The sequence below is a fragment of the Dendropsophus ebraccatus genome, chromosome 8, assembly GCF_027789765.1.
Source record: "Dendropsophus ebraccatus isolate aDenEbr1 chromosome 8, aDenEbr1.pat, whole genome shotgun sequence".
NCBI lineage: Eukaryota > Metazoa > Chordata > Amphibia > Anura > Hylidae > Dendropsophus > Dendropsophus ebraccatus.
Window position 1 is genome coordinate 89862425 of NC_091461.1, and position 144179 is coordinate 90006603.

At 43.2% G+C, this 144179-nt stretch overlaps 2 protein-coding genes across 4 annotated transcripts; one reads left to right on the plus strand and one right to left on the minus strand.

Annotated features, from left to right (window-relative positions):
- Positions 1 to 12534: 12534 nt before the first annotated feature.
- CSGALNACT2 (chondroitin sulfate N-acetylgalactosaminyltransferase 2) lies at positions 12535 to 59414 on the plus strand. 3 transcript variants are annotated; one of them, XM_069979280.1, is made up of 8 exons: positions 12535 to 12703; positions 47982 to 48939; positions 49280 to 49496; positions 53397 to 53498; positions 55142 to 55305; positions 55663 to 55757; positions 56489 to 56570; positions 57427 to 59414. In XM_069979280.1, exons 2-8 carry the CDS (start codon positions 48291 to 48293, stop codon positions 57717 to 57719), a joined length of 1602 nt encoding a protein of 533 aa, XP_069835381.1. In that variant the 5' UTR covers positions 12535 to 12703; positions 47982 to 48290; the 3' UTR covers positions 57720 to 59414. The 3 variants fall into 3 exon arrangements, with proteins under 3 accessions (XP_069835381.1, XP_069835383.1, XP_069835382.1); XM_069979282.1 differs by lacking the exon at positions 12535 to 12703 and adding an exon at positions 36015 to 36062; XM_069979281.1 differs by lacking the exon at positions 12535 to 12703 and adding an exon at positions 38822 to 38888.
- Positions 59415 to 66544: 7130 nt separating this feature from the next.
- RASGEF1A (RasGEF domain family member 1A) lies at positions 66545 to 98456 on the minus strand. Its single transcript, XM_069980908.1, has 13 exons — positions 98146 to 98456; positions 83284 to 83463; positions 81125 to 81253; positions 78199 to 78336; positions 76391 to 76612; positions 75794 to 75868; positions 75472 to 75564; positions 73229 to 73331; positions 72661 to 72740; positions 71166 to 71357; positions 70561 to 70684; positions 70343 to 70415; positions 66545 to 68920 (listed from the first exon to the last, which is right to left on the minus strand). The coding sequence occupies exons 1-13, from the start codon at positions 98167 to 98169 to the stop codon at positions 68896 to 68898; spliced, it is 1458 nt and encodes a 485-aa protein (XP_069837009.1). The 5' UTR covers positions 98170 to 98456; the 3' UTR covers positions 66545 to 68895.
- Between the last annotated feature and the right edge of the window lie 45723 nt (positions 98457 to 144179).

Sequence of the window (144179 nt, forward strand, 5' to 3'; positions counted from 1 at the left end):
TGTGATTGGCCAGAGAAAGAAAAAGAAGTCCTGTGTGTGAACTATGGAGGGGATCAGAGGGGCTCAAAAACAGCAGTGAAGGGGCGTGGCCTGGAGATGGCGCCGAGCGGACGCACCTGAGCAGAGCTCCGTAGCAGCCGCCGCTCCAGAGCCGACAAACAGCGTCTGACAGCCGGGAAAACAGTGCCCATATGCCGGGTAAGCCCCGCAGACGCCTCCGGCACTCACCCGCAGCGATACCGGGCCGGACCCGCAGCGGCATCCGACGCTTCTTGGTGGACTCGTCCCCACGCGGCCAGAGCAAGATGGCCGCCCGCCCCGCCACAGCAACTTTGCGGCCGGACCCTCAGGCGCCAGCAGCAGCCTCCCCTCAAGCCCTGTCACAGGACTTCCCGGCTCTGCTCCGGGACGCAGGGCCTCCGGACTCCGGGAATGAGGTACAGCACAGCTCTTCCCCACACATTCTGGGGGCACAGCACCATATCTCTTGCCCCACACAGGGGCTTGACCTCCTTTCTCTGCAATCTCACATGGCTTCTATGCCTACTAAGACTGATATGGAGGGGTACATTGCACGCATGGAGGCTGTATGTAAGGCTGAAATCCGGTCCCTGAAAGAGGACATAGGAACTCTGTCCACTACTGTGCACACACTAGAGCAGAATACTGCTGACTTGCAAACAGCTCAAACTTCCCACCAACAGCAGTTGGACTTGCATGCACAACAAATCCAGGCCCTGTTCGACATGGTGGACGACGCGGAGAATAGGAACCGCCGCAACAATGTCAGGGTGAGAGGGATACCGGAGGCGGTTAAACAGCCAGACATCATGCCCACCCTCCAAGGCATTTTTAACTCCCTCTTGGGGAGACCACCGACTGCTCCACTGGACATTGATAGAGCTCACAGAACCCTGGGCCCGCCGAGCACTGACCCTGACAGGCCGAGGGACATTGTGTGCAGGGTGCACTACTTCCAGGAGAAAGAAGAGATAATGCGCAGGGCCAGAGAGGCGGGCTCCGTGGATTTTGATGGCGCCACTATTTTGCTCCTCACCGATCTGTCTCGTACCACACTGGCTAAACGCAGAGCTCTGCGCCCATTGCTTCACCTTCTTAGGGACAAAGGTCTGGCGTATTCCTGGGGGTACCCATTTCAATTGCAAATCCGATGTGACAATCGCACCTATCACCTACGTACCCCAGGGGATCTCCCCCAGCTCCTTGAGGACTTGCGACTCCCCCCGGTTACCATCTCTGAGTGGCCACCCCTCCCCCCTCTGCAACAGAGAGCCCCCCGACGCACAACAGGTCCATCTAGGGGCCCCTTACCGAATAGAAGACGGAGGCGGCGCTCGTCTGATCGAGGCCCGAATAGACCGGAGGACTGAGCATCTCCCTGGAGCACCCCTCTCCCGACAGGCTTCAATCCCCTCGTGACTGCCTAGCGGCTATTATAGCGTTCGGCTCCTAGTCACTCGGGGGCATTTCATAAGTGCCTCATTAGCCACATGTTCTTTTTTTTTTTTTTTTTTTTTGGCGTTGTCCACCGTTGGAACAGGGCAATGCCTGAATGTAATGCGTGTGTCTTGTTTGCCTATGTTACTGTTTTTGCTGGTTAAAATCGTGTTTATATTGCCATTTTCCAATGCAGGTGCCGCCACCCCCCCCCCCCCCCCATCCCTCATCCCGCATCCCGCATCCCTCATCCTGTTTTTCCTGCCCTCCCATCAGTCCCTGCCCTCCCACCAGCCACCGATCCTCCTGAGTTAGCCCCTTCTTCCCCTCCTCCCCACCCCTCCCCCCCCCTCCCACACCTCCCCCCTCCCTCCCCCCCCCTCCCACACCTCCCCCCTCCCTCCCCCCCTCCCACACCTCCCCCCTCCCTCCCCCTACCTTCTCCGCTCCTCCCCACCTTTCCCTCCCCTCAACACCTCCCCCTCCCTTCCCCCTTCCTTCCCTCCCCCCCTCCCCCCCTTCCCACCTTTCTCCCCCCCCCCCCCTCCCCCTTGCAGCTAGCGGGGGTGCCTCGGCTTAATTTGTTATCCGATATAACTGTCTGTTTTCCCATGCCACCTCCTTAGGTGGTTTGTCTCAATAGCAGGTTCTGGGAGCTAAGGCTTCAGCATTTTGATAGGTTCATTCCCAGTTACCTCCCCACTTAGGTTTTTATGACGGTATAATTATTGTCACCGTCCTTACTGGTTCTTTTTCCTTGGCCCTTAGTGGACCAAGGCGGATAGTCTGTCTGTAGACTCGTCCTTATCTCCTTTGCTACCGGCTGGTAGCGGCTCCGTTTACTTTCCCCTCCTCCGGGAGGTGCTGTTCCTTTTCTCTCTCCTTAGCCTGACCTTTTTTCTCCCTTCTCTCTTTTCCTCTCCCTGCCCTCCCTTTGCCCCTTCCCCAGGGACACTGTCCGGAGGGGAGGCCGCCATGGCTTCTTTGAAGATTACCTCACTGAATATTAGAGGCTTTAACAAGCCAGAACGGCGGTCTCAACTCCTATATCATATGCACAAACAGAGAACGCATATACTTTTACTGCAGGAAACCCACTTCAAGACGGGTCATGCTCCAGCAATGCCCACCCGGTACTTTAACAAGTGGTATCATAGCACTAACCCAGTTGCCAAAACAAAGGGTGTCAGCATAGGACTTCACAAATCACTGCCTGCCTCTGTCCTTGACACGCTGATAGATCCCGAGGGACGTTATCTTTTCCTGAAGATACAGCTCGCAGGTCGCCTGTTCACTATTGCTAACTTTTATTTTCCTAATCATCACCAGGTCCAGACGGGGCACCGGTTGATGGAGGAGCTCGCCAGATTCTCGGAGGGACTCCTAATAACAGCGGGGGACTTCAATTTGGTCCTAGACCGCAGCATGGATTCCTCTTCGGGCAGGTCTGCTATGACGCCTTCGCAAGTTCGTTCTCTTCGGTCACTCCTCTTCAAGCACAGGTTGGTGGATGTGTGGCGGATCCTGCACCCGGGAGTGAGAGATTATACCTTTTACTCTGGGGTGCACGATTCCTACAGTAGGATAGATTTCTTCCTCATAGACCATCACTTGCTCTCCTGGCACCCTCAATCAGATATAGAGCCCATGACGTGGGCAGATCACGCCCCAATCACCTTGTCGCTGACTTTGCCTGACTCGGCTCCGCGGGAGTGGACGTGGAGGCTTAACCCTAACCTCCTTAGGGACGTGGCTTGTCAGGCGGACATCAGGAAGGCAATTAGCGACTTTGCCTCCACGCATGTCGACGACAACACTCCCTTACCCTTCCAATGGGAGGCGCTCAAGTGCGTGTTGAGGGGGGTTTTCATTAGTCACGGCTCTCGTCTCAAAAGAGACCATGCCGTTAGCATTCAGAAGTTGGTCGCCAAGATCCACGAAGGCGAGATTAATCACAAACGCTCTCGTGACCCCGCAGTGCTGGCTACTCTTATGGCTGATAGAAGCCAACTGCTCCTGCTCCTGGACAAAAAACATGCACGCTTCAGGGAACGTATGAAACGTTTCTTCTATGAGCACTCGAACAAGTGTGGGGCTTCCCTGGCGAGGTTCCTTCACCCCAGGTCGGCAAACACATTTGTTCCTCTGCTTAAAGCGGCGGACGGGGGGACCAGTCATAAACCGATAGAGATAGTGGGGGCCTTCCAGTCATACTATAGCTCCCTATATAACCTAAAAGGCCCCTTAGCAGATATGGATCCTCAGGCATTCCATGCTAAAGTTGAGGCCTACGTAGCCAATACAGGTCTCCCGACACTGCCTGCGGAGGTGGCGGCTGGCTTGGAGGACCCGTTCTCTGTCGGTGAATTGGCGGCGGTCCTCAAAGACACGCCCAGTGGTAAGAGCCCGGGCCCAGACGGGTATACCGCGCACTTTTACAAACTTTTTGCCTCGCAACTGACTCCTTTCTTGGCCAAAGTTTTTAATTCTATATCCCCATCCTGCCCCTTCCCCCGACAATCCCTGATGGCTACAATAGTGGTACTCCCTAAGCCTGGGAAGGATGGTGCGTATTGCTGCAACTATAGACCAATCTCCCTCATCAATGCGGACGTAAAAATGTTTTCTAAATTGATTGCAAATAGACTGGCCCCACACCTCCCTACACTGATTCACACTGACCAAGTGGGCTTTGTCCCAAAGAGGGAAGCCAGGGACAACCTGAATAAGACTGTCCTGCTGCTCCCCCATGCCCAAACTGCTAGGATCCCCGCGTGTCTTGTTTCGGTCGACGCCGAAAAGGCGTTCGACCGAATACATTGGACATTCTTGCGTTCCGCGCTGCTCCAAACGGGACTGAGGGAAGGCTTACTGGGGAAAATCATGGCCCTGTATAACAATCCAACGGCCAGAGTTAGGGTTAACGGCCTCATGTCCACCTCCTTTGCCATTGCTAACGGCACCAGACAGGGATGCCCTTTGTCACCCATGCTGTATGTATTGGCAATGGAGCACCTGGCTGTAGCCCTGCGGGCCTGCACAGACTTTACTGGCATTCCAGTTGCCCGCTCCCAATATAAATTAGCTTTATACGCAGATGACCTGCTTCTTTATGTCACCAAGCCGCTTATCTCCCTCCCTGCCATCTTAGGTGAGTTCGAAAAGTTTGGCCAGGTCAGCAACTTTAAAGTGAACTACAATAAGACGGAGGCGCTGAACGCTTCCCTCCCACCCTCGCTATTGCCACAGCTAAAAGCCGCTTTTTCGTTTAAATGGAAGGACAAAGCGATCAAATATTTGGGTGTATGGGTCCCTGCTGACCTTGACACCGTCTTCGCTTTGAACTTTCCACCCCTCTTGGCACGCACGAGAGCAGAACTGACGGCCTACAACCGGCCTCAGTTGTCTTGGTTTGGCAGGATGAATGCCATTAAAATGGACATCCTCCCCAGGTTTTTATATTTTTTTCAAGCATTGCCTATCAATGTCCCTCACACCTTTCTAAGACACCTTCAGGCTGCTCTCACGAAGTTCGTGTGGGGTTCCCTGCGTCCCCGGCTGAAATTCAAAACACTCACCCGGCCCAGGCATCTGGGGGGGGCTGGCCTGCCAAACCTCTCCCTGTATTACAAAGCGGCGGTCCTGATGAGAGTGGTGGATTGGTTCCATGGCGCTGGAGTTAAGCAGTGGGTCGGTCTGGAGGCGGAGATGTCCCCGATTGCTCTACGTTCCCTACCATGGGTGTTGCCCATTCATAGGCCTCAGATGGCGTCCCTTCCGTACCTGACGCGCTGCTTTCTCCGGGTCTGGGATAGGCTACTACCTGTGTACTCTCTGTCTCACCGGCCGGGCGTCATGAGCCCTCTATTCGGCAATCCGGCTTTTCCCCCAGCCATGCACAGGGACACCTTTCTCCTGTGGTCAGCCTCTGAGGGTGCCAGGTTGAGCCAGGTTTTGGAGGGAAGCTCCTCTCTGCGCCCCCTTCCTGAATTGCAGCGGGACTGCCCGGAGAGAGTCCTTTCTTGGTTTGAATACGAACAGCTGAAGGCCTTTCTATGGACCCACTTCCCCTCTGGGATTCTGGTGACCTCTTCCACGGACCTGGAAACCCTGCTGCTGCAGACCGCCCCGCCGACCAAGGTAATTTCTCAATTATATAGGCTGTTGTTGAGCAAGGAAGCTGATGGGACTCTTCCGTTTATTTCGGCGTGGGAGAGAGACCTTAACATCACCCTATCTGAAACCGACCAACTAAAGATCTTCACATTAACGCATAAACTACCGGTGGCCTGTGTTGCCCAGGAAAAGAATTTCAAAATCCTCACAAGGTGGTATAGGTGCCCTCAGCTCCTACACAAATGCTACCCGACTGTTCCCGAGACCTGTTGGCGTTGCGAGGCGGAGATAGGCTCCATGCTACACATTTGGTGGGACTGCAGGGTGCTCCAGCCGTTCTGGAAAAATGTCTTTAAAATCTATACCCAGGTAACAGGCAAATCACTTTCCCCTACACCCAGCATTGCTCTGCTTTCATTGATCCCCGGCCCGGTCTCTGCGATCAAAAAGGGACTGCTACGCCACTTTCTGACAGCAGCTAGGGCAGTCATACCCAGGCATTGGAAGTCCACAGCTCCCCCATCCATAGCGGAGTGGGCGACCGAAATGGACTTTCTTTTCCGTATGGAATCCATGATGGCGGATGACCTCGACCGGGGATCTAAGGTGGAACGGCTGTGGCTGCCATGGTCCTCTTTTAAGGAGGGCCAGGCCCTTACACCATACCTCTAAGCAACGACCCTAGAGGCGCCTCACTGCTTTCTCTGATTGGTTGGCTCTCGCACTTCTGGACAGTGTCCTTGCCCCTCCCCCTCTCCCCCCCCTTCCCCCCGCCCCCCCCCCCCTTTCTTGCTTCCATTCTCCCCATATTTTTCCTCTGATCTTTTCTTATTTCTTATACTTTACGGCTCCTTAACCGCTGGTTGCGGTACATGCCTAGACTAACGTATAGTGGGGGCCCTAGACCGCACCTCGTGTTACTGGGAGGTCGGTATCTCAGCATACTTTGACGTTCAAGGAGCAGCGGGATAGTGCTAAGATTTTTGTGTATCAACATGTTGTACACAATGGTACATATTTTATCTATGACATGTTTATAATGCTGCTGATCTCAACCCGCTATTTTCTATTCTTTCTTGCATGGTTTGATTTAACGATTCTTATGGCTGGGATTTTTCCCCGCCAGGCATTTGCTACTTTCTAAATGTCTTTTTCCTTTCTGATATGCTTCAAAAATCTTCTAATAAACTTTGATTTACAAAAAAAAAAAAAAACAGCAGTGAAAGCACTAATATCACCTTGTCACCAGTCTAAAAGGGTTAAAGCGGTTATCTGGCCAGTGGACTTTTGAGTGATGCTGCCAGACTCCCCTGCCAGTATATTATAACTCTAGGGAAAACAAAATAATCAGTCAAATTTAACATGCCCAATCTTTCCGTATCCTGACATACTGTAATCTGTCAGGGCAAAATAGGGGTAGGTACCCATATACATTAAACAGCCAGCCAGTCACCCCAAAATCCACAGAATTGTCTGACAGGTATAGAGGTCTTTATAGACAGTTCTAAGCACAGATGTCCTCCTGTCCACTGCACATAGTTAGAGATGAGCGAGTGCTAAAATGCTCAGGTGCCTGATACTCAAGACGAATATTTCCTGATGCTCGGGTGCTCGTTTCAAGTAACAAACCCCATTGAAGTCAATGGGAAACTTTAGCATTTTTGCAGGGGACCAAAGCTCTGCACAGGGAAGGTTACCTGAAAACCTGGAAACCTCAGAAAATGATGGAAACAACACGGGAATGGACAGAAACAGCAAGGGCAGCCGGGTTCTTGGGGGCGTGCTTGGGGGGGCATGCTTGGGGGGGGTGACAAGGCGGGGAGGAGGCGTGGCCTCCTCCCACGCCTCATTTATTATGATTTAAGCGATTTAGGCGTAAATCATGATCAAAATCTACACTTGATGGAAGCAGGTTGTAGATTTAGATTTAGTGCGCCAGGCACAGGTTCGGGCGCCCGGCCGGCCAGATTCACTAAGAGGCGTGCACCTCTTAGTGAATCCTGCTGGGGAAAAGGGGGCGGGCCTAATATAAATCCCCCCTATGTGTTTAACTGGTGCACAGGACACAGCACAGTGAGGATAGGTATAGCTGAACTAGAGATCCCAGCCAGCCAAGAAAATGTCAGCAACAGGTCAGATTGACTACTGACAGCTGCACTACAAGTCCAAGCCAGCAGCCAAGAGTAGGAAAAAAAAAAAGTTTTAAAAATTTTAAGCCCTTAGTTACAAGGACTGTTGGATTCTTCGTGTCGGATTCCTGCCTAACCGCACACTAATTCCCTGCCTAACACTCTCCCTGACAGACAGCAGCTCTCTCCCTATGCTCATCCAGCCTGTTTCTGAAGAGAGTATGGCGGGACCTGAGTTTTATATGCCCAGGTCATCTGATTTGGCCAGCCAATTGTTGCCAGGAGCAGATTAACTTCACCATAGGCCTCGGGCTGTTCACCAAGCCTGGGCCCCCCTATCCCACTATAACTATGGTGGCATTAAAGAGTTGTCCATAGTATAGGATAGATAATGTGATAATGACCTTATTTGTGCAAAATTGCAATAAAAAGCACCAAGTTTTAGCAAATCATGGCAAAACTGTAGGCAGGAGGCAATACATCACTGAAAGTATAGGTCTTTTTGGGTGGCCATGGGCCCCGGGCTACCGCCCGAAAAGGACCTATTATAATCCACTACTAATCGCTGCTATCGATATGTAGGGTTCCCAGGTGACGGTATGAGCTCCCAAAGACTCTCCTGCATGATAGTTATATAGTTACATAGTTAATACGGTTGAAAAAAGACACATGTCAATCAAGTTCAACCAAGGAGGGGATGGATACAGGGAAGGGGGAGGGGTGATAAGTTCTATACATATGCATTTATATTATTTTGGTCTAAGAACTTGGTCTGTTTTGAAGCCCTCTACTGTTTTTGCTGTGACCAGGTCCTGTGGTAGACTGTTCCACAGATTCACAGTTCTCATGGTAAAGAAGGCTTGTCGCCTCCAGGATTGAACCTTTTTTTTCTCCAGGCGGAGGCAGTGCCCTCTTGTTCTTTGAGGGGGTTTTACCTGGAAAATCGTTTCCCCATATTTCTTGTAGGGGCCATTTATATATTTAAATAAATTAATCATATCTCCCCTTAAACGTCTCTTCTCCAGACTAAACACATTCAATTCTTTTAACCTCTCCTCATAAATGATGATTGGCTGAGAAAAAGCCGCCAAACATGCAGGAAGAGGAAGATGCCACTGTCTCGAGTACCGCGAGTAACGAGCACCATTGAGTACCCTAATACTCGAACGAGTACCAAGCTTGGACGAGCATGCTCGCTGATCTCTACACATAGTCCATGAGTCTCTGTTGCCCCAGTGGGGCTGAATCAGGCCTACCACTGCAGCAGGTTTGTGTGCACACCTCCACAGCCATACTTCACAAAGGACTCAGTTATATCTCCCACTCTCCACAACTATTTCATTTTTTTCATTCTGGCAGGAGACATAATAAAGTAGAAAAAAAAAAAAAAAGGTTAACCAGTCACCCTCTGCTCTGCATAGCAGGGGCCACCTGATAAATGCTCAAGTCTCCATTGATTTCAATGGGGTACAGTGGGGAAAAAAAGTATTTAGTCAGTCACCAATAGTGCAAGTTCCACCCCTTAAAAAAAAGAGAGAGTCCTGTAATTGACACCATATGTAGACCTCAACTATGGGAGACAAAATGAGAAAACAAATCCAGAAAATCACATTGTCTGATTTTGTAAGAATTTATTTGCAAATTATGGTGGAAAATAAGTATTTGGTCAGTAACAAAATTTCATCTCAATACTTTGTTATATATCCTTTGTTGGCAATGACAGAGGTCAAACGTTTTCTGTAAGTCTTCACAAGGTTGGCACACACTGTTGTTGGTATGTTGGGCCCATTCCTCCATGCAGATCTCCTCTAGAGCAGTTATGTTTTGGGGCTGTCGCTTAGCAACACGGACTTTCAACTCCCTCCAAAGGTTTTCTATAGGGTTGAGATCTGGAGACTGGCTAGGCCACTCCAGGACCTTGAAATGCTTCTTACGAAGCCACTCCTTCGTTGCCCTGGCGGTGTGCTTTGGATCATTGTCATGTTGAAAGACCCAGACACGTATCATCTTCAATGCCCTTGCTGATGGATGGAGGTTTGCACTCAAAATCTCATGATACATGGCCCCATTCATTCTTTCATGTACCCAGATCAGTCGTCCCAGCCCCTTTGCAGAGAAACAGTATTCTTTTTCTTCCAAACACGACAAGTTGTGTTTCTACCAAACAGTTCCACTTTGGTTTCATCAGACCATAGGACATTCTCCCAATACTCTTCTGGATCATCCAAATTCTCTCTAGCAAACTTCAGACGGGCCCAGTAATTTACTGGCTTAAGCAGTGGGACACGTCTGGCACTGCAGAATCTGAGTCCCTGGCAGCGTAGTGTGTTACTGATGGTAGGCTTTGCTACATTGGTCCCAGCTCTCTGCAGTTCATTCACTAGGTCCCCCCGCATGGTTCTGGGATTTGCTCACCGTTCTTGTGATCATTTTGACCCCACGGGGTGAGATTTTGCGTGGAGCCCCAGATCGAGGGAGATTATCAGTGGTCTTGTATGTCTTCCATTTTCTAATTATTGCTCCCACAGTTGATTTCTTCACTCCAAGCTTGTTGCCTATTGCAGATTCAGTCTTCCCAGCCTGGTGCAGGGCTACAATTTTGTTTCTGGTGTCCTTTGACAGCTCTTTGGTCTTCACCATAGTGGAGTTTGGCATCTGACTGTTTGAGGGTGTGCACAGGTGTCTTTTTATACTGATAAGTTTTAACAGGTGCCATTACTACAGGTAATGAGTGGAGGAAAGAGGAGACTCTTAAAGAAGAAGTTACAGGTCTGTGAGAGCCAGAAATCTTGATTGTTTGTAGGTGACCAAATGCTTATTTTCCACCATAATTTGCAAATAAATTCTTACAAAATCAGACAATGTGATTTTCGGGATTTGTTTTCTCATCTTTTTAAGTGGGAGAACTTGCACTATTGGTGACTGACTAAATACTTTTTTCCCCCACTGTATATTACCCGAGCTGTTTATTAATTGAGCTTGACTGCGTAGAAAAAGTGAAAAAAGCGGTGAATTTGCGGCTGCAGTCTGTCCAGCCCAGGAGTCTGACGTCTGGATCACCAAGTTTCCTCAATGTTACAGGACACTGACTCCACGTTCAGGTGTAAGAGGTTCTTTATTTGCATTCAGCTACGTGTTTCAGGGAGGCCACCCTCCCCTTCATCAGGCATCGATTCGATTAGGTCTATTTAGGAACATATGAGCATTTTAGTGCTTGTTCTACACTAACAGCAACTAGAGATGAGCGAATCTCAAACGGGTGCGGCATTTGATTACTGATGGCTGCAGAAGATGGATGCCACCATCTGTGCCCGATGGACCCCAGTCCTCCAGCTGTTTAATAAAGGGCCCAGGCATCCACAGCTATAAAACCATAATGTATTGGCTCTATCTATCTATCTATCTGAGAAAAGAGCTGTCTCTACCTGTATACTAGAAAATGCAAGCAGTCTGGTATACTTAGCAGTCAAGAGCTGTGTAATAAAAAGAGACAAAGTTTGTCCTAGGACAGTGATTCCCACATGTGGCTCCAGATGTTACAGAACTCCTATCATGCCCAGATAGATAGATAGCCCGCAGGAGTTCTGCAATAGCTGGAGAGCCACATGTTGGGGAGCACTCCTCTAGGTGAATAATTGATGTCTATGTCAGTATATACCTTATATTCCCTGCTATCTTTAGCTGTATATACCTGATAGTCACTGCTGTCTTTAGCTGTATATACCTGATAGTCCCTGCTATCTTTAGCTGTATATACCTGATAGTCCCTGCTATCTTTCGCTGTATATACCTGATAGTCCTTGCTATCTTTAGCTGTATATACCTGATAGTGCCCGCTATCTTTAGCTGTATATACCTGATAGTCCCTGCTATCTTTAGCTGTATATACCTGATAGTCCCCGCTGTCTTCAGCTGTGTATACCTGATATTCCATGCTATCGTTAGCTGTATACCTGATATTCCCTGTTATCTTTCGCTGTATATACCTGATAGTCCCTGCTATCTTTCGCTGTATATACCTGATAGTCCCCGCTATCTTTATCTGTATATACCTGATAGTCCCTGCTATCTTGCGGTGTATATACCTGATAGTCCCCGCTATCTTTAGCTGTATATACCTGATAGTCCCTGCTATCTTTCGCTGTATATACCTGATAGTCCCCGCTATCGTTAGCTGTATATACCTGATAGTCCCTGCAGTTGTATACTAGACACCCCCTGTTATCTTTAGCTGTATATACCTGATAATCCCTGCAGTTATTAGCTGTACAATAGACAGCCCCTGTTGTCTCTAGCTGTATACTGAATGGTATGGTCTTCCTCTTGCTGTATACTGAATGATATGGTCTTTCTCTTGCTGTATACTGAGGGTTGGTAAGGTTTCAGCTGTATATCAGAGAGAATGGGCTTCCTCCAGCTGTACTCTCCTGTGCTGTCTCTCTCTACACAGGGACTGTCTCTCTACACAGGGGCTGTCTCTCTCTACACAGGGGCTGTCTCTGTCTACACAGGGACTGTCTCTCTACACAGGGGCTGTCTCTCTCTACACAGGGACTGTCTCTCTCTCTCTACACAGGGGCTGTCTCTCTCTACACAGGGGCTGTCTCTCTCTACACAGGGACTGTCTCTCTACACAGGGGCTGTCTCTCTCTCTCTACACAGGGGCTGTCTCTCTCTCTCTACACACAGGGGCTGTCTCTAGCTGTAAATGAGAGGTATGGGCTGTATAATAGAGGGTCTCGGCTGGCTGTATATTCCAGGCTATGGGCTGTCTCTCAGTATCTCCTCCTCCCCAGTCTCTCATTTCCTCGGTCACAGGAAGTGTCGGCACTTTGGAGGCTGTGCTTTGTGTGCACGGTCAGTGGCTGCAGCATGTACAGCGCTGTGCACTCTCTATAGCGCTCATCCTACCTGTGCCTGGCTCCTGCACGGCTCTCTGCTCAGGAGGAGGAGGAAGAAGAGGAGGAGGAGGATGGCAGCAGCAGCAGCAGCAGCCTCAGGTATGGCACTACCCATCCCATAGACACAGTGATGAGGGATCTCTGCACAGGAGGTTACTCTTCACACTGTGATGGTGTTTACCTTGTGTAGCTCAGTAAATATTGGCAGAGTTCTTATCCTAGGGAGACATTCTGCTGCTTTATTATACAACTAGTTATAGTATATGACAGATGGACACATCCCATTTCTGTAAAGTGTCATCTATGGAACTGCTAACTTTCCCTTCAGGCTAGTAGATAATAGTGTATATTATCAGACTGTATCAATGACTGAAGGATAAGATGGTGCTGTGTGAGAATGGAGAGAGGCAGATATACAGGAAATCTGTTAGAATTGTTGACTGGCAGCAATGTGATCCTGGTTTCTCATCTGACTAGTGACAGCATGGGCAGGAGGCTGCATCTCATGTTTCTCTGGGTTTCCTCTGGTTAGTCAAGTTTTTGCTATACTCCTATACTGATTGTTAGCTTCTTATGAAAAACATGACCTGTATGTGTCTGAAAGGGGTTATTTCAGTCTAGGTGATAACTGATCTCTGGAGGTCTATGCTGGGATCCCTACTTATCTGGAGAATGGAGGCCTCTTGTCCTCCTAGTGAATGGAGCAGCATTCTTCCCTACCACTTCATTCACCCTCTATGAGACTTCTGAATGTAGCTCAGTGCTGTCTGCAGGTGCCATAGTATGTGGACTGATGTTCCATCACTGGTGGGGGGCAAGCGACTTCTGTTCCTGTGGTCAGTGTGAGCCCCAGCTGTTAGACCCTAGCTAGTTATGCTGCTGTTATATGTTTTGAACAGTTCCCCCTTAAGGGTGCATTCACATGTACAGGATCTGCAGCAGATCCGCAGCAGATTTGATGGCCTAGAATTGATTTGCTTTGAATCTGCAGCTTCAAATCTGCGCCATCAAATCTGCTGCAGATTCGTACATGTGAACGCACCCTTAATTTGTGAACCTAGTGGGGACAGAGACTGATGTGTATAGTGACAGGCTGTGCACAGCAATGTGGAATATGTCAGCGCTATAAAAGTAAAAATAATAATAAAAAAAAAGATGGATGGATATATATATATATATATACACTTTAGTTCAGTTTAGTGGCTTCCTAGCTTTAACACTTAATAAAACAATGCCAGATACCACCCTGTGTTGATGAATCTGGGGCAAGCTGCCAAGACTGCTGTTCCCCTTGTGATATACTCAAGTAGGATATATCTCCCCTATAGAGTTACTATTAGACAATGTAAATGGAAAATCTCACAATTCATTTTATATGGACATATTAGAGTCTTCTCTGTTGCTGTAGAGTCAATTCCACAGTATTTCCCTTCTACATGGGGTACTTTTTTCATGCTTTATTCGTGTTTGATCCTTGACTATTTCTAACCTAGGGTTTATGTATGTCACCTCATGTCACACGGTTTAGAGTTGGGGTAGCAAAGTCTAGATGGATCGATTAATTGCTAGACCATTAAGAGATTGCGTTCACACACCAGTTTGCCACTTACCAGTCAGAATTTTCACTGTGCCTGAAGACAATGAGTGACAGTCGTAAGTGGTGTACAAAATTATTAGAATTATAGACTCTATTACAGTGTGTAAAGTCATTTATAGCCCTGTTAAAAACCTCTGTGTATCATGCTCTTAAAGGGGTCATCCCAATATCAAGTTATGTCTGTCCACAGAATAGGGGATAGGGGGTCTGATGACTGGGACTCTCTAAGTACAGATGAGCACTACTTGTCCATGCTCGAGTCCAATCGTTCTGCATTTGAATACCGCTGGCTGAAGAAGTTGGATGCAGGGAGCCCTGGAAAACAGCCATAGGGCATCCAATTTCTTCAGCTACAATCAAATGCGGAGTGTTCAGCTTCAGCCCCAAATGTGCTTGAAGTTCACTATGTCTTTTCACCATCATTCTTGGGACATTACACCTCTGTTAGTTGTAACTAACAGAGGTGTAATGTTAGTAGTTAACTTTTCTGAATTACCAGTGTATTCTGCCTCAAGAACCCACATGTCAATTCTTAGGTCTCATTCACACGTTTAGTGATTTTTCTGGGCCGCAAAAACGTCAGCTATTTTTTCTCTGCAATCTGTGGAAAATAATCTTTAATTGCATCTGTGCTCGTTGTTTTCACTGATGTGCATCACTCCAGTGTATCCCCTTTCCCCCAGACCTGGCAGCTCATCCCCAGAGATGAGCGCCTGACCCATCCCCCCCCCCCCTTACCATGTCACCTGCATCCCCTCAGATGAGCACCTGACACCCTCACCGCCCTGACCATGTCATCTGCATCCCCTCAGATGAGCACCTGACACCCTCACCGCCCTGACCATGTCACCTGCATTCCCTCAGATGAGCACCTGACCCCCCCCCTCACCATGTCACCTGCATCCCCTCAGATGAGCACCTGACACCCTCACCGCCCTGACCATGTCACCTGCATCCCCACAGATGAGCACCTGACCCCCCCTCACCATGTCACCTGCATCCCCTCAGATGAGCACCTGACACCCTCACCGCCCTGACCATGTCACCTGCATCCCCTCAGATGAGCACCTGACCATGCCACTTGCATCCCCTCAGATGAGCACCCGACCCCTGCCCTGTACCTGGCAGCGCATCACCACCCACAGACGAACTAAGGTCTCCGCTCAACCAGTGTAGTCCTGCACTACTTCCTTCTCCCGAGAGAAGGTAGAGTGAAGTAGCGCAGGACTACGCCAGTTGAGGGGTGCTCATCTGAGGGCATGCAGGTGACATGGTTGGGACAGGGGTCTGGCGCTCATCTGTGGGAATGCACTGCCAGCTGGGGGGGGGCTCATGCAGGTCACATGGGATCCCTGTTTTCACGGAATCCACGGATGTGGTATCCATGGAGTCTGTGAAAACACGAATCCCATAGACTTCTATTGAGCAGTCTATGCCGCGATCCACCTCCGCACTAGGACATGTCCTATTTTTTCACGACACTGATTGCAGCACAGAACGTCTTTCAGTATAAGCAGGAGCCAAAAGAATGTAATTTTATCTTAAAAAAAAAAAAAAAAAGTTTCTCCAGGAATTGTTTCTGAATCCTTTTCCCCAGACGTTGCGTCAGGATCAGTGATGCTGCAACTCCCTTTTATTTTTATGGTTTTATAAGTGTTAGTTTTGGCTGTAATAGCCCATTCTATTTAATCACTCATGCTGCTGAGTCGTCTTCTAATAGGGTTTTCTCTTTGGACATGTACAATATATTAAGTGGTCTCTTCTTTAAAGCAGTTTTTTTTTTTTTAAGTATTGTTTTACTTTGTATATTTGCTATTGACTTTAGTTCAAGTCCACACTAAATTTTGCCATACTACTTACTATGGCAATGACTATACATCTGTAGTTGCCTGCTGTGTACGGACCTCTACACAGATAGTGATCCAGGGGCCTGTCCATTTTTTAATTTTTATTTTATTTTATTGTGGCAAAGATCACAGCCCCGTAGCATGTACAGATTTGTCAACAGGGCCATTGAAATGTTTGGGTCCAATTGCAGGTCTGCTATTACACGCCACATTACAGACGTCTGAATGAGGCCTTAAGCCCCTATTACACAGGGCGATGAGAAGGAGCAGGTCAGCCCTGGCTTGCTCCTCGTTCCCCGTTTGCTGCCGACACTATTACACGCACTGGCAGCGAGGCAGGGGGGGGGGGGGTTTGGCGGCAGGCTGCTCGGTTGATTGCTGGATTGTCCGGGCAGCCACCACTCCTATACCATGCAGCGACCGCAGCAGTTCGCTGCTATCCTGATCATTGATTTTTCAACGTGTTGAAAGACAACGATCAGCCGAAATTGTGCATGTTGGCAAGTCGTTGTCTTCTATTGCACTAAGCGATTATCGTCGAACGGCCCATACTGTAATTGCTTCGTGTATTAGGGCCTTTCGGCTGGCTTGAAGAGTACTTGCCTTTTAAAGTTTTTATTGGATGGGGTCTCAGTGTTCAATTTATGATCGAGACGCACCCTGCCGCTTTCTTCTCTCCCATGCTCTGTGTCTATGTGGGTGAGACAGCTCAATAGACTTACATTATGCAGCAATCTCAATCACGTGTGCCTGGAGAGAATGGGCACTGCTCCCGATTTGTTCACCTGATCGACCATTTATGACATATCAAGTGTTTTTGGAAATAACATTGTCTATTTAAGGCATGATTGATACCTGTCATGCTGCGTTTACACAGAACCATTATTGTGCGAATTCTCACGATAACGATCGAATTAGAACGATAATCGTACGTGTAAACACAGCGAAAGATCAAGCGACGAGCGAGAAATTGTTCACTTTGATCTTTCACCAAGTTCTTAAATCGTCGTTGATCGTTCGCAAAAAATTCGCAGATCGTTCCGTGTGAACAGTCGTTCGCCGAATGAGTGAGAGGCTTTAAGCGATCGTAAAACGAATTTCCGTATGATATATCGCACCGTCTAAATGCTGATCGTTATGAAAAAAGAAACGTTACTCCGACATCGTTAATCGTACAATCGGGTGAATTATCGTTCCGTGTAAACGTAGCATCAGTTTGGGTCATCAGATCTGCAGTCAGGCCAGGACTTGTCTATGTTATACAGATGTGTTGCCTATACACATACACTTGTGTCAAGTCAGTCTTTGGCTGGGTTCAAACATGGCTTATTTACTGCAGACTTGTTAATTTCAATATTGTTGTAGAAAATCCACAGCATTTATGTTAGCGGCTTCAAGGTGGGTCCAAAATGCCTAGTTTTAATTGGTCTGGGTTGGGGGTTCAGACTCCCACCGATAGCTGGGAGAGAATTGGTAACACTGCTTTTCCCACTGCTGGAAGTGGGACCCTAGACTATAGAATCTGTTTCCTGCAGCGAGATGGGAAGAGAAGTGCTCAGCCATGTGCCTTTCCCAGCTTATTCTGGTGATCTGTGAAGGTTTGAACACCCAGAGCCTGACACATAAAAACTTTTGACATCTCTCTATATGACATATCAAAAGTTTGTTAAATGACGGTAACGCTTACTGACAGGGCTCAACTTTCAGTTGGTGGACAATCAAGATAATATGGGGAGTGAGGAGGCCTTCCAGCCTGCAGATGTTAAGGGGCTTGGAAAAAGGCTTTTTTTACCTTTTTGTAGCAGAGAATAAAATAATTTTTCTCAGACAAATATATGCAAAGGACCATGTGTCTCCTTTCCCTAACAGCTATATACCAGTCAGCAGTTTGGATCCTGAATGACGGATGATCGTGTGGCTGAGTTTCTGTATTTGCTCTACACTACATCTGAGAGAACTTCTGTATATGTGTCCCCATCATAACAGCTTGCCTGTATACCAGCTGTTGTTTATAAATGCATTATACATTGGGGATAGGAGGAGAAACACATGTGGTAGATAATAAATGTATGGACTAGATAAGCTTTTTGTCAGTATACATACAGCCACCGCTATAAGATAGGCCATATAGCTTGATAAGGTTACAGAGATTTACATCAGGCAGAAGATTACGAGCTGCCAGAGATAATTGCTGAGTACACTGATTTTGGATATGCCGTATACTCGCTGATGTTGCTGTTCACTTCCTGCCTCAGATTACTTATACTTTATACTGGGTTGCTTTCCCTTGTTTAGGGTATGTGCACACTAAGTAAATAGGATCCGACGCGATCATTCTTTGGGCGGAGGAAGGAATCCGCCAGTGCATAGAATGGAGATGCGCACACCCGCCGCTGTCTGCAAACTGGTGCGAGCATCGGATTATGTGACAGACTTTCCGTCCTATTTGCTAAGTGTGCACATACCCTGACTGAGTTATACATGGAAGGGCAAAAGTGATAATTCTTTCATACACATTTCTTTCATTACCTGCCAGATGACATTTACTTAAAGGGGTGTTTCCAGCTCAAATATCCACAGGTATGCCATACATGTCTGACCACACTGGGGCGGGAGCATCTATCAGACATTTATGGACATCTTGTTCTATAAAGACACCCCCTTCTCTATAGTCTGTCATCTGATCTATAAATTAATGGCCATGTGTCTGGATCCTGGAAGGCCCAGTGATCACTTGTTACCAGGGAATGCTTGGGCGCCCCTTACAAGTAGGGCAAGTAGGATGTCTCCTTTAGGGCCCTGTTACACAGAGCAATAATCTGCTCTGTGTAATACAGACAATGATCAGCCGAAGAGCCGATCATTGGCTGATAGCTGTCAATTAAACTTGCTTAAAATTTATTGGCCCCTGGCTATGCATCCCTATGTGTGGTGTTGTGCGTCTGACAGCTGATGACAGTGTAAAAATAATATAGTTCATACTTACCTATGCTCCCCCGGTGTTCTGCCCTTTTGCCTGTGTTCCCAGCTCATTGTTGACTCTTCAGTGACAGACCGCACAGCCAATCACTGGCTGTGGCGCTGTCCTGTCTCGGCCAGTGATTGGCTGAGCAGCCTTTCATTGAAGAAACTTGCCAAAAGCATCAGCGGTGAGCAGGGAATGCAGGCAAAAGGCTTCCAGACAACAGGGTGGAGGGTAAGTATAAACTTTATTATTTTTTATGTAACGTACAAGGGCTGCACGGACAAATATATACAGCCCTTGCTGCACATTTATCGAGCCATGTATAAGCTCAGGAAGCGAGCACCGCTCTAGCAGGTCCATGTTTGCCTCCTTGGAAATGTCGGACGTCTAATATGGCCCTTAGACTATAGTCTTAAGTTGGGCTGTCCGTTATCAGCTTAGTGTTCCTGTAGTCTTTATGGGAAGTAAAGGCCCTATTCCACGGAACGATTATCGTTCATAAACTCGCTCCAACGACTGCTCGTTAACGATAATCGCTTCGTGGAATTAGTGTAAATGAGTGAACAACAAAGGCAAAATCGTTATATTGTCGTTCAAAATAGTTTTTCAGCAAGTTGGAAAAAAATCGTTGTTCTTTGAAGTTCGCTAATCGGTTCGTAAAATTAGAAATCTTTCAGTCGTTGGTAGGTGTGTCGTATGGTCATGATCACCCCGGCAAACATTTTAAACGACCATGTAACGACCGAAAAATAATCGTTACACTACATATATCATTCACGTTATGTGTTATCGTTCGCTAAAAAAAAATTGTTTAGTGATCGTTAACGAGCGGTCGTTGGAGCGATTTTATGAATGATAATCGTTCCTTGAAATAGGGCCTTAAGCTGCAGTCAGAGAGTTCTTGCTCCCAGAACAAAGGGGTCAGGCAGTGATTTTTTTCCATCACTCCTGACCTCTATCACCACCAACCTCTGTCAGTAGTTGTTCCGGAGAGCCCCATACACATTAGATTGATGTCCAAACCCACCGCAAGCAGCGGGTACAGTCGACTAAAATCTAAGGTGTATGGGACCCTTATAAACTGTGCAGTACTTTGTGAAGAAAAAAGTATGCAAAGAAGCTTATCTCTATTTGCAGAAGAACTTGCTCCGGTAGGTGAGACTGTAGAGCAAGTTACAGTGGTACCTTGGGTTGAGAGTGTTTTGCAAGAAGAGCTCACAGTTTTTCAAAATTGTAACTAGGTTTAAGAGCATTGCTTTGGTTTAAGAGCTTCCTGTACTGGGTGATAGCGGTAGTGGGGGAGGGGCATGGTCTGCACAGTGTGGTCTACAGCACTGTACTCCCTCACCTTACAAATCATGGCAGATATGTCAGTCCTTGTGTTTCCCATCCTCTCCATCACTACTATAATGTGCCTGCACTCACACTCAGCTATACACACTGCCGCTATAATGTGGCTGCACTTACATTCAGCTATATGCACTGCTGTATATAAGATTTTTGTCACTGTCCTCCTGCACAGCTCTGTGACTCTCACTTCCTGATTGGTCTATGCTGACCCCCCCCCCCCCCCTTTCCCCATTGCTGTCATGTGACCACACAGACTTCTGACAGCAGCCCTGCTTCTCTATTTTAGCCTGTTGTACTACTCTACTGCATTATGGGGATCTAGATTTCCATATCTACAAACTGCTGCTGTGTTTTTCAGGTTTATTTACTTACTATACATTATACACCACATGTGTGACCACATACATCACACATTCAGCTGTTTCTAAATGTTTGTTTCATCTGTTCTACAAGTTATTCAGAATAATAAATTATTATGTTTAGGTCATGGAACCAATTGTCTGCATATCAGTGATTTCTTATGGGAAAATTTGCTTTGGTTTAAGAGTAGATTTGGATTACAAGCACAGTCCTGGAACAAATTATGCTCGTAATCCAAGGCACCACTGTATTTTCCTTCTGGAGATGAGCAACTTTGCTTACTATGTTATATATACATGGAGAGGCCACATCCATCTTGGTGTATTCTAAGGTCATTGTTGCCTATCCTTTGGCTCAAAGTATAGAATGGGTCCGATACTGTTCGTAGTTGCGTGTATATTTCACAGCCATATTGGTGCCTGTGCAAGCAATGCGTAAGGAATATGTCGAGTTAGAGCCATGTTTTTTTGTTTTGTTTTTTCACACTGATTCATATAGAAAAAACTGATTAATATGTTCATTTGTATGAGGCCTAAATGCATCTGATGCTACCAGAGAACATTTGTAGATTCTGGAAAGGCCACCCAAGCTTAATGTGGTTAGTGTTTACCAAGCTTTTATCTCTGTTTTGTATGTGTGAAACCTTTCACCACTGCTTGCACAGCCGTCTCTGGAGCGCCCTTCAGCAGGCCGAGGGCCTTGTGTAATGGAGAAGTACACATTTTTACTAATATTACTTTACAGTGATTTTGGCGTTCTGTTATTTTAGCTGACACTCACCTCATTGTCTAGAAATGAAGTGACTCATAAATGAGGTTAGGCACTATGTACACACCTCACTGACATTTCTCTCTGGAAAGAATGAGTGATCTACAGTATGTACTTGGTCACAATTGTTACCCACTTGATATTACTTCTAGTACATTTTGTTATATGCTATGTAATCGACAACTCAAGAACCATCAAAATATCTCCAGGACTCTCAAGAGGGAGACGCTACAGTCCGTTTCTCTCACTAAAACTATACAGTTTTAGAAAAATGACCCTGCAATTTTCTGTCCAGGGCTGAGAAAACTATCAGTATGCATCGCCATCACTTCTACAATACGGGATATGAATACACCAGCTTCAGTAGGGACTGGAAGATCCAGCGTAGCAACCTTCTAGACATCAGCCAAAAGAGTACAGTCAGCTGGCCAGAAACTTGTTTTACTGAATGTTTGATTATTATTTTTTTTATCTTTTCTTAGAACTTTGCCTTTTTATTCTTTTTTTCATTGACAAATAAGTTGACACTAGGTACCACAGATGATTTACCGTAAGCTGCGGAAACACCATAACAAAACCATGTGCTTTACCACAACAACATACTGTTCTAATGCCTGGTTCCTGGCCAAGATGGGACATAACAACCTAAGGGCCACAATGCATGAGCCCCGCCTAAGGCTGGCTTTACACAAGGTTCTTCACCGCGCCAAAAAATTCAAGCAATTTGCTAAAAAATTCTAACAAATGCAAGCTATTGTGGTCACAAAGGTAATGACATAACCAATGGAGTTGGTGTGATCATTGCCATGCAAAGTGTAGAGGAGCCAAAATCTTTGGGTAGCCCTAATAGGATCGGTTTACTAGGCATTGCTCCCACCTAGCCGGAGTCCTACTCCACACTGATGAGGGGCCACACCCTGGAACAGCCAGGGGTGATTCTAGCCTCTCTGCTGCCCGAGGCGAACTATAGAATGACGCCCCCCCCCCCCCCCGTCAATCCGCCCACATTATAATCCACTACTGCCCCCCCCCCCCCACTGCTGTCCCCAATAAACATAATGTTTGGTCCCTTGCTGCACAGAGGATGTCAGGAGAGGAGGGGGCTGACTTTATAGGAGAGGTCCCAGCAGCACAGAGGATGTCAGGAGAGGAGGGGGCTAATCCTATAGGAGAGGTCCCAGCAGCACAGAGGATGTCAGGAGAGGAGGGGGCTAATCCTATAGGAGAGGTCCCAGCAGCACAGAGGATGTCAGGAGAGGAGGGTGCTAATCCTATAGGAGAGGTCCCAGCAGCACAGAGGATGTCAGGAGATGAGGGTGCTAATCCTATAGGAGAGGTCCCAGCAGCACAGAGGATGTCAGGAGAGGAGGGTGCTAATCCTATAGGAGAGGTCCCAGCAGCACAGAGGATGTCAGGAGAGGAGGGTGCTAATCCTATAGGAGAAGTCCCAGCAGCACAGAGGATGTCAGGAGAGGAGGGTGCTGATCTTTTAGGAGATGGTCCCCCTCTTCCCCCCTTATAGATGGTCCCCCTCTTCCCCCCCTTATAGATGGTCCCCTCTCCCTTATAGATGGTCCCCCTCTCCCCCCTCCCTTATAGATGGTCCCTCCCTTATAGATGGTCCCCCTCTTTCCCCTCCCTTATAGATGGCCCCCCTCTTTCCCCTCCCTTATAGATGGTCCCCCTCTTCCCTCTCTCTCCCCCCCTTATAGATGGTCCCCCTCTTCCCCCCCCCCCTTATAGATGGTCCCCCTCTTCCCCCCCCTTATAGATGGTCCCCTCTCCCTTATAGATGGTCCCCCTCTTCCCCCCCCTTATAGATGGTCCCCTCTCCCTTATAGATGGTCCCCCTCTCCCTTATAGATGGTCCCCCTCTCCCCCTCCCTTATAGATGGTCCCCTTTCCCTTATAGATGGTCCCCCTCCCCCCCCTTATAGATGGTCCCCCTCTTCCCCCCCTTATAGATGGTCCCCCTCTTCCCCCCCCTTATAGACGGTCCCCCTCCCGCCCCTCCCTTATAGATGGTCCCCCCCTTATAGATGGTCCCCTTCCCCCCCCCTACCTTATAGATGGTCCCCCTCCCTTATAGATGGTCCCCTTCCCCCCCCTATAGATGGTCCCCCTCCCTTATAGATGGTCCCCCTCCCTTATAGATGGTCCCCCTCCCTTATAGATGGTCCCCCCCCCTTATAGATGGTCCCCCTCTTTCCCCCCTCCCTTATAGATGGTCCCCTTCCCCCCCCCTACCTTATAGATGGTCCCCCTCTTTCCCCCCTCCCTTATAGATGGTCCCCCCCCCCCCTGCACAGCAGATAAAACAAGAAACAGCACATAACTCACCTGCCCTCCGTTCCCCCGTCGAGCCTCTCTGGTCTGGTCCCGGCTGATGTGCGGCTGCCGGGGGTGTCCCGTCCTGTCCCCGGCAGCGCGCGCATCACAGATCTCCCCGTGTGCCTGTGGCTGTGACTTCCGGCGTACGGGGATCTCTCTGATGCGCGCGCTGCCGGGGACAGGATGGGACACCTCCGGCAGCCGCACATCAGCCAGGGGACTAAGGCTGCATTCCACGTTCCGTGATCCTGTCGGATCACGGACGTGGAATGCATGTACTGGAGCCCCCCCGCCCCCGGGCAGTATCTGTAATGAGATGCTGTGAGCGGGGGGGACTGTATTCATAAGCGCCGCGCTGTAGTATCAGCACCGCGCGGCTGATTCATTACAGCGCGGCGCTTATGAATACAGTCTCTGCCGCTCACAGCATCTCATTACAGATACTGCCGGGGGGCGGGGGGGCTCCAGTACAGTCAGTGGCGGATTATAATGTGGGCGGCCGCCCGAACCGCCCATATTATAATCTGCCACTGAATGCCGCCCCCACGAAGACAGCTGGTGGCGCCGCCTGAGGCAGACGATTCAAGTCGCCTCATGATTGCGGCGCCCCTGGGAACAGCTGTCTGTGGATGGATACCTGTCTTTGGAATTTCCCTTTTCATATCTCTAGACTCGTAAATTGAGTCAGATATTGACTCAAAGGGCCACTTAATATGGTAGTTTTGGTGGTCTCCTTACAGGCTAAGGGTCCTATTCCACGGGATGATTATCGTTCTGATTATCGTTAAAGGTGCGTGTACACGAAACGATAATTGGCCCAATCGTATGATTAACGATGTCGGAGTAACGTTTTTTTTTTTTCATAACGATCAGCGTTTAGACGGTACATTACGGAAAATCGTTTTGCGAAAGCCTATCTCACACATTGGTTAAATCGGCGAACGACTGTTTACATGGAACGATCTGCAAATTTTTTGTGAACGACGATTTGAGAACATGTTGAAAGATCAAAATGAAAGATTTCTCGTTCGTTGTTTGATCGTTCGCTGCGTTTACACATACGATTATCGGTCAAATTCGATCGTTATCGCGCAAATTCGCACGATAATCGTTACGTGTAAACACACCTTAAGTCGTTCGAATCTAAGCGATAATAGCTTGGTTGAATAGCAGTTAACGATTAATGACCAAATGAGAAATCATTGATCGCTTAAAGCGACTCTGTACCCACTGATTCCCCCCCCCCCCAGCTACTTATACCTGCTTGTAGCTTATCTGAAGTGCTGTCTCCTGGTATGTTTGTCCCCTCTGTTTGTACTTTCTTTCGGCTGAAAAGCAAAGTTTACTAGAGTATATGCCGTGTCTAAGAGGCGGGCCGAGAGCGTTCGTGCCCAGGCGAAGCGCCACCTGTGTGGTCTTGGGCTCGCCTCCCCCTGCCTTTCGTTCCGCCCTCAGCCCGCACTCTGCACCATGGTTGCCGGGTCAGCGGCGTTCCCGTGTCAGCGACGTCTCCGTGGTGTGTCCCTGCACGCCTCCCATGCCTGTGTGCGGCCAACCCGCCCCCCAACACCCCCACCCCCACCCCTCTTACGCTGTTTACGTCTGCTTCCGAGTCCTCTTCTCGGCTTCCTTTGTGCGCAGGTGCGAACGTATCCCGTGCAGGCGCAATGACCAACTAGACTGGCTGGAGAAGACCGCTTGCATCAATACGCCTGGGCGGGATACGTTCGGCGAGCCCAAGACCACACAGGCGGTGCTTTCCCTGGGCACGAACGCTCTCGGCCCGCCTCTTTAATAAGTCGCTTTAATAAGATCTGGACCTATTTTTATCGTTGCTCGTTCGCAAATCGTTCGCATTAAATAAGACATCGTTTGGTCGTTCGCAGTAGTGACGAATGTTTATGCGAATGTTAATCGCCCCGTGGAATAGGGCCCTTAGTCTTTTCCCGGAGCGATATCTGGCCAGTCCCATGTTTTTCGAGACTCTTGAATGAGGCTCCACTGACTCTTTTTGCATAGGAAGCTATCACTAGTTGTATGCACTCTGTAGTTTGATTAGTAAAATACTGACAGACTCTTATCCACCATGTTCTGTCATAGTACTCATAGGTGTAACTTTGGCTGTAAATGAGGTTTGGAATCATTGGGGTGGACCGCCATCCCAAATTATCAAATATCTCTGTGTATGCAAAGAAAAAAGGATCTGGTAGTCTGGGTCTAGACTGCCTTGAAACCCAATTCCCAGTAGAAATCAGACCTGTAATTAAAATAAGACAACAAAGATGTTCAGAATGAGTCACAGATCACCACAATGCTACACGAATCACGGGCAGCAGGGAACTAGTGATAATTTCCTTTTAAATTCAGCATAGTCCTGCTGTCATACAAATATCTATAGTCATGGGGCTGATGGGACATTGCTATGGGCAGCTGCCTCACTTTTCATCTGCAATTGTTTTGTTACAGTGGATATCCGGGACTAGATTAAAAAAAAAAAAAAAAAAAAAAAAAAACAGCTGCTTTCTTGCACAAACAGCACCACTACTGTCCTCAGCTTGAGTGTGGTGTTACAATTCAGCTCCATTCACTTCAATAGAGTTTAGCTGCAAAACCCGCACCCAAGAGAGGACAAGAGAGGTGCTGATTCAGGAGGGAAAAACATAGCCATGTTTTTCTAAGCCTGGATAACCCCCAAATGCCACAAGCTAAATCTACTTTGCAGATATAATGCAGTGATGGAACACACAGCGGGGCTGCCGGGGGGATTCCATGTAGGAAAAAATATCAAATATCCTTTTGAAATCAGTGTATTGAAAAAACACATGTCCCTGTGTTTCCTATGTAAAAATGATTTGCAGAACCTCTTAAGTGAGAGTGTATGTATGTATATATATATATATATATATATATATATATATATATATATATATATATATATATACACACACATTATATATATATATATATATAATGTGTGTGTGTGTGTGTGTATATATATAATATATATATATATATATATATATATATATATATATATATATATATATATATATATATATATATATATATTCATTACCAGCCACTCGTAAAAAGTAAAAGCATTGTACGGTAGTATTAATTTGGGCCACCATTTTTTCACTTTTCCTTTTGTTACCCCATCAGTGTCTGTAACACCCACAACTTTGCCGCTTTGCTTTGACTCAATCAGTGTAATGAGCACAGTATTTATTCTGGAGAATCCCGAGACATAACAGAAGTCTCCTTGTGCTCTGTCTAGACCTCATTGTAGCCTGGACGTCTATGTACACAGCACACTGGTTAGAGCGCACACAAATCATTTAAGTAGAGGAGGAGTGTGAAAATAGACTTCTCCTTCTGCCACAGAAGTCCTACTTTATAGGATGTAGGCCTCCTTTATATAAATATATAGATTTTTTGCCCCCCTTTGAAAAAAAGATGCCATCGTTTTCACATTTGCCTCTTTTCCATATATGTGTAGTAACATGCATTGTTTATGGCGCTTTTTACATCCTATATCTAATCTATGTGTAGATCAGAAAAAAAATCATACCACTGGTATACTGCATTTATAGGATAAGAAAAACCCCAGATCCCCCTAATAAAGCAAAGAAAAAAAGAATGCAATGTTTATAGCGCATTTATAGGGATTGCCACACCAGATACTGAAACATGTAATTTTTTTTCCCCCCTAATCTGTATCTATTGGCTGATTGTATTTTCTTTTAAAGGCATACTCTGGAGAAAAAATTGTGTCCAAATAAATTGGTGTCGGAAAGTTATACAGATTTCTAAGTAACTTCTATTTAAAAATATCAAGTCTTCCAGTACTTCAGCTGCTGTATGTCCTGCAGGAAGTGGTGTCTTCTTTCCAGTCTGACACAGGGCTCTCTGCTGCCACCTCTGTCCATGTCAGGAAATGTCCACAGCAGAAAAGGCTTTCTATGCCTACTACTTCTCTGTACAGTTCCTATAACAAGCAGAGGTGGCAGCAGAGAGCACTGTATCAGACTGGAAAGAGGACACCACTTCCTGCAGGACATACAGCAGCTGAATTACTGGAAGACCTGATATTTTTATCCAGTCTGACACAGTGTTCTCTGCTGCCACCCCTGCTAGTTATATGAACTGTACAGAGAAGTAGTAGGCATAGAAAGCCTTTTCTGCTTTGGACATGGACATGGACAGAGGTGGCAGCAGAGAGCCCTGTGTCAGACTGAAAAGTACAGTGGTACCTTGGTTTAAGAGTAACTTTGTTTAAGAGAGTTTTGTTTTAAGAGCTCACAGTTTTTCAAAATTGTATCTTGGTTTAAGAGCATTGCTTTGGTTTAAGAGCTCCCTGTACTGGGTGGGAGCGGGAGTGGAGGAGAGGCATGGCCTGTATAGCGTGGTCTACAGCCCTGTACTCTGACCCAAGAAGTCTCCCTCACCTTACAAATCATAGCAGAGCCACTTCAGGCTGGGGCTTGTATCAGGGGACAGGACTGTGGAGGTAATCTCTTCGTAGCTGTAACCCCTCTCTCCCCAAACAGACAGTGCTGCTATACTGTGGCCACATCTTCCCTGCTCATTCCTTCATGCTCCCTGCAGTCTCTGTCAGTCCTGATTGGTCCAGGCTTAACACACTCCCCTTCTCCATTGCTGCCATGTGACCACACAGACCTCTGACAGCAGCCCTGCTTCTCTATTCTAGCTTGTTGTACTACATTACTGCATTAGGGGGATCTGCAGTTCCATTCTCTACTGTAAAAATTGCAGCTGTTTTTCAGGTTAATGCACTTACTATACATTATACACCACATGCTGATTGCTATACTGTACAGTAACTTATAATATCACATATTCAGCTGTTTTATAAATGTTTGTTTCATTTGTTTTACATGTTGTTCAGAATATAAAAATCATTATTTTTGGGGCGTGGAACCAATTGTCTGCATTTCAATGATTTCTTACAGGAAAATTTGCTTTGGTATAAGAGTGGATTTGGATTACAAGCGCGGTCCCGGAACAAATTATGCTCGTAATCCAAGACACCACTGTATATGTATGTATGTATGGATGTGTGTGTGTATATATTAGTGGTGCCTTGGATTACGAGCATAATTCGTTCTGAGACCGTGCTTGTAATCCAAATCCACTCTTAAACCAAAGCAAATTTTTCCATAAGAAATCATTGAAATGCAGACAATTGGTTCCACACCCCAAAAATGATTTATTATTCTGAATAACATGTAGAACAGATAAAACAAACATTCAGAAACTGCAGAATATGTGATATTATAAGTTACTGTACAGTAAAGGAGAGGATGGGAAACACAAGGGCTGACAGAGACTGCCGGGAGTATAAAGGAATGAGCAGGGCAGATGGGGGCACATACATGCAGCACTCTCTGTCCGGGGAAAGAGGGGTTACAGCTATGGAGAGATTACCTCCACAGTCCTGTCCCCTGATGCAAGCCCCAGCCTGAAGTGGATCTGCTATGATTTGGAAGGTGAGGCAGACTTCCTGGGTCAGAGTACAGGGCTGTAGACCCCTCTAGCAGGCCATGCCCCTCCTCTACTCGCGCTACCACCCAGTACCGGAAGCTCTTAAACCAAAGCAATGCTATTAAACCAATTTACAATTTTGAAAAACTGTAAGCTCTTAAACCAAAACGCTCTTAATCCAAGTTAGTCTTAAACCAAGGTACCACTGTGTGTGTGTGTGTGTGTGTATATATATAATATATATATTATCTTTATCTATTTCTCTAATGTTTAATGCAACGCTGCGTTAAAGGACAACTCCGGTGGTCAAAAAACCTCCAGACACAAGCATACGTTTTATATTCACCATCCCTCCGCTGAGGCTTGCTTGAATCTCCCGCTGGCTACGGTCCCCGTCAGCTCCGGTCAGCGTCTTCGGCTCTCTCTCACTTCCAGATTCCAGTGAAGTGAATGGGAGAGAAAAGGCTACTGGTGCCTTCCATCTTGCACCAGTAGCCTTTTCTCTCCCATTGAGCTCTACAGGAAGATGCTGAAAAGGAAGAAGATTAGGCCTGCCCCGCCCACGCTCCAATGACACCGACACAAAATGGCGCAAGGAGAAGAGGATGGGGGGAGCAGATATTCTGCTGATGTATGTTACAGCAGAGGAGGTCCATAAACAAGTGAAGCCACAAGCAACTCTAATAGTAGAAGCAGATTACAGACATAGTGCTCGCCTATTCCAAACACAGTCTTCCTTGAGATGTTTGGGAGGGACACCATGATATATTATATATATACATATATCATCTTCAGTTTTTGTGATGTACCCCCTCCCTCTGGTGTAAGACAGCTGGTCCTGTGTAATGGGTTATAATAAATTCCAGACCTAGCTTAGAGATGTATGGGCCTCAAGTGCTTCCTGCTCCTTTCTGTAACGTGTATCTAACGAAAAGTGCTAATATTCCACCGAGAGAGGTATGTGTCTAAGAATGTCACCCATTACATCAGCCACACTGTCTGGGCCTTAGGCTATAAGATGGAGATGACTTTTCTATTACACCGCAATCTATTGTGTCAGTCATACTGATCATTCTTTTCACACCTCCCAGTTAATGCGCGTTACCAGTTTAACAAGGTATGACTTAGTCTCTTGGTTTGTTCTGTAATTTGAGTGCTTGAAGTCAATTCCAAGGTTTTCTAACTATTCTAACTATATATATTTGTAAAATAAAAGTCTGACCAGAGAGGTGCCTATACACCTTTATTAAAGGGGTTATCCATCGTTACAAAAACATGGCCACTTTTGTCCCGCTCTTGTCTCCAGATTGGGTGGGGTTTGTAACTCAGTTCCATTGAAGTAAATGGAGCTTATTTGCAAACCTCACGTGAACTGGAGACAAGAGTGGGCCAAAAGTGGACATGTTTTTGCAGTGCTGGATAACCCCTTTAAAGCTGCACTGAGAACCCCTTTAAAGCTGCCCAGAGAACCTACTGATATGCGGCAGAAGTTTTTTACTGTATGGGTAGATTGCTTCTATTAACGTTTTTCTTCTCCCCCGCATTCTTGATTAATTTCCTAATTGTCCCTATGCAAATATGTGGCTTAAGAGCATTTGGGGCGTTGCTCGCTGGCTCCGAGCAACACCGCGTCCCGTCCAGCCTGCCCCCTCCTGCCCAGCACACTATGCATATTTATAGATGCATAGTGGCCTCTTCACCCCGCAGTGCCTGCAAGATGTCCCGTCGGAGACGGGCTGCTCCCCTGCGCACGTGTAATTCGACCGGACGTCCTGACATAGTAAGAAGAATCCTTCTTCAGCCAAGTTGTCATCATCCCCGTGGTCACGGACAAAAGGAAGTATGATGAAACCTTGGCTGCAGCAGGATTCTTCTTACTGCGTCAGGACGGCCAGCCGAATTGCGCATGCGTATTGAAGAGGCATTTATGAATATGCATAGTGGGCTGGGCTGGAGGGAGTGGGCTGGACGGGAAGCGGTGTTGCTCGGAGCTAGCGAGCAACACCCCAAATGCTCTTAAGCCACATATTTGCATAGGGACAATTAGGAAATTAATCAAGAATGTGGGGGGGGGGGAAGGAAATCGTTAATAATGGCGATCTACTCATACGATAAAGAGCTCCTGTGGCATATCAGCAGGTTCTCTGGCCAGAACCTTCTGATAGTGCTGCTTTAAGCTGTTGGTTGAATAGTCATTCAGCTGACTGTTATCTCTTCCAGCCTATAAATATACCAGCATGTGTTCCCTATGGAGCGGGTAGGGGTAAGCCACAGCCAGGCTGCTCTGGTACCTGCTTATCCCTCCAAAAATTAAAGGCAGTGAAAATCCATGACATCCCACCCATCTGCCAGTGAAGAGTTGGGAGACCCCCATACACCCTATACCGTTCAGTATGAAGTACATGGGCTCCTTTACTGACTGTAAAGTTATGACATATCCAAGCGATAAGACATGATTGGAAAACCCCTTTTAATGCTTACATGAGAAGTATGATATAACCCCTTGACTCTTTGCCTCTTATGCCTTTATAATTACTTGTTTAGATAAGGAGTGCCACATTTGTCTCCATGTTCCGCCAATGTTACCTGAAGACTTGGCCGAACGGGCAGGCTTTGGCTGGGTTCACATTGTTAAATCCATCCTAGATATATGTCGGCATCTGGTGAAAAAAGGCATGCCAATGTATACAGTGGCGCACTGCAGCAGGCCTATGTACTTCGATGATGCAAATGATAACCAGCCTGTGTAAAAGAATCAGCGATCAGCGATGGGATGTGTTGCCAATACATTTAAATGGCAGTGCGATGGATGTCTTTTTTTTTTTTTTTTTTTTCCCAACCAAAACCAGGAGTGAAACTAACAGGGTAAAATGATAATGGAAAGATTGGCACAATTTCTGTGTTTTCAACCCCCTCCTGGTTTTGGTTGAAAAATGACTGACGGAAAATACTATGTGAACATAGCCTTATTACTGGATTGCATTTAAATGTATTGCTGTTGGCTGCACATCCCCTGTTTACACAGAGAGACGTGTGGCCCATAGTAAAATATTCTAGTGTGGCACCAAAGATGCGATCAGCCCACGGCTGGCGTTTTTATGCTTCTTGACTGATCGCTGACACTTTTACACAGTTATCCAGTTTCTTTTTTTCTTTTAGATCAACTGGTTTCAGAAAATTATATAGATTTCTAATTTACTTCTGTTTAAAAATCTCAAGTCTTCTAGTACTTATCAGCTGCTGCATGGCCTGCGTGAAATGTTGTTTTCTTTTAAAACTGACACAGTGCTCTCTGCTGCCACGTCTGTCCATGTCAGGAACTGTCTAGAGCAGTAGAAAATCTCCATAGCAAACAATCTCCTGCTCTGGACAGTTCCTGTTAAGGGCAGAGGTGGCAGCAGAGAGCACCATGTCAGACTGTAAAGAATACACCGCTTCCTGCAGGACATACAGCAGCTGATAAGTACCTAAGATTTTTGAACAGACGTTAGTTACAAATCTATACAACTTTCTGAACGGTTAATTTGAACGAAAAAAAATTGCTGGAGTACAACTTTAGGTTTATTTCTTCTGTATTTCTGGTTTTGAGAAGTTAAAAATCTTGGTGAAAACTGCTGAGGCAGTAGTTTATGTAACACTAATGTGCCATGTTTATTTGGGAGGAATATGCTAACTCAACATTTATCCCAGTAGCTGTCTATATTATCATTCGAATCCTTTTGTTGGCAGTCGGACTCGCAGACCCTTCTGGGATGTAGAAGCCAAAGCCGAGTGTCCCAGGTGGGGAGCAGCTGTGTGGAGAACAGTGCTGGTATTATGTATCGGGCCTAGTGTCCGCTCAGGCCATCATCTGCGTTATGTACATTCAAACTCCCTATGGACGTCTTCTCAATACTTTCCTTTTAAAATAAGGTACATGAGGCATTTGGGTGAAAACAATGGGTCACATTTATTGGATTACACCTAGTGACTGTAAGGAGGAATTCACATGCGGCAGATTTGTTATGGACGTTTATGCGGCTCCCCTATTCATCTGAATGGGACTTGTAGAAATCCTTTCTTATGGAACAGAAACAGATTGCGATGTATTGGATGGATTTCAGTCTGCTGTGTGTGACTATATGTGAGTCAGTCATAGGAAAGGCCTCTCTCTGTTAGATGTGGCAGGAGGGTTTATAATAAGTGACACTCTTTCAGTTGGGTAAGAAAATGTGATTTCTTGGACCAGCAATCAGCCGACAAGTAAGGGTCCATTTACACAGAAAGATTATCTGACAGATTATCTGCGAAAGATTTTAAGCTAAAGCCAGGAACAGACTATAGGAGATCAGGTCATAAAGGAAAGCCTGAGATTTCTCCTCTTTTCAAATCCATTCCTGGTTTTGGCTTCAAATCTTTGGCAGATAATCTGTCAGATAATCTTTCTGTGTAAATGGACCCTAAGAAATCTCACTTTTTGTTGGTTGATCACATCTTTTTTGTAGGCATTAAAATCATTGGTAGTCATGAGCACGTGTTCCTGTATAAGGCTGGGTTCACACTACGTATATTTCAGTCAGTATATTTCAGTTAGTATTGTGGTCCTCATGTTGCAACCAAAACCAGGAGTGGATTAAAAACACAGAAAGGATCTGTTCACACAATGGTGAAATTGAGTGGATGGCCGCCATATAACAGTAAATAACGGCCATTATTTCAATATAACAGCCGTGTTTTTAAAATAACAGCAAATATTTGCCATTAAATGGCGGCCATCCACTCAATTTCAACATTGTGTGAACAGATCCTTTCTGTGTTTTTAATCCACTCCTGGTTTTGGTTGCAATACTGACTGAAATATACGTAGTGTGAACACAGCCTAAAGGTGACCATACACCTTCAATAACGGCCATCCCATAGGAAACGGCGGCTGAGTATAGAGTCTTTTGATGTTATAAAAACACAGGCAGTGGTGCAGAGCGGATGGTCTGGGATCCGGTATCAGTGGGGGAATGAGACAGGTAAGTATACATTACTGACATGTTCCCAGACAACCTCTTTTATACATCTCCATTCAGAAGGAAAAATGTGACAAATAGACCTGTAATTTTTTTTGTATTACAAATAGGAATGTATGTTAATGCTTTTTCTCAGCTACCATGTGACATAGTTTCTGACCAAAAAGGTACAAAAATGCAAAAATGGGGGGAAAAAACCCCACACCCCCAGCATGCAGTGTTTTGGAAAAACTGCCAGAAAGCCTCAAACCCCCCCCCCCACCCCCCCCCCCCCCCCCCCCCCCCCCCCCCCCAAAAAAAAAAAAAAAAATGTGTGTTAGACAAATCATAAACTTCTGTTAAATTCCAGCCTACATCTGGCCGCTGGTGTTTTTGCGTACAAAAAAAAACCCGCCCTGGCACTTTTATTGGTGTTTTTCCCAAATTTTAAGCCAGTGTGAAGCCAGCCTGAAGTGGATTTCTGGCGACTGAGGAGTTCCGTAAAAAAGCGACGGCCTAGCATAAAGCTCCTTAGTGGCCGCCCATTTGTGTTTTTAAAGGGGATATCCAGTGCTACAAAAACATGGCCACTTTTCCCCTTACGGTTGTCTCCAGTTCAGGTGCGGTTTGCAATTAAGCTCCATTTACTTCAATGGAACTGAATTTCAAAACCCCACCTAAACTGGAGACAACAGTAGGGGAAAAGTAGCCATGTTTTTGTAGCGCTGGACAACCCCTTTAAGGCCTAGTGTATGTTCAGACCTACTATCTATGCTGCCAATTTTACCAGCTGAAATTCTGCAACAAATAATGGATGTATGAACATCCCCCCTCCCCCTCCCGCTGTCACTGTTCCATCTGGCTCAGAGGATATGCAATATTGTAGGCCTTCTGTTATATATGTACATGTTGTTTAATAAAGCCTGCCAAGAATTCTTTATTCTGTAATTCTTTAAGATATGCAGTTATGGAATATTGTATATAGCTAAAAGTAGAGTATAAGGACCCTATTAAATGGGCTTGGGGGGGCAGGATAACAAGCACCGCTCTTTGAGATAAAACACGATTACTGAGCCTTCACGCAGCTGGATAAATCGTGTATCCGGCCGCATGAATGATGGCTGGGTCATTTGTGCAGCCATAAAACTTTGTTATTGTCTGCCACACATCCCCTGTTTGCGCAGTGTAACATGCAGCTGATATCCGTGATTTATTACACCCACAAGATCACATCAGTACATGGGTCACATTAGAAATTCCTATAAACTTTTTTTTTTTTGCCCAATAATTGGCTTGTGCAAAACTAAATGAAAAACCAATAGAATAGCCACATGTTGTAAATGAGGTTTCCATAATCCATTTATCCAGGGCCGATTGTTATTGTAAGAGGCCTTCTGCATTGCTAATCGGGATGCATAGAGCAGTGTTTATAGGAACTTACATTACAATGGCCTCTTAATAAAGAAGGGGCTCTCCCATTCATATGCCAGTGATAGGTGAGATACCAAGTGGACAGTCTGTCTCTGCCCTGTGTGTGCAAATGAGGAAGGATTGAGTTATAATGTAACATGAGGCAGGTGAAGAGGAAGATAAATGGCTCCTCTTGTCTGTATGATAAGAGCAGTTTATGTAGGGTGAGGTGCAGTGTCTGTGGGCCGGAGGGGAGTGGATTCCCAGAATCTCTATGTATCCAGCTTGGGTGACTGAGGAAAGACTTCACTGGGAAAGGGAGGCAGACTCGGACCTTGGCTCCGAAATGGTAACTACACTATAGATACACTTTATATGTTACTTGGGGCAAGATTACACTGGGTTCAGTATTGATGGATTCTTGTATTGCTGTTTTTCCCCAAGGTGGGTTTTTTCTAGTGTGCTAGCCTTTATTTGATATTATTGTTTTTTTTTTTGTTTGTTTTTTTTCCCCTTGCTTGTTGAGGCTTTTTATTATTGGCTTTGGGTGTTATCTTGGCTGTGATGTACATGTGATACTTGTATTTTAGCTATATTATTGTCTCCTGGACAATAAATCATCAGATTCCCATAAGCTGCAACGCTTGCATGTCTAATTTGCATTCACTATTGTATCGCCATCTGTGTCTGTAGCTCTTGTCATTTTGTGGTCAGACTTACTTTAATACTACTATATGAAATTGTATATATGTCTATTTAAAGGTTGTAAGATAGCATTGCTTCTGCTGAGTAATAGGTTCCACTGTTTGCAAGTAGGACCGTCTGTTATTGCTGTGCTATTACACCTGTGCGGTGGATACTGCTGGACCCCTGGCCACATTGCCTGCTGTCCGCAATAATCTCTGTTCTATGGAAAGCTTAGGCTGTGTTCACACACGTTGGAGTTTCATTGCAGTACTGCAGCGTCTTCGCACATGTATGCTATCAAAGGATTGTCTCATAAAGGCATCGCTTTTCTCTATATATGCTGTTATGGCATGTGAATATCATAGAGGCCTTTCTGACCTTTCTTTGAGCATGATCTATTTGGTACAGTGGTCAGCATTTATGCTTGAATACCACTTTAAAGGAGTAGTCCAAAAAATAAATAAATGAAAAAAAAAATAATAATAAAAAAAAAAAATATATATATATATATATATATATATATATATATATATATATATATATAATATATATATATATATATATATATATATATATATAATACAGATTTGTAAATTACTTCTATTTAAAGGGGTAGTTCACAAAAAGAAAAAACTCTTTCAAATCAACTGGTCCTAGCAAGTGCCAGAGATTTGTACTTCTATAACAAAAATCTTGTCTTCCAGTACCTATCAGCTGCTGGATGTTCTGCAGGAAGTGTGTATTCTCTCCAGTCTCCTTGGCTGATCGCTGACACTTTTACACAGGCCGATTATCCAGTTTCTTTTTTTCTTTTAGATCAACTGGTTTCAGAAAATTATATAGGTTTCTAATTTACTTCTGTTTGAAAATCTTAAGGCTTCTAGTACTTATCAGCTGCTGTATGTCCTGCATGAAATGTTGTTTTTTTTTCAAACTGACACAATGCTCTCTGCAGACCACTGCCCATGTCAGGAACTGTCCAGAGCAGGAGCAAATCCCCATAAAACACTTATCCTGCTATTCAGATTGGAAAGAATACTACTTCCTGCAGGACATACAGCAGCTTATAAGTACTAGAAGACTTGAGAAGTAAATTACAAATCTGTGACACTTTCTGACACTAGTTGATTTAAAAGAATGTTGTTTTTTTGTGAACTATTCACTTTCAGTCTTCCAGTAATTATCAGCTGCTGTATGTCCTGCAGGGAAGTGGTGTTTTCATTATAGTCTGACACAGTGTTCTCTGCTGCCACCTCTGTCTGTTTTATTGTCAGTTAAAACTATGGCCATGTTTAGCTTTTATTTTACAGTGTGTGAACCAAGCCTAAAGGGGGTTATTCAGGATTTAGAAAGGCACAACTACCTTTTGCAAAAATAGCACCACCCCTGTACTCAGGTTGTATGTGGTAATACACTTCAGCTCTATTCACTTCCATGGAAATGAGCTGCAAAAGCACACCCAAACTGAGGACAGAAGAGGTGCTGTGTCCTCAGTTTGGGCCATATTTTTCTAAGCTTAGATAGCCCCTTTTTAATATTTTGGCTGTCGCATGAAAATCTATGCCTATATAATCTATCACCTGTGATCAGCCAGGAAAGATGGCACGCAGAGCAAGGACACTATACATATATTGTAAGTTATTCCAGGTGTTGTCACCCCGCTGACCTAATATTGATGGCCTTTCCTGAGAATAGTCACACACACAGTACAACAGATTTAAAAAAAAAAACACACCAAAAAACCTTTGGACGGGTCAATTCAGCGCTGAACGATTATTGACCTGAACCTTTAGGCCGCATTCACTCGTTCTGTGTTCTGCACAGAACACGGACATGTGGAATACATGTAACAGACTCCCTCTCCGCCCGGGCAGCATCTGTAATTAGATGCTGGGAGCGGGGGAACTGTGTGCCTGTGTGCCTCTGCCGTGTGGCTGCTTCATTACAGCGCCATGCATATCTGTACAGTTCCCCCGCCCCCAGCATCTAATTACAGATGCTGCCCCAGGGGAGGGGGAGTCCGTTACATGCATTCCACGTCCGTGTACCGTGCAGAACTTGTAACATGGGAATGCGGCCTTAGTATGTTCCAGGAGGCATGTGTAGGTACTGTGTGACCTCATGGCATTGTAATATGGCTTCTTAGAGCCCTTGTTGTAGCATATGGAGCATTCATAGAATCGAGTGCAAGAACCCTAACATTATTCTCTAAATTTTCTACAAAAAAGAAACCTCTTTCATGTGTGTGAGATGTGGAATGAAAGGGCCCTCTGCACATGAAATGGGTTAATTCTCTCTCCAGCGCATGGTCTTTGTGGTCATGGTCTGTGTGCTAGAAGAAATGCTTCACACAGCACTTTTCTTACTTTACTGTAGAATTGAATTACAGAAACAGAAGCCGCTACTGCGTGATCCAGGCTAGGGCTATCTTCTTGTGTGCTTCAGAGAACAAGTGATCAGAAGGAGCAGAGGAATTCCAGCAATGGAGGTAAATGACTGTAATGGGTGTTATTGGAGGTGCCACCTGCGGCTCCCGTATCTGAGGTCAGCCATGAATCCCATCATGTGAAGTCCTGTTGGTACATACAGGTCCGTGATGTTAATTCGGGTTAATGAGCGGCAGTGTTTGTGAGGAAAGTGGATTGGATGAGAGGAGCGGCTGCCATCACCCTTCTGAGTCACAGCTTCTGTTTTGTGGTCTGGAGGAGTTTGCTGCCAGTTAAGGGACACGTGTTATAACGTCTAGTCTTTTGCAATCCATTTATTTGTCACTAGGTTAATCTGTATTGGAGATCTGTAAGCGAGGGTTTGCAAGCTATGGGTACAAAGGTAGTTTTAGATCTAACAAAAAGGTCTCATCTTTTGTTAGAGGTCTCTATCTTATGTACAAAACTGACCCACAATACAGCTGAGCGTATAAAACCATAGGGACTATAGCCATAACCATGTTATGGCAGCAATGTCAGTGGAGGAGAACACCTCAGTAATACAGACTGTGATAGCGCATATATCCCTATAGCAGGTTAGGGACGCCATATTCTGCTATGTGGACACTCCTGGTCCTCTGTTGGACTCAACTTCTTCCAGGTTATGTGTCGTCCCAACCCCTCGGGGCCTGCTTGCTCAGCCAGCTGGTGACACCACTGTGGTGACTGATGATTGGGCAGGTCCTGTGGGGTCGAGACAACATAGAAGAAGTGGAGGGCCGAGAGCATCGGCACAGCAGTTGCAGGGAACTGGAGGTGACTATTGGGGGAGATTTATCAAACATGGTGTAGACTCAGTAAAACTGGCCCAGTTGCCCCTAGCAACCAATCAGATTCCACCTTTCTATTCCAAAGAATGAGGAATGAAAAGTGGAATCTGATTGGTTGCTAGGGGCAACTGAGCCAGTTGCAGTTTACACCATATTTGATAAATCTCCCCCATTATGTTGTTGTTATTATTATTACACCACCCCCAGCCCTACAGCTAATTTTTGCATCCCCACACAACTTCTTTTAAAGTGACACTAAAGCAGAAAATAGTTTTCATTAAGGGGCACCAGCGTGCTGAGGCTAAACAGCCATCTTAGATTGGTTGGTTGGTATTGTTTTCCCAATAACACACCAGTTTTTCTCATACTGTTCTGTACAGTGACTAGCCATCTTTTTCTGAGTGATTCGGGCCTTGTTGCCGTACTGCAAGGTCCCACCGGCCCAGCACTTAGGCCATAAACAGCAGTGTGATCATATTCTGTCCACGATTGCAGAAAGAAACAATGGACAAGTGGACGAGGCCTTACACTCCATACACAGAGCGCTTTGCAGAGTGACCAGCAGATTCACAAAGCCGCAGAACCAGTAGTGCAGTAGCATTGAGGAAGCAAAGAGGCCTCAGGGAAGCAGGGCAGCTCTTTAGCATGATAATGTCCCTAAGTGAAAACCCTTTTTGCCGGAGTGCCCCTTTCAACCCATAGCATTCTTACAATTCACAAGGAAATGCACCTAAGCTGAAACCAGTGCCTTCTGCAAACTGGTTTATACAACACATGTAGGAGCCGAATGAGTTAAAGAGTTTGTGCAGGATGGTTTCTCTAGTTTTCCAGTGCCCATCCTACCCTGCCCGCTGTCACTGTAACAGCCAACCTGTCTCCCGGAATAATGACCACTCCAGACAGGCCATGTCATTCTCTGCTTCTGTTCCCATAGGGAGGAGGCATCCGTCTCTCGCTTCCGTGGGTTCCGGGGTTCTTTCCTTGCAGACTCCCACCCCTTCCCTGTACTGGTAATTGGAAACAGATGGTGCAGCTTACTTTTATGCTAGACAACGCTGGCCACGTATGTGTATCCATTCTCTCATACTAGCAAAGAGGATTACATGTGAATGCTGAGTCACAGGCTGTCTCACTGGAGGGAATCCCTTATTAACCATTAAGACTGGGGCTACATGGGGACTTATGGCTGTACGGCCTAAGATTGCGGTGTTGCTCTGCCAAGATCTCAACTAAAGAAATTCACGTTTGTCATACACAAATCAACCGGTTTAGATTTCTGCCCACTATCCTGACGTGGTAGCTTGCAGCTTACACATAAGTTGCAGAGTAGAAGCATGTGATCATATGCCATCAGTCGCCGTCTAGCCATTGTCTGCCTGTGCATGCACCATTCTGCTCATCACTGCAGGCTGTTTTGTCTACATGCGGCCCAAGTGCAAAAAGTGTTTGGATGGGGAATATTCAGTTGAAAAATTTGTTTTGCGAGGTTCGCAAATATTGGGTCGGATTCACAAATATTTGCGAACAGCATACAAATGGATCTTGATAAACAGCCAAAATATAGTAGCTAAAATAGTGGGAATATTACAATATTACAATGAGTAATGTTTTGTACAACAGCTGCTGTTGTGACAGTGTCCAAAATTGGAAAATTTCAATTTAAAAAAAAAGTCATTCAATTTTCGCCCGGGGCAGCAGTGGATGTTGGTGGAACAGCAGTGTAAAATCAATTTTCTCTTAGCACAGCAGTGGCTTAACAGCACCTACGTACTAAGATACCAATGGGTTAACGTCACCCACGGCACCCACAGACTAGTTGAATTGGACAATGGCTTTAAAGCACCCACATTAGGATACCAATGGGTTAACTTGACCCACAGCCTGGATTCAATGGACACTAACCACTTTTCCCACACTCTGGGATAACTTGACCCACAGACACCCTCCCGCAATGGACTCTCCTATCCTTTTTACTCTCCCTTTATACACTAAATGCTGCAAGCCACTAAATGCATGCCTGCTGCAAGCCACTAAATGCATGCCTGCTGCAAGCCTTCTCTCCTCTGTACACTCAGCCGACTGCCTGCCTCAGGGAAGTGGATCACACCATATACAGGGTAAGGGGGAGTTGCTGACATCACAGTGGGGCTTGCTGGTGATTGGACGGCGACAAGGGATTATGGATAATCCCTTGCTCCCGCCAAGTGACAGTACTGTAAACTAACATATGTGGTCGCCATGTTTATCAAATTTTAGAGCAAATTGCAATGAGTTTGCAATATATTAAGCAAAATATGAATTTGAAAATATGAAGCAAAATTGACAGTGCAATTTGATCGCTTTGCTCAAGTCTATTCCTAATAAAGGGTTTTTTGATGTATATTTTACATCATTGTTCAGAAAACATTAATGAAAACTTTGATGTGGTTGTTAGTGAATTACATATATAGAACACCAGTTTTCCAGTAAGTCTCAGGAATGTTTTAACTATTTGTTATATATTTCTCCCCTATTCCAAGGAATCTGTTGGGTATATTTGCATAGTTTATTATGACAAACCTGTAAGGATTTTATATGACCCCATGTGTTTTGTTTTTGTTTTTTTGCTGTGGTGGTAATTAGGGATGGTCCGAACAGAGTTCGGTTCGGGTTCGTACGAACCCGAACCCTCGGTAATGATTACCGCTGTCTGCCCGCTCCGTGCAGCGGGCGGAGCCAGCGGGAGGACCAGTTTTCCAGGCATTCCTCCCGGGCAGACAGCGGGAATCTGATCCTCGGCAGGTTCGGACCATCCCTAGTGGTAATAGTGCTGCTTTCAGTTATTTGTGTCTAGGACTGTTCAAAAACTTGTCAGCGGCTGGGAAGGTAAAGTGGGAAAAAAGTACTCACCCCACTAGTCACTTTCAGTCTAATGCTGCTGCTCTGGAATCCCTCCCAGAAGTGACATAGATGTCACCATACACAGGACATGGTATTAAGGGCAATGCCAAACGGTGGGCAATTTTCGGTTAAAGTGTACCAGTCACGTTGACCCGATGGCCGTGAGATTTCTTTTTCCACAGTTCTTGGTTGGTACTCTGCGTTCCCCATTCTGATTCAGTTAGGCTTGTGCACAGTACCAACCTGATGTGGTGGTATCCATGGATACCCAAACTTCCGATGACAGAAGGAATTTCACGACAATCAAGTCAAGTGCTTTGTGACTTGCAATGGGTTATCCAGACTTAGAAAAACATGACAACTTTCTTTCAGAAACTGAACCACTCTGTTTGGGTGGGGTTTTGCCACACAATTCCATTGAAGTGAATAAGCAAAACCCCACCCAAAATGGAGTCAAGTCATGCTGTTTCTATCATGGATAACCCCTTTAAGGCTCATTATCCCTTTAAATACTTAAACGTCTCTATAGACAGTGTCTATGCATGGTACTGTTGCATGTTGCCCATGTCAACAGTCACTTATCGGCCAAAGGTAGTGGGGTAGGGGTCAGTGACTGAGTACTCCTGACAAACAGTCTCTTGACTTGTTCTTCAGGGTACAAACACACACAGCAGATACGCAGCAGATTTGATACTGTGTTCAGTTATTTAGATCTAATCTGCTGCGTATCGCAGCAGTAAATACGCAGCGTATAAGCCGTGTGTGTTTGTACCCTTAGGGTGTATTTTTTTTGTGACCCTACTGAGAGAGTTGTGTGAGTGGTCGTTGTGTCTTAAATCTGACCCCTGGGTTAGGAGTCATAGTTCAGGTATTTGGCTGCGGTAGTAGTTTATACTGTATACACTTGCATATGGCAAGTTTTATGGGCAACCATGTGTACGGAAGCACTGAAGGATTCCCTGATGAATTATTGCAATGGGAAACAGTTGTGTGTTGTGGTGTGTGTGTTTTTTTTTTTTTTTTTTACTAAAGTTTCCATTCATCACCATTGGTGTAATTCTGCAGTAAACCGACATCTGTGTTGTCACTTCCATGTGTCTGCGCATAACAAGAACTCTGTAAAACAGGTGCATGGGGCAGCAGTATCTGGCATAGCAGCGCAATACTCTACTAACTCACACAACCCACCATAGGCAGAGTTGCTTTTACCATGCACTTACCCCTATTTAATGCCATCGACAAGGTTGTATCCTGCCCCATGGCATTAGCACAAATCAGCCCAATTCTGTTGTAGATCCCAAAGATTTAAGGTTTCAGGCTATGTGCACACTGAGCAATTCTCGAGGAATTGTAGCTGAAAGTTTTCAGGCAGAATTCAAGCAAAATTTAAGCCCCCCATTGACTTCTATAGGATTCCTCTAGCAGATCTACAGCAGAAAATTCTGCTCGGAAATTCTGCAGTGTGAACAACAGAGCAGAAACCCCATTCAACACAATGGGACTTTGCTCTGTACATTTTTTACGGGAGGAATTTCAAGCTGAATTCCTCGCCTTTTCCTCAGTGTGCACATACCCTAAGACTGGAAAGAATACACCACTTCCTGCAGGACATACAGCAGCTGATCAGTACTGGAAGGCTTGTTTTTTTATTTATTTTTTAACATAGGTAATTTACTGATCTGGCACCAGTTGACTTAGGGCCAACATACTGGGTAAGAGAGTGCCGATCTGAAGGAGCCGATCTGAAGAGCCTATTACACAGCCAAATTATCATGCGGCAGGGGCTGCACGGACATAGTTAATGATGTTAGTGCAGCCCTTGCTTTATAGACACATTCCAGCGTGTAAAGAAAATAAAGATGTTTGCCTGTGAACGCTCCCCCAATGTCGCCCTGGTATGTTTCTAAGTTTCTCACTCACCGTAGCCACCTCCGTCATTTCCGTATCATTTTTTGATGTGACAGAACACTCAGCCAATCACTATTGCCCGTGCACTACCTATTACACGGCGGCGGATGATTTTCAAACATGTTGAAAGACAATGATCAGCCAATTGTCAGATAATCACTCTGTGTAAGAGGACCCTCACACGTATTGTACTTCCTCTGGAATACCCCTTTAACCCCTTAAGGTCAAAGCCAATTTTCGTTCTTGCACTTTAGCTTTTTCCACTTTATGTTTAAAAGGCCATAGCACTTGCATTTTTTCACCTAGAGACGTATATGAGCCCTTATTTTTTGCAAAACCAATTGTAATTTGCAATGACAGGCTTTATTTTTCCATAAAATATGCTGGGAAACCGGAAAAACATAATTTGCGCTGTCAAATTGAAAAAAAAAAGGAATTTGTTTTGATTTCGGGGAGTTTTGCATTGACGCCGTTCGCCCTATGGTAAAACTGACTTGTTATGCATGTTCCTCAAGTCGTTACGATTACAATAATATATAACGTGTATAACTTTTATTGTATCTGAAGGCTTTTAAAAAATTCAAACCATTGTTAACAAATATATGTTCCTTAAAATCGCTCCATTCCCAGGCTTACAGCGCTTTTATCCTTTGGTCTATGGGGCTGTGTGAGGTGTAATTTTTTGCGCCATGATGTGTTCTTTCTATTGGTACCTTGAATGCGCATATGCTACTTTTTGATCACTTTTTATTACATTTTTTCTGGATTTGATGCAACCAAAAATGCGCAATTTTGCACTTTGGAATTTTTTTGCCCTTAGCGCCATTTACCGTATGAGATCAGGAATGTGAAAAATTACACAGCAATCTATTGCCGAGCCGGGATCAGTGTCATCGTGAAGAACGGATCTCGCCCCCCCCCCCCCCCCCGCGATCGCGGGGGGAGATCCGTCCCACTAGGCACCAGGGACGTGCGAGCAAAGCCTCTAAATGCAGCTGTCAGGTTTGACAGCTGCATTTAGAGGCTTAATTAGCCGGCGCGGCAACGGGACCCTCGCCGGCTAATAGAGGTGCTCCCCGGCTGCATACATCAGCCGGGAGCAGCGCCATTCAGAGGTCCCGGCGGGACCCCTCTCTGAACACCCCCCGCTGCACCATGACGTATCAGATACGTTGTGGGTCGCTAAGGGGTTAAATGACTGTACCACCAGGCAGGAGCACTGGAGGCGGGCCGACCCACCCTTAGTGGGAAGAAACCCCAGCCCCTCTATGACGTGAATCCATTAGAATCAATGGAACCCTATCATAGAAGGGGGTAGGGTTTCTTCCCACTAAGGGTGGGTCGGCCCGCCTCCAGTGCTTCAGCTTGGGCCTGGTGGTACAGTCACTTTAAGCTCCTTATGGCAGGATAACAAAATTAAGCAGAACAAGTAATCCGGGATCATCAGGTGACAGGGGAATAGTTTACAATGCTCTGACCCTTTCTTCAGGTTCTGCACATACTTCAGTAGTAGTAGCCACCTCTGTGGAGACAGTCAGTATAAGACTAGGGAATGCACCACTCCTTCATTCTGATGATTGGTAGGGGTCTCGGAGATCAGATCCCTATTGACTGATCATTGAGTGATTGCATATCCTAGGGATTTGATGGGAATACCCTTTTAAACAAATAAAAAAAATCATAAAGATCCTAATGATTTGATCACAGGTTAGTTCAGGTTTGTAGACACTTACACTGTTCAGACATTTAGTACATTACAAATGTGTTTCCTTTCCTTTTTTTGACTTCTGGTAAAGTGATTTAATGTCCCACGTGATTTTTTTTTTTTTTGGTTTCCATCCATGTAAGCATTACTTGTCCGCCCATGAATTTGGTGGATTGCCATGTTATTACTATGCTAGCTGTCTGCGGAGACAATAAGTAACCACTGCATAAATGTGGCTATAGAGGGAATGTAACAATGTAATGTATGTTTTTAAAGTAAAATATTCACATTGCAGACAAGATGGGTTCCAGGAAGATGATCATTAACCATGAGCCCGCATCCAGGACTACAGCCCACTTACTGGGCCAGTGACTAATCTGTGTCTTCCAAGTGAAAATGCCAGAACTGTAGTAATAAATAGTGAATAAAGAGTATGGTATTGATGTGAGAGACTCCACGTGCATCGCCACGGGGTTCGTAAGACCATCTATTATTTATAAGTGAATGGGGCTGTGGTCCTGGATGCCGGACCCAGCCATAAATGCTTTTGGGTGTTTGTTGTATTGTTGTTTTTATTGTCTGACTCTAATAAGAAGCCTTAGGACACGACTTACATTTCCAGTCATGTCTTAAGGATTCTTCTTATGAGACTTAGACGCAGACTTGAAGGGGAAACCATCTCCAAAATATGGCATCAGAGTACTGGTTGGTATACAATATACCAGACACTTTAGCAAGACTGCAATCATCTGTAAAATATTCCCTGTAGATTAATAAGAGGAAACATAGAATATAGAAACAAATGACTGCACAACTGGACACACATGGTTTTTAGTCTGAAAATCTAAGTCTGCATGCAAGCTGTGTATACAGAATGGTAGGAAATCAGAAATCTGGCAAAAGGAGGGGGGGGGGGGGGAGGAACTAGAGCTGTGCCCTGCGGACATGTTTTTTTTTCACATGCACTTCCTACAATATTCCAGTATCTGCTGTTTTATTATGTGTACATGGCATAGCTTGTTAATTTATTAGCTATATATTTGTAACATTTTATTGTTCTTGTGGTTATATTTATCTCCAAATAGATAAACAGTTTTTAATTACAAATAGATGAAACTAAAAAAAATAACTGTTTATATTCATTGTTCCTTTTTTTTACCATTTTTTTTATTTACTACTTGATTGTTTTTTTGCATTGCTTTATTTTAGTGTTAAAGTAGTAATTATTCCACTAAGCTTCGCATTGTGGCTCTGTATATTTCTTAAAGTGTATCTGTCATTATAGCTTTCAAAATCTAAATCAGCAGTACATGTGATATAAACCGTTTGCAACTTAGTCATTATTTTTTTTTTTTTAGTTATCATGCCGTAAGACAAAGCTATACTTACCAGACATCTAGGTCCAGTCTCCTGAAGGCAGATTTTTAGTCTTGTGCTGAATGAAAAAGAGACTAGACACATGAAGTCTGACCAGTACAGAGTGTCACGGCTCAATGTATCTATGACTGAGCGCTTAGATGACCTGGGAAACAGGGGACTTCCTGTGTTTGGACTCTCTGGAAAAAAAAAAAAAAAGTTAGAACACAGGAAGTTCCGTGTTTTCCATGATAACTAAAAAAAAAAATGAAACTTGAAATGAAAATGAAAATGAAACTTGTTTTATTTCACATCTACTGTTGATTTAGGTTTTGAAAGTTAGAACGACAGGTACACTTTAAATATATGTAGTATAATAGCCTGCAGGGAGGTAGGTTCCCGTTCCCCATGTTAGTATGAGTTTTTCTTTTGTGTACTGCTTACTTTTTGACATCCATGGTTTTCTTTTCTTTCAGGTTGAAGTGATTGACTCTTTAAAGCTGGAGTGTTAATGCATCCTGTGAAATGTACCTTTTTGAAGCTAACCATCAGCAAGCAGCAGCTCATCTCCAACAATGTTTCCCTAGTTGTGGATATTTTATGAGGTCACCTTTTTTCATGGACATAACAGATTGAATGTATATGTGTGTGTTCCTGTCTTGAGGGAAACATATATTCTTATTTCAATGACGTGAGACCAAATAGTTTGGATGTAAACAACAAGCTCCATGGAATGATTCTCTAAATTGTCTTCATGCACAAGAAAAATCCTGACTTCCAGAAGAATGCCCAGGAGAGGGTTGTATCTCCAAGGCAGGACCCGGTGGTTATTTGTAGGACTTGCCCTGGTTTTCAGCTTGATGCTTCTAACATATCTTTTAGAATGTGCCCCCACTCCTGAAGGAAATGGCTCTCTTCCTGGCATCGCTGGGGAGATGTACAGCAAGGAGTATTACCAAGCTCTTCTTCAGGAGCAGGAAGAACACTACAAAAGTCGTGCAACAAGCCTAAAAAGACAGATTGCCCAACTCAAGCAGGAACTGCAAGAAATGAGTGAGAAGTTGAGGGTGGCACATGAGAAGAAACAAGCAGCTGGTGCAGGGCACCAAGGTACCAAAGAGCAGCCCTCCAATGACCTACTTGAGTTTCTGCACTCACAGATAGACAAGGCAGAAGTTGTGGTGGGTGCTAAGCTTCCCAGTGAATATGCAGTTGTGCCCTTTGAAAGTTTTAACGCTATGAAAGTTTACCAGCTGGAGATGGGGCTGACTCGCCATCCGGAGGAAAAACCCATTAGAAAGGACAGGAGAGACGAATTGGTTGAAGTTATAGAAGCTGGCCTGGAAGTCATAAATAACCCTGATGAAGACGATGAAGAACAAGAGAACAGGGGGTCGGAAAAACTGATATTCAGTGACTCTGACTTTGTAGAAGGTAAGTTCTGTGGGGAATGTTCTTCAATCAGTGTATCAGTAGATGTGCGGACTCCTTCACAAAGAAAGTATTCACAATCAACTCGGTAGATAATTTGTAGGCTGGATTACAATGGTTTCTACCCAACTAGCTTCTATTCCAGCACCCTTCAGTTAGGCGATGGTGGAATACAAGCTTGTTAAGAATAAATTTATTTGGATAAATTGAATATATTTGGGACTGGCATATGAGATGATAAATCCTACCACCACTACATTTATTTGCAGTTTGAGGCGTGTGGTTTTTTTTTTTTTTTTTTTTTTTTTTTTTTTTTTTTTTTAACTCCCTTCATTATTATCAGGTTACTATCGAACTGAAAGGGATAAAGGATCCCATTATGAGCTGTTCTACAAGAAAGCCGAGTCTGGGAGTTATCACCACATCACTTTATTCAGACCCTTTGGCCCACTCATGAAAGTCAAGGTGGAAACTCAGGACGTCTCCAGGACGATTGTCAACCTCATTGTCCCGTTGTCTGGCAGAACAGAAGCCTTTGCACAGTTCATCGAGAACTACAAGTAAGAACTTTAGGGTCCTTTTTTTTGTTGTTACCTTAAAGATTTTTTTTTTTTTTACTTATTCTGTCATTAATGCAGATACTCAAAATAAGCTAAATACACTTACATACACTGAGGTTTATTTTTATTTTTTTGATGTGGAAAGGGGGTTGGACCATGTTCGAGTCCATATAAGATATCCAGCAGTTAGTCCAGGCTGTCCATGCTGATCCGCAATGTCGATGTTTTGTGCAACAATATACAGTGGTGCCTTGGATTACGAGCATAATTCGTTCCGGGACCGCGCTTGTAATCCAAATCCACTCTTAAACCAAAGCAAATTTTCCCAAAGTAAATCACTGATATGCAGACAATTGGTTCCACACCCCAAAAATAATGATTTATTATTCTGAATAACATGTAAAACAAATGAAACAAACATTCAGAAACAGCAGAATATGTGATATTATAAGTTACTGTACAGTAATGGAGAGGATGGGAAACACAAGCACTAACAGAGACTGCAGGGAGCAGGAAGGAATGAGCAGGGCAGATGTGGGCACAGTATAGCAGCACTCTCTGTCCGGGGAGAGAGGGGTTATAGCTATGGAGAGATTATCTCCACAGTCCTGTCCCCTGATGCAAGCCCCAGCCTGAAGTGGATCTCCAATGATTTCGAAGGTGAGGGAGACTTCCATGGTTTGAGTACAGTGCTGTAGACCATGCAATGAAGACCATGCCCCTCCTCCACTCCCCCTCCCACCCAGTTAATGGAGCTCTTAAACCAAAGCAATGCTCTTAAACCAAGTCACAATTTTGAAAAACTGTGAGCTCTTAAACCAAGTTACTCTTAAACCAAGGTACCACTGTATTTAAGACTCTTTCCATATCAATCTGCCAAAATATGCCTAGTGAGACCCCACGTTCCTGTGTCAGTATCTACCAAAAATGTTTAAGGTTTTCCGAGACCTATACCAATAACTTTATTCATACAAAGTTTTAGAGCTATTTTACAGCTATTTGCAGAGTTTACTATAGGTTTATGGCTGCTGATCGTATGATAAGACCTGGTGGTTAGGAAAAGGGAGCTCTTGTGCTATGTAATTTCCTTGGTTGCATTGCCGTTGTTAATCTCTTTGTACACAGATGTAATTTATTTCCTAACAATAGCTTCTTCAGAACATCGACATGAAGTAAGCTACTGATTCTATAAAAGTACAACCCCCCCCCCTGCCCCCCGAAAAAGAGTGTGTGTGTGTGTAATATACATATATACTGTATGTATATACTGTATGTATATATATATATATATATATATATATATATATATATATATATATATATAGTACTTTAGTACTTTTCAAAGAGGCATCAAAAGTTTTAATCTGTCAGGATCAGAAGGTTTAGATCCCCTTGATCTTGCCAATACTTGGGCACAGTAAATGAATACAGCAATGTAATAATTTAAAAATCTTAAGGAAAACAATTAAAAAGGTTATGTTTTCTTTTTTTGTTTGTGACTGCTCAAAAGTACAAAATCATTTTCCTTCATTGGAACAAAAATTTTAATTGAAAGGGGTTGTCCCATCTACAATTCACCAGATAGGGGATAAGTGTCTAAACATTAAGAGCTGGGACCCCCACAAACAAAGGATCAGGGGTCCCAATCACTCTTCTTGAGTTCCAGACTGTACTAGTATTAAAATTACATTATCTGATTTCCTTTTATCTGCCTTTTGGGAACAGGCTGTGTTGGTTGGGGTACTTGCTAGGTTTTGGCTACTGTGTCAGCATGGACATTAAAGGGGTACTCCAGCGAAAATCGTTTCCTTTCAAATCAACAAGTATTAAATAGTTATATAGATTTGTAATTTAACTCTATTTAGAAATCACAAATCTTCCCATACTTATCATCTGCTGTACGTCCTTCAGGGAGTGGTGTATTCTTTTCAGTCTGACACTGTGCTCTCTGCTGCGACCCCTGATCAAGACAAGACTGTCCAGAACCGGAGAGGTTTTCTATGGGTATTTTTCTACTTCTCCAGACAGTTCCTGTCTCGGACAGAGATGACAGTAGAGAGCACTGTGTCCGACTGAAAATAAAACACCACTTCCTGCAGGACATACAGCAGCTGATAAGTATTGGAAAACTTTAGATTTTTTTAAGTAAAATGACCTCACAAATCTATGGTGAATTAGATGGCAAAGCATTTTTTCCCTACAAGGTCATTTAAGTGTGCATCGAGGCTAAGAAGCTGCCCTTGAAAAGCTGGCAGGAAGACTTTTTCATAGTTTTACTACTGATTTGATGCAGCGTCAAGCCAAGTGTCCTTGGCTACAGAAACTACAACTGATGGCAGAATTCTATGAAAATGTTGACCAACTGGTTTAATTCCTTTAAACCTGTTTAACAGCAGACTGGGTGATGTCTGAGCAGTCACAATACACTGGGAATTTCTTCTTTTACAGAATGTAGAGAACCCTTTCTAGTGAGATGGGACTGTTTTAGAATTGTTATTACTGGTTGTAGTTCCTTATTGAAAAGATTTAAAAAACACCTGGGGCGCACATAGTGTACTGCAAATGAGGAATTCAGATTAAAGTAGTGGCTTCCAGAGCCGCTCACCTGGGGTGGTCCTGCTATGAGCCCAACACTACAGATCTATGGGGTCCGATGGATTTTACTCCTTAATTGATGGGAGTAGTAGTGGTGGATGTAAAATCAGAACTTTATTGCAAGAATTGCGTGTTTCAAGGCACAGCCTCTTCATCAGATTAGTATCTTAGATATTAATCTGATGAAGAGGCTGTGCCTTGAAACGCGTAATTCTTGCAATAAAGTTCTTATTTTACATCCACCACTACTACTCCCATCATTCAAGGAGTAAAATCCATTGAATGCCGTCAGCGCTACCACCAAAGTCCCGGACCTTTTGCACGGCTGTACCTCCAGCCTGCAGAACCTTCTTCTAGTTCCTCATTGACAATCTTAAAGGAAACCTGCCAATAATTTCAAGCCTGAACCACAAGTCCTTAGGGGGTCCCCCATCAGCTTCTTTCCACCCCGAGCAGCCTTGATCAATAGATCGCTCTCTGGTTATAGGGAGAAATCTATCAATCAAGGCTGGTTACTTGTGAAAAACATTTTGACAAAGAATTCTCATTGTGAGTTCCATTTTAAATATAAATATCTGCAAAACATTCACTAATATTGGGATATTAAAGCCACTCTGTACCCACAATCTGTCCCCCCAAACCACTTGTACCTTCGGATAGCTGCTTTTAATCCAAGATCTGTCCTGGGGTCCGTTCGGCAGGTGATGCAGTTATTCTCCTAAAAAACAACTTTTAAACTTGCAGCCCTGAGTCAAACGGCAGTGGCCTAGAATATCTGAGCCCTAACTTTGCACCACCCCTATGTCCCTCATCCCCACCCTCTTCATCATTAAGAATGCCCCTAAAACATTTTCTCCTGTCTGAACATTGCACCGGTGCCTTAACGATCCAGCCCATGTGCTGACACAGGTGAGGAATAGGAGACAATCTGCCTGGAGCATTCCTAATGATGAGGAGGGCAGAGAGAGGAGGGACAGAGAGGGTGTGCCAGCCTAATGCATACACAATCTAGGCCATGACCGTTTGGCACAGGGCTGTCAGTTTAAAAGTTGGTTTTTAGGACAATAACTGCATCCCTGCTGAACGGACCCCAGGACAGATCTTGGATTAAAACAGGTATCTGAAGGTACAAGTGGTTTGGGGGGGGGGGGGGGGTCAGATTGTGGGTACAGAGTCACTTTAAAGAAACTTATAGTTTTGGGGAACGTTCCTGCTTTTATTTGTACAATAATTTATCAAAGGCAAAATGGCCTATTTGTTGTAGTGTACGCTTTATGTAAATGTGTTATCATGTGCTTTTTCTAGAGATGTCTGTATTAAACAAGACAAAAGGACTTACCTGACTGTGGTCTACTTTGGTGAAAAGGGACTGTCAGAGGTGGAAAATATCCTTAAGACTATAGAAAGGTAAGTCAGATGGCTGTATATTCTCATGTTTTATTCTCCAAGACTGTCATTTCATACCCACATACAGACAGACATAGGTATCCTGAAGCTGAGGCAGACATAGGGGGGCAGCAGCACTGGGGTATAGTTCTTGGACAGTATGAGATTAGGTGTTTAGATGGATACAGTATTTTGACAGTTTCCTATGAAGAATAAGGCATTGTTAAGAGTACAAATGCAGTTTTTGCACTGTTCAGATGTAGTTTCTTATCTGATGAATTTTCACTTACAAGATATTAGGGAATCTTCCTCTTTTGGACATCACAAACTCTGAAAGAATTATTTAAAATAATTGATGCACCAAACCATTCAGCAGTGTATATATATGTGTCAGGACCTGGTGAGGGAGGCCAGGAGAGGTTCCAGAAAGTCACAGTCCAGAAAGTGTTTCTGCCCTTTAGGGCCGTATTAGACTGCCCGATCACTACTGCTAGATCGGCGCTCGCCTATTGAGACTATTACACATCAGTGATGTCTGTGCAGCCTGTGATTTATAAGGCTGGGTTCACACTACGTATATTTCAGTCAGTATTGTGGTCCTCATATAGCAATCAAAACCAGGAGGGGATTGAAAACACAGAAAGGCTCTGTTCACACAATGTTGAAATTAAAGAGGATGTACCACCAGGTACATCCTCTTTAATCTGAACCGACAAATCAAACGGCGCCGTCATGGGGAAGCTGGTGCTGCGATCCGGTTCCCGTGTATGGCGCCGTTCTATGCACCAGAATCGGCCGGTGCTCAAGCACTGGAGGTAGGCCGGCCCGCCCCCAGTGGGAGGGAATTTCCTCCCCTGTATGACGCGGCTCCATTAGAATGCATAGAACCGTGCATGGGCTTCCCGGTGACTGCGCCGTTCGATCCCTCGGTTCAGATTAAGAGGATGTACCTGGTGGTACATCCTCTTTAAGTGGCTGGCTGTCATTTAATGGCAAATATTTGCTGTTATTTTAAAACTACGGCTGTTGTATTGAAATAATGGCAGTTATTTATCGTTATATGGCGGCCATTCACTCAATTTCAACAGTGTGTGAACAGAGCCTTTCTGTGTTTTCAATCCACTCCCGTTTGAGGTTGCAAACACAGCCTAAGAGTATAATAATAAAGTTGATACATACCTGTCCACACTCCCAGTGTTGTCCTTGGTTTTACCCACAGCCGCCGCTGAAGCCGGTCTCAGAAGTGACAGGCCACTCAGCCAATCACTGTCTCAGCCAGTCATTGGCTTGTCACTTCAGAGACTGGCTGTGAAGTTTTACCGGCGGCTGCTGTGGGGAGCGGGCAGAACTGAGGAGGACACCAGGAACGTCAGGTATGTATAAACTTTATAATTTTTTTTTTTGTACACAGTCATCAGCCGTTAGCCGTGCATTGCTATTACACGTATCAGTGTGCGCCTGGCGGCCAATGATTTTTAGGTCTTAATAAGCAACCTTTATAATCTGCCAAATCGGTAATAGGGCCCTTACCCAGCTGACCTATAATAGAGGGGCAAGATCTGAGGAAATGAAGCACCTATAGGTACAGACCTGTATATCATCTTTGATGTCAGGACTAGATGGTTGACTTGGGTGATAATCTAGGTTTTCTTCTGCCGATACAGTAACTACACCCTGATCCCACTGAAGGAGGAGTTCAGCAGGGGACGCGGATTAGAAGTGGGAGCTCGAGCCTGGAATAAGGGGGATGTTCTGCTTTTCTTCTGTGACGTTGATGTATACTTCACACCCGGGTTTCTGGACACGTGTCGGCTCAATGCAGAAGCTGGTGAGTAAACTGATTTGTGGATCGCTGCTCCATGAGTTACTTGTTTTTACGATGGATCATCCGGGGAAAAAGTGAAATCCAAAGCTAATAGCGCTGCAGAGCGGTGTTACAGCTCTTCTCTATTCATTTCAATGGGTTAGAGATGCAATACCACCATTAGAAAATCTCCAGCTTGCTGTCAAATCTTATTTTCCCCTCATGTCAATGGGATTTCCTAAAACTTGTTGGCATGTTGTATTTAGCTTGAAGTTCTAGGTGGGCATCTACTTTGAGAATAGGGCTCCGCTATGTTTGTGAAGAAGTCCTGACATTTTATACTTTATATTTTGACAGTATCCGTTTATCTTGATTTTATAGGTAAGAAGGTGTTCTACCCCGTTGTGTTTAGCCTTTATAATCCCGCTATTGTATACGCCAATCTGGAGGTGCCACCTCCTGTGGAGCAACAGCTGGTAAGTTCTATCTTTTGTTAATAAGAAAACTACTATTCCACTACCTTGCACTTTTTTTCTTCTTCAAAACTAGCGAGTAAACCCCAAAAGATATTCGGTTGACTCGCAATGATTGAAAGCAGGGATGGGGAACCTTCGGCTAAAGCTTTGGCTGTCCAGGCATGATGGCAATTGTAGTTTTGCAACAGCTGGAGGGCAAAAGGTTCCCATCCCTGATTTAAAGGGAAGCTGTCAGCTCCTATTCCAAACTGCTGAAGTTGTTCGGTCAAGGAGAGATGTGGTACCTTTCGTATATATCCAGCTGTGCTTCAACAGTGCAGAAAAATGTTTTTATTCTTCAGTGCAAAGTGTCAAAAAGGCTTTCCTTAGCTCCCCCTCCCATATCTGACTGTTCTTGATTGATAGTCAGCTGGAAGCTGATCCTTGACTGACAATTAGGCAGGGTCAGGAATGGGATGGGGAGTGATGAGAAAGGAGGAGCTCAGCTAGATATATGAAAGGTACAATGTGTCTCCTAGACAGCTATCTTAACAGTGTCAGCAGTTCGGAATGTAAATTACAGCTGACAGATTCCCTTTAAATACCTGCACAAAAGATGCGATCAGTCAACGAATGAGCGTTTAGTTGTTGGCTGATCGCTGGCCCTTATACTAAATTGTTGTATAAGAACAATACCTAAAAATGACAATATTTCTTTTAACTCATCCTTGTCATTTATTTCACTTTCCAAGGTTCATAAGAAAGACTCTGGATTCTGGAGGGACTTTGGGTTCGGAATGACTTGCCAGTATAAATCAGATTTCTTAACAATTGGTGAGTGGTAGAAGTGATAAAATCCAGTCATTTATTCTGTACTTTGCTTTTATTGATTTGCTTTTCTTCAGATGTATTTGCTAAGAAATCAATCAGTGTCATTTATACCTTTTTCGGTTTGATAGTAGCGTTCATGTTATCTTCAAATGTGTTCACAGCATTTTGTCATAAACTGTAATCATGGTTGTGACACATATAGGACAAGGCTCTTATGATGTTGCCCTCTGGTCTTCCGTTTGGGTGTGGGGTTTTGCAGCTCAGTTTCATTGACTAGAGCTTGATTGTAATACCACACACAACCTGAAAACAGGGGTGGTGCTGTTTTTGAAAGAAAGTAGCTGTACTTTTTCTAACCCTTAAAAGGGTTGTCTGGGATACATTGTTAATTGGTGAAACTGCTTGGACTGCGGGGGAAACTACAGTGATGTATACTTACTTGCCCTGTTCTGTCACAGCTGCTGGGTACCAGGCCGCCGCGCTTTGCCAATGTCAGCTGCTTCCACCGGAAATGGCTGCTTAGAATAGATTCTATGCTGTCTATGCTGAGCGGCCATTTTTGGTGGAAACCATTTTAGTCAGCGTATCTAGCTGAAATACTGAAAGCAGCGAAGAACTTTTAGCAGCTGTAGCAGAGTGAGACAGGTAAGTACACATTACTGTCATGTCCCCCACAGTCTTGATAGGATCGCTATTTATCAATTTATCCTGGAGAACCCCTTTAATTGTATGTCTTCTGGCTTTATGCCTGTATACACTATTAGTTTGGCTCCCTCTAGTGGCAGATACAGAACATGCATACAGTTTCACACTTCCTCTTAAAAATTATTATTGACCATTATTGCCATTTGTTATGCAGGTGGATTTGACTTGGAGTTCAGAGGATGGGGAGGAGAGGACGTTCACCTTTACAGAAAGTACCTGCATGGGGATCTGGTTGTGGTCCGTACTCCGGTGCCCAGCCTGTTCCATTTGTGGCATGAGAAACATTGCGTGGATGAACTGACCCCAGAGCAATATCGTATGTGCATTCAGTCCAAGGCTATGAATGAGGCATCCCACCCTCACCTCGGCATGCTGGTTTTCCGAGAAGAAATTGAGGCCCATTTACGCAAGCAAGCCTTCAGGACAAACAATGAGTCTGAGGCATGAACCTATACGTTTTATACAGAAGAGGAAAATCGAGCTTACACTGCAGGCCACTAACTAATAGCGGGCCTTATGTGTATAGATGTGGGACCTGTACGGGGCTTAACCATCTTTAATACGCTCTCATTTAGGCATGGCAATGACTCTCATACTATTCATTACTTGGAAACAATTTAGAGCAGGGATTCTCTACAGCAATACAGTACCCGCACACCATGTCTCCTACGCCTGCCCAGGACTAATATGGTTAATATTTAACAGCAGTGTAATTAGGATAAAGACATATCTATTGTTATCAGTATTGGCCATGAAGCATACCATAAATCAGCACAGAATGGGAACAAAGCTGTCCAATGAGGCCTGGCAGCATCTAGCTCCTGTGTGCCTTATTACTTCAGAGAGCGCAGAAAGACTCTGTGTACTCTTTGCGGGACAGTAAAATGTTAGCAAGTACTGTAAATATGAGTGCTTGCATGTATAGTGCGTGTATGGACGCACACAGCATATCACACCTGCACAGCTCTGTGTTTTATGACTATTTTGCTTTGTATTGCTGCCTGTGTGGCAGCTGCACCTAGTTGGGCACATTACGTCACACAAGTAAAGCACAATAGATGCCCTCACCACCAGTTCCATCATATAAATCCAGTAATGCTCATGCAGACACTTGAAGGAGTTTGTTACAAGCCAGTAAGGTTCCAGTTTTCATCTTTTTTTGCAAGCTTAAATGGGCACTGTCACAAAAAAAAAAACAAAAAAAAAAAAACTTTGGGGTCTGGGAAGAAGCGATTGGCTAAGTGCTTCACTGCCTTTCCTGTCTCACAATAGGGACTTTCTCCTGCAGTAAGTCGATGAAGCCCGTATGCTGCAGCAATTCAGGGAGTGCTTCTCCCTTCTCTATCTAGTAATTTGTGAGAAGACCCCAGCAGATTAAAATGTTTAACGTGTTTTTTTTTTTAAGTGACAGGGACAGTGCAGGGAACGAATTCCCTGCTATTGCTTTACAGCATTCTGGAGCATAATGTAACATGGTATCGATACTTATTTATGTACAATGCTCTTCATTTAACTATGAAGCTCGATGGCTTCCAGTTACCAATGGGGTTACAATAGGTACAAAATCAGTATTTGCAGAGTTGTTAAACTTTTCAATTTTTTTTATTGTTTTTTTTTTTTAAGTTTTATTATATTGGAAGTGGAATTGTACTTTTATAAATAGAAACCTTTATACGTTCTAATATAATTCTGCACAATTTGCACCAGTAGGCAGGGAAAAAAAGTGACAAATTTTAGACACCAAGGGGTAGTCACTGGTCCTCTAACATAGGTAAGAACGGAACAATTCTGCTATAAAGGGATGATGTGTTAGTTCTGGTATCTGTTGCCGTTCCAGTATCATTTCTCTCTGCTATATCCTGGCTATTGAACCCAGTATTACGTTAAAGGTGTGAAATGAAGACTGGAACCATGTGAAGTATTGTTCTGTACTTTATATTAATGTATTTTAATTACCATTTTTTTTTCTTGTCTTGGATGATCTGTTCTGAACACCATAAAACCGCAGAACAGATCCACATTTACCAAAGAGCTTTGCTTTTTAGTAGATGGTTGTAAAAAAAACTCTGCAGACAAGACTGGACTTCTCTTTTTTTTTTCTGTGTCGCCACATGAAGAAATAAAATTATTTTTTGCTATGGACTGGGTTTATTTTATTGGTGCATGTGGATACATTGGCTATTACTCATAGAGTCGTAGAGCTTGCTGGCTGTTGCTATGATCCTCTAGTAGTTACAGGGTGGCCGTATATTACCTAATTGTGGCACGTTCTGTGCAGACCATGCTTTCTTGTTTTACAGATTTGACATTTAAAGAAGTCTGGCGCAGGGCAAAAAAATTATTTCAGGGTAGAGCTGGGCGATATGGCCAAAAAATAAAATCTCGATTTTTAAAAAAATTTTTTGGACGATTCTCGATTTAAATCTCGATTTTTTTTTTTCCTTTTTGCTAAATAAACAGAATAGTTTTGTCCTTGCAGCATCAGATACTATTTTAATGACATTTGAGACAACTGTATTGCTTCTCACTGTAACAGTGCTCCCCATGTAGTAGACAAGCCCCCTGTGTGCCATTCTGGGCCCCCATATAGTATAGGAGATCTTCTTTGTGTGTTTAGTAGTGGAGGTATAGTGGATAAGGGGTGTAGTAGTAGTAGTACAGGTAAAGATGAGGGGTGTAGTAGTACAGGTACAGATGAGGGCTGTAGTAGTAGTACAGGTACAGATGAGGGGTGTAGTAGTAGTACAGGTATAGATGAGGGGTGTGGTAGTACAGGTACAGATGAGGGGTGTAGTAGTACAGGTACAGATGAGGGCTGTAGTAGTAGTACAGGTACAGATGAGGGGTGTGGTAGTACAGGTATAGATGAGGGGTGTGGTAGTACAGGTACAGATGAGGGCTGTAGTAGTACAGGTACAGATGAGGGCTGTAGTAGTACAGGTATAGATGGGTGACGGAGGGCGACTGGGGGTGACGGAGGGCGACTGGGGGTGACGGAGGGCGACTGGGGGTGACGGAGGGCGACTGGGGGTGACGGAGGGCGACTGGGGGTGACGGGGGGGCGACTGGGGGTGACGGAGGGCGACTGGGGGTGACGGAGGGCGACTGGGGGTGACTGAAGGAGGACTGGGGGTGATGGAGGGCGACTGGGGGTGACTGAAGGAGGACTGGGGGTGATGGAGGGCGACTGGGGGTGACTGAAGGAGGACTGGGGGTGACTGAAGGAGGACTGGGGGTGACGAAGGAGGACTGGGGGTGACTGAAGGAGGACTGGGGGTGACGAAGGAGGACTGGGGGTGACTGAAGGAGGACTGGGGGTGACTGAAGGAGGACTGGGGGTGACTGAAGGAGGACTGGGGGTGACTGAAGGAGGACTGGGGGTGACGAAGGAGGACTGGGGGTGACGAAGGAGGACTGGGGGTGACGAAGGAGGACTGGGGGTGACGGGGGGTGACGGAGGGCGACTGGGGGTGACGGAGGGCGACTGAAGGAGGAGTGGGGGTGATGGAGGGCGACTGGGGGTGAGTGAAGGGGGACTGGGGGAGATGGAAGGGGGCTGGGGCAGCTGGGAATGATTGGGAAAGGAGTACACATAGCCCTCCTCCCCTCACCCCGGCCACACATGCAGGTCCCGGTCGCTGCAGGGACTGTAGTGGTGATAGCGTCGCTGCCATTACTGGAGCTGTACAGCGGGATCAGGGGTGAAGATCCTGCTGTACAGCTCCAGTAATGGCAGCGACGCTATCACCACTACAGTCCCTGCAGCCTCCTGCAGAGACCGGGACCTGCATGTGTGGCCGGTAGGGGAACGGAACGCTATGTGTACAGCTGGGGAAGGTCGGTCGCGGCTCTGGGGGACTGCCGACCGACCTGCACCTCGCCGCACTTCCCGCCCGCCCGGCACCTCCACGCAGCGCCGCCCCCTCACTTCCCGCCGGCCGTAACCTGCACCTCATGCCCGGCCGGCACCTCCACGCAGTGCTGCCCGCCCTCCATCTCCCGCCCGGCACCTGCACCGCCCGCCCGACTGACTCTCCGCGCTTCTCTGCCCTTCTCTGCCCGCAATGATTTTTTGTGAAAATCGAATTTACGATTTTCACAAAAAATCAAATCGATTCTAACCTTCTGGGCGAATTAATCGAATTAATTCGATTAATCGCCCAGCCCTGGGGGAACATAAAAAAAGGTTATATTTATCTGTCCTGATGCCGCGTCCCTCTCCTGGACCCCTGACGGCTGTTTTGGCTCCCTTCTCAATCCAGCTGATGAATACCCCACTCAGCCAGTCAGTGACTGGTGCGACATACTACTGCAGTCACTGATTGGCTGAGCAGGCTAAACCCAACCTGCTTTTAACGTTTCAGCCGATTCGTTACATACCCGGGAAAAGATGACAACCGGCGGGGTATGGGAGCCTGGTCATGCGGCACATGTCTTTTGTGTCTTTTTTTTTTTTTTTTTTTTTATTCTCCCCACCCCATGCCCGTAATGTATTTTGCCAGGGCCTATAAATCAGGGCTGCCCAGTAGGATGTCACCGTGTTAAACGGAACCTGTCACCCAGGACACGGGCGCAGAGCTGCCCGACCCTTCTGTGCAGCCCCGGATACTTACCCTTTCCTGCAAGTCACGCTCCTGGCTCCTGGAACTGGTCCCAGGACGGAGATATCGGCGCCTAAAGCTGAGCTCGTGCTGTATGCTAATCAGCAGAGATGGGTCTGATGCCCAAAGAGAATGAATAGAGCCGTCATTCTCTATGGGCATCAGACTCATCTCTGCAGCGCGAGCACCACTTCCGACGGGGGTATCTTTGTCCCGGGACCGGTTCCAGGAGTGGGACTTGCAGGAAAGGGTAAGTATCTGGGGCTGCCCCGGGGGGTGGGGTAGGCTCTGCGCCTGCATCCCGAGTGACAGGTTCCCTTTTAAGGTTGACTGCTTATACCTGATCTGTGAAAATTCAGCTTTATTGCTCGGCAGTAAACAGAGGTTATTTCAGTAACATTGACATGAGCAGAGGTGTCACAAGGGTTAGAGGTCAGAGGAATAAAGGCTGCACTGACAGGAGCAAAGAAACATGAGAATGTTAACTCTTTCCTCCCCATTTGTCAGGACACTGCCTTTAGTATCAGTCTATGCAATGTATTAGTTCCAAATGCATCTCAAAACTTTATATTATTATATGATATGACTATATCATATGATATGAACTTGTTTAGTTCAAAAAACTAAACAAAAAAACTTTGATTAACAGTCTCCCTTTAATTTCTGTTTCATTTCAATAGTTGCCATATCCTGTGTGCACTATACAGCACAGAGTTGCAGACACAGCAATGTCAGCTATATAGGGTATATTCATACTCACTTGAGCTGCTCAAAAATCAGAAGCTGTTAATAGAGTTCAGAGGACATTACTGCCAGTACATAATCCTGGCCACATTACTATTCACATAAAATGCAGGAAGTTCAAATTCATGTTACGGCCATGTTCACATACTGTAAAATAGAGGCCACCCTTTGAATTTAAAATAACGGCCAATGTTTTCATTCTTCAATGATTTTCATTGAAGTCTATGGAAAGAACAATGGTTGGTTGCAGACTGTATATAATACCACAGCAGCCATCAAATTAAAGGTGTTTTCCGGGATTTTTCAATAAACCAGCATTGCATTGACTTCTATGGGTGTTGTATGTTCTACATACACTCCTATATTTTTTTTTTCACTTAGAGCGCTTATTGTATTCTCAGGATCAATCACTCTGTTTTTTTTTTTTTTCCACTTCCTGTGATGTCAGGTTCCCTTCCTGTTTCCTGTTCCTGTCAGTGAGGGAACAATGAGTCATCAGGTGGGTGGGTTTTATGCATCCACATTTATTTAGCCCCACCCCTGTAGGAGGAGCTTACATCTGAGCCCAGAAGAAATTGCAGCAGTAAGGGCAGCATGACATGGAAGAGTTCAGGAGCTGATAGCCATCTTGTGGATGGCACAGAGGTTAGCCATGTGGGGGTGGGGGGGAGACAGAGGTTAGCCATGTTGTGGGGTGGTGGTGCGGGCTCAGAGGTGAGTCATGTTGTGAGGTGGTGGTGGGGGGACAGAGGTTAGCCATGTTATGAGGTGGTGGTGGGGGCACAGAGGTGAGCCATGTTGTGAGGTGGTGGGGGGGTACAGAGGTTAGCCATGTTGCTTTGTAGTGTTGGAGTCCTAGGATCAAATACCACCATGTACAACAGCTGCATGTATGTCCCCCAGTTTCCTCATGGAATTTATTACACTCTCCAAAAGATTGTGAGCTCCACTGGGGACAAGGATCAACATGAGTGACTACAATCTCTGTATAACACTGCAGAATAGGTTGGAGCTATATAAATAAAGAAGAGGAGAGATGCTACTCCACCTCATGTCAGTCACTATTCTATCTTTTTCTTGCTGAGGTAAATCTGTAACAATCCTGGCTCATTAAAACCCCACCCACCTGTAGGATAGCTACTGTAGTGTATACGTATGCCAGCTCTACAACTCCTAACACGTACATGTGTGCTGGTGTCGTGTCCCACCACGGGTGTTGCTATTGGTTACACCCTTCATAAAAGCCTGTACTTTTTGAGTGTAAGTGTTTATGTAGTAGTACCAGAGTTTCGCCTAAAGATGTTGTTGCAAATATGTATATTTAGTTATTGCACAGCTGTAGTATGCAAGGGGTTATTGTTTGTGTGTCACATGGATCTGTATGCAAATGAGAGTCCTTTCTTCTCACCTAGCATCTCTCTCTTTACTTCTCTTATCTGCACTCCTCACCCACTCACAGCACACCTTACAGGGGCTGTAGGTAGGAAGTCACATGGGTAGAGGAAGTATAGTGTCCGTTGCTGGACTCTAGAGGAAGGGCACTAGCCAGAACACTTTCTACAGTGGTCTAGTTGGGCCCTGGCTCCTGCAAGGTCCCCAGTTTAAACTGTGGTCTAGACACAGAACCCATGTTTCTAGACATCTATTTTTCTCAAGCAATCTCACACAATACTATGCAGTGTTAAGCCTTTACTAGAGAGGACAAGTCAGGGATCATCTCAACCCACGCCGTGAACCAGGAGAGACACAGTGCAGGACAGTATCCAAAGAAAGAAAAGGAACTGATCCGGATAGAGCAAAGTTGCTAGAAGCCTATGAACTCTATCTCACAGAGCGGGTGTAAGCAGGGAACTGTCAGCATTCTGCTCATCCCAGGGAACAAGGTCTGGGGCTTTTCACCCACTTGGACGGGGCCCCCGACACTGGTAGGGCAATAGGTGGTGCAAAGACCAAGGAGTCAAAACACGGGCACAAGTATTCTCTCTCTCTTCTCAAGTATTCTTCTATTTCTACCTCCGAAGTTCCGGCAGAGCACAGAACTACTTGGGTTGGGACTCTCAACTCTTCTGTCCCGCTCTTCTACTTCTCAGTACACAACCCAGTCAGCACGACTGTACTACCCTCTATACTCTCAGTACAGATCTGGATCCTAAAGTGTCTTATCAAGTTTGAAGTGTTATATCAATGCAAAGCTGTATGACCTGCTGCATACAAGTACCTTCAAAGTAAACCAGATTTTATTTATGCTAAATAGACTTTGTGATTCCTCGTCAGGCACAACCTGTAAGGAAGAGGGACAACCTCTTTAATATTCGTGACATTAATTTGCACGAACAGCGGACGATATTTTAATTTTTTTTTTTTACCGTCCTTTGGTACTCAAAACGACGTCTGTTATTTTGAGTATCATGGCTTGAACATAGCCTTAGGGTTGCTTCACACGTACCGTATCGCAGCTGATTTTCTGGTGCGGATCGGCAGCAGATTTGACTAAATGAATGAACACAGCATTAAATCCGCACTGCAAAATCCGCTGCGGATTTTACAGTACGGATTTGATGCTGTGTTCATTCATTTAGTCAAATCTGCTGCTGATCTGCACCAGAAAATCAGCTGCGATACGGTACGTGTGAAGCTACTCTTAAAGGGGTTTTCCATTTAAAAAAGAGATTGCAGGGGGGTCCGACCTTCGTGCCCCCTCGGCGATCTCCAGATCGACCCCGGGCTCCTTTGTTTTACATACAACTGCGGGTTGCCAGTTGGAGAGACAGCCAAGTATAGCCCTCAGCTCTTTCCAGCGGCTCCATAGAGAATGAGAGGAGCTGCCGGAGAGAGAGCAGAGTACAGCACTCAGCTGTGTCTGGCGGCTCCATAGAAAAGGAATAGTGCTGCGGGTCACGTGCAAACCTGTGGCTGTATTCAAAACAAAGGATCAAGGGGCTCATCTAGAGATTGCCGGGGGCAAGTTAGTCAGATCCCTTGCAATCATTCTTGTCCCCTATGGTGTGGATAGTGCTAAATTTACTGTGGCACAAAAGATGCAATCAGCCGATGATAGGGCTGATCGCTGCCACTTTTACATGGGGCGATTATCGAAGGAGTGTTTCTAGCAACGCTTTATGCCGATAATCAGCCATATAAAAGGGGCTTTAGGCTCATACACATGTCCGTGATATATGGTCTGTAAGCTAACTGTATATCACCGACTAAACTCTTACAAAACTCCCTGCATCGTAATAATTCATAATAATTTATAATGCAGTGTGCTCCGAAGTTAAAAGTCTATGCTACTGTGTCGATACAGCCAAGTTTTGTAAGTGTTGAAGAGTTCAGTCTGTGATATACAATCAGCTTAAAGGGAATGTGTTGCCATAAAATTGCTACCTAAGCTATCAGCAGAATAGCTGAGCAGCTTGATATATATCTTTATGGGGAAACATTCTAACTTGTAATTTATTGATTGAAATCTCTAACTCTTTCTATGCTAAAGAGTCCAGTCCATTGAGTGACACCGCCTACTGGACTTCTTAGCCCAGTATGATCTGAGATTTCAATCAACATGTTACAAGCTATGCAGAATAGATACCCACAAAGATTTATATATCAATCTGCTCAGCTCTTCCTCCTCTATAATATGATGGTGATAGATTAGATAGAATTGTTTTGATGACAGGTGCCCTTTAAGGACTGTATATCACAGACGTGTGAATGCAGCCTAACATTGCTCGATCTGATTGACATCTGGGGAATTTAGAGACAAATCAACACTTTGAACTCTGTGTCATATTCTTCTTTATATTTCTGACAGATGTTTGCATTGTGTCAGAGTGTAATGTGGAGGGGCTATTGGTGAAATAGAAGGGAAAGGAATCTGAGCACTAAGAATAAAAACCAAAGACTTCAGGTTCACTTTGAAGCGATTCTGTATTTATTTATGCAAGCACATTAGGTCGAACACAGAATACCCTGCTTCACAGTACAGATCTGATTGAACAAGCCAGTGGGAATAGAACCAAATAATACAGTTATGGACTGAGTAGGCCTGAGTATAAAAGGTGTGCATGATAAAAAGCTTCAGTACCCTGAAATGTAAGCTAAGGGATAGCTACAAGATGGAGCATCCCACTATGAGACTTAGAAACCATCCATCCTGCGTTACAGAAGCCCCCCTACAGACAGACTCTATTAACCCATACACAACACACTAGTTTTGTCCACTCGTCCTGTTGCATGAAATGGACTTGGTTTTAGGATGTGCTGTTTCCAGGCGTCTCCGTAGTCCGGCAAGTGACTGCATGCGGTAAATTAGTGTAGTATGGATTACATTGTATGGTCAGATATGGTACTTACTAGATCTAGAAAAGCAGCTAAAGGCAGATACTAATACTTCAATCACAATGATGGCAAATGTGTCTTTATACTAAGAGCCTCAGCCCTAACACAGAGCTCTGGATCTAAGTGGATTGCGCCAGATTATGTGTCAATGACTGCTGACTGGGGTATCAGAGGGACACGTTAAAAAAAGTCACAAGATAAATAAGACTAAAAATTGCAGATGTCTTCTTCAACTAAATGCAATGCTTTATCTCTGAATGGTAAAAAATGGAACTGGAAAAAAAAAAAAAAAAAAAATTGGCCATTTTTGCTTATATGATTTATATAGAGTATCGTCAGTAGTGTGGATATATGAAGAGAACCACTTCATATAGGAGAAATCTTAACGCGGAAATTACACCCAATATCCCACTCTACCAATAGTACACTCAAATGTCCAGAAAGATGAGTGACAGGAGGTTGTTGGTCGGGGTCCGGTGATGGTGACAGTCTCTCCCTAACAAAATTGGAGGTTCTCAGACCCTATACACTAAATAGACTAAAGTGTATGGAGGTCTCCCCACTCTCCTCTGATAGGTGATCGGTAGAGATGAGTGAACTTATAGTAAATTGGGGTACGTGAGAACCTCAACTCCCTTGATCCAACACCACCTTTCCATCCTGACAAACAACATCCCATATTTATCAGTTTTCTTGGTCCTCGTGACTGTAAAAATGAGGGAGATTAGATAATTTTTAAATAATAGCTATATATATATATATATATATATATATATATATATATATAAAATCTGTTAAGGTTTTCAAGCCAGAGAAAGCATGTGTAGGATGTTTTTTTTTTCTGTTTAGTGTATTACTACAAAGGCACCTTCACTGCGTCTGACTACCATCAGACTAACATATGTGGGCTATCAATGTGTCTTTATGTGGTTGATGTTGCATTTATCAATCTGCCTCCATGACTTCTTCCAACTCCTTTGGTCCCACACAGATATGCCTTAGCACTCATCTGTAAATATAGGTGGGTGAAGTAAGCAGCTGGTCGCTTTTCTCTCCAGCTCATCACTTGACCCAACTCATTGCAGGAGACCGCATCTATAGCAGGGGTAGAGAACCTTGGCTTTAGCTTTGACTGTCCAGGCATAATGGGAGTTGTAGTTTTGCAACAGCTGGAGAGCCGAGGTTCTCTACCCTTGCTCTATAGATTAAGGGCCAGTTCACACTGAGGAATCAGCGAGGAAAGTGTTTCATAAATTTTTTCCAACTCCACGCTGAATTTACGTAAGCATTCCGCCGATATTGGAACATGTCTGCTGACCCGCACTTCTTCAAGCTATATTTAGCAATCAGAACAATTAACTTGTCTATATGACGGTAATGCTTTATTCCAAAGAGTCAGATAAGAGTGAACATGGTGGAGTGAATAGTTCATATCTCATATTAGCAACAAGTAGTTGGTGCGGGCATAGTATATAATGTCTCCCATTAAAAACCCGCAGATTTATAAACACCCATCAAATGGAGAAAGCAGGGCCCTGCCCTTGTGTTATAATAATAGGAGTAGTAGCATATATAGGGTTAACCCTCATATGAAAAAGGCTTATACAGTGCATGTATAAACATCTGCATTCTGGTGGCCATTCCAGCAGCATAGGGTTTTTTTTATTTTATTTTATATAATAAATGATAAAAATAAGAAAACATGTATCCCTTTCTGATTTCTTTCTTTCATAAGTGCTTAAAGCATGAAATATATATATTTATATAATTATATTTATATACCAGTATATTTTTTAGTCTTGTAAAAGATTATGTACAAAATTCAGCAGACCCCCAACCAGCGAGGACTGTCTTCCTGACTAAAACATTCTGCACAATACAACAAAAAACAAACATAAAAAAGCTAAATTCCTGTGTGCTTCAGGCGACCGAAGAAGCTTCTCTCAGGCTCGGTTTAAAAGTGTGGACCTGGGTGGAGAGAAAAGGATTACATGTGAGTATAGTGACCCCAGGGAGCACCATAAGATATATATATATATATATATATATATATATATATATATATATATATATATATATATATATATATAATTAACTGGGGTCAGATAGTTATATAGGTTTGTAAATGAATTCTATTAAAAATCTAAAGTCTTCCAGTACTTATCAGCTGCTGTAAGTCGTGAAGGAAATGGTGTATTCTTTCAGTCTGGCACAGTACTCTCTGCTGCCACCTCTGTCCATGTCAGGAACTGTCCAAGGCAGGAAGGTTTTCTATGGTAATTTGCTACTGCTCTGGACAGTAGCTGTGACATACAGAGGTGGCAGCGGAGAGCACTGTGTCAGACTGAAAAAAAATACACCACTTCCTGCAGAACATACAGTAAATGATAAGTACTAGAAGACTGAAGATTTTTAAATAGAAGTTAATACAAATCTGTATAACTTTCTGACACCAGTTGGTTTGAAAAAAAAAAAAAAAAAAAGTAAAGAAGTACATTGCTGGAGTTCTCCTTAATTACTGTAAACATACCAGTACATTTGAAGATATCATTTTGGTTTAGTAACTAAATCTGGGCCAATGTATAGGAACTAGTACACTGAGCTAACTGTATTATGGTTGAAGGTCCTGACTTGACCTTAAATGACAGCTGTCAGCTCAAGTTCTCAAACCATCGGTCAGTCCAGGACTTGCATCCCTAATACACTGGTCTTTGTGAAGACTTACAGTGGTTTTTGCTGAGGCCAGAGTTTTGACACTTAAACTGTGAAACTGCTTGTTAATGGTTTCTATTTTTTCCTTATACATTAGAAGTAAATAGACATGCATGTTGATGGGCTTCATTTTTTGCTTTATAATTTACACTCTTTAAACATTAGAAGTGGGGGAAGTAAACGACCAAGATAATTAGTGATGCATTATCTATTAGTATTGATTGATCAATTTAAGTGTCCATTTACACAGAAAGATTATCTGACAGATTATCTGCCAAAGATTTGAAGCCAAAGCCAGGAATGGATTTGAAAAGAGGAGAAATATCAGGCTTTGCTTTATGACCTGATCTCTGTTTATAGTCTGTTTCTGGCTTTGGCTTCAAATCTTTGGCAGATTATCTGTCAGATAATCTTTCTGTGTAAATGGACCCTAACACCTGACTCCCAGCTTGTAATTAGAAAATATAATGCACTATGATATGTAGTGCTAGTAATGCATATAGGCACTAATGGATTATGTCTATGGGTGGCCTTGGATGACAGATGGAAGGAAACTAATGATATACATGAAGAATCTCTATATACACATCCAAGACCTTGTATCCCTTTCCATAAATTCTATTAATTGGTATAATCTGCCATGCTGAAATTTTGGTTAATATAAAAAGTTGCCTGTACCTGAGAGTCTTCCAGCTGTCCTTCTCCATGTGATTATCTGGACCCTCATTTTCGAAGGAAGCTACAAAGAGAGCTGACATAACAAAGAACTGGTTTTAGTAAAATGTAAAAAACAAAAAACACTTTATTATTTTATATTATTGATCTTTATCCATCTCCACATGCTAAAGTACAGGGTGTATACCTAATCTGTCCAGTCTGACAGCACACTCACTCACCTTCTTCTGTGTAAATTGGAGAAGTCAGAAGGTAGGTCTGAATCTTCTTATCTTTTTCAAACGGACATTCTACCTGCTTCCAGGTAAGGAAATCGTGAATCTGTCTGGAAATCTCCAAAAACTTCTGCAAAACAACAACATAAAAATATATAGAAGTTAAAAATACATACGCTGAAGTGCTGGCCTAGTATACTATCCTGGGAATCATCCATTGATGTCAAAGCCAGAGCCAAGATGGTCAATAACGTTTATTATCATGTGCCATAAATACTATTCTTGTCTTATTTTTTAGATAAACTAGAATAACCATTTTAATTCTATTGAGTAATTGCAACAGCTTAGAATCTTTGCTGTATTCTATCAAACCACCAGTAGAGGGAGTAAGAATCCCACTTTGATTATATAGTCCATTTTTTTAAATATTGGTTTTGGTATTAAATATCAGTTATTCTTTACAGTCTTTAGTACATACTTTGCTGATGGCGATGTGATAATTGGTGTATAAAACTACTATAGCAAAATCGGAATAGAAGTGATACTGGGTTCTATCTCATGTTCATTTATTAGTTGTGTCTTGCAGTTCAGTGAAAAGCCCCTGGATTTACCTTGAAATTAATATGTCCATTTGGTAATCGATTAGTGTGGATCTTATGGAGGAAGAAGATGTCTTTGATAAACAGGTTGAACACTGGGATGACTATCTTCTCCCGGCTGCTGTTGGCGCTCTGGGACCTTTGTGTGGCTCCTTGCAGCGCAGTGCGGTAGTTGCAGAAATTGCTGGATGGGTCCATGTGGTGCTATGAGGAATGTGGGGAAATGTTCAGATTAAAGCAACAGCTTACTGCTATTTGGTTGCAGGCTTGTATTATTACAGCTTCTCACTGTGAACCATAGAGGGCGCTATGACTCAGTTTAAAAGAATAGGCTCTAGATATCACAGAAGAATAAGTGAAAGGTCACCGCCACCTCTTATGGATTATTAATACTGAAAGGGTCAGAGGTTCCATTTTTACAGCTGCAGGTGGATCATTCATCTGAAAATAAAAATCTTCCCTTGCTTTATTTTTACATACTTGTCTTTTCCTGGCACAAAGTTATAATTCAGTGGAAAAAAATCCTGTAGTGCTTTATACTAAAGCCAGGATTTCTGTTTGCTAAAAATCCCAGGTCTTGTAATCTCTTTAAATTTACTTATGTAAAAGTTCAATCTCGGCACTCACCATAAATGCTTTACAATTTTATAGTGGAAAATTCATAGACGTTTCGGCGTAAGTCTTTCTCAGCTGTAATAGGCTAATGCCGAAACGTCTATGAATTTTCTACACTAAAATTATGAAGCATTTATGGTGAGTGCCGAGATTGAACTTTTACAGTATTGCTGGAATTTTTTCCGACTACGTGCACCACCCACAGACACAGAAGTGCCATCCAAAGGCTGTCTCTATTTAAATTCACTTTTGTCTCAGAAAGCTGACTATACTACTGCCTATAAAACTACACATCCCAATTTCCCTTGCCTTTCAGGTTTTTTTTCCTTATTAAAGGGGTATTCCGCTGAAACATAACTTTTGATATGTTGCTACCCATAGTGAGACTAACAATTCCTGCCATACTTGTTATTATCTAATCAATCTCCTTCCCCCAGTTCTCAGCTGCTGCTCTCTTCTGAAGACACAAAAAAACTGTGTGTCTCCTCCTCCTCCTCCCCCTCCCTTCTGAGACAGCTGATGTAAACAAGTCCATTACTGGCTTTATCTGCAACTTTGTAGCTTCTTTGTAATACTGGGAGAGTTAATATGAGGTCAAGTTGCTAATGAACCTACTGATTATCCCTCCTGGCATTACAAAGAAGCTACAAAGATGAATCTTGTTTACATCAGCTGTCTCTGAAGGGAGGGAAGAGGAGGGGGAGACGGAGAGAAAAGCTAACACACAGATTTTTGTGTCTTCAGCACCTTAGAGCTGGGGGAAGAAGACTGAATAAATAATAACAAGTATGGAAGGAATTGTTAGTCTCACCATGGGCAGCAACATATCAAAAGTTATGTTTGAGTGGAAAACCCCTTTAACTTTCTTTTTGTAAACTTGTAATATACTAACCTCCAAGACATCAAACTTTGCTGTCTTGACTTTTGACCATGTCTTCTTAAGCCGCGCCACAGGACTGAGGTTCATCCCGGCTGCAAAACAATTCCATTATATTGTCACATTACAGCAATAAGAAAAGCAATCTACAAACACACAACGCAGACTAGAAAAGAGGAAAACTAGAAGTCACATACAGTGTTGGTGACCTTAGGACAACCCCCTTATATTATATCTTACACTACAAAATGTATGGTCAGTGAAAGTCTGAGGACTCTATTACATGGGACGATTATAAGCTGAACATTGCTTTGTATAATAGGTCCAGTCATCAGCCAATAAATAAGGATTTGCTCATTTGCATTGTTTTAGCAGGTAAATAAATTGGCTGCACATCTCTCCATGTAATGAATAGGAAATGGCTGGACGACAAACGTGAAGGGCTGCATGAATGATACAGCATTTGTTTGTGCTCCTCTGCCTCTTTATAGGGGGCACCGATTAATGAGATCAGAGCTCATAATGTGGAAAGAAAATGGCGGACACAGGTGGAAACGTTCATCACATCCCACAAGCCACTTACAAATGATGGCCATCATAGAGTTAAAATTGCCAATATTGAAACATTCCCGGGCAACATCTATGAAGAATTCCATCACTCTTGTTCTCTGCTTCTTTTTTACAACCTATAGGAGACACAAATACATCAAAGGTGATTAATGGAAATATGGACACGCTAACAATTTACTGTATTTCTACATAATACGTTCTGATCATTGGTGTATAAGCATAGCCAATGCTGCTGTAATATTAATAAAATACTGTAACCCTCTAAGGGTACACTCCCTAGTATGGATCTGTGTGTGGTAATAGATGAAAACCGGATATGATGATTTCGGGATTTCAGGCCCCAATGCCAAATAGTTAATGGGGCGCCCCACCTACCATGTGCCGTTTATAATACTGGTGTCATCTCATGGGACATTTTGATATCTGGGCCTCTCAAGTAGAGATGATCGAACATTGTGAATTTTCAGGTTCGATTAAACTTGAACCTTTTAGAACCTTCGCCATTTGATTGCCCGTTTCGTGGGGAAGGTGGAGACAGCCCGAGTACTGCCTAGAAATCAGGGATACAGCCTATTACCTAGGCTTTTCAGGCGGTACTCTGGCTGGAAAACTCGAATTCGATCAAACCTGAAAATTCCCAATATTCAATCATCTCTACTTTCAAGCACCAGGTGTGACTGCTGCCTTTGTGCCCCCTATAACTATTTGATGATTAAGCAACATGAGATGTAAAATACATTGACTATTGAGGTGAAATAGTCATCTATATAAAATGACAAATTTTATTAGCTCTTATTCTGGCTATTATCTTAGCATGGTCCTGATTGTTGGGTGGAGAACATGAAGAAGGTGACATCATTACTGCTGAAATTACTTACTATATGCTATGACGTATGTATTGGTCTATAATTTATTCTGGATATAGCCGAATATAACTGATATATCCTTCAGGATACTTATGGCTGTGTCAGGTCTTATAGGGAGAGAAAGGATCCATCCACTGAACCTATCTTGTTTTCTTATGTGTTGAACTAGAATGTCTTTGAACATGTTGCCGATAAGATGATCATTTACAGAATCTTCTGACAACGTGTCAGGGTTAGTCATTATCGCTAAAATAATGAGCATCTTGCCACCAACCCTTACGCATGGCGTATATCATATTTAAACCAGATTAGAGCCCATATAGACAGAATGTAAGTTAAATTTAACACTATAGCTAAGTGTCAAAAGATACACATATCTGTGACTAAAGTTTTCTAAGAAAAATGACATTTATATACAAAAAGGAAGTCAAAGTGAAGTGCTCTTTCTGAAACCACGAGACTTGAGGTCCCGTTATATTAGCATGAAACAGGAAACTTGTACTGGTGCTAGTGCACAATGTCAAAATGTTTCCTCTTTTAAGCAATATGCTTACACACACACACACACACACACACACACACACACACACATATATATATATATATATATATATATATATATATATATATATTTCTTTTTAAAGCATCCTTGATTACTCAATATACAACTCAATATCTTCACCACACCATTTGGCCGTTCTGGTTAAGCTACTGGTCATTGCCATGTTGTAAGACATAATAAAGCATTATATTGATGGCCAATGCTTATATAGATCTAACTCCTGGCATCTCCGCTGAAAAGCTGATTGAAGGAGCCGCTCCCTGCACCACTGAGCAGGCACACTGCCGTACAGTGATAGTGGCTGTATGTAGTATTGGACCTTGTCCCCCCACTTCAGTATCTATGATAACATGGAATTTCCACCATTATTATTTCTATTTGGTGTCAGGATCCTTTGGAGAATTGCTAGCATTGGTTTTTACCTACGTTCTTGTACTTTGCTTTATCTGATCAGAGCACATTATTTCAGAATGGTAGATTCAGTGCGAGTGGTCAGAACTTCTGTAATGAAACTCTTTCAGTTATTTGCATTCTCTTCGATGGCTGAACGTGCTAGGGTGGCCTGGGTTGTGCAATTTAAGCACTGTTTGAAAATCTTCTCCACTTCTTCTTTATGTTCTTCCAGACAGAGGAATCATTGCACTGCTTAATGCCTATTTCTGCTCATGTCCTATGAGGCTTCCATAGTTACATCTACACCTTACAGTTCATGATGTCTACTCTGCATAAACAACATGCTGTGTCTGGGTATCGATCAGTCGGAGATAAGAGATGACAATAGACTTTGTATTGTGTCTTGTTACATAGACATTCCTTCACAGGACTCACCTTGCATATCTCTGTAGCCACCAGCATACTGAGGCAGTTAAACCAGTTATCATAGGCCTCTAGGTTATAGGTCTTGGTGACATCACTTCGGCACTGAGGATGATAGAAAGCACAGATATTGTTAGCAGTAAGAACATATGGTTAATACTTCATGGAGATCTCGTTTGTGATGATCCGGCTTTAAGCTTAGGATAAGTTGCTACTTGAGTAGACCAGAATATCCCTGAATAAATCTGATTTATAATGTATATAGTGAAGTGCTTGAAGGATGGTACTATCAATAGTGTAGATAGAAAATCTGTGACAGCTATCGGGAACCCACCTTATGGTTATCCAGAGAGTCCATATGACTGATTATCTGCATTAGATCTTCAGGGTAAATGTTTCCTAGACGCTCCTGTTTAAGATAAACACCTTAAGTATCAAGATATCAAACAATCTTGCAGTGAGAAAAAAAAAAAAAAACATACAAAAAGTCAACATTTTGCAGTATCTTGGGGATTTCTATGTTGTGGCTAATAATACCCTCATAATATGTCATAAGGGTTTTTCGCCTTCCTCTGGATCAACACTAGGGTTATAATGTAGGTTGAACTTGATGGACATCTTATTAATCTTTCAACCTTATTAACTATGTAATTATGTACCCTGGTAGGCACAAAGCTAAGCCTCAGATTTCAAAGCTGGAGAACATTAAGGCCTTGGCTGATTATCGGGAGACTTGGCTCATGGTTGTTCTGTGTAAATGATCAGCCGACAAGAGAACAAATGCTTGTTCACCAGCAGATTGCATTGTTCCTCGGTACCACATCTCCTCCTGTCTTTCCTTATGGTATAGGTGTGAATACACATAGTATAGCTATACAAGAGTATAATTTTACAAGAGGCTACAGGGCCATTTAGTTAGCAAGATACTCACTAGTTCGATTGTCGTGAGCTGCTGAGCCAGGATTAGTGGGTCTCCACATACACTAAGGATGTCTTTCTGTGCAGACTGTGGCTTGGCTTTGAGAATCGTCCCTTTGTCCATCACTGGCTGTCGGATCTTCTCTCGAATCTCCTGATACTGGCCTCGTGTGGATAGGACAAGCAGAACATTCTGGGTCATCTGACTTATACTCTTCTTGATTGTACCATTCTCCTAAAGACCACAAGAAGAATAAAAAATAGGTAAAATAGTAGAGAAATGCAAATTGTGATAAAACTATAGACTGTATATTTATAAACCTATAGAATGAATACCGCCTGTGACAGATATATATCATAGTTATCCTGTGATAATAAGCTGTGGTACATCGGGATATATCTATAGGCATGCAGAGGTAGCAGTTACCTGTAAGTGCTCACATAGGCCACATAAAAAGACACCAGTATGATACGTGGCACATTATAGGAAGACACCAGTTTTACTAGTGGCAAATGGTAGAAGAACACCAATATTATAAGTGGCACATGGTAGGTGGATGTTGTAACCATACCTTTCATTATGATACATACCTAGACTAACAGATCAGTCAATAAGTAACTATCATGAGTGGGTCATCAGTGGACATGCAGACGTTACATTGCTTTGTTCAATTCATTAAATGACCCACTGGTTTTATGGTGGACATGTCTATGTTGCTTCAAGACTCGACAAATAACTGTGGGAACATCCATCACAAGCCAACCATAGATAACTTAATATTATTGCCTTCCACTGAAAACCAATTGGACCAATGATCTTCATATATACTGAGCCACCAAATGATATATATGTGTTAAATAGAACATTGAAGGAGTTATCTCCTTTCTGCAGGATAGGGGATAACTAGCTAATCGGTGGGGGTGCGACCACTGAGACCCCAACCCATCACAAGAATTAACGTCAAATGTCCTCAAATGCCCAGCCACTGTTCCATAATGGGACTTCCAAACACTGCCAGGTTAAGCGCTCTGCAGGTCCCATAGAGAGTGAATGGAGTGATGGCTGCTTCATTTAATCTGGTTACATATGACCACTGTTCTCATGATTGGTGGGGGTATCAGCGCTCACACCTCAACCGATGAATCAGCTACTTATGTCCAATCCTTTGGATAGGGAATAACTTCAGATAACCCCTTTAGGAGGCATCTTTTTTACAGTACACTATTAGTCCTAAAGCAGCAGAGAAGCCACAGGTTGCTCGGTGCTCCCAATACTGTTTTATATAAATAGGTCACGACTATATAACTATATAAAATCTCCCACGAGGATATTGTTTGGTGATTTGAAGAAATGAGTTTGCTAATAGAAATGATTGTATTGTTTGTGAGTAGCCTGTGTGCATTATGCTTGGCGGCTGGAGCACTAGAAGGGGCAGATGGTACAATGATGATGTCCAGAGACAGCTCCGTGTCTGTATGGGCTCTGAAGCTGATAACAAAAGTCCCTTTCTTGCTGCTTGGCTCATGCAGGCGGCAGGAAGAGCGAATGATAAATGAAATGGAGACTAATTGCGTGAAATTATCTGTCTTTCTTCATCTAAAGCCGCACGGCACTTTCATTTCTCCATCTGATAGAGCAGCTAACCCACCACTGCCGCCGTCTATTCTGTTCTACATTATCGCCATTAAAAACAATCAAGTGGTTTAACCCCCTCTATGATATAACAAAGTGTGTAATGAAATGAGAAAGTCAATGGAAAATGATCAGATGGGAGAAAACATCCTAAAATAACACTTGTCTCGACACCTTGTGCTTCTCACCTCATCACATTGTGTGATCCTCTGTGCAATCTCCTTCAGCTCCTTTCTGGCTCTTTCATCCTGGAAGTCGAAAGGAAATGTCTCAGTCCATTCCCTCAGCAACTGGATGATCTTAGCAGCAAAGGACTTGAGTTTAGCCTATATAAAGATAAATGATGTAGAAATATGTTAGACAACATAAGGTACCATAGGCACATACATGCATTGTATTGTAGTAGTTGTAAAACACAGGGAAGAGGTGGATCCAATGGTAGGCCCAGCCACTTCATTGCTCCTGAGGTTTAAAATAGACAACACAAAGATTTAACCACTTGCTGATGGAGTCTATTAGATTTTTAAATTTTGTTGGTTTGTGCAACAGGAATAGAACGGTACACAATGCAATAGTGCTCTGTACAACTGATGTGCAGGTCAGGTGGACCCAATGTAACCCTGTACGACACTGGAAAGTAGGATTACTATATCAGATGACCAAAAGATTAGTTTGCTTAAAAGCAAAAGTTATTAGTGTTATCTATTATAAGAATAATGGACTGTGAGATAGACTGTCCATGAGTCACCCGTCTCTGTATGTGTCATATATATGTTAATAAGGATTTCTATTAAAGATTGAAGTCCTATGATCAAATTTGGCAAGGATCAGATTTACAGAATCTTTATGTACACTGGTTTCCTCTAACATCCCAAACATATACCGGTTAATGGTCTTCATATTAAATAGGCTCTAGCTCCTGTGTTTGATCTGAAACTTTTAGACTTAGAGGGCCACTTAATATGGTGGCTTTGGTGGTTTCCCTACAGGAGCCACCCCTTGGCTGGGCCCTTCCTGGAGGGATATCTGGCTAGTCCTGTGTTTTGAGACTATTAAATGAGGCTCCGTGGGCTCTTCTTTGCATATTCATATATCCCAGGGAGAAATGCACCTAGGATTTCACTACATTGATTGCTTTAACTGGCAGCCGACAGTGTTATCTTTAGCTGTTCTCCCTGAGATCAGTGACCTGCTTCCCATAAGATTTGGGGATGTGGACTGATGTGGATGCGTTATCTGTTGGGCAGTAGAATGTGCTGGTGATATGTAATAAATAACTAAAGTGATACATAATAAACATATAACACACAGAACTAGATTCTCTGGTAGAAAATCATGCTTTAATATAAAATCCACTCTCCAGCACTGGGAACCCATAATATGCATCATCGTTCTGCCTCTTCTATAGTGAGCGACGGCAGCATTGGGGTCGAGCTGTCACCCACTTCTGGTGATGCATATTGTTAGGTGATTGTAGAATTTATTGGATTATTGAGTTTTTCCCCCAATAAGCTAAAACATAGAGAATTCACGCACACCCTGTCCGCATAATACTGTGCACAGGGCTACAGATATAGATAAGGCAGAACAGAGGAAGTAATACGTAGGTCGCTAAACAAGTCTAATATTTGCATTGCTTCCTGTGGAATGAGACTCGTCACACTGCGTAAGCAAGCACCTTCCCACTGGGCACCCCCTCAACTCTCCTACAGCCTATATGTCATACATACGACACACAATAAACTAAATAATAACAGGGGCGGATGGGAAATCCACACAACTTTCACTTCTACAGGTTGGAAACCCCCAACAAATGTCACTACACAGTTCTGTATGAGCCATGTAAAAGGGAGGCAGAAAAGAGCGTGTGAACAAGAGTGGGCTGCTGCTGCTGCTGAGCAGTTGCTATGAGAATGTGACGTGGCCGTCTATGATGAATCACAGTGTCTGCTTTGCAGCTGCTTTCTCCCTTTACAGTATTTGACAACTGCTTTGTACAGTACAAAAGGTTCTACAGATGACTACAGACATTCCAGCTCGCACTGTACTTGACTCTACCCGCCACCTTGAATACAATGCAAGCACTGCAGTGTAGCCTGACACTAAAGTAATACAACATTAGACAGGGGAGGTAATGGCATCATAGGGCAGAATAACATGGCATTAAAGGGGTTATCCAGCGTTAGAAAAACATGGCCACTTTCTTCCAGAGACAGCACCACTCTTGTCTCCAGTTTGGGTTGGGTTTTGCAACTCTGTTCTATTAAAGTGAATGGAGCTTAATTGCAAATCACCCAAACAACAGTCACCTCGGCACTACAGTACGTGCGTAGCGTGATCTGCCGATAGTCCACCCTTCGGGTCCTACAGTGCTCTATCATCAAAGGTTCATAGTGACTTACTTCAAAACCATGTCCAACAAGGAATGAAAGATGAGGCACTCGTTGATCCGTATCAAATTCGTAACTTCGTTTTACCACTTGTTACATCAGGTGCTATGGACGCGGTCAGGTGAATTGCAAATCACACCTGAACTGAAGACAAGATGGGTGCTGTCTCTGGAAGAAAGTGGCTATGTTCTTCTAATATAACCCCTTTAAGAAGTTATGGAAAGCTGAATGGTTTCTGGTTTCAGCATTAGAGTGGTCTGTTGTTACGAATTTACCCAAAATGGCATAAACTCAACTAATTTCTTGGTTTAGTTGGCAGGATTGTCCCAAAAGAATCAGGACTGTTAGTAAGTAGGGCTGATTTTTGTGCCACACAGTCGCTCACCCTCTGTTAGCTCTTCCTGGCACTGACATGACTTTGTACAGCCTGTGATTCTGAGCAGAACAGGTCTGCTTTAGAGGAGGCTCCGTCAGAGCTGGCCATACTCATTGCCACCAATCATTTCGTTTCTATGTAATATGTAAGGAGCGCTTTAGAACTACACATTAAATAAATTGAGTAAATGTTCAGTAATGGATGGTGTGGAATACATTTTAGCATCAGAATAGAATAGGATAGGCTTAGCTTGCTCTAGTTTTGCTTGTGTGACTTGGTGGCCATGAAGACTAATGGTCCCCCCCGGGATGGTAGAGACCTGTTATGCAGCTCATCAAGCATCCTCACCTTGTCAGCCTCCGCTCCAGCTTCCAGCTGTTGTTTCTGTTTGATGCAGATCTGTCCCACTTTTGCCAGAATCTCATGGGGGTGGATGAAGACACGTGCACTCAGCAGGAAGGTGAAGATGTAGGTTCTCTGCAGGGAGGAAGTTTCAATGGGAGAATACAGTTATTAACCTGATGTATCATATAAACACATGGTTCTGTAAGCTAGCCTGTGAGGGCCGTGACCCTGAAAACAGCATGACTATTACTATTACTGTATAGTAATAATCCAATATCTTTATACATAGAAAATTCAGATTAAAGCCACAATAGCTGGACCTCCTGCTGTTCTACAGGGCCAATTTTAGTTCCATAGGAGAGGTCACTCAACTTAAATTATTGGCCAATATTGTCCTGCGTAATAGCCCCAGACCAAGAAAATTAAAGAAAAATCATCTCCCATATAATAAGGATGTGGAAGCAACAACTGATGGGAGTAAAGGGCCACAGATATGTTGCAAAAATTTCTGTGACCGAATATCAGATTTAAATTTCTGCAAAATAAGACGACATCACTAGGAATAACCGTGCCATACAACCTCTACAGGACAGGAACAATGGAGGTCTACCTTGTCATCCAAGGATTCTATTACTACAATGGTGGAAGGAAACAGCTGAAAGACGCTGAATATTTCAGAAGAGGAAGCGGGTGAACTGTATTTTGCTGAATAAACCCATTTTTAGAAAGTAATTCTTTGGGTTATTTCAGCAGCCTAGGGGGACGCGGTGACTAGCTAGACCTGTCGTCCGGCTTCTGATAGAAGCTGCAGAGGAGGATTGTGGGATAAAATGATGATGTTTGCATTACACCTGTAAGTTGCCCTTAGGGGCCGGCTGCTGTGAATGTGTGGGATAACAGCGCTGCTGGCATGGAGTCACACTTCTGTCTGCTACTCTTCTGTCTGAATTTGTCTTGGCTCCTCACCGCACTGCGTGTTTTCTTCCAGTTTGTTTGCTTTAAAATGCTTTTTTCCCACAGTCAGCGTAACAAACCCTGGCCGCGCTTTCTCCCCTGTGACTTTAATGGGTTCTCATACTGCTGAGGGCTGTTCTATGTGTTCAGCAAAGAAATAGTTTTTTTTTATTCACAATTCACACTTATCTGTGACTTTTACTTACTAGTATGGCATCAACAGTTAATACTATTAGCCATCACTATAGTGGTAGCCATCACCCTGAATAGCTTGAAATGGGCCCTTATTACTTATATTCCTCTTTGTGTCAGTATTCACTGTAGTTCTAGAATTCTGTTCACAGACCAGAGGAATCAATGCTGGATGTCGCTCTTTTTAAAGGGTTCCAAATTGCTCTGGATTTGGGGAAGCAAGTGTATAATGTAATGTAAGTACCATGTTGTTCTCTGCTTCTCACCAGTTCCTTGTTACGTTAATGGAGCAGTGTATGGGAAATGCTAAAGGATCATAAATCGCTTTGTTTCCTAGCAACATAATCAATCACATGTGATAAAAAAGAGGGTGCCTTTAGACAACTTGGAACAGGGTTATTGCTGCGTGTGGGCAGGGATTTGACTGTCTTAAGGCCCTATTCCACCAACCGATCTGACGACAGATTATCTGCCAAAGATTTGAAGCCAAACCCAGGAACAGACTATAATCAGAGAACAGGTCATATAGGAAAGACTGGATTTCTCCTCTTTTCAAATCCACTCCTGGGTTTGGCTTTAAATCTTTGGCAGATAATCTGTCGTCAGATCTGTTGGTGGAATAGGGCCTTTAGAGAGAAGCCTCCCTGACCTTTCCCATTCATGGGATATTTGTAGACCAGGTCTAGAGACGGCACATTCTGTACTGAGAAGCGCAGAAAACAAGGGAAAAACATGGGCGCAATAAACAAAGAGGCCGTTCAAAGAGTCACAGAGCAAAATATGGATGAACTCTGGGGCTCTATGCAGCTGGAGGATATTATAAGATATTGAACATTTTAATATGTCCAGGAACCCGCAGGGGCACCAAGATGTCAAAGAATATGCAAAAAAACTCATTCCTGGGCTGCACAAATCCTGAACATTGTCTAATGAACACATAAGGCTTCAATAGTAGATGGACATACAAGAGACACATACAACTGGTCACATATATAGCAATAAACAACTTCACTTACATCCGGATAGTAATCCACCGTAGGCACCAGCCGTTCTATCAAGGCTTCCAAGGACCCAGATACCAAACAGCCATCTTGAAATACTGGATCTCCACATTGCTCCCCCATTTCCGGCTGTACCTGTCCACTACAGGCAGTGCCAAGCATGCTGGGAAATATTGGTGTCTGTGGCATGCTTTCCTACGAGACAGGAAAAAATAGCAAATTATGATGAGCCCAGCGTCTCAAGCGTAGTGTGTCACTTCTTGTTCTTAAAATTCTGCTGAAGAAAAATGATTGTGCATTCCTAAATAGTAATCCAGGGAACGGAGAGGCAGCAACTGTGACTACAGCGATCATGGACAACAATAGGATGACCTAACTATGCATTGTTCCCTATGTAGTACCTGGAGTCTCCCGCCCATATGATTTACTATTATACAAGGTACAAAAAAAACTATTTCAATTTAACATTTAATTATCATAATCATCATAAATGCTAGTGCCCAAATAATAGTGCCCTACATTGGCCAAATAACAAGCTGCCTAAATGACAGAGTTATACCGTGCCCCAATTGCCATACTGCGAAAATAATAAAGGCCTGTGTAATAACTAGAGCTTACATAACAGTGACAAATACCAGCTTTATACGTAAGGCAATACAAGTAACATTAAGATGTGTAGGAGTTCCGACCATTGGTGGTGCCCACTTCTGTAGGTACTGCCCCAATAAGTAATACATAAGAAAACATCTAGGCTAGGAAGTATTATCATCATCTATCACTTTCAATTAAAAAGGACAAAAGGACTTGAAGTGATTATGAAGAATATGTCTTCTCACTTGTTAGCCTAGCTAGCCAACCATATACTATGCATGGAACTTCCATGTGTGGTGCACCTAAAGGAATTGTATAGTGTCCCTTAGGATTATGGGTTCCCACCCACAAGCCAAGGACATGATTAGCTTAATAAGCTTTCCAAAAAAATTGTGCCTAGTATGTATGAAGGACAGAAGTACACTGACAGCCCCCCGAGGAACGATGATCAATAGGATGGATTAGGATGCATATAGTAACATGATTAGAATAAACTTGATCATGTATCTTCCTAGGAAGGACCAAATTCTGAAGTCTGTCAATCTGGCCAAGCTTTGGAATCAGTAAATTATATATGTACATTGATGTTCATGCAGAAAGAACAGAATGTCCCTAATAACAGGGAGAACATATTTGTCCCTCTATCACAAATTCCTTGTAGGTCTCCTTGAGTGCTACAGAAAATACCTCACTTATTATGTCTGAGAACGTCTTGTCTCGCAGCATTCCACCTTCTAAGGCGCTACCCTGAGACCTGAGATATTAGAACATTCATAGTACGTTGTTTACTGAGTTGACACTGACTTCACATATGACATAGATTCCGATTCCTAGGGAGTTGAGTCTGCTTTCATTCAGAGGAGGATGGAATGTCGTCTGGTTACAGTAAATAATGGGCCTTATAGTCCAAGGTCAGGAGCGGAGTTTTGTTTATGAGCACCATGGCACGTTGCTATTTACAGCTGAGGGACACAACAGCTTCCACCCTTCACCGAAACCTGTCTGTGGAATTCGGTCTACTAATAGTCAATGCTAAACTACAAGAAGAAGCCTACACGAAGATAGTATTTCTCTTCTGTGTAATCATGGATTACAGGTACCTTTAGGGCATGTTCACACGGACCGAAACCGTTAAGAAAAATTCCACCTAGAACAATGCAGAATCGGAGGTGCAGATTTTGGCGCTTTTTATCTTAACATTTTTTTTATTTTACCTGCTTTCACGGCACAGTGTTCTTTACAACTCATTTTGATGCAGAAATCAGTGACATTTCCATGTCAAAAACCATGTGGGATTCAGACCTTTTTACCATTATTACCTAACTGGTATTGCCATATAATAAGACTTTGCTGTATCCTTGTATCAGATATTGTAGTTTGTTCATTACATACAGAATGTAGCTAGACCCTCAAAGGTCAAAGGGTTGACTTGATGTTATGATGGTCAGTAGGATGGTCAGCCCACCCTCCATGATAACCACTTCCTCTTCACTTATAATGGTGACTCAGAAACACTAATGTATTCCATTCTCCTACTCGTCTGCCTACATTATGTCTCTAGACAATTGCATATTTATAGAGCGGCTATAAATAACTTCCTCGAGGTTCGTACCAGGTAGGTGTCAAGGCTGCGCAAAAACAAAAAGGAAAAAAGATGAAAACTGGCATCAATGTTCCATCTTCTTCCTTTAAAGTATATTGTGGCCAACATAGCTGGGGCAAATAGTCATAGTCACATCTTAGATGTAGTTATGATATAAGGTATCTAGTATGAATAGCCGTCAGGGAGGTCACTGGGCATCAAGTACTGAGACTGGGAAGGTTCTGTCCCTAGGACATCTCAGGGTTATGACAGGCTATTAGCATCTTTATAGCATCATGTCTCATCATGCATATTAGGTAGGTGGCCTGACAGTTCCTTCCCAGCAAAATTCAGAGTGGAATGTATAAAATTACATATTATCATTGATGTTGATGCTATAAGCTTCCATTGTAGCCGTCAGGTCCCTGCAGTTCTATTACACCCAACCTAGATAGCCACAGAAATCTGTTTCCCTATAGGCAATGTGAGACTGACCTTAGAGTACCTGCATGCAACTTGTGCAGGTGAAGTACATTGAATGACTATATGTATGGCCACTTACTTGCTGCCTCATTGTTAACTAGAAATTAGTGCTGAATAATGCAGAATTCTATAAAATGAGCATCATTTTATTGGACAGTTATTGGCCGCTCCTACATTTTTACATCTTTTCTATTATAAGGCGTGTGCCTCCATCCTTATGTAACATGTATAAAACAAACAGTGTGCACCTACAGCAGGTTAGGTGGCCTTCTTATGATCTAGACTTGGTCTATAAGATCACTTTGTTTTAACCTGCACCTAAAAATCCAGCAGGATAAAGGGGACAGTCACGTTGTGGTTGCACAATGTTATGTGCTGCAACCGACCCAATGATGACCATTAGATTCTGACCTTTATGTTGTGTGACCAAAGTTGCCAAGTGGCCTAAATCAGTTGCAATTGTTATATGCATTTATATTTAATACTTGCATCTTGGGGGGACAGTAATAAGGAATGGTATTCTTGCATGTGGGTTTTAAATTAGGCCATGTCCCTTTTCACCCTGCCAGAATCTCTAAGGGTCCTATTACATGGGCTGACTACAGGCTGATCATTATAATAAACAAGCGCGGACCTGCTAGATCAGAGCTCGTCTACTGGACCTATTAGGCGGGCCGATAATTGGGTAGTAAGGGCTGCATGGACATTGTTAGCGATGTCCATGCAGCCCTTGCCCAAACACCTGATACCTTACCTCTCTCCTCTCCTGGTCTGGGCTCAGGGAGCTGCAGAGCACAGGAGAAAAGACCGGGAGCTGGGAGAGGTAAGGTATCAGGTGTTTGGGCAATTGTCAGCCGTTGGCCGCACATCGCTGTTGCACGTAGAGATTAGTGGTCGGCGCCCAGCAAATTTTAGGTCCAAGCCTAAAGCAATGATCAGCCGACGATCGTTTCATCGGCGGATCATTGTATTTATTACATGGAGCTCCGTGTAATAGGGCCCAAAGAGTAAATGGGACCTGTGCCTGCCACACAGCGGGCGCACAAATTCACACCTGCTTCTTAGCAGCTGTAGACTTCTGCCATGATTTAAATCATAAACCCAGTGTAAGAATCTGCACCTTCTCCATGGCGGACACCAGGGGTGCAAGCTTCACAGATGTCCCCCCATGTGTCACATCGAGAGAAGATTTATGAAGTCAATGGCTGGGTTCACAAATGATCAAACAATTGATCCAAAACAAAAACAAAAAAAGAAGGTGCAAATCTTTCCATTCTATGTGAACCCAGTCCAAGAGTAATGAAGGTTATATAATATACATCCTTATAATTACAAATCAGCAGACATACAAGGTGTGTTAGGGCATCAGATTCTTGGCCAGGATCCTGATGGTAACCTCGGAACATGTGTTCTGTACATCTAGGCTGATGTATATTCAGGATCTGAGGGACATTATGTATCTCAGAGGAAACGCTACAGGTACCTCCCTGTGGGCTACTTGTTTACGAGGAAGACTCAGTGTTCTGCAGGGACAGACCATCCCAACAGGGCTCAGCATCAAGTAGCGCCCTTTACACCAAATCTTCCACTGTAATTGGAGGTTTAGGGCTGAGTGAGGCGGCAACAATGCGGCCAGGGAGATTGGCTTGTTTTTGGGTGTGTGCGGCTATTAAGTCATTTTCGTAAAACCTATAAAGTGAGGTTTAAAAGCAGAGTACTTTGTGTGCCTGTTCCATATTTGTCAGTTTTTATTGTTCGAGTCAGAACACTCCATTCACTTACTAATGTCCTTACAGATTTCCACATACAAAAGCTGCTTTATCAAGTGGCTCAGCCAACGCATGTAGAACTACTCGGCAATACAGTCATACAATACAATGGGCAGGGACATTATGGCGTGCTCAGGGGGAAGGAAAAATGGTTTTGAGAAAAAGGACACTTTGACAAATGAAGGGGTTATGTGGGGAGCACTTTATTTAAGAATGTCGCTCAGTCAGATGATGAGATTAAAATAACATGTACTTACCTGCCCTGCTCTCCTGTCATATTTACTGTTCTTAGAGCCCAGTCCCGCTGCCTAGCCCTTATGTGTTCATGGTCAGCATGGTGATATGCCTGCCAATCATCACTAGGCGCCGTGCGGACCTCAAACCTAAAATAAAGTGCTCCTCAGAATCCCTTCTTAAAGGGGTACTCCTAAGAAAAAAATGCTTTCAAATTAACTGTTGGCAGAAAGTTATACAAATTTGTAATTTACTTTTTTTTTAACTATCAAGTCTTTCAGTACTTATCAGCTGTTGAATGTTCTGCAGGAAGTGGTGTATTCTTTCCAGTCTGACACAGTGCTTTCTGCTGCCATCTCTGTCTAAGACAAGAACTGTCCAGAGCAGGAGAGGTTTTCTATAGGGATTTGCTACTGCTCTGGACAATTCCTGTCTCGGACAGAGGTGGCAGCAGAGCACTGTGTCAGACTGGAAGAATAGAACCACTTACTCCAGGACATACAGCAGCTGATAAGTACTGGAAGGCTTGAGAATTTTAAATATAAGTAAATTACTAATCTATAAAACTTTGTGATTGTCATTTTTTTTTTTAGCAGAAGTTTAGTTTTTTCCATTCACCCTCTCCATAGACCTCTATGGTCAGCATTCATCTGAATTCTTAGTGATAGTAGTAAGCTAATAGGTCATCTGATCTCTTAGTATGGACTACTTGAGGTTTGTTTCAGAGTGAATGATGAATCTAGAAGGGAGGGGGTAGGAAAGGAGCATGATGAATGGAGAAAGAAGGTTTTTTTTTTGTTTTTTTTATACATATGTTACAAACTTTCTTATCTCTACTTAATAATTTATTCCATGCTTGTTGAAATGACAGTGACTATTTAAGTTACAGGAGCACTAATGCTATTAACCACTATGAAAGAATCCATGGTAATTGCTGTCAATGAAAGACAGCGCTTACATTCAGTAAAATCAGTGGTAACATAAAGTCTGTTTTCCCCAGAGTATTTTTTTTATCATCAAGGAATAAAAGAACATTATGACTGTGGTTTTGAACCTTCTCCAATGCATCAGAGAAAATATGAGCACTCCCGAATGAGCCAACCACTAGAACATAACACTGGAGTTCCCACAGAAATGTCCCTTGCATGTGTCTATGGTACAAACAACAATGCTTGTGGAGTCAGACGTAAAATTGTTGTCCTTGTTATGCAATTCCTATAAACAACTGATATGGTGCTTGCCCCTTACTAGGGGAAAAATTCTTTCCTGACTCCAAATATTCTAATAAATCCCTTGATCAATGTCCTATCACCGGAAATCTAGTAGCCATAACTTGTATTATACTTTTCAAGAAAAGCATACAGATCCTTACTGAATTTATTCAATGAATTAACAATCACATCATCATGTGGTAGAGCCTTCCATAGTCTCACTGCTCTTACAGTAAAGAATCTTTGTCTTTTCTTTCCTCTAGACGTAGAGGATGCCCCCTTGTCATGGTTACAGGTCTAGGTGTAAAAAGACCACTACAAAGATCTCTGTACTGTCCATTCATATATTTGTACATTGTGATCAGATCGCCCCTAAGACGTCTTTTTTCTAAACCAAATAGCCCCAAGCTTGATAATCTGTCTTGGTCCTATCACCCACCCATTCCCTTAATGACCTTGGTCACTCTCCTCCAGTTCAGCCCTGTCCTTCTTATAGACAGGTATGAACGTCCTATCATCTGCAGAATACTCAGTATTCCTTCTGCAAGGTCATTAATAAGGATAACCTCTGATCATTCATGACTAAGCAGACACCTAAAGGTCACCAGCTCATTGTGACAGATAGGAGAACATACATTACCTAACACTATTGCATAACCTTCTCCTAATAATTCTTCTTTCAGTTTTCATGTTACAGGATCCAACTAGGACGGCCCTTATCCTTATACCATATTATAGTGTATGGGCGGTAACTATGAAGGGGTCTCTGCTCGATTTATTTCAAAGAGCATTTACATAATACCTTCTAATACTATATGTAGCTTTTCCTGATGGCGAGGATTACAGCTGGCGCACAGTCTATATCAGGATAAGATGGCCTGGTGCTTGTTTATTTGCCAGTTACTTCTCATTTCTTGCAATTGGGGAGTTCTTGCCATTATCTCCTATCTACTAATATAGCAATATCTGTAAAGGAAGTGTTGGATAGATTTGTGCCCCCTTCTTCCACACCAGGGCACTCCCAAGAGCGGAGTCTTTAGGACACACACATGCTACCATCCATTTATACTTAGCAGGGTTACAGTGTTACATCAACAAGTAAAGGGCCCAGAAGCTTGGAAGTCCAGAAAATCCATGGCTTAATCTCCGATTTACATCAACTAATCCTCTTTTTGACACTACTTTACAGCTTCAATGTAAACCTGAGGAAATAGTAACAATTAAAGTGCAATGATAAAGGAAACAAGTCCGGCGTCTGACAAAACCTAGGTGACCGTATCTGGGTTCTTCTTCATTGGAATGTGCTATTAAATTCAGGCATTCCAACCTACTTATGCAAGAAGAGACTCCAAGACTAGTGCTCAGTGTAAGACATGCCTGGAATGGTAACTCGGGATTCCTGATGATTGTTATTATGACATAGAGGAGGATTACGTAAGACGCAGCTCACAACAAGCATTCAGCCGCGCTCATTTCCATTAATCATTCTGCTTTACAAGTTTCATAGGGTAAAAGCGCCAAAGTTTCTCTCGCCTCAAATGCCATTGTGCTTTGCATAAAGTTTATATCATTCCAATGGAGGCTTTATCATGCATTGGTCATTCATCACATATACTGTATTTCTAATAAGTATTAAACGGTTTGTTCAATAAAAAATTTGGCGCCAGAGATTTGTAATTTACTTCTATTAAAACTATCAGCTGCTGTATGCCATGCAGGAAATGGTTTATTCTCTTTACTCTGACACAGTGTTTTGTGCCACCACCTCTTTCCATCAGGAACTGTCCAGAGCAGTAGCAAATCCCTATAGGAAACCTTTACTGCTCTCTAGACTGGAAAAAATACACCACTTTCTGCAGGACATACAGCAGCTGATAAGTACTGGAAGACTTGAAATTGAAAGTAAATTACAAATCTCTGGCACTTTCTGACACCAGTTGATTTGAAAGAAAAAATGTTTTGGTAAACTACCCCTTTAAGCAAGTTGAACACTGAGGATGGCTTCACACACCACCGTTACTGAGGTAACTTCTAACCTTATGCATACTAAATCCCCTCTGTACTACAATACATAAAATCCACTGGCTAATCTAGTATCGGACTACCAAGCCCCTCTCATTCCCAAGTCTTCTTTACAGGGGTCTTGTGTGCTTGGTTGTACTCTGTGTTGGAGTGAAGCCCTCTTAACATTGGGTACCATGCATCAATGTTCCCAAAGCAACCATATTAGAAAAGCAGAAAAAATCTAACTGTTTCTTGTCACCTATAAGACCCTAGTCACACTGACAGAAAGTAGGATCAATAGGGGAGATTTATTAAACATGGTGTAAAGTGAAACTGGCTCAGTTGCCCCTAGCAACCAATCAGATTCCACCTTTCATTTTCTAAAGAGTCTGTGAGGAATGAAAGATGGAATCTGATTGGTTGCTAGGGGCAACTGAGCAAGTTATACTTTACACCATGTTTGATAAATCTCCCCCAATATATTTTAATGGCTCCATTCACACATCCGTAGTTGTTTACAGGGCTGTGATCCGTCCCCCCAAAAAAAGAAACCGACAGGCCACACCACAGACATATCAATAGGGATCCCTTTTTTTTTTTGCGGATGTGATCCCCAAAAATTCGGATCCGCAATCTGCAAATATTTTAAATTTTTTTTAGAGGATCAGCAAAAAAATACGGATGCAATAAGGATTGAAATTTGCAGATTTCTAATGAAACATAGCGGACTCAAATCTGCGGCTTAAAAAAATATAATGAGGTGTAAATAGACCCTAAGGGGGAGATTTATCAAACATGGTGTAAAGTGAAACTAGCTCAGTTGCCCCTAGCAACCAATCAGATTCCGCTCTTTGGAAAATGAAAGGTGGAATCTGATTGGTTGCCAGTTTCACTTTACACCATGTTTGATAAATCTCCCCCTAAGTTTTTACGGTTTCAATAGACTTTTATGTGTTTATGCTGTTACGGCAATCCAGACGTACAGAGTCAGGAGGACATTCATACTGGAACATACAAATGCTGGAATGTTAGGGGGGAATATTCTGTTTATGAATGTAACAATTTACACTAGTAAATTCCAGACAATATACGAGTACTGAGATAGGGATTAGTCATGTGGAAGCATGTGCAAAACCCGAGTGCTGGACGACTACAAATGTTCTGTCAGTGACAACGCAGCTATTCACACTATAAAGAAAATTCATAGCAATAAAAGAGGAAAAATATGTCAATGCAATAAATGTCCAGTGATCGGATTCCAAGGATTCCTCGCAAGGCGACATTCTTTGTTTTAAAAGCCGAATGATTCCTGCTCCTAAATCCACATCAAAGTTCTGGTTGTTTGGAGGATGACAGCTCGCTGGCGCCAGGTGGATTACAGCAAATATGCTCCATTTCACTGAACAAATGTTCTCTAAAAGATGGGACGAGTCTCTGCCCAACTGCGAGGGATCTAGAACTGTGGTGGCATATGGAAACTATACTGTCTTTGTAACACCACGCTAGGCATATCAGAGGGAAATCTGTCGCAGTGTATATTTGGCCAATATATCCAACAGCTGATACCAACCCAAACAGATTGGGTAATATCTGTTGTTTCTTTGTATAAAAGAAAAATTTCAGTATAGTTTCTTTAGCAGTGTGCGGAGTTTCCAGGGCTTAAAGGGGAACTCTGGGAAAAAAATGACTTTCAAATTAACTGGTGTCACAAAGTTTTATAGATTAGTAATTTACTTATAGTTAAAATTCTCAAGTCTTCCAGTACTTATCAGCTCCTGCATGTTCTGAAGGAAGTGGTGTATTCTTTTGTGCTCTCTGCTGCCACCTCTGTCTGTGACCAGAGCAGCAGCCAATCCCTAAAGAAAACCTCTCCTGCTCTGGACAGTTCCTGTAACAGAAATAGGTGGCAGCAGAGAGTACTGCACTAGACTGGAAATAAAACACCACTTCCTGTAGGGCATATAGCAGCTGATAAGTACCGGAATATCTGATGTTTTTACATAGAAGTAATTTACAAATCTGTATAACTTTCTTACACTAGCAAATATGAAAATATTAGTTTATTTCCAGGGAATAAGCATTTGTCATGGTCATGGGATGATTACATAGCTGCATGATTCCAGCAATTGGAGCTTTTTTAGCATGTATGGGGCCATACAATAGTGGCCTTGATTAAGAATTCTATTCTCCCCTATGCTGGGTTAGCACTCGGAAGGTGATGTTGGGTGAGGGGTTAGTACTGTATGTTAGGGTGGGAGTTTACTGCTATGGGTGGGCGCCCCCCCCCCCATGTTATTTTTAGGAATAGGGCCTAAAGTTTCCCTAAATCCTCACAATCCCCAGAGATATCCTGGAATATAGATATGCTCTTATGGGTTTTCGTCTTATAAGACATACATTTACCGTACTACAGTACATAATTCTTCACTTCAGTGATTTCACAAACCGGTAAATTATTTACTTGTGTGAATGCAGGCGCCATAAATAATGAAAAATTCACGGATGAGTAAATTAAGTAGATGAGACAGCTGAAGCTTTTATAAAGTGACAGAAAATCTGCATCTACTAAGGGATATGAGCGACAGAAGCAGCAGCTCTGACTACCTGACTACCTGGAGTTCTCAGGCTGTAGTTCCTAAATATTACTGCCATCTCTGATGCTAATGGAGGCTTGATGCTTCTCCAATATACTTCTATGGGTGTACTGTGATAGTTGCTATGCAAGACATGGAATCAAATGCAACCTGGGCAGCAATGGAGATGGTATATTTTCCATTTAGGTCCTATTAAATACACTGAAAGGTTTATAAAGGGGTTGTCCAGCGAAAACCTTTTTCTTTCAAGTCGACTTTTTTCTTTAAAAATCTCAAGTCTTCCCATACTTATCAGCTGCTATATGTCCTGCAGGAAATGTTTTCTTTTCAGTCTGACACAGTGCTCTCTGCTGACACCTCTGTCCAATACAGGAACTGTCCAGAGCAGCAGCAAATTCCTATAGAAAATCTCTCCTGCTCTGGCCAGAGATGTGAGCAGAGAGCAGTGTGTCAGACTGAAAACAACTGAAATTCCCTGCAGGACATACAGCAGCTGATGAGTATAGGAAGACTTGAGATTTTTAAATAGAAGTTAATTACAAATCTATATAAATTTCTGAAACCAGTTGATTTGAAAGAAAAAGTACCCCTTAAAGGGCACCTCACGCGCGCATTTCTTGGATGCAGCAGACTTCAGCAATCTATTCATATCTGTATGGTTGGATTTATTTTCTCTCCCATAGAACTTGCCCAATAGCGTGTGAGCCCGAGTCCTTGTATATACGTAATTACAGACGTCTTGCTCTGGAACTACTGTGTGTAACCCAATCACTTGCCATTAGGAATCTTCTTACGTGGCAAAAACCTCTTTTCAAGAGCCACATCAAAGCAACGTCTAAAGTAGAAAAGCTGAATGAGATCCGTCCTTCCTAATGTAAAACAAGTGAAAGGAACAAAGGTCGCTGGCACTTAAACACGGTGTGAGAAAAAAGCACCTTGAATGGCCCAGGACTCCACAGATCGCTGGGGACAATCACTTTGTGCTTTCCATGGAGCTGCAGAGAACAGACTAAAGCAGCTCAATATAACACAAAGCTATAAAGGTCAACATGACCCTAAGCAGACCTGGACAAAGCAACAATGACCCCTGATGTATAGGTTCCCGCACCACACAAAGCTCCTACCTCGTCCTCTACTAGTGGGAGCTGAACTCAATATTCTAGTCTACATCAACACTGCAATATAGAACCAATATCATGTTTTATGACCTCAATTGAGTTACGGGGAAGTGAGTTATGTTGTCCATCTAGAAAAACACTAGATTCTCTATAGACGACTTAACGCCAATGACCTATTTTCTATGGTGATCAAGACGTCTAGACTATACATGAAGCTGTTATGGGATAAACTAGTGAAAAAACCCGCGCTCATAATCAAATATTGAAGATGTTCTCTATCTAATTATGAGCAGAATCCGCCATGGCCCCTCCAGGACGCACACTTAACAGCATCAGACAGACGTTACAACATCTCCGCCAGACTCAGGAAGTGGAGTATGTGAGAATTAACCCTTCGCTACCCCGAGAAGTCAAGCACTTTGTTTATGGTAGATATGCAGTATTGGGATACTAAACCAAACACAATTATATCAAACCGAAACATAGAAGATTGTCGGCAGATAGAGCGCACCTAATCCATCCAGTCTGCCCTTGTATTATTTCCTTTATTATTATCTTAGGATAGATATATGTTTATCACAGACAGTGTTAGGGTACTATTAGACGGGCCGATGGGAGGCCGATAACAGTAAACGAGCGCCGATCTAGCAGATTTACAGTTTAGCAGTTTACTGGGCCTATTATATGGCCCGATAATCGTTTAACAAGGGCTGCATGGACATCGTTCCCGATGTCCTTGCAGCCCTTGTTAAACTGGCATACATTACCTATTCCGGGTTCAGGGCTCCTCTTGCGGTCCTCTTCTCCCCTATTAACTGACAGGACGCTCAGCCAATCACTGGCCGCGGCGGTCCCGGCCAGTGATTGGCTGAGCGGCCTGTCACCTAAGACAGGCCGCTCTGAAGCTGCAGCGGCAGGTTCCGGGTAGAAGAGGAGGAAGAGGAGCCCTGGACCATGGATAGGTAATGGATTTATTTTGCAAATCGTCAGCCGCCGGCTGTGCACCGCTATTACACAAAGCCGTGCACGCTTGGTGGCCGACAATTATGGGTCAGAGCCTATATCAACGATCAGCCGATGACAACGATGATCGGCTGATCGTTGTGTTTATTACATGGAACGATAATTGGCCGGTTATCGTTCAGTGTAATAGTACCCTTCCATTCAGTTACTGAGGATTTGCCAACCACATCTACTGGAAGTTTGTTCCAAGCATCTACTACTCTTTCAGCAGAACAACTACATTCATTTATTTTGATTGAACGTGAAAAGTGAGACTTTTAATAGCCACCATGTCTGATTTATAGTTCTTTACTCTACAGCAGCAGAACACAGAAGTATAATATACTATACTAAGCACAAAGGACCACATAGTGTCTCAGGCTAAAGCAGAAGACTGTTCCCAGGATGGCACTCACTGTAAGTACTGCAGATAGCAGGCAGTGATGGGTAAGGCCAATAGTAGGTATGGAGTAGCCTATTATAATAAAACTAATAAAAATACACATAAAATACAATGTAATATGACATATAGCAATAGAGCAGTTAAAGACAAGGCAGAGCTCAGTCACCACCTGCTGCACAAGTAGCTGGCAACGCTAGAGACCTTCACCAGGACAGTGACAGACTGAGCCAGGGGACAACTGGACAATGATCAAGACCTGTCTGATGGAGTTCATGAGAAAACCACAGCCACTGGATCACAGTATCTCTAAGTCCACTCATGTATCCAGAAAAGAGTTTTTAGTCCAGATTCATTCATTCATTCACGTTTAGCTGACTTCGAAAACATTACAATGACATAAAGTTGTGCCAAATGACAACTTCAGCTCTGCTACATCTGCACAGATTATATTATCTCTCTTTAGATCCTTTATAAGGCTATTTTATTTCACAAATTCTTTCTGCAGAAAAGTCTGGAAAAGTCAATCATATAGTAGCAAAATCCCAGTCAGTAATGTCTGTCGACAAGAGAAGCATGGTGGAAAAACAGCCAGTCAGAGGAAGAATAGGGAAATTCCTGTCTTGTTTGCTAGCTGAAAAAACAAAGCAAGAGGCAGCACCTGCTCCATGCATCATCAGCTCAAGTGTAAACCACAAGTACAGTAAACAATCCCTATCCATGGGGATCAGTGCCTGGCCCTGGACTGTGAGCTGGACACAAACACAGCTCTGCTCTGCCACCAATTCAACACAGCATTTAGACATTTAGACATATAAAGATAACAATATTACTACTATGCTTCTACTGTATTACACACAATACACATGTAACATTTGTATACTTATTGTCAAGCCAACATTCAGTTTTACATAGGACTGCAGGTTGTACCTAATGCATTACAGCAAAACAACTCCCATCAAACTTTGGCTGTCCAGGCATGGTGGGAGTTGTATTTTTGCAACATTATAGTATATGAAGCATGGTGACGTTCTTCTAAAACAGCGCCACTCTTGTATTCAGTTTGTGTGTGGTATTGCAGCTCAGTTCCACTAAAGTGCAATACCACATGCAAGGTAGGAGGACAGGTGTATATAGTAACAGCTCTATTCTTTTAATCCAGAAAGCACAAATTCCGCTTTATTCATCTTTTTTCATTTGATATCATGAACTTCTACAGACTTCCACTTTTTTTTCACACCATGTGTTGTCATATGATGCGAATGGCAATGTGTAGTCAGATGCTGAGCTACAACTGCTGGCGTTCTGGATGTCATGTGGAAAATATCAGCAACTAACAAACTCCTCTCCACTACATCGGTACAACACTGCAATATTTGTGTCCAAGCATAGTGATCTGTGTATAGAATACAGTAGTAATGTGGATGTATTTACTAAACAAATAACGTGCAATTATAACCCTATTACATGACGCACAATGTAGATGATGAACGAGATAGATGCAATAGATACAATGGAAGGGCTACATGTGCTCTGTATCTTACTCCTGGAGCTTCATCGCCTGGTCCTGGGAGACAAGACATCTTCAGGGTTCCCCCGCTCCTCCCATGTTAGATACATTAGAATCTCCCTGACCACTTGTCACTAGACTGGAATGCCGCCTGCTGCTCCTGCACACTACAGAATAGAGATGAAGATCCTCTCCATTGATTCTCCAAGAAGAAAATCAGCCCAATTCACTGTAAATTCCAGGAGCTAACAGATGGCTATTCACACCAGCGAATATTTAAAGGTTCTCTTCTCCATTTCCCGGGCAGGAATCACCGATATTTGCTGCAAACCTCGACAAATCGACCGTCAGAAAATGCACATAAAAAGCTAGCGCTTACCCTCATTTTTGGCACCATGCGCATAAGGGTTGCTGGAGTTTTTTCAGAATCGCAGCGTAGGAAAAGCGTTGCCTTGGCAGCGGACCCCGTTAGGCTGTCAGCATTATTCCGGAGCTGTTTGCCTTCCCGCCAACCTGTGTCTGAATAGCTTCCTAATAAACCAAGAGGGATAGGATTCTCTCCGCCTTATCCTGCCTGTGTAGAGTGAGAGCTCCGCCGCCGTCTCCCTGCTTGTTGGCCACTTCATAGAACACCAGAAATGATTGTGGCTTGTTTCTTTTGTAGCAGTGCTGCTGTCTAATCCTCTTCGGTCCCTCCTCCTGCCTTTTTTGGAAGCTCCTACGCTTGTACAACAGGTTACACTGGACTCTCTCCCCGCCCTCCCGCTGTGTGCTAGTACAGAGGATGTGAGGGGCAGTCACCAGAGTGACAGACGTGCCCTGACCTCACTGCCAAATCAGACATCACCTTATGGGGGCAACTTTCTGTGAACAGTGGTAGTCATGATCCGGCGGTCAAATAGAACTTCGAATATCGACCATAACTTTAAAACCACTGACAAGCGAATAACAAGGATTATTATAATCAATGGCTGAGATGTATAACATTATTAGTTCGTGTGTTGGAAGCAGGAAAAATGGGCAAGTGTAAGGATCTGAGCAACTCTGACAGTCGCCAAATTGTGATGGCTAGACGATTTGCAACAACGGCCGTGATTAATGGAAAATTTACGTTGCACTGCAGACAATGGGATCCCGGATGGAGTGTATACACGTAGTATACACTCCGGCGAGGAGTCCATGTCAGTTTTCTACATCGCCGCAAGGGATCCCAGCCGGAGTGTATACTAGGTGTATACACTCCGTCCGGAATTCCCTCAGAAGGCAGCACAACATGAGTTCTGTGGGAATCACGGCCGTTGTAACAACGATCGTGATTCCCACATGACTTACGTTGTGTGAACATTGCCTTATGGTAAATTGGGATGCGGACGCACACAAATGCGCCCGCATCCCTTTTCTAGATAAATGAAGTTCATTCTCTGACACCGGCCGTTCTGTGACACAGCCGCGTCACAGAACGGCCGGTATCTTAGGGCCCTTCCACGGGACGATTATCGTTCAGTTTATTGTTAAGCCTGAGCATGTGGCATTTGATTACTGATGGCTGAATAAGTTGGATGCAGCCCTAGGGAATACTGGAAAACATGGATATAGCCATAGGCTGTATAAATCAGTCAGCCTGAGGGCTGTATTTAACTTCTTCAGCCACCGGAAATCAAATGCTGCAAGCTTGGGTACACAGCTGACTCCGTCTACCACCAAAAGTGCCCCTTATATGTGAGCATCAGAACTGGACCACAACGCAATAAAGGAGGGTAGCCTGGTCTTAAGAATCATATTTTCTTTGACATCATGTAGACAGCCAATTGCTTGTGTGTTTTTTACCCAGGGAAGAGATGACTCCAGGATGCACAATGAGGAGGGGACAAGCTGGCAGAGGCAGTGTGATGTCCTGGGCTATGCTCTTTGGGGCATCCTCAGGTCCTGGCATTCATGCTGATATTGCTGTCACACATATCACCTAGCTGAACATTGTACCCCCTCATAGCAGTCGGATTCTTTTATAGATCTGCTGCTAATATCTGACTATCACACAACCCAGCTTTCCTCAAGTACTGAAAGGAACAGCTGCTGAATAATTTTAGGAGCGTAGAAGTAGCTTATGTACAATTATCCTCCTATCTAGAGGACCCCTTCTCTGAGAACTATACCAAAAGGCATATTAGTGGTCACCCAGCTTTCCTAGGAACATAGATAACTAAGGAATGGCTGTACAGACTTCAGATGAATCCATACACTGTCTGTACTGAGCCTGAAAGTAATGAGAATAATTACTGTTAAAACTAAAAAGCACCATAGGGTGCAACCTAGAGACATTGGTATCTGGCAGATATATAGCACTTGTGTGAAAATTACAGGGTTTGCGGGAGTCATGAGGGTGCCGTAATGTCTGCAAGACTATTATTACACAGTGTTACTGCTGACTGCTGGTGACCGATCAAAGCGAGGATGTACACAGAACCAAGCGACAACCTTAGCAATGTCTCCTTATCATTATAAAAAGCTACTAACTTGTCACGAAGATGGTGAAGTTTAAGTGTTCAGACCCTCGTGATCTCTGGATAGAGCAGGGAGAAGTGCACAGCTGTGCTCTTCACCCTCTGGTTACCTGTGATCTCTGCCTCACTGCACACGATGAGATGACCCCCATAGACTTATATTGGAGCTAGTAAGTAAAGCCATGTACTGGTAGGTTCCTATAGAATACAATGTAAGAAATACAGTAAAGACTGACACTGCTGGATGGAGTATTAAAACATTCAGGCAAGACAATGTTTTTCATTCTCCATAGGATGCCATGTAGCTGTGTTATCCATTCCAAGCTGGCATGGTGTATATGCCAGAGCTGAGTCCTGCTGTTAGTCCAGCCCTGGTGATATTTATACATACGGTACAGCTTGCCTAACATCTGGAGCAGGTTGGCTTGTAGATATAGAGATTTTTTGTTTTCATAGGGAAGTGTTAAATGCCAATACTTAAATTACCAGCGGAGAGATCTGTGCATTGGTGATAAGGTTGACTCATATTGTTGGCAACATGACTATGTTTCCCTCTGTCCCCCTGAAGCTGAATCACTAAAGGTTTTCACTTTCACAGCCCCGTTGTGAAAAATACCAACAATTAGGACAGAGACGGCGCAAATTACATCTACGGAGATGGACATATAGCCACAGATTGTTGTGGGGCCCTGAGGGATACACAGCTGCCCATACAGCCACTGATTCTGATGTACAGGCAGCTAGCCTTGGGACCTGGGATGAGGGCTCCCCTCCCCCTCACAACTGTGCAGGCAGGGGGGTCAGCAGGGCGCTCCTTCTTCACAAGAACCATGACATTAGTAAATGTGAGAGGGTGGAAATGACCCCGGAGAAACAGACTGACTAGTAGACACCACTCCATGCTGATCAAATACCAGAATGGTAGCTTCTGTGTTCCCTTGGTGTTCAATTCTAGACATTGCCAGAATAACACTAATGAAATGGGGTTGGCATTTGACTACTTTGAGGGCACTGTCTAAATGGCCCCAAATGGGGGATGGGTATGGGGAGGTGTGGGGGGGGCTGCCCGGGTGATCGCTAGATCATCCGGGCAGCCCATAGCATACACCAGCGGTCTACTGCCGCCGATCCTATTCCGCAGAGCGACAACAGCAGATCGTTGCTGTATGAGTCGTTTGTTTTTCAACATGTTCAAAAACAAATGACTGCAAGGATCAGCCAACATGAACGATGTCGGCTGATCGTTGCCTTCTATTCTACGGAATGATTATCGGCCGCAACGGACGATAATCGTTCCGTGGAGTAGGGCCTTTAAATTACTGTATGGAGATATGGACTTTGCTCATAGGGACTACTAGGTTGCTATCAAAGAGATTGGCTCTAATTAGGGATGGTCCGAACCGAGTTCGGTTTGGGTTCGTACGAACCCAAACCCTCGGTAATGATTCCCGCTGTCTGCCCGCTCCGTGGAGCGGGCGGATCCAGCGGGAGAACCGCCTGGAAAACTGGGATACAGCCATAGCCATAGGCTGTATCCCAGTTTTCCAGGCGTTCCTCCCGCTGTATCTGCCCGCTCCACGGAGCGGACAGACAGCGGGAATCTGCTGCCGAGCGTTCGGGTTCATACGAACCCGAACCTCAGCAGGTTCGGACCATCCCTAGTTCTAATGGTGGTGGTGGCTGGTCTATCATACCAGGAGAAACTAGAAGGAACACTTTCACTATGGAACACCAGGAAGCCTAATGCTCCTACACATATGGACCAGGTACGGCTGCCTTTATATGTCTTTAGGACAAGTAAAAAATTTTGAGTGTTCAGACCCTGACCAATGAGTAGAACGAGTGGGAAGGAGAACATGACACCGCACGCTCCTCTTCCTACTTTGTGTCTATGAGATCTGGACAGCCACATAGACTTACATTGGGAGTCTTTCCAAGTCAAATGACACAGAGCCGGAAGTGAATGTGTTAAGTGTGTACTGCTCCTGGCAAGAAATCTGGCGAATCGCGCTGTTAATTCGCTTTGTTCTGTGAAGCAAATTTCCTACAATTCGTTAAGGAAATCCACAAAAAAACGAAATGACAGCCTAACATCCTGAGGCCCTAGCACCCGTCCAGTCAGCTGCAGGCCCCTCTGTGATGTCAGCGCCTCCCTCTCACCCTCTATATAAGAAGGTTCGGTAACGGAGGTGGCCAATCGGCTGTGTATGGAGGGGAGAGCTGGATGGCAGCAGGCAGTTAGGGCACAGCAGGGAGAGACTAACAGAGCGATACAGCGACAAAGAGGAGAGAAATGGTGAAAATTTGATAATTGATCTGCTAATTGACGTTTTTTTTTTTTTTTTTAATGTGATTGTCTGATTTTAGACACTTTTACAACTTCATGCTTTAACAAATTCTCACTTGTGTAATAGTCACAGTATTGTAGCTACTATAGTTTTGGCTGTTTTAATGAAATTAGTTAACGTTCGCAAACTGACTCTGACTGAAAATTCCCGAAGCTCACAAAATGAATCTCTAGTCTCCACCATCATTCACTGTAAAGATGATTTATCAAATAACAACAACATAAAAGCTCCATACACTATAATATCTCTATGTTGGTGCCCCCCTCTGCATGGGCAGCACCCCCCCCCCCCCAAAGGCTAGCCCTGACCATTACCTCCCTCATCTGCCCAAGGAACTACCCAGCTGCTAGGGTTATGTTACTCTTCTACAAGAATGTCTATATTGATATCCTCTTCTTTAGTATATCCATTTAATCAATGCTTCTTAATTAAATTTCCACTGTTTAACATACAAGACATTAATGAATTAATGGGATCTCATTCAACAGGTACATGTCATCCATCGCATGGAAATGATGAAAGAGAACATGAAAGCCTGGGATCACAGTATTCTCATACTCCCACAATGCATGAGGACTTCCAGCCCATAGAAGGGTTACGGCAGTATCCGACCAGAGAACATTTATGTCACAAGTCCCCCATTATATCAGTGATGACATCACTATGCCGATGTAACTGACGGCCAGTACAATAGCACAGCATCAGCACTGCATTTGTAAGGTAATTATTTCAGTATGCTTCATTCCTAATAATTCAAATGGGATTTCACAGGGGGAGATTCAGCCCACTGGTAGATGTGGGAAGCAGTTGTGGGGGCGAGAATTAGAAAGCCTGAGACCGAGCTCTGCAAATGGCAGCGTATTAAGACACTGTAAGAGGGAAGAGGAACTGCACTTAGTTACAATGAAATGGAAATCCTCTTACAATACTGAAAGGGGAATTCTCATCTGTGCTGTTCATTTTAGTTCTAGAATCACAAAATTTCCCCAAAACTCCTGACAACGGTGGAAACGTCTTGCATGTTATAACATGTGACCTGAGAGCGAAAAAAAAGATGTTAATTGTTCGACCCTGCCCCCCCCCCCCCCCCCCCCGGCTTAATGAGAATTGAAGGTTCTTTAGATTCATGGTAATGAAAGTAGTCACATGGTTAACAGAAAAGGGATTTGGCAGTGGCATAGTAGTATATTTACTATAGATTAAAGGGGTTTCTGGGACTTTTACTACTGCCAGAGCCATGGCACCCGCATACACAGTACACAGAGCCAGGAGACAACTGTTCCCAATTGGTAGCGGCCATGCTTAGTTACTGCAGCTCAGTTCCCATTCAGTTCCGCAAATCAGAAAACCAAGAATAGTCAAGACAAGCCAAAGGTCAAACCAGGAGAGTAGAATTGGAACCGTATACAATAAAAAATGAACCAAACCGAAGTCAAATACAGTGTAGTAAAAAGTCAGAAAACAAGGACAAAGCCAAAGAACAGGCAAATGGTCAGGAAGCAAATGAAGTTAAGAGAAGCACAAATGATCTCCAGCAGAGGAGAAATGGCTCAGCTTTCTTTTATGAGGATGAAGAGCCTGGTCCGGATCCCCATTGGACCGGTGCTCTGAACCTCCAGGTTCCGGACAGGCAGAGGAACAAGTCAGTCAAAAGACTTGCTCAGCTGCAGCAATCGAGTCTAGCAGAGCTCTGAGTAATGGTGCGTTTACACAGGCAGATTTATCTGACAGATTTTTGAAGCCAAAGCTAGGAACAGACTATAAACAGGGAACGGGTCATAATGAAAAGTTTGAGATTTCTCCTCTTTTCAAATCCATTCCTGGTTTTGGCTTCCAAAATCTGTCAGATAAATCTCTCTGTGTAAACGCACCATAAGGGTCCATTTACACAGAAACATTATCTGACAGATTATCTGCCAAAGATTTGAAGCCAAAGCCAGTAATGGACTATAAACAGAGATCTGGTCAAAAAGGAAAGCCTGAGATTTCTCCTCGCCATTACTGGCTTTGGCTTCAAATCTTTGGCAGATAATCTGTCAGACAATCTTTCTGTGTAAATGGACTCTATCTCCTGCATTGCCGGATGCAAAGAAGCAATCGGGTGTGTCACACAAAAGCAAAAACCAGGCCCAGTTCACACCAGGCTACTGCTCATTCCTGACAAAATCATCATGAAATACAATATGGCGGAGCTGTATTTGCTGGATATTTCCTTCAAGGCAAATCTGTTGTATAACTGCAATGTGTGGCCTCATTTTCTGCTCTGAAAATCTGCAGTGGCAAATCTGCACCAGAATTCACTGGGAAACTGACTGTGCTTAAAGGGGAACTTTTTTATGGTGTTTTTTGTAAAGTAATTAGTAGTAATTAGTATATGTGTTTTTTTTTTGTTTTGTTTCTTTCTGTTGGTTTTTTTTTTCTGTTAAAAGTTGTGATGCTTTGATCATATGATTCAAGGATTTCTCATAAAGGCTGTGAAAATATACCAGCTAACATCCGACCGCAGCGTTTTTTCACCAGAAAAATTACATGTGTGAAACCACCCTACACAGTAGTATCTCTGCCCCATAAGAAGACACCAGTGTTATTAGTAGCACAAAATGGGTGCGTGACTATTAGCCTAAAAGCTTCAAGTTATTCTTCCAGATAACAATTACATAACATGGCGTTCCTTGTTATGAGGTCTATGAGGAACTAAATGTGCATTCTGTCAACTCACATACAAACTTGTCTGTGTTTGGTAAAGCAGCTTATAACCAATCTCTTGTTGGTAGTAAATCGCTGATCTGTGATGGTCCTGGAAAAACAGAAAAAATAAATAAATAAATAAATAATATATATATATATATATATATATACACCCCTTATCTGCCAAGACTACGCTGGTGTCTGAACATGCACGTTCAACTGTCTAGCGTTTAATATATATATATATATATATATATATATATATATATATATATATATATATATATAAAACGCTGAACAGTTGAACGTGCATGTTCGGACACCAGCGTAGTCTTGGCAGATAAGGGGTGTGCAGACTGTATGCTAGGAGCACTTTAGTTTCCGCAACTGGTGGAGTCTTCATGTACAGTTTCCATGGGAACAGAATCTTGACAGTGTAGGTTTGCCATATACTTTCCTCTTTATGGCAAGCATCGGCACTCCTCAACCAAAAGCAGCTTATTTTACCTTCTCAGGGCTTAGCGGCTCTGCAATTACATCCTGAAAATGACATGGTAGGAAGCTGCGCCTTTGTGTTTGCTCAGTGGAAACGTGTTTGCTGCCGTATAGAAGATAGAAAAGCACAGGTTTCCAGAACAAGTATCAGCTCCATTAAATATGATAGGTGTCAGAGAAAAATAGGCCTGTTCCGCTTTGTAGATTTCATTCTGAATGTTGACTTTTTAACACAAACACTATGGTGTTGGATGGTAGACCTTTAGATGTTTCGTAGTTCTTACATCTAGTTGAATAGAAATAGTAATTAAAACTTTTAGGGTGCCTTCACACCTACCGGATCCACAGCGGATTTCACTCTGCGGATTTGCAGCGAAATCCGCTGCGGATCCACTCCCATTCATGCCAATGAGAGCACAAACTCGCAGCGGGATTAACACACATTGAGTATGTGTGTAACCCCCCCGCAGCCTGCCACCAAGAGCATACATTACCTGCTTGGCAACGCAGCTGCTTGTTCTGGCTCCAGTCCCGCTCAGCCACTCAGTGCTCGACAGCAGGATCTGGTAGGTGTGATGGCACCCTTCAGTAGTTTCTAACACAATCTTTTAATTTTTAGTGGCTCAAAATATGATGCTTATAGGTTGGTCACCTAGGGTTACTTACGACCTGTAGCCCCTGTTGCCCCTTGCTAATTACAGCCCCTCTACTTCTGGGACAAACATTTCTCTGGAGTAACAGCCTGCTCAGCCAATCACTGGCTGAGACGGGACAGTGCTGCAGTCAGTGATTGGCTGAGCGGGCTCTTACTCCTGCTCTTACTTCATCACTGAAGAAGTGGAGCTGCAGTCAGCAGGGGACACCAGAGAGGCTGCATCGGGACACTGGGGATCGCAGGGAGGTAAGCATGACATGTTTATTATGTTTACCAACAGTGCTGCAATTTATTTAAAAAAAATAATAATTATCGCTGGATGTTCTGTGGTATCTGGGAGACATCCCCCGAAAATAAGACATGGTACCGCTTTGGGAACAAAAATTAATATAAGCCACTGTCTTATTTTTGGGAAAACACAGTAGCTGCTGGACCAAAAGGGCACAAAAACGCTCTGAAAAAGAAAACCAAAAAACACCATACATACAGTATGCTGCATTTTGAAAAAACTGCCACAGATCCTCAAAACGGTACGCCAAAAAAAATGCCATATGTAAGGCATACCATAAACTTCCATTGACTTCCGGGGTTTTTGTCAGCGTTTTTTCATGATTTTAAGGCAGTGTGAAGCCAGCCTTATAGAGTTTGTGGGGTCTCAGCAACCACACCCCTGATGATCACAACTGCAGAAAAAATATCAGTAGTTTTTTTTTTTTTTTTATAGTTTTAAAAGGTTTTAATATTGAGTACAGATGACAATAGTTCACTTGTACTGTATATCGGAAACCTGAGGTTTCACACAGTTCCACAGACACAACACAGATGAGAGGGATATGCCTACTGGATGTTATTTTTTTGTCACCTGGTAAGTGCCTTTCAGTCAGACATTCTGTAGAAATGTTAACCCTGATTTTAAAGAGACAGTGACAACACTCTTACTTATCTGTACTTGTCTAAAGTAATTGAAGAGGTTGTGCGGGGAGAAACATGCTGTTGGTCAAAGTGTACAGATGGGGTTCTGTCCAGCATGGGATGATCACAATATATACTGCCCCCTCCTGTCTCATGAGCACCAAGAAGCAAAGGTTTGAGCTGTCTTCTGCTCCCCGCACAACCCCTTTAAAGTGTGTTCTAATAGACAAACCTCTACAATTGTTATGTCAGGTCAAGTAGCACTTTGAGGCTTCTATTAGACATTAATTTTGCATGGTTTTCTTTTGGGCTAAAAAAAAGCCACAAAAAGCGTTGATATGTATATAGACGTGGCGCTTATCCCACTTATAGAAGTCTATGGGAAGAAAAAAAATTCTCGAAAAAACTCCATAGACACCATGCTGGAATTTTGCATAACTGTCAAGGGACAGAAAACCATCAAAATGCCCTGAAAATGGCAAACACAAAATGCCATGTGGGTATTGCACTTCAAGTTTCCCCTCTAAGTCTCAGCTAACATCTGGCAGCAGCGTTTTTGAGCCAAAAAAAACATTTAAAAACAATTAAAAATGTGCAAAAATACCTAAGGTGATTCCCCCTTAAACATGTCATTTTTGGGTTTTTTTTCAACTTTCGTTTCACACATTTAAGGGGTTTTCCATCTTTATGTAAATGAAACTTGATTGTTGTATACTATAAAGTTTAGAAACTTTCTTGAATATTTTGTGTATCCTCCACAGTAAGATGTCTGTTTGCTGTCTGTGAATGGAAACACTCTCATTTACATACAGAGGTTGACTAGTCAAGGGTATCCATGCTCCTCTATTGTAATACAACGTCATACAATGTGGAGCCATTTTTATGATAAATTCAAATAAATATATTGAATATATAAGTGTTATGGACTATTAATATATCAGTGTCCAACAGTGTGTCTATGGGAGAGCTCGCACGCCTCTGCTCTCCGTGGCTCTCCGCTCAAAGAGTTGACATGTCAATTCTTTGAGCAGAGAGCAGAGGCGTGCGAGCCCTCCCATAGACACACTGTTTGACACTGAGGCAGACGGGAGTTCCGCGCCAGAGGGTTCCTCTGTGGAGTTCCGCCGATTTTGCTCATTCATAACAACGGCTGTCATTGTGCAAATAACGTCCGCTACATCAAAAAAATAATGGCTGTTATTTGCGCAGTGGCATCCGTTATTATGAAAGATGGCCATCATTTTTACATAGTGTGACCCTAGCCTAAAGCTGCGTTTACCCACAGTATATTTGTTAATATTTTTTTTTAACCCAAACCAGGAGTGGGTTTAAAACGAAGAAACCATGCAAATCTTCCCCTAGCCAGTTCCTGATTTTGGCTACAAATACTGACAAAAATACTTTGTGTGAACATAGCCTAAAGCTTCTTAAAAATGTCTAGGCATCCTACAGAATAGGTCTCATTGTATTAGTGAGCAGTAAGAAGCTGATCCAGTTTCCAGTTACTAGTGTAATGTTTTCGGGATAACTCATGTTTCCTGGTAAAGCCATAGGCAAGCTTCCACCATATGTGCTAGCTGATGTGCCCTGCACCATGATGTCATTAACACTAATGGCTGATGAATGATGCCACTGTATTGTAGCTGACGGTTTAGCGTCTCTCAGACTATTTTTAGTTCCATATAGAAGCTACAGTCCTAGCCAAGTGATGTCAGTGACTACGTATGGCTGTGTTCACGCTGACACACAAAGATTACACAGTGTCTGGCCCTCTAGTAACACTAAACACATAACACATCAATTTAAGACGCTAATAGTGTGACTATTACTAATACACCCTTGTCAAGGTAACAATATAATTCCTAGCCCCTTTTATAATAATCACTACTGAAAATGAAATATAAAGGTATAATGAGCGAAAAAACTTGAGAAGCCTATATCTGTTAATGTGCCCCCACGTTATGGGTGTTATGTTCAGTGCATGTCTAGTGCTTGGCTATGGTAATGTCAGGAGAGGAAGAGGTGGTTGCAGCAGTCCTGAACCTGCTGGGCAGGGGATAATAATAATATAATAAGAATAAGGTATATCATTGTTTATAATCAAGATGGATTTCACTTACAACAGTGGTGGAATATACAAACACACACAATGGTAAAGGGTTAGAGGTACAGAAGCTATACATCAGACTCCAGTAAGATCCCTACTAGAGTCAATGGGCCCCTCGCAGGTACACCACAGTATACACAGGTTGGTATGCACAGATATAGCGCAGATAATAGATGTGGATGCTGAACACATTTTCAGGGCCTGCTGTCCGTCCATCATCAGTAACATAAGCATAGCCATTTTATGCTAGTGTTTGAGTCTCTGTTCCATTATTGTTGTACATTAAACCATAGAGAATTTGTTTTGTTCCCATTACGGTCAGTGGGGGGTTCTAGTACTATGTAATCAGTTGGCGTATCGGTTTGTATACTGCCAGGAGGCTCTGTTCACACTGCTTTTAGCAGAGCCCCAGAGGTAAAGGTCATAGGGAACCGTTATTTCTTGTACAGAAACCCAGGTATGTTCTATATATATATATATATATATATATATATATATATATATATATAAATAATTCATCTACATAAAAGGATTGGTATTGGAAACAGTGCATATACTGTCAGACACACAGCTCACAGCTTAGCTGGGCTCCTATAATATACAATAGTGTGTTATTTTAGACAACGTAAAGACTACAGTTGTGAGAACACAGACCACCGCAGTAGGTTCTTGTGCAGTAAATAAGGTATGATGAGAAAACACAGCTTGGAGCAGCAGTTGATAAATGCAGTTTTTGGCCAAGTCTGTTTTTGGACGGCCGTCATTTTGCGCCCCAAAACACGCATTATTTCAAAATAACGTTCTTTATTTTGAAATAATGGATGTTATTTTTCAGTGAAATTACGGGAATTGTAAAAAAAAAGTGATGTGTGGTCATGTCAATGTCATGTCAATGTTCGGGGCTCATATCAGACATTGATCTGCCTATTAACATTTCTGATAGGGAGCGGAAAGTGCAGTGCACATTACTGCAGCCTATCTGCTGTGTGTCCATACACCTTTTATCTGTTTGTACAATTTTTTTTAATGAAATTCTGCTTTAAAAACATCTCAGGACTCCTTTTCGGCGACTGTTTTCTCAGTGACCGGGAATGATGTTCTCCTGATAAACGGGAGTGTGAATAATCTAAGCTGAGATGTTTTGTTCTTCACACCAGCAGCCCAGCAGCCTCCTCACACCGGCTCAGGTGATGCTGTGCTTACGTACAAGTCACTTGCTTTAGCACCAGATTGTTGTGACAAGGCGGCTAAATATACATCAGGTGCCTTGGGTGACCATTACCTAACAGGAACACTGTTTATAAACAAAGTAACAAACCCATTTTATGGTCTTCTCCTTAAAGGCAAAGGAAATGTCATTGCCATAAACAAAGCTGTCTTGTTTTTGATAGCACATTATACAACTAGTTATTGGAAATAAGAGAAATCATTGGGGAAAGAAGGAGAAAAGTAAAAAAAAAGACAAAAAATACAAATCAGAGAGAGAAGAAATTTGTGTAAAAAATAAGGTTATAGTGAGGGATAGTGATAGGTGATTGCTCTTTGCTCCAAGAACTAAGCATTTAGGAATGGAATATTAAAATAGATTGATAGATATAGATGACATGCTGATGTATCCCTAGACGGACTGGTACAGGCTCCATTTATCTCAATGGCCTGAGAGTAGTCAGCTAGTCATTGTGTCATGTTTTGTCTATGTATATCTTGTCTTGCCAGACTGAAAATTCATGCATACCACGCTTCTCTATCCAAACCAAGACTCGAGTATGGAAAATGACCAGAGCATAGTCAATAGGTAATTCTGCTTGGGCTATTGAAATTAATGGGGCCAGCAGGGGTATGTTGTCATGTCATTTTGAGGGTTTTCCTATGTATCTGTGTCTTGGAGGCATAAATCATGGTGTTAAAAGGACTTTGCTCAGAACACGTTTCTCCTATAGTACCCAATCAGGCTTATATCACCCCTGTCTTTCCAAACACTTGTGTGTGTGAACCAATGGATTGTAATTTAGTGAAACTCAATAGTTGTAAACTGTTTTACCAACAGGGTTTCCCCATATGTGCAGCGCCATCTTTATTTTTGTTCTATATAAGTTACAGTAAGTTTGTTCTATAAGTTACAGTATGACATCTCAGAGAAACCATTTAAAGATTTAAAACCTGCTGGGAGGGGGTAACAAGTCCCCTGAGTCAGGGAGAGATTTATCAATTGGGGCCAGTTTACACAGAGTAAAATTGGCAGAATTCCATGGCGGACCTCTCCTCCGCGGAGTCTCGTCTGCCATTCGTTTCACAGGGACAGCTTCCGCGCTTCCGCGCTTCCGCTTCTGTCCCTCTTTGCTCAAAGAATTGACATGTCAAATCTTTTAACGGAGAGCCACGGAAGTGGAGGCGCGAGCCTTCCCATTGAAACAGATGGCAGGTGGGATTCTTCGGCAGAGAGGTCCACCATGGAATTCCACTGATATTACTCTGTGTGAACTGACCTTAGAGGCCAGTGTGACGTAGGCAATCCCTAATGACCCCACAATGACTAGTTACCCTGTTTCCAATTTTAAACGTATGATTTGTAGTAAATTATAGTTTGTTGTGTTAGCAAGGACGGTCTCTATTTTATGCTGCCTGTGGTGCGGAAACCATGAAAAAGGTTCTCTTTAAAAAGCAGTCAGCCTTTAGTCTCTCTTTCGGAGTCTTGGTCCTTCTGCTAATTCTCCCGATTCTTACTCCTGACTGACCATCCTTGCTTTTAAATTTTGTTCCTGTCTGGCCCTCCGGACTGATTGCCTTGTACCTGTTGTTATACTCCTGGCTCTGATCCTTAACTTCATTCCTAACTACTAATATATCTCATCCCCTGGTTCGTCACATTCTGACCCCTCTCCTGGTGACATCCCTGCCTCTTTACTATTCTATTACAGCACTAGCGCTACTTTTGCATGACTATTAGGGGAATCTCAACCTGGGGCCCTACAGCAGTAAAGTCCCTAAGAGTGTGAATCCCATCCCCGCTAGCACAAAATGTATGACAGCTTACAGAATCTACACATCCATTGAGTACAACCATGCCCCCCCCTATCCAGACCACTTAACTAGATACCAGCGGTGATTGTCATCCGAGACACAAGTCATATTTGTGAGACAGCTTGAGTGGAAAAAATTTGCCTTTGTTCCAAGTAGTTAGGCTTTCTCTATGGCTGCAATAACAATACAGGTTTGACATCAAATGCATTAACAGCCGACTAAATAATATGTTTGCAGGGCAACAAGGTTTTACATAATGTCCCTGCTGCTGACGCCATTCACTGTGACTTCTGTAATCTTCATTGCTCCATTGCCCTGCATGCCTTTAAGGCTTTAAGTAACTTTGTCATGCTGAAGTACGAACTACCTCAGTACGGCTTCATTACGCTTCCATACACGTTACAGCATAGGCTCTTGTTTAGTTTACAAACCTTTACTTTTCAATTTTACATGCTCTAGTTTACTGGTTAGTCTAGTTATTTCCTACAAGGAGCTAGAAACAATATTTTTACTGCATTTTTAATGCAATACTGTACGAGGGGCTGCTAATAAGTCTTTGGCTTTGTGTTCGTTTTTTGTTTCTATGGTAACAAATGTTACATCACATGAAAGTCTTATGTGTCTAATATATGTTTTCCAAATTTTTTGTATGTAGCTTATGGCAACAGTGATCTAGGCACCCAGGAAAACAAAATGGCGGAGTCTAAGGCGATATTCAAAGCAAAGGAGAGCAGAGGAGTGATAAAATTCTTGTTTCTGCAAGGAAAGTCCGTGAAGGATATTCATGGAGATATGTTGCAGACATTGGGGGATCAATGCCCTTCATATTCTACAGTTCAAAGCTGGGTTGCCAAATTGAAAACGTCCACTTAAGCTCCAATGATGAGGAACGTCCTAGACGACCGAGAGAGGTTGTTGTTCCGGAGATCGTCAATGCTGTGCACAACCTCATACTGGAGAATCTGCGAATTTCAGCTAAAGGAATAGCAGACATCATGGGTATTCCTTGTGAACGCGTTTGTGTCATTATCCACAAACATTTGAACATGAAGAAGCTATCTGCAAAGTGGGTCCCCAACTGTTTGACAACTGATTAGAAAAGCATGTGAGTGAAAACTTTCCGGTCCATTTGTCAGTTTTTCCGGGCTGATAAGAACTTTGTGGATTGATTGGTCATTATGGATGAGATCTGGATTTATTTGTATGACCCTGAAACCAAGGAGCAGTCAAAAGAATGGAGGCACAGTGGTTCTCATGGTCCAAAGAAGTTCAGGGTGCAATAATCAGCCACTAAGGTGATGGCGTCTGTGTTCTGGGATAAGGAGGGTATGCTTCCAGTGGACTACCTTCAAAATGGTTTCACCATCAATGCAAGGTATTACATTGAACTTTTGGATTAACTGAAGGCAGCTCTGAAGGCCAAAAGGTGAGGCAAGCTGTTCAAAGGAACCTTGTTCCTGCAAGACAACACCTCTGCTCACACTGCTCAAGCGACCACAGCAAAACTGGGGGAGCTAGGCTTCCAGCTGGTTGACCACCCACCTTATTCACCAGATCTAGCTCCCTCCGCCTTTCATCTGTTTCCAAACCTGAAGAAACACCTCAAGGGATCCATATTTCACATAATTTCTGATGCCATAGCTGCTACTGATAACTGGTTTGGGGCACAACCGAAATCCTTCTTTTTCCAAGGCTTGGAATACCGATGTAAGAAGTGTGTTGACATCAGTGGAGAGTATGTGGAATAAATGTAAAGTTTCATCTTCCTATCTCGTTTCTTTCTGGTTAAAGCCAAAGACTTATCAGCACCCCCTCGTAACTAAAAGCTACCTGTCACTATTCCAGGGGTGCCCTCACGCCACTCACTGATAAGCACTGTCAACATTATCTCCTGACATTGGCATATGAACAGGATAAATGGCCATAAAGGATCTGAGTGACTATGACAAGGGCCACATTTTGATGACTAGACAACTGGCTCATAGCATCTCCAAGACTTCAGGTCATGTAGGGTGTTTCTAGTAGGTATGATGAGCACCTACAAAGAGAAGTCCAAGAACACATGGTGAATTGGTAACAGGGTCAAGAAGATTCAATACATGGGATCCCACAGAACAGCAACTGTGATTCAAATCCCATCAAACATCTGTGGATATCCTGATCAAACAAGCCCAATTTATGGAGGCCATACTGTACAACTTACAGGATTTAAAGGAAGTGCTGCCCTCAAGGGTCTTGTGGTGTCCATGTGATCTTGGGTCAGAGCTGTTTTGGTGTACACAAGGGAGGGCTTAAGGAATATTAGGTAAAGTGGAAAAATGTGTGACAACCCTTGTGGACTAAACTAACAGGTATAGTGCTTTTTAATAATGCTCTTCCAGGAATATAGCTATAAAACAACTAAACACTAACATAGTTAGTAGTACAGTTGAAAAAAAGACACATCCATGGAAGGGATTGATGAATGAAGAGAAGGGGGAGGGATGATAGGTTCTATACATATGCATCTATATTATTTTGGTCTAAGAACTTGTCTAGGCCGGTTTTGAAGCCCTCTACTGTTTTTGTTGTGACCAGATCCTGTGGTAGACTGTTCCACAGAGTCACAGTTCTTATGGTAAAGAAGGCTTGTCGCCTCCGGAAATTGAACATTTTTTTTCTCCAAGCAGAGGCAGTGCCCCCTTGTCTTTTGAGAGGATTTTACCTGGAACATCTTTTCCCCATATTTCTTGTAGGGGCTATTTATATATTTAAATAAGTTAATCATATCTCCCCTTAAACGTCTCTTCTCCAGACTAAGCAAATGTAATTCTTTTGATCTCTCCTCATAACTAAGATGCTCCATTTCCCTTATTAGTTTAGTTGCCCGTCTTTGTACCCTCTCCAGCTCTAGGACATTCTTTTTACGAATCAGTGTCCAGACCTGGACAGCATACTCCAGATGAGGCCGCACCAAAGCTTTATAAAGTGGTAATATTATATCCCTGTCCCGAGAGTCCATGCCTGTTTTAATGCATGACAATATCCTGCTGGCCTTAGAAGCAGCTGACTGACATTGTGTGCTGTTCGGTAGTCTATTATCTACAAGTATTCCCAGATCCTTCTCCATCAGCGACTCTCCCAGAGTAACACTCAGGACATATGATGCAAGTAGGTTATCAGTACCCAGGTGCATAATTTTACATTTATTCACAATGAATCTCATTTGCAAGTGGACGCCCAAACATTCAGTGGGGGAGATTTATCAAATTGCTGTAAAGTAGAATAGTCTTAGCAACCAATCAGATTCCACCTTTCACTTTTCAAAGAATCTGTGAGGAATGAAAAGTGGAATCTGATTGGTTGCTAGGGGCAACTAAGACAATTCTACTTAACACCAGTTTGATAAATCTCCCCCAATGTGTCTAAGGCAGCCTGTAAACTTGAAGGGGTTGCCCCACAAATTCAAGTCATGCCCTATCCTCTGGACAGAGAATAACAAATCTATTGGGGGGGTCTGAATGATGGGACCAAATTGATCTTTGATCACACATTCAAGTATTAATATAATGTATGTCAATCAGCACCTGATGATTATACAGCGATAAATAGTGCTACAAATGTATTGCTTATCTATTTCTGCACATGCCAGGAGCCTAAGAGTTCATTGAGTCAATCCAAACCCGAACGTTCGGCATTTGATTAGCTGGGGCTGCTGAACTTGGATAAAGCTCTAAGGTTGTCTGGAAAACATGGATACAGCCAATGACTATATCCATGTTTTCCACATAGCCTTAGGGCTTTATCCAAGTTCAGCAGCCACCGATAATCAAATGCCAAACGTTGGGGCTCTGATGGACTCGAGCATGCTCCAGGTTCGCTCATCTCTAATGGTGACCAATTAAATTGAGCACATGGATAGACTGGGTCTGCCAGACCAGGAGCAACTGATTTTAGTAGGTCTCCACTAGGGCATATAGAGGGGTGGTCTGAGTGGGGAAATTTCCTCTTTGGGATCTATATGCTCTACTAAGTACTCCTAGCAAGACACTTAAAAGACTCCTTTAAATGTGAACAACGTATGGGTTTTAATACTGGTTAAGGCAGAAATATGGATAGAAAGTATAACTTGGTAAAGACATACTTATGGGTGACATTAAGGGAGTATTTCTACATCAAAGATGAAATGCCATCAATGTCTGCTAGGTGTATATACCATCTCTGAGACCCTCACCTGCTTGTCCTATCTGACCTGGTTGGCTGAAGGAGGGCCAGGATGTTTATGCAGTCCACATCATAGATCAATAGATGTTAATGGGAAGTTGCATAAACTGCATAGCACTACCAGCAACACTGTTTCGGTAACTGTGAAAAATGATTTATATTGTGTTGCTGATGTCACTAGACTCTTAAACAGGGAAAATGACTGAATTTGGCAAGCTTAATATGCCTCATTAATGGGGCCGAGAAGTAGGGCGGTGACATATTCATCATCTCAATCACTGATGTCACTGGTTTTCCCCCCTTATAACATAATCTTGTCTGTAAATTATTTCATGTAATTCTTTAACTAGAAATCACACATTTACCAGAATATCATAAGATAGAATGTAATGTCGGAAAAAAAAAGATATTAGAAATTAAGAAATGAGTGTTGATTAGACAGCGAGGAAAGTGTTGATTAGGGGAACGGTTCCTCCTTCATTTATCTTCATGCACCTTGCTAAGAGCTTGTCTGGGAACCATCCAAATGAGGAATGCTGGATAATATTCAAGAAAAAAAAAAAACAATAAAAAAAGAAATGTGTGCAGTAAGCATTCCGCAGCCAGCAATGAGCCGCTTGTTAATTGCACTCTGAAGATTTGTTAAGCAGTTGCTGCAATCGCTTAAATGTAAAACCCTGTTTGGCAGACGTCAGCGTGAATAGTGTTAACCCATTCAAACTATAAATTGCCAGGATGTCCCTAATAGTTTCATCCAAGAGGTTCTGGCCGGGAAAGCTTATAAATTGACCATTTGTAAGAGGACAAGCGGTGCATTGATCTGTAAGAAGGATCTCTCTGAAATGCTGGCCCCTGGTAATCGCCCGGGCCCATGGTATTCCAGCAATTGTAGGGCTACATCCCCCCAGATAAAGCAGATTTTATGACTTCCAATTGTTGCATTAAATAAAGGAAATGTGAATCAATAAAGCTAATAATTCACGACCTGAAAACTTGGCACAGATCTACAGTGCCGATTCTTGGCAAACTTTTTCTAATGCTTCACCATTATTTAAAGGGATATGAAATATTTTAGGAAATTAATCAGTCAATGTTACATATTCTACTCATAGTACAACTTACTCTAGAATTTAAAAGCATCCGTTGCATAGTAACGGACGTCATTAAACTGCTGGCCGCCAGGCTGCATTTTGGACGTTCCTGCAGCCGATACCTCTGTATCAGGAACAATCCTTTTTTAACATTGATTTGCGTGTTAACCATTGACTTCAATGTAATGTGCGTCCATCACTGTACATTACATTGTGTGAACAGCTATTATTTCCAGATGTTGTTCACTTAACAGCATTCGGAAATAATGGGCAGGTACATTATTTTAACGCCTGTTCTAAAGAATATGCATTAATATAACGCTGTATGAACAAAGCGGACAGCATTGCATTGATTTCAATGCAATGCCGACCCTGCAGTAAAAACGGACGTTGATTCCATTGCAATCAGCATCTGTTCTTTACTGATATATTATGTTGTGTGAACATAGCCATAGGCAGATTATCTGTCTGCTGGGTGTCACTTAAGAAGAACCTGTGGTCTCTCCTGACCTGTTTTAGGAAAGCCTTGCAGTTCCCATAAAATAACAATTTGGGAAAATTTTATAGCTGTATGCTGTACCACTCATGTTATTCTTACTACAAATGTATGACTAAATAGCCATCTGGACGTTACCAGTTTGGGGTGTGCCCTTATACTACATGACACTATCCCATCAAAGCTTACAGTGTCACCAGGCAGGGGCACACACACAACTGATAACACCCAGGCGGCTTTTTGTGCAAACATTTTTATTAGGAGCAACAGGAGTTATGGTACATAAGAATATATATATATATATATATATATATTATATATATTTTTTTTTTCCAGAATCATTTCATGCAGAGTATGAGTGTGTACTAAAGCAGACACAGTCGAGATTTATCTAACTGGTGTAGATTAGAAGTGGCTCAGTTGCCCCTAGCAACCAATCAGACTCTACCTTTCATTTTCCAAAGAGTCTGCGAGGAATGAAAGGTGGAATCTGATTGGTTGCTAGGGGCAACTGAGCCATTTTCACTTTACACCATGTTTGATAAATCTCCCCCAATGTTCTTTTTAAAGGGGTTAAAGGACAACTCCCACGGGACCTGAAAAAAAGTGGGGGAAGGGGGCCAGACCGGTTATTTAAACACATTACAAACTTATATAACTTTGTAATGTGTGTTAAATACGCGAAAATATTTTTTTGTGGGAGTTGTTCTTTGAACCCATTTTTGCATTAAAGCTAAACCAATGATCAGGTAGTTGGCTCAGGCTGGATTCAGAGCTGTTACCCCAGGGTAATATAACCTAGACATTCATTTCCCCAATACATTGTGGCTGATTCATCACCGTGGCTCTTGCCGGAGGATAAACTTGGTGCATCCGTAGACAGACTATATAACTATTGGTTGGTTTGGTGTCTATATTTATATCAACTACTAGATGTTGTAACGGTACACTCTTGAGTTTCTTTAGGCATTTTGGCACATTATACCACATACAAACCATATCCCTTTCAGTAAATCTGCACCCCTTATTGATAGACCACACACCTATTTGTTGTGACTACTAAGTTCATACAAATTAAGGCCACATTCACACAACGTACGTTTTCAACAGACACTTAAAGGCACACACATTACTGACTGACTGACTTACTGACACAAGCATTACTGACTGACACACATACACACACACACACAAAACTTACAGCTCAGTCTTCTCCCTCTTCCTGTCTGTCAGGCTGATCTCCTCACTGGAAGGTTGAGGACCTTCATTTCATGTGATCAGGTCCTTCACCGCTCTTTCTCTTCTTCTGTGCAGAGCCCTCACAGGTGCTGTTCCTTCTGATGTTCAGCCCACTCACCCTACACTACAATGAGTGGGCTGAACATTACAGGACCAGGTCCCTGTTTTGGCCCATAGAGGCGCCAGACCTGATCATACATATAGGGGTCATCGGAACATGCCATGAAGTCAGAGGCAAACCGAGGTTCTGTACAAGTCCTATGTGTGTGTGTATATATATATAGGAGGATTTTTCAGGAGATGAGGTCGGGGGTTGGTTTTTGTCTCTTGCCAGGTAATTATATAATTATATACTTCATACATGCCAGATTAATTTTCCAATGGGCTCTTGTTTTTAATAGGAAGTAATTTTTTACGTTAATAATTTCAGGATGTTCCCTGAAATCACTGCAGGAACCTTTATAAATGAATAACCACAACATAAGTGAAGTGACTCACAGAGTACAGGACTACTAGAGAGTAGTGTTCTAAGCAATACATTTGTGAGCAGTTCTCTAGTAAACGTGTGGTTCCTATGTCATCAGCTTGCATCAAGGGCTTTGTTCCATCACTGAACATGCCAAGTATAATTGGTGTAAGTAGGAGGCCCCTATAAAGAAGTGTATTGTATATGGAAAACACCATATGTGAAGAATGAATCATTTTGTACTACATTGAAATGAACTGAAGTGAATTTCTAAGAAACATTGGAAGTTGTGTATGACATATTACGAATGAGAATGCTGTCGATTGTGTATCTGTATAATAGAATGTATCATTCATTGTAGCTTTATCAATAATATACAAGACTACAGAAAGGAAAAACTGTTTGTCTTTTTAAAATTTTGTAGCTATTTTTTTTTTAAACTTCTATTGAACACTCCAAGAACTGATAAAGTACAGCCCAGAGTCCAGAGAGTCACAGGAATAATGTTGGTATTCTGCCTTATCTAGGTCTGTCAGCCCAACCCTCTGCTGACCCTGCCAAAGTCTACACAGTAAAGTGCCTTATACACGGGCCAATTAATGTGCAATAAATCGTTAAATCATTTGAATTTAAATCATAATCTTCTAGTGTAAACGTATCAACCATCAAACGGTGAACGTAAATTTGTTCTTATGTGGTCGGTCGATCTTTACAGCTGACTTCAAAATCGTTGCCGTCGCTAATTGTCTGCAAGTCTTTCAGTGTAAACAATAGTTGTTCACGTGTTCGCAGGGATCAGTACATAGATATGATTATCGTCAGGGCCGATTCTGGGGTCTCTGCCTCCTGAGGCAAACCTCAGGCAGCCGCCCCCCTCACTAGCACCGCAACCCCCCGTCTGGACCACAACGCGTACCCGGCACCCCCCTGTAACCAACACAAACAACGCCCCCCCCCCCCACGCCTCCCCGCTCTCAGGTCCTGCAGGCGCTCACCTGTCCTGCCGCAGCCGTCCCGCCGCCAACGCTCTACGCTGTCCCCTGCCGCGCTCCCACGGCGTCAGTCGGCAGCTGTCATCGCCGTTGTCCCACCGCCAACGCTCACCGCTGTCTCCCTGGCCCAGCAGCCGCTCACCTGTCCTGCCGCAGCTGTCCCGTCCCGCCACCAACGATAACGCGGCGCCCGCTGACCCCGGGCACTCATGACTTGCTGGAGGACCATGATAGCTGCTGACTGATGGCGCGGGAGCGCGGCGGGTGACAGCGGTGAGCGTTGGCGGCGGGACCGAATGGCTGCCGCAGGACAGGTGAGCAGCTGCAGGGCTGCTGTCTGCCGCCCCCTGCAGGGGTGCAGAATCTGCCACCTGAGGCGGAATACTCATTCCGCCTCATGGCAGAAGCGGCCCTGATTATCGTCATGATCAAATTAATGGCTGGTTTATTTTTTTTGGCTAAATGCCTAAAGTTTAAAAGAAAAACTCATTGTTCGCCAAATGAGCGCTTAAAGGGGTTGACCACTTTATACTAAAATAGGTCAGTACAAAGTATTAGTAAGTGTTCTCACTGTATACACTGACAGCAGCTCCGTGTGTACCTCATAGAGGTTGCACTGCTCTGTGGTGTTTCTGAGGATCTGCAATTGTTGGCAAAGATAGATTACATTGCTTCTAATAGGGCTATTCACACTTCTGCATTGTTTGTCTACGCATTTGCATTCTGCAAAAAAAAATTTATTTTGCAGACCACAATTGCAGCACATTTCCCCATAGAAATCTAGAGCCTCCACTATCTGAAAACTATCGGGGAACCGTCTGCAAAAAAGGTTGCGAATAGCAAAATACGGACACAAATTTCAGTCAGTAAAAATATACTGATATGTGAATGGGGCCTTACTCCTATGTTAACTTGGTATTACTGTACTGTACAGTACTTGCTGTGTGGGGATTGACAGATTCTGCTAGCCTTTTCCTGGGCTGCAGCTAGTTTCTCTGAGTGGTGATGGACAGGGCCATATTACCAACTGCTGTTGCCCTAGGCACTAAACTTGAAGGCGCCCAATCTTGGGGAGCATTGTTTCGGCCTCATGCATTTCTCTACATGTAGAAACATTGTCTAAGGGTCAACGATCAACGATGTAAAGGAGCGCCGATCTGCTAGATCGGCGCTCGTTTACTGGGCCTATTTCACGGCCCGACAATCGTTTAGCCAGGGCTGCAGGGACATCATTACCGATGTCCTTGCAGCCCTTGTTTCATACTTTACCTGTCCAGGCTGCAGGTCTTCTCCCGGTTCCGCACCGCAGCAGCTTCGGAGCGGCCTGTTTGAACGGACAGACTGCTCAGCCAATCACTGGCTGTGGCGGCCCCGGGCCAGTGATTGGCTGAGCGGTCTGTCAGCTCAGACAGGCCGCTCCAAAGCTGCTGCGGCACGGGACCGGGAGAAGGAGAAGACCGGCAGCCTGGATAGGTAAAGTTTGATGTGCGGATGACGACCGATGATTTTAGGTTTGAAACTAAATGAACAATCAGTCGTTGACACGATCATTGGCTGATCGTTCTCTCTATTTGCATATTGTCTGACTGAATTCTCACAACAGGATTGGTAGATTGGTAGGTTGTAACTCCAGACCCGAACAATTCACCAGACAAGACACCAGATTTACTGGCAAGTCTAAATGGTAGGTGGGAGATTAAAAAATTAAAAACAAAAAAAAGGTTGTTTCTTTCCCCCTGCTCCCACGGGTGCCTAGTGGTAAATACGGCCCTGCTGACGGACAGTTGTTTTCTCCACTAATCTTTTCCCTGGTTAGTAGTGTTCTGTGTGGCTGGTCCAATCTCATAAACAGTTCAGCAGCCCACACCTGATTGCTAGCTCTTTATGCTGGGTTTACACAGAGCGATAATACGCCCGATCGTACGATTAACGATTTCGAAGTAACGACTTTTTTTTTATAACGATCAGCATTTAGACGGAATGATATATCTTACGAAAAGATTGTTTTGTGATCGCTTAAAGGGAACCTGTCACCCCCCGTGCCGGGGTGACAGGCTCCCGACCCCCCGTTAGAGCCCCCTATACTTCTGGAGATGGTCGGGTCACGGAGATCTCAGCCACTGCAGCCCGGCGCGTGCGCTGAGAGATGAGTCCAACGCTCATAGAGTATGACGGAGCGCTGGACTCTCCCGTCATTCTCTATGAGTGTTGGACTCATCTGAGGAGGTGCCGATATCTCCGTGACCCGACCATCTCCAGAAGCGGGACCCGGCGGGATTAGGTGAGTATAGGGGGCTGTAGCGGGGGGTCAGGATCCTCTTTAAGCCTATCTCACACATAAGTTAAATCTGTGAACGACTGCTTACACGGAACGATCTGCGATTTTTTTTTTTTTGCGAATGACCATTGACGTTTGATAACATGTTTAAAGATCAAATGAACGATTTCCCGCTCGTCGATTGATCGTTTGCTGCGTTTACACGTACGATTATCGTTCAAATTCGATCGTTATCGTGCAAATTCGCACGATAATCGTTTCGTGTAAATGCAGCATTAGTCTCACTGAGCAAGCCTAGCTTACCCTGCATCTATCTTCTTTGTATTTCTTTACCTGACTTATCTTTGGCTCTTGTTTTTCTGACTACTCATTGGATTCTGACTTTGTACCACCTTGTCTATTAGGTTTGACACCAGCCCATATGACCATCACTTGCTGTTTGTCTGTCTTGTCTTTTTTCATGTTTACACCTTTAGGCCACGTTCACACACTGTATTTAGCTGTTAAACAATGCTTGTTCTTTAACCCCTTCAAGACAGAGCCCTTTGATGCACAAAAGTCCGGGTCAGATTAATGCAATGTTCCTCTCCGCCTTTTAAGGGTGGGTTCACATTGAGGAATTCTCGCGGATAAACTCAGCGGAATTCCGCCGGCTGTACGCACTCACGGACGCGCGCCTTTCCGCCGGCTCCATAGACACCATTCTATGGGCCGGCTGATTCCGCATTCTGCCGAAAGAACTGACATGTCAATTCTTTCGTCGGAATGTGGAATCAGCCGGCCCATAGAATGGTGCCTATGGAGTCGATGGAAAGGCGCGCGTCCGTGAGTGCGTACAGCCGGCGGAATTCCGCTGAGTTAATCCGCGAGAATTCCTCAATGTGAACCCACCCTAAGAGCCATAGCGCTTTTATATTTCCACCTACAGGGCTGGTTGGGGTTTCATTTTTTGCGCCATAATCTCTAGTTTTTATTAATATCATATTGGTGTAACTAAAAAATTTTGACTGCTTTTTATAATTTTTTTTGTGATATATAATTTAATAAAATCAGCAATCCTGGTCCAGCTGACTCTCATTACCTGCGGCCGCGGACACTAATGTGAGCGGCATCGCTCTCTCTGCAGCGATCCCACTCACATCAGAAGCCATGTCAGTACAGGAACTTATATATACATTCCTACTGCTATATATATATATATATATATATATATATATATATATACATTCCAACATTCCTACTTCGCAGATTGCTGACGGGAAGGGGTTGACAGCACTGCTTAATGGCATAGCAGTCTATGGAACCATGCCCTGTATGTACAGAACGGCCTTGGTTCTCTGGGGCTGCATAAAATAATTGACAGGTCTATTTTGTGCTGCCGCTATTCAGTGAAGAGCGGCCATATAAGATAATCTGTGCTCACAGTGTAAAGTATGGATCCTGGACGTATTTTACATTGTGGTCTATGGCGAATTGGAGTGCGGATACACTCGAATGTGCCCGCCTTCCAATTAAAATAAAGTGATGTTCCTCTGGTCGATACTGCATGGGCTACTGTATGGGCCGGGTGAACATATCGGACATCGGCCGTTGTTTGACCTGTCTGGGTCAAACATCGGCTGATGTTCATGCAGTGTGTAAACATGACCGAGGCTATGTTCCCACACAGTATTGTTGCTCAGTATTTTGCAACCAAAACCAGGAGTGGATTGAAAACATTGAAAGGCTATGTTCACAAACTGTTGAAATTGAGTGGATGGCCACCATGTAACGGCTGTTATTTCAAAACAATTATTACTGTATGTTTGCTCATTATGGTGATACTGCTGAATGGTGATACTTCCTAATACCTGCTACTTTTCTGTTCAGCATATTGCAAGTCAATAGGCAGGGGTGCACATTTTGGAGCACATAAAAAAAAAAAAAAAAAAGAATCTGCACCCTTCTAAGGAGGAGAAGCCATTTAAAATAGAGACCAAAATGATTGTAGAAGGAACATACTGAGGAAAATGGTAGACTATCTAGTCCTCTTTAAGAAAACTGCAATTACTTCTTTTTGGAAGGAAGTTGCAGCCCTCCAGATGTATCCTATTTTCACTGCAATAACTAGGCCCTTTTTCCTTTCCAACACACTTCAGCCACACAGATTAGTGAACCACTGTTGGGAGGGATGTCGCTTGTTAGATTATATTTAATTCCACCCAAATCACATATTTTTCCTATCATTTTCAGTTTACCCTTGGTTAACCAGAGCAGTTTTAAATTTCATGCAAGGATTCTGAGATAGTAAGGACTGTTCTTGTGTTCACAACCAAATTCTTTTGAATAAAAATCAAGAAAGTTCTATCCCAGTTAGTAGTAGTTCTCCTCTCTCTATCTCTCTCCTCCCTGCTGGAGATTGGCTCCATAGACTGTATATAGAATCTATCTTCTCGGCTGAGCGCTTCTCCACTCTTCTTCTAGTGATTGGCAGTGTCTCAGCACCCAGGCTCCAAATGATCAAAACTTTAACATGTTTTTTTTTTGTTATGACAAAAATTTTTATTTTTTTCATTGACAGTAACATTTTAACATTGTAACTATAGGCTTATACCTATATACGAAGTTATTTTTTTCAGTACCTTGTCGCCGCCAGTGCAGAGATCGCAGATGGAGCGGTCAATTTTTCAACGCACTGCCTGGTTCCTGCGCTTGGCGCTTGTTTCTTTTTGTGCACCGGATGGCTCTATGCACTAGAGGCAGGCCCAGTGACCACCGTGTAACAATATCCCCTCCCCTCGGTGATGCACCTCTAATAGAACCAAGCCTGGCCGCATAATTGAGGGGAGGGGATATCATTGAACTGGGGCACTAGGCCCTCATACACATATAGAGTGGCCCTCTGCACATGAAGAAAGCAGCGTCAAGTGTGGGAACCAGGTAGCATTTTAAAAACTGTGCCAGTGCCGACAAGGTAGTGAAATTTTTTTTTTTTTTACTTCTGAAATAGTACATTCAGTTAAAAGATAGACCTAACCCACTGAGTTATGCACAAACTAGATTTACTTGCGGCATAAATATAAAATTTTCAATAAAAAAGTAGAATTTTTAGAGAGATAATCTTATCATTTTATTGCCTATATTAAGGGTTAAATGGATAAATCTAGAAAACTAAATTAAGTCAGTCATTTAAGTTCTGTGATTTCTGTGATTCTGTGCATTATTATAGGAGATTGAGGGGTTATTTGAGGTTAAAAAAAGGTTTTTATATCCCAGATACAGAGCCTGTCTTTAATCATGTGTGCCATTTGTATGGATTATTCCATCTCAAGATGTCATCTCCTATTCACAGGATGGAGTATACCAGGCTGATTGATGGGAGTCTGGCCGCTGGGACCCCGACCAATCCCAAGAATTGTCCCCAGAATAAACTGCACACCCTGTGAGTGTGTAGCCAGTGCTCTATTCATTGTCTGGCGATTTTTGAACATTGCCAAGCTGTTTGTTTTGTTTGTTTTTTGGATTTTGGTGGCAAATTTGGCTCGGAAGCATATTTATTAACATGCAGTGTTTTCTGTATATTGTATTTTATAGTGTTTTTGTCCTGTCAAGTCCTACAAATGTGGCATTGTGAACTCATCTGTTTTTGCAGGCATTTAAAAGGCTGAATAAATTGTGTGTGTGACTGAGCCCTTAGGTAGATGAACTCTTTGGTAATGAACCTGGCCATGAATACAGACATATCTCCTTGTCAGTTGGGAGCTATGTATATTATTCAGTTATTGGAAATTAATAGCATAGAGATCAGTTTTCCCTCATTTCCCAGAACTCACCAAGGTCTTGATCTTAATTATAGAAGATTGTTCTGTTCTTTATAGCGTTCTATTGCTTCCTGTGGCAATATGGTTAATTCCTTATGGGGGGTGCATATGAGCATATACTGTGTTATCTAATACTGAGGGAACAGCAATAGAAAAAAATGTAGAAATCAGATACATGGAACAAACATACTAGAGCAAATGAGTCATGGTATCGGAGGATCCTGGAAATGTGATATAAGGAAGTAAATAGTCTGTTTCTCCAGGATTTGAAGGTGCTCAGGCTCTCTGTCTTCTGTCTTTGCACCAGTTTTATAAGTGCTACTCATTGTTTATTGCTATGTATGACATGTAAGAAAAACAACGCCCCCTTCTTGCAACTGTAGTCCCCAAAATAACTGCTCAGGAGCAGGAATGAGTCACTTGGTTAGAAACCAGTTAAGCAGAAAGGGCCAGAATTTCTCAAGAGTAACCTGATATGTCCACAGAAGGCACATTGATTTCAATGGGCATCAAATACTATTCTATTCACTCTTATGATTCAACACTCGCCATTGGGTTTCCACACAGATTACATCCGAACGAGGGGTCATCCTGGAAGTAGGATACACTGGATTCCATAACCTAAAAGTAACCCTTTATAAAAGTGAACAACCAACCACTTCCCTTCTACATTTTCTTTAAGAGTTGCATATGAATACAATGGCGGCAGTGCGAGGAAGCAACGGCCTAGGCTGAAGCACTGGAGGTGCAGTGGGAAGAAACACCTCCCCTCTGAAACGTGGCTCCATTAGAATCAATGGAGCTGTGTCATAGAGGGCTTAAAGGGGCATTCCACTCAAACATAACTTTTGATATGTTGCTGCCCATGGTTAGACTATCAATTAATTCTATACTTGTTATTAAACTAACACTCAAAAACCCCAAACTCTTCTCAGAATGAGCTATAAGTATGCACAGGTTCGCCAAAAGCAACCATAACATCTTATCCCAAATAACTTTGTAGTAAATCTGTTGTGACTGATTTTAGTGAACATGCACAAACTAATAGTTTATTGGAGCGAGACATGTTGGTTTGTTACAAGGAGGAATCCATTAAGGAATTTAGATGGAAATGCACTGTGGGCCCAGGCACTTGCCCGAGTAAGCTGTGTGCTGATGCCGGCCCTGTATGGGGAGAGGGGTACTCACCTAGTGCTAGTTAACTCCCTATAATAGCACGCACAGCACATGGAAATGCAGGGTGTCTGGTTTTCTTCTCGAAATGATTATATATTGATGCTGGATAAATAATCTACACCACTATTTGGTAGAATGATTGGCACTGATATGTGCACAGCAGCTGGTGAAAATAACATTTCATAGACAACCCTACCATTATAATAGGTTGCTTTAAAATAATACTGTAGATGCATAGTGTAGCCCCTCGCAGTGTGTTCCTGAAGCAGTTATACCGCTTATAATGTGCTTTCCAATCTATTGCAGCACTAAACAAGTAATAGGTTTTCATTAGCTTTTACCTTTGATCAAAGACAGCAGAAACACGCAAAGACAGAGGATCAATGTGTTTGTAGGATATTAGCTTGCTTCACTGGGTATAGAGAAGGCTTTCTTCAAGAAAAGGAAGCATTTGTATGCAAAGTGATTTGCCAGTTCCTTAAAAGCAAATTAGAGTTGTTCTCCATTATTGCCTGATCAGGTTGTAAGGAATGCAAATCCGACAGTCGTAATTACAACCTTGTTTCATTTACAATAACAACTGCAAATGATGTTTACAACTTGTATCGGGCCTACTCCCATCAAGAACATTCAACCTAGACTAAGCAGAGCCAACCAACGTCCCACCATTTATCTCCATTATTCAATCATTTCTGATGAGTCCTAAGCTGTCCGTACTCCTTCAATAGAGTCATGTTTATTCCTTATGTATGAACACTCAGGTGTTGAGGAGAGTGGAGGTACAGTATGGCACTGCCAGGCAGCCATGACAGCAGCTTAACTCCCAGGAAAGGGTCAGGCAGTTGAAATCCATCAGGTCTGACTCTTCTCTTTTCCATGTGGGAGGAGAGTTAGGAGGCCCCGATACACAATAGAGAGTTGACCAAAGTCAGACAACTTTTCACGAATGTGTATGGGTAGTTAAATACAGTGGTGGTTTAAAAATTTTTTTTATACTTCTGAATAAATTGGACCAAAAATTAAACAGTTTAATAGTCCTTCCCTGACCTTTCTATTGGATTAAAGTGGATATCTGGAGAGCAGGAAAGGTCCTACCTTTTCTGCTCTCCAGCGCTCTACTTCCTCTGTCTGCCCGTCCGTGCTGATACTTCTGCAGGGGGTTGGGAGCATGGTGCCGGCAATAATCAATAGCTTTTGGTGTCACCAAGCGACATTATGTGCGGGGGGGGGGGGGTTGCCCAAACGCAATGACCACTGACTCCACAACATGCTCCTCCCCCTTCTCATGTGCAGAAGTTATCAGCACAGACTGACAGATGGAAAAAGGGGAGCACCGGAGATCAGAAAAGGTAAGACTTTCCTGCTCTCCGGTTATTGCCTTTGAGGTCAGGACATTTGGTGAATCATTTAATTTGGCTTTTCCAAAGCTTTAATTTTATTCTTCTTTAGGGTGCCTTCACACGTACCGTATCGCTGCGTTTTTAACGCTGCATTTTTATCGCGGTTTTATTGCTGCGTTTTTGCTGCGTTTTTGCTGTGTTTTTTACATGCGCGTTTTGATTTTAACATGATTTTCATGTGAAAATCTAAAGTCGCATGTAAAAATCGCACCAAAAACGTAGCGATAAAAACGTGATAAAAACGCAGCGTTAAAAACACAGCGATATGGTACGTGTGAAGCTACCCTTAATCATTCTTTGGTACAACAATTATGTTCTTGTACGGATGTCCTGATTTTTCCCTTTAGAATTTGCTTGTATAATTCACGATTCATAATTTCATCAATGATAGCAAGCTGTCCTGCCCAGATGTAACAGAACAGGCCCAAACCATGATCCTACCACCATGTGTCACAGATGACTCAGAATCCTAAAGCTTCACCTACTTCTTCCATTCATAGATATAAGATATTGCGTCATGTTCTTACATAAGTAAATAACCAAGTCTAATATTTGACACATTTGTTTGGTGTGCTTCTCTTTATCTACTTGAAGGATGTGCACAAACATCTGATGTAGTTTTAAGTAAAATGTATGGAGAAAAATAGACAGTAGAGAAGGGTTCACAAACCACTGTACTAGGTCGCTTAAACTATGTTATAATCATCTTTCTAAGAGCCATTACTTTTTGTATGCTTCGATAGATGTCTCTGTATGTCAACTTCTTTATCAATGTAATAATCTATCATTTCTATAGGACCACTTTGTGGGGTCCAGCGACATGTTTTTTGTACTGTATTTTCCTGTATAAGACTACTTCTTAATCCAGAAAAATCTTCTCAAAAGTCAGGGGTTGTCTCATATGCTGGGTGTCATAGGGCGGGTGGAACTTTGGAGCCGGACTGGAAAATCTGCGGTAGCGGCATATGGTGGGGGATCGAAAACAGCTGCAACCCTGCCGTATGAGGCAACCGTATGAAGGACAGGGCAAGCTGCAGGCGTCCAGGGTATGGGAAAAAGAGATATGGTAGAGTTGCACTGTGCCCGGAAAAACACACCTTTTTCACCCATTTGGCTGCCCTTGTATCCTACCGGAATAACCGTACCTCCTGGTCTGCCTCTCAGATCTCGCTGCTGTCTGATGTTTTTTATTTATTTTTATTTAGTGTGCGTTGGAAGAGGGGTAGTCTTATACGGCGAGTATATCCCAAACTCTAAATTTTAACTGGAAACGTTGGGGGTTGTCTTATACACCCAGTCGTCTTATACCCTGGAAAATACGGTACTTTTACTGGAAAGAAATTGACAAGAAGCAACAAATCACATAGCTGACATTTAAAATAATAAAACCTATCCCTGTCCAAGGTGCTAAAATAAGAAGAATGCCATATCCTACTTTGTACGGACTATAAAAGTATATTCAGTATGCCATATATAACACATATAGTAAACTGAACAGAAGGATTGCTCACAATGCCTTACTTTAAAGCGTGTTCAATATTGTTGTATCGATTTCAATCAATAAAAAGACATATGCTACATCCCCACAGGCCGGAAACCTGCTAAACCTTATATTGAGGTCAGGAAGCTACAACGCCACTTGTGCTGCTGTCAGCTGTCTGTCCCTTTAAACGCAGACCTCTAAGGGATCAGTGAAGCATTTCAGTCTTCCGCATGTGACTTAACAACAAGAAAATTCAAAGCTTATCTGTCTATGGCACTAAAGCCTGCAAATGTGGTGAGAGGAGGAAAACACAGTGGTGTCGCTGGGACGCCGCTGTATGGATTATAGACAAGGCAAAAATACTGGCAATAAAATGACTGGGTACTTTGTACAATAATCCCTATATGTGAAATGTAATGTTCACGGTGTAAGATTTCCCGGGCTACAATAAAACATGTGCTGTCTGACACACTTGCATGCTTTGAGCCTCTCCACTTGTTTCTCAGAGAACACATGGATTCTGAAAGTATCAGAGGAATTACTGGAATTGTAAACTATTTATTTTCAGGAGCTTTGCATTTTTCCCTGGATGTACTGTAGCAGAATCTGGATTTGTGCTTTTTACTTCTTTAGGTGCACAATAATATGTTGGTGCTCTATTAATAAGGAATGGCAATAATTTAGCAATATTAATACTGAGGCTACGTTCACAAACCCTATTCTGAGCCTCATAAATTGGTTGTTTTATATCAAGAAAAAAAAGTTAAATTTTTTTAGCTTTTTTGTTTTGCATTTGATTACCCTTTTTGACGAGATTTTGAGACTTTTGTTTGGGCTATAACAAAAGCTATAAGCCAAAAATGGCTGGTTTTAATTGGGATGTTTATGTAACCAACCAGAAACCTAATTTTATAGGCGTAACAATTATGGATGTAAAATTAAATTGTGTGCGCACAAGTATGACAATGGGAAAAATACTGCCTTTTTGGGACTTTTTTTTTAAGTTGGAAAATTCTGTTTTTACAGTCCACTGCGTTGGGTGAGCACTAAGCCGCGCTACATGCTGGCATTTGTGTTAGTGATATCATCTAGAAAGGAGTTTTTGATTTATTTTTTTGCTTCTTATAGGGCACCAACATATTCTGTAGCATAAATATACATCTCTACACAAAAGCCTCATTCACGCGTCCATAGGACTGTCCATAGCCACAGACCTGTAGCTGTAGACACCCCTACAGATGTGCATCCATAGCTGTCCGCAATCCACAGACCCACTCATTAGTGAATGGTGGTTAGTGATGATTTATATGAACGGCCCCATTCACACACACCTGTATGAGTTACGGGCCATGATCAGATCCTAGTACCTACAGGTCCTGGTACGGATCATGGCCCCGTAGCTGTGGGACCTCACATTCAGGAAAAATGAAGCGTTTGTGTTTTCTTCTTTTATAGTCTAAGAGCATATTACTGCCCCCACCAATCCCCTAGATATCCCCTATCCTATAGATAGGGAATAACATAAAATTGTGGGATAACCCCTTTAAAGCTGTACCCCAGCAAAAATCTTTTTCTTTCAAATAAAATGGTTTCAGAAAGTTATATAGATTTGTAATTTACTTATATTTAAAAATCTAAAGTCTTCCTATATTTATCAGCTGCTGTATGTCCTGCAGGAAATGATGTTTTCTTTTCAGTCTGACACAGTGTGCTCTCTGCTGACATCTCTGGCCGAGACAGGAACTGTCCAGAGCAGGAGAGGTTTTCTATGGGGATTCATAGAAAACCAAGACAGAGTTCCTGTCTCGGCCAGAGATGTCAGCAGAGAGCAGTGTCAGACTGAAAAGAAAACACCATTTCCTGCATGACATACAGTAGCTGATAAGTATGGGAATACTTAAGATGTTTAACTAGAAGTAAATTACAATTCTACATAGCTTTCTGAAACCAGTTGACTTAAAAGAAAAATATTTTCACTGGATAACCCCTTTAACAGTACAAGCTCCGTAATGCCCTTCTTAGTGTAGTTAGGAGGGGGATATTGTTTTGCTGTAACGAACTTCCTACTAACAAAGTACCTGCCTGATATTACCTTCCTAATACATAGAACACAGGGTTTAATAACTAGACAAGACATGACTAGGGTGAAAAGGTGTGACTCTAAAGTTTAAAGTGAATCTGTCAGATGCAATTCATGTTCCAAACTGCTGACACTGTTAGATAGCTGTTAGGTCAAGTAGACACCTGGTACCTTTCATATACCTGTCTGTGATTCCAAAATGTAGAAAAATGCTTTTATTACATAGTAAGGCCTCATTCACATGTGTCAATTCTTTGGCTGGTGTTTTAGGATCAATAACCCACATGCGTGTTACATTATTATGACTACACATATGATATATGACCATAAGGCTTTCCGCCAGAAGATTGCGCCACCCAAAGAGCCAAACCTTCATTATCATATGCAATGGTCTGCATTTTTATCACTCATTTTTTTTTTTTTAATTCTGTCTCTAGGGCTATTACTGGTAAAGCCATTAGACCTGGATCATAACAGTTCATAGGGGAGATTTCAGATTTCACCTTTTAACAGGCAAACAGTCTGTGAGGAATAAAGGTGGAATCTGATTGGTTGCTGGGGGCCAGTTTCACTTTACACCATGTTTGATAAATCCCCCCATATATTTTACCATCCCACAATCTCCCTCTCCCTTTGTATCTACATGCATTAGATGGTTTAACATGCAACATAGTTCTACCTTCTCAGGGAATCTTCATCCAGACATCACCCCCTCCATTCTGTATTCTCATCCAGTTACATCCTGCAATGCCATTGTCATCCGCCTGCTGATAAACTTAAAGGTTTTGAGTGATGAAAAGCGCTGCAAGGATGCAATGATAAAACAGCCGCTTTGGTGTAAGGCTTGAAGAACTCAACGATGGATGCTGTGTACCTTTAGGTTAGCATAGGCTGTGCTGGAGGAGTTAAGTCCTTTTAAAAACCTTGTATTTGGAGACTGGAATGTTTTACCTTCTCCTTCTCCGTAGACCTCCTCCTTCTTAATCCTTATTCACACCGCACAGCATTAACAAAAGCTCAAGTTTCCCTTGTGTGGCAGAGAGCAATTTATTTCTGTAAAATGAGAGCTGCTTATTCAGTGTTACAGAGGAGGAATCCAAGCATGTGGCAATCCTCAGTGCACAGGCACACAACTCTGCATCAGGGTATATTGGGCTAGGGGTACATTGCATTGGTGCTTTACTTTATATATACTGTATGGTATAAGCTATATGCTATATGAATGCACTGACCAAAAGAGTGGTCTCATTAATTTGGTACTCTGGTTCCAAATCTGCACTGTTCATTTAAAGGGGTTGTCCGGCGAAAAAAATTATTCACAGAATAACACACATTAAAAAGTTATACAACTTTGTAATGTATGTTATGTCTGTGAATGGCCCCCTTCCCCGTGTTTCCCCCCACCCACGCTAGACCCGGAAGTGTGGTGCATTATACTCACCGCATGTCGTGTCGTCCACGGTCTCCGATCGTCAGCAGTGACGTCTTCTTCGTAAGTTCGGCGGATCTTCCCGAGTGCCGGCCGCCCTCTGCAGCGTCATCCGAAGCTCAGCCGCGATTGGCTGAGCATAACTGTGCTCAGCCAATCGCGGCTGAGCAGCTGATGACGTGGCCGCGTCATCAGCCGCTCAGCCGCGATTGGCTGAGCACAGTTATGCTCAGCCAATCGCGGCTGAGCGGCTGATGACGCGGCCACGTCATCAGCTGCTCAGCCGCGATTGGCTGAGCACAGTTATGCTCAGCCAATCGCGGCTGAGCTTCGGATGACGCTGCAGAGGGCGGCCAGCACTCGGGAAGATCCGCTGGCCTCCCGAAGAAGACGTCACTACTGAAGATCGGAGACCGTGGTCGGCACGTGACAGGTAATGTATAGCGCACCACACTTCCGGGTACACGGGTGGGGGTGGTGGGACACGGGGAAGGGGGCCATTCACAGACATAACATACATTACAAAGTTGTATAACTTTGTAATGTGTGTTATTCTGTGAATAATTTTTTTCGCCGGACAACCCCTTTAATGAAAATCAGAAAAATCTGATGGATAACATGGGTATAGATGGTAATGGTAATGGCATAGTTGAACTACTGTAGAGCCAAGCTTCCTTTTTCCTAAAAGGGTATTCACCTTTTTGAAATTTAGGGCATATCTACATAATAGGCCATAAATATCTGATAGATGTGGACCTTATTTGGGGATGAGGGGAACACTTTAGTCCAGATGGGCATGGTGATATCCCACTGGCCTGTAGGCCTTTAGAGTGGCCAGATTGATAGGCCTGTACATACTGGGGTTTGATCCCTCACAGTATAGGCTACTTAGGGCACACCACAAGGAAGATATCTACAATGTGTCAGCATATGCCGCATTTATCCTGTTACTTCCACTGCCAAGAGGAGCATTGGATATGTTGAGGGAGACTCACCTTTTAGTATGACAGAGACATTTTATCCTGTCTTTCTCTTATCTCCTTTACCCACTCCCCCTGCTAGGGAAAAGCAAACAGGAGGAGAAAGCTGTCAGTTACGCTACTTCTGGTGTGTCTATCTTGTAACCATGAACAGGACCTGTCAGAAGATGCTAGTGGTGACCTGTAGTTCCTGTTGCATCCGATGGGCTGTTTTCTGTGCTGCGCTCCACAACCACCAATGGAATTTAATGAATAAACAAAAAGAATGTAAATAACTAAACATGAGTACTACTATATAACGGACATCTATGGCTGACACTAATGCCTCTCGGCTATATTTAAAAACCCACGCCAGGATGTTGGTATAAAATTTGATCAAACCATATTGCTTCATGTACCACGTGCAGGTCTCCTGGTTTACTGGGTCGGTCAGCGACTGCCAACCCCGCAAAGCGAGCGCAAGCAGGGAAGGGAGGCCACGGAATGGCCCTGCAACCCCACTTTCAAAGTAGCAAACCCCAAAGGGCCCCCCCAAACCCAGCAGGCACCACCGGCGGAGAAAGCTGTCACCAAGCAACACAAGTGTGAACATGGTTTTGCTGTTACAATCTTGTGACAGCGGCAGGGCAGAGAGGGCAGGGGGCATAGCTCACGGATGCGCCCCACGCTCCCAGCCTTCCCTCCCTCCCCCTGCCGGCCTCTGTAGCCAGGAAACCGTAAGCCTGAGATCACTTCACAGAGCCCAATAGACAGAGAATTCTCCCTCTATAGAGGGAGAAGTCTCTGTCAGAAGCCCTATAAATGCTGCGGTCGTGCTGACTGAAGTATCTATAGGGTTAACTCTTATCACCGGAGCGCGGCTCCAGTGCTGACAGTTGCGGCAGGTCTCTGGCTATCACTGATAGCCGGGACCCACCTCGGATGACACAGGCGCAGCTCCTGCGCCTGTGTTATCCTGGATCATAAATTAACGTCGCTCAGGCATCAGGCTTAGGCTGCAGCGTTAATTTGCCTTAATACATGGATTGGTAGAAGCCCCTTTGTTCCTTGAGGTTATTTAAAGAGAATCATTTGTCAGGTTTATGTTGCCTTATCTTACGTTGCCTTATGTTGCCTACATCTTTTTATGCAGAAGATCTTCTACTATGTTTAACTCCCTTTAAAATACACAAATCCAATTAAATATCTCAGTTAAATGGGGATATCTCTGGTGCTCCACTTCCTCCGTCTTACTGTCCATGCTGATACTTCTGAAGACAAGAGGGGCAGGAGAAAGTTGCAGGCAGTGATCAATAGCTTCCCGATGTTACTGATGTTGCTGGGTCATCAGGCAACTATTGGACATTGTGTGCTGGAGTGGAGTGTGGTTTCCACCGCATGCACTGCCTGCAATGCCCAAACATCGCGTCTGTGGAAGTTATCAGAATGGGCAGGCAGGTAGAGAAAGTAGAGCACCGGTAAGCAGAAAGATAGGACCTTTCTTGCTCTCTGGATGGATATATAGTATACTCTGAATTAACATTATTCTATGTCAGTAAAAATCTCCAGTAAGTGACAGGAAAAGGAAAACATGTTACACCTAATTTTATTACTTTTTATTATTTCAGTAATCCTTGGCAGCAAAAGTTGCTCATATAAGACTTATAGGTGGGGTCCATTTGCTCCATTTCCATTTTCTGCTAAATTGTGCACATGATGTGTTAAATGTTTACCCAGAGCCTGTCCAGCCCTCTTACTGTCCCAGACCAGAAATAAAGGATATCCACTAAAGGGCGTGGACCACTACTATGAGGAGTTTTGCCTCCCGGTATAAAAAGGAAGCTGGCACATGCATCCTACTAGTATTCAATTGTTGACTCGCTCAGCCTGGTAAATGACATTCAGAATTATGAACATATATCAGAACATGTGATTGCTGTGCAAAAAAATTTAGAATTACTATATAGTGTTTAGACCAAGCATCTGGAAATCTACAGGATTGAGGTATAGAGTAAAGTTTGGGTGGCATAGTGAGCACCTGTACAAGCTATAAAGGCAAAAAGAAATCCAGTAATTTGGTCTAACATGGTTAAATATGGACTTTCTACGCTACAATATGACTGGGCATGTCAATATAATGGGCCTTCTGATTCTTAGTATAAGTGGAGTCTTGCCGTTAAATATTTACATCAATTAGCCAAAAGACCATGAGCCTCATATTGTGTATGGTAGTATGGTGCCAACAAATTCTGACTGCATAAGACATAGACCCTACAAGACCTCTAAGGTGTCCAGGGGTTCCTGACACCAAGATGTTAACGGCCTTTTATATTGTCCGATTATCAGCCAAAAGTCTTGCAAGAAACTCTCCCAATAAATGACCAGCGTAAAAGTGACAGCGATCAGCTGAAGAGCGGGAAAACACTTGATTATCAGCTAAAGGGGTCTTTAGAGTCTGCTTTAAAATTTATCATTATCAGCCGTACATATGCCTGTGTAAACAGCGTAAGTGCAGCTGATAATGATAAAGGGAAACTGACAGCATGGATATGCATATATCTTTGCTGTCAGTTTCCAGGTCATAAGCAGTGCATACTTACCTTCAGCACTTCTTGAGATCAGGCATCTGTCACTCCCATCCTCTGGCCACTGCTGTATCTTCAGGCCACTCCCACCTCCTCCAGAATGATTGACAGCCAGAGGATGGGGAAGCCGGATGCTGGATTACAAGCAGTGCGGATGGTAAGTATGCACTGCTTTTGACCTAGAAACTGACATCACAGATATATACATATCTGTGCTGTCATTTTCCATGGCACCAAAAACAATACAAGGATCATTTAAGCAGCAAGACCACTAGATTTCTGGTGCTGTGAAAAGACACTGCAAATAAGCATTGATCTCGCAGCCATCAAATCTGTTAATGTAAAAGGACCCTTACCTCTCCAGTACATCCCTCAGATGACCCAACTTAGGAACTTGGTAATATGGGGGGGGGGCCTGGTCTGCAGCAATGTTTAGGTAGGTGGTACATAAGAGTGGTATCCCCCTGTATGCCAGGACACAAGGTTTTCCAGCAGACCTTTGTTAGAAGCATTACAACTTTCCTTCATCCGTTAATGTGGGCATGTGTAAAGAAAGGGTTCTATCATGCAGATGATATAAAATTCATGTCACTGCCGTCTTCTTGTCAAGGATCTTTTAATGTAATAAATCACTGCTTGATGGCTGGATGTAAGTATGATATCAATTACAAGTAAGATCAAGGAACAGTCACTTGATAATATTCTTCTTACAGCTTATATTAACTGTTTAACAATTACTCTTCTGTGTATTACAGTATATAACAGTACAGCACCACAGACCTGAATCATAAAGGCATTAAAAAACATTTTTTTTTCTAATTATTATCTTTTTTTTCGCCATATAAATAACACAGTCCTGGATGCCTTATTACCAGGTAGCACTCATCTTATCCGTCAAATCCCTCACAGTATAGGCTACTTAGGGCGCACCACAAGGAAGATATCTACAATGTGTCAGCATATGCCGCATTTATCCTGTTACTTCCACTGCCAAGAGGATCATTGGATATGTTGAGGGAGACTCACCTTTTAGTATGACAGACATTTTATCCTGTCTTTCTCTCATCTCCTTTACCCACTCCCCCTGCTAGGGAAAAGCAAACAGGAGAAGAAAGCTGTCAGTTACGCTACTTCTGGTGTGTCTATCTTGTAACCATGAACAGGACCTGTCAGAAGATGCTAGTGGTGACCTGTAGTTCCTGTTGCATCCGATGGGCTGTTTTCTGTGCTGCGCTCCACAACCACCAATTGAATTTAATGAATAAACAAAAAGAATGTAAATAACTAAACATGAGTACTACTATATAACGGACATCTATGGCTGACACTAATGCCTCTCGGCTATATTTAAAAACCCACGCCAGGATGTTGGTATAAAATTTGATCAAACCATATTGCTTCATGTACCACGTGCAGGTCTCCTGGTTTACTGTGTCGGTCAGCGACTGCCAACCCCGCAAAGCGAGCGCAAGCAGGGAAGGGAGGCCACGGAATGGCCCTGCAACCCCACTTTCAAAGTAGCAAACCCCAAAGGGCCCCCCCAAACCCAGCAGGCACCACCGGCGGAGAAAGCTGTCACCAAGCAACACAAGTGTGAACATGGTTTTGCTCCTGCAGGTAGAATGGGAAGAATAAGAGGTCCTTGCCATGTGTGCACAGGTGCTTCCTGCTAATTGGGGTCACATGGGTCTTACAAGGGGAGTGCTAGCACGCAGAAAAGGGAAGAAAGTTCCTCCCATTCTACCTGCAGGAGCAATGGTGAGTAGCAAGACCATGTTCTTTCTCCGCCGGCGGCGCCTGCTGGTTTTGGGGGGCCCTTGGGGTTTGGTCCTGTGACATTGGGGTTGCAGGGCCATTCTATTGCCTCCCTTCCCTGCTTATGCTCGCTTTGTGGGGTTTGCGGTCGCTGACTGACACAGTGTTGAGTTAGTGTAGGGACTCATGTGATTCAGGGGACCTGCACATGGTACATGAGGCAATATGGTTTGATCAAATTATATACCAACATCCTGGAGTTGTTTTTTAAATGTAGCCGAGAGGCATTAGTGTCAGCCATAGGTGTGATGTGCAACAGCTCCTTTCTCTCCATGTCATATAACGGGGAGCACAAAACACCATAAGCAATTTGACTGGATTGTGACTTTACAGCTTTATATGCAGCAAACTGCAGTGCACTGTATGGCACCGTCACAGCCAGATTTAAAGGAGAAGTCCGGGCAAAGCTTTTTTGTTGAACAAGTGCTGGGGAGGATAAAAGAAATTATGCCCTCTTACCTCCCCTGCTCCAGCGATGGTGGCCGCATACCGCCACTCTAGTCCCCCACCACTTCCTGGTCTGAGGCGGGACCCAGATCGTGACTTGTGCGGTCCGCTTAGGCAGAACCACACTACAGCTGATGACAGGCTGAATGGACTGAACAGGTCACGACCCGGGTCTGGCCACCAGCGCTGGAGCAGGGAAGTGAGAGCATGTTATTTCTTTTATCCTCCCCCTCCCCAGCACTTGTTCATCAAGGATTCTTTGGCGCCAATTAAGTAGGTGCCAACTACTGCATACCAAAACACCCAACCCAGATCTTTACATGTTTTTCCCACTTCCAACACAAAAACTCCAGTTCATTTTCTGCCTTTTTCTAGGCTAGGTTCACACTATGTAAAAATGAAATAACGTCCGTTATTTAAAGACAAAGGCCGTTATTTGTGCAATGATAGCCGTTATTATGAAAGACGGCCGTCATTTTAACATGGTGGGAACCTAGCTATATACTGTATATCCTACCCCCTGACATTTAATTTACACTCAGTTCATACTTTCCATAAGGCTCAAAATTTAAATTGATAAACACTAAAATTTTAAAGCAACATGACACAAATACAAACACACACACACACCCGTCCACTCCTATTTTTATTGCTTATGATTGCATTACGATGTTTATTGCAATTGACATCACCCAAGAGTCATGTAGTAAATGAATAGTTATCTCATTTATTATGTAAAAACAAAACAACCACACATTATAGCTCTTGTCGAACAATACATATTTGTTGTTGTTGTTTCTCCTGCAAATATAATAAAAAGGATTTCAAAAGTCCAATCTACCCTAAAATTGCACCAGTGGATTACACCTATAGGCTATCCTGCAAAACTTAAGCCCTCACACAGTTCCAAGAGCAAGAGAAAAATAGTGAAGGCTCTCAAAATATGGTGACACAAAAAACAAACAAACAAAACAACTAATAAAAACCTATATAAATGTTATTCTTATTGTCTTGTTATTAATGTATAGTATATGATAAATGCAATTAGACAAAAAAAAAAAAAAATATATATATATATATATATATATATATATATAGAGAGAGAGAGAGAGAGAGAGAGAGAGAGAGAGAGAGAGAGAGAGAGAGGAATAGATGTTTTGGTTTTCAAATCTCAAAACAGCTTATTCGACAAAAAAAAATAAGCCCTCTAATTTCTACAAAGACAGAAAAAATTGTGGTTCTCATAACACAAGGATACAAAAACATGCTGTGTCCCTAATGTGCATGTGTCTTAAAGGGGTTAAATGATACCAGTTATTCAGTGAGGCAATGAGAGAGTCGGTTATGTAATCGTTCCTCTGTACAACCTTCCAGCGACCCCGGGGTTGTGATACCGGAACTAATGTTCATGTTCTCACCCCCTCCCCTGTAAATAATCAGAGAGGATGTATTCTCTCTGATTGCCATGTTTAGGGGAGTCTCTATATTTTAGTAGTAGCTTCACGGGTGAGATGATTAGTCGTTGCTTACCTAATCACCCATCACGCTCTTGATCAGGCTTCTCAATCATCATGGCTTTTATTTTCTTCAGTTTTGATGATTTTGTGAGGATACCTGCATAAGTGGCATAAATGAACTGTGCGCAGCTTGATCATTTATTTTTAGTAGTTCTTATTTCAGTTAAGACTCTGTTCACACCACCATTATGTAACCGAAATCATACCAACCTTGCCGCACCTTGGACACAATGGGCACCAACTGTGCCCAATGGATCCCAGTGACTGTCAGTTTTGTCTGTCATTTTGATGGGAAGAATAGCACAGCATGCTTTACCTTTGCTTTCCAATAAAACTGACTGAAGCAGGTTGTCAATAATGAGCATGTTCCTTAGGCTGGGTTTATACTACGTTTTTGCAATCCGTTTTTACAACAAAAACAAATGGAAAAACAGATACATTTGTGTGCATCCCTTTTGATCCATTGACTTCCATTATAACAAAAAGGATCGAAACACATCAGTTTTTAAACATACGCAAAAATTGAGTCATCTACGCTTTTGTGTACATCAAAAAAGGATGTGTTTTGATTCGTTTTATTTATAATGGAAGTCAATGGAAAAACAGATCGAAAAGGATGCACATAAATGTGTCAGTTTTTCCGCATCCCTTTTTGTAAAAACGGATGGAAAAAAAAAAAAAAACAGATTGCAAAATCGTAGTGTCAACCTAGTCTTATTTAGACAGTTGTAAACCTTTTCTATACGGTGTGCACACTGCAAGCCAATTTCCTATTGAATGATTTTTATACCTCAAAATTATGGCCATACTTTGGTTCTGTTTGTGTATGTGTGAACATAGCCTCATATATATATATTATATATATTGCTGTCCTTGCATAAAGCTTTATTACATAATAAAGATTCTGTTCTAACTTAACCATGCTCCCCGGGGGTCCTCATGCATCATCTTCAGGTTCCTCGCTGACTGCTCCCACCACCACTTGCAAGGTGGATTTGTCTCTGCAGTCACAGCCAGGTCAGCCTATCTTTGACTGAAGAGGGACAGCACCACGGCCAGTGATTGGCTGAGCAGGCTGTCATTGCCGAGACAAGTCAGAGGTCAGCTCATTGCTAGCATTTTTTTCAAAAATGTATTGTTTGCTGAAAGCATCATGTAAAGTGTTGGGCAGCGTTTTTACATTGTGTCAGGTATCTAGTTTCAGAAAATACAGTTATAGAATATAATATTTTATCTAATTATAATTTCAGTTTTTATTTGTCCTTGTTAACATGAGTTAAGATGTTACCGAAACAAACAGTAGCGAAAAGGTAAAATATTTGCTCTTACTGCTCCCATAAACATTTTATTGGATAATATAGTTTGCAGATAATACATTACAGGTGTGTCTATGTTAGTTAACTCCTTCCCATACTGCAGAATATATCAGCACTAGGTAAGGGTGCTTTTACACAGAGAGATTTATCTGACAAATTTTTGAAGCCAAAACCAGGAATATATTTGAAAAGAGGAGAAATTTCAGTCTTTCCTTTATGACCTGTTCACTGTTTATAGTCTGTTTCTGGCTTTGGCTTCAAAAGTCTGTCAGATAAATCTCTCTGTTTAAAGGTACACTTAGCAACACAAATAAATAAGGATGGCCCCCAGGCCATGTACCAGAGCCAAGACAAATCCTAATAGACTGCCTGTCAGTTAAACACTGACAGCCAACAATATACTGCATTACATAAGTATTCCAGCATTTAATGGCAGAATGGCTGTTTGTCCTGCCTCCCAAAAGGACTAAAATTATGAAAAGTACCTCAAAATTGTCCTAATTCAAACTACAAGCACCAAACTATAGAAAAACAAGCTTCAATAAAGCTCAATGAAGTAATAATTTTTTTAAAAAACTCTGTTTTTTGTATAAAGGTTTTCATAAAAACATGAAATAAATTTGGGATTGGCATAGCCATACGTACCCACAGAATAATATTAAAATGTTCTATACTGCACAGTGGATACCATAAAAACATATCCAAAAACCAAAGAAAACAGATTTTTTTCCATTATCGTGCGGTACATCAAATGCATTGAAATGCAATGAAAACATGGAGGGGTTAGCTGGTTTATCCCAGTAGAAACTTTTTTCTGACCTATCCACCTTCCATCATCCCTGTCTTCCTCCAGGTCAATGATTTCCACATGACCCCTGACCCTGATTGTAATGTCAGCATTGGGAAAGATTACC

What these genes read in the sequence shown, in the direction of transcription:
- CSGALNACT2 (XM_069979280.1), top strand. Translation starts at nt 48,291, where the DNA reads ATGCCCAGGAGAGGGTTGTATCTCCAAGGCAGGACCCGGTGGTTATTT. An exon ending in TGACTCTGACTTTGTAGAAG is followed by an intron (nt 48,940 to 49,279) that starts GTAAGTTCTGTG and finishes CATTATTATCAG; the next exon opens with GTTACTATCGAACTGAAAGG. An exon ending in ATCCTTAAGACTATAGAAAG is followed by an intron (nt 53,499 to 55,141) that starts GTAAGTCAGATG and finishes CTGCCGATACAG; the next exon opens with TAACTACACCCTGATCCCAC.
- RASGEF1A (XM_069980908.1), bottom strand. Translation starts at nt 98,169, where the DNA reads ATGCGCATGGTGCCAAAAATGAGG. An exon ending in GGATCACACAATGTGATGAG is followed by an intron (nt 76,613 to 78,198) that starts GTGAGAAGCACA and finishes TGTGGTCTTTAG; the next exon opens with GAGAATGGTACAATCAAGAA. An exon ending in TGGCTACAGAGATATGCAAG is followed by an intron (nt 73,332 to 75,471) that starts GTGAGTCCTGTG and finishes TGTCTCCTATAG; the next exon opens with GTTGTAAAAAAGAAGCAGAG.